The 141,325-nt window shown below is 45.6% G+C and overlaps 6 protein-coding genes and 1 pseudogene across 14 annotated transcripts; 5 read left to right on the top strand and 2 right to left on the bottom strand.

Annotated features, from left to right (window-relative positions):
* Positions 1-8,948: 8,948 nt before the first annotated feature.
* On the top strand, positions 8,949-11,033 carry LOC101008711 (olfactory receptor 4D1). The gene has a single exon (XM_003912802.5). The coding sequence runs from the start codon at positions 9,854-9,856 to the stop codon at positions 10,784-10,786; it is 933 nt and encodes a 310-aa protein (XP_003912851.1). The 5' UTR covers positions 8,949-9,853; the 3' UTR covers positions 10,787-11,033.
* Positions 11,034-11,540: 507 nt separating this feature from the next.
* Positions 11,541-13,140, top strand: LOC101014498 (annotated as a pseudogene).
* Positions 13,141-22,870: 9,730 nt separating this feature from the next.
* LOC101009049 (olfactory receptor 4D2) lies at positions 22,871-25,468 on the top strand. The gene has a single exon (XM_021928484.2). It carries the CDS (start codon positions 24,099-24,101, stop codon positions 25,020-25,022), a length of 924 nt encoding a protein of 307 aa, XP_021784176.2. The 5' UTR covers positions 22,871-24,098; the 3' UTR covers positions 25,023-25,468.
* A 24,526-nt stretch (positions 25,469-49,994) lies between these two features.
* Positions 49,995-61,460, top strand: EPX (eosinophil peroxidase). The gene is made up of 13 exons (XM_021929087.2): positions 49,995-50,186; positions 50,301-50,394; positions 50,634-50,809; positions 50,977-51,094; positions 51,215-51,344; positions 52,214-52,420; positions 54,070-54,388; positions 56,176-56,336; positions 56,674-56,929; positions 57,346-57,516; positions 59,687-59,924; positions 60,501-60,713; positions 61,022-61,460. Exons 1-12 carry the CDS (start codon positions 50,111-50,113, stop codon positions 60,700-60,702), a joined length of 2,148 nt encoding a protein of 715 aa, XP_021784779.2. The 5' UTR covers positions 49,995-50,110; the 3' UTR covers positions 60,703-60,713; positions 61,022-61,460.
* Positions 61,461-61,734: 274 nt separating this feature from the next.
* MKS1 (MKS transition zone complex subunit 1) lies at positions 61,735-106,291 on the bottom strand. 6 transcript variants are annotated; one of them, XM_021929090.2, is made up of 25 exons: positions 105,863-106,290; positions 105,495-105,559; positions 105,358-105,415; positions 101,704-101,824; positions 93,561-93,650; positions 78,325-78,386; positions 76,163-76,216; positions 75,769-75,958; positions 74,928-75,037; positions 72,638-72,708; positions 72,063-72,218; positions 70,712-70,809; positions 69,919-70,047; positions 69,427-69,531; positions 68,644-68,752; positions 68,036-68,092; positions 66,636-66,678; positions 66,317-66,382; positions 64,793-64,863; positions 64,386-64,455; positions 64,176-64,283; positions 63,367-63,500; positions 62,742-62,824; positions 62,559-62,656; positions 61,735-62,476 (listed from the first exon to the last, which is right to left on the bottom strand). In XM_021929090.2, the coding sequence occupies exons 8-25, from the start codon at positions 75,816-75,818 to the stop codon at positions 62,385-62,387; spliced, it is 1,650 nt and encodes a 549-aa protein (XP_021784782.1). In that variant the 5' UTR covers positions 75,819-75,958; positions 76,163-76,216; positions 78,325-78,386; positions 93,561-93,650; positions 101,704-101,824; positions 105,358-105,415; positions 105,495-105,559; positions 105,863-106,290; the 3' UTR covers positions 61,735-62,384. The 6 variants fall into 6 exon arrangements, with proteins under 6 accessions (XP_021784782.1, XP_021784780.2, XP_003912854.2 ...); XM_021929088.2 differs by having other exon boundaries at positions 75,458-75,958; positions 105,863-106,288; XM_003912805.5 differs by having other exon boundaries at positions 75,458-75,938; positions 105,863-106,288.
* On the top strand, positions 99,202-125,266 carry LPO (lactoperoxidase). Its single transcript, XM_017950647.3, has 12 exons — positions 99,202-99,334; positions 100,265-100,352; positions 104,016-104,176; positions 105,609-105,726; positions 106,117-106,246; positions 106,955-107,161; positions 108,716-109,040; positions 111,326-111,486; positions 121,528-121,780; positions 122,966-123,139; positions 124,179-124,416; positions 124,616-125,266. The coding sequence occupies exons 1-12, from the start codon at positions 99,259-99,261 to the stop codon at positions 124,821-124,823; spliced, it is 2,139 nt and encodes a 712-aa protein (XP_017806136.1). The 5' UTR covers positions 99,202-99,258; the 3' UTR covers positions 124,824-125,266.
* MPO (myeloperoxidase) lies at positions 120,539-137,850 on the bottom strand. 4 transcript variants are annotated; one of them, XR_639128.4, is made up of 14 exons: positions 137,419-137,746; positions 137,180-137,273; positions 136,655-136,830; positions 136,339-136,462; positions 136,105-136,234; positions 135,816-136,022; positions 134,633-134,951; positions 132,336-132,496; positions 130,233-130,488; positions 129,566-129,736; positions 128,475-128,712; positions 127,470-127,684; positions 122,802-122,859; positions 120,539-121,692 (listed from the first exon to the last, which is right to left on the bottom strand). XR_639128.4 is itself a non-coding variant. In XM_009190338.4 (13 exons), the coding sequence occupies exons 1-12, from the start codon at positions 137,570-137,572 to the stop codon at positions 127,477-127,479; spliced, it is 2,238 nt and encodes a 745-aa protein (XP_009188602.1). In that variant the 5' UTR covers positions 137,573-137,746; the 3' UTR covers positions 122,630-122,859; positions 127,470-127,476. The 4 variants fall into 4 exon arrangements, 3 of the variants coding, with proteins under 3 accessions (XP_009188602.1, XP_031513381.1, XP_003912859.1); XM_009190338.4 differs by lacking the exon at positions 120,539-121,692 and having other exon boundaries at positions 122,630-122,859; XM_031657521.1 differs by lacking the exons at positions 120,539-121,692; positions 122,802-122,859 and having other exon boundaries at positions 126,676-127,684; positions 137,419-137,543; positions 137,738-137,850.
* Between the last annotated feature and the right edge of the window lie 3,475 nt (positions 137,851-141,325).

Here is a 141,325-nt window from a genome sequence, read left to right as displayed (position 1 = left end):
TCAAAAGAAATAGAAAGTCTCAACAGACCTATAACAAGTAAATATTGAATCAGCATTTAAAAAACCTCCCAACCAAGAAAAGTCCAGTACCAGATGGCTTTTGTGGTAAATTCTGCCAAACATTTAAAGGAGTATTAACAGCAATACTATGCAAGCTCTTATAAAAAAAATAAAAATAGAAGCAAAGGGAACACTTTCTAACACATTCTATGAGGCCAGCATTATCCTGATACCAAAGCCAGACAAAGATACAAGAAAAGAACTACAGACCATATTCTTTATAAATATAAATGCGAAAATTCTCAACAAAATACTAGCAATCCAAATCTAACAGCACATTAAAAGGATTATACACCATTACCACCTGGGATTTATCTCAGAAATGCTAGGGTGGTTTGACATAAGAAAATCAATCAATCAATCTAATACTCCATATTAATAAAACAAATGAAAAAGTCACATAATCATCTCAATAGAAGCAGAAGAAGCATTTGAAAAAAAAATTAACACTCTTTTATGATAAAAACACTCCGCACATTAGGAATCAAAAGGAGGCTTTGTGAAAAACCCACAGCTCATAGTGAAAGACTCTATAGTGAAAGACTGAAAGCTTTTCTCTATTCCCTTAAGATCAGAAACAAGACAAGAATGCCCCTTTAACCACTGCCATTCAACAACTGTACTGGAACCAGAGCAATTAAGCAAGAAAAAAAGACATCCCCATTATAAAGGAAAAGGTAAAACTATCTCTATTTGCAGATGACATGATTCTATATATGGAAATTCCATAGAATTCACAAAAATTTTTAGAGCTAATAAATTTAGCAAAGTTGCAGGGTCTATGATCAACACACAAAATCAGTTATGTTTCTACATACTGGTAAAAACAATCAGAGAAGGAAGGTAAATAATCAATTTCATTTACAGTAACATTGAAAAGAATAAAATATCTAGGAAAAAATTTTACCAAGGGGTGAAAGACTTGTACATTCAAAACTACAAAACACTAATGAAAGAAAGTAATGAATGAAGACCTGAATAAATGAAAAGACACCCCACATTCATGGATCGAAAAGCTTGATATTGTTAAGATGGAAATATTTCCCAAAGTAATCTACAGTCAATGGAATTTTTATCAAAATTCCATTTTTTTTCAGACATTAGTAAGCCAATTCTCAAATTTATATGCAATTGCAAGGAGCCCCAACTAGCCAAACCAACACTGACAAAGAAAAACGAAGTAGGAAGACTTGTACTTCCCAATTTCAAAATTTACTGCAAAGCTATAATAATCAAAACAATGTGGTACTAGCATAAGAATAAATATAGAGGCCAATGGAATATAATTCAGTGTCTCGAAATGAACCAAAACATATCTGGCCAATTGATTTTTCACAATGGTGCTAAGGCCATTTAATGAATAAATAATAGTTTCTTCAACAAATGGCGAGGAAATAATTGGATAATCACATGCAAACAAACAACAAAAAAACGAAGTTGGACTTCTACCTCACTTCATATACAAAAATTAACTCAAAATGAGTCAATGACTTAAATATAAGAGCTAAAACCATAAAACTCTTAGAAAAGAAATTCTTCATCAATTCATATTTGGCAATGGATTCTTAAATTTGACACCAAAAGCCTGAGCAACAACAACAAAATAAATATATTGGACCTCATAAAAATTAAATTCTTCCATACATCAAAGCAAATTATTAATAATATCAAAAGATAATCTACAGAATTGAAGAAAATATTTGTAAATCATACACCTTATAAGAGTGTAATATCCAAAATATAGAAAGAACGGTGGCAACTCAACCAAAAAAACCAAACAACTCAATTAAAATATAGACAAAAGATTTGAATAGACATTTCTCCAAAGAAGATATACAAATGGCCAATAAGCACATGAAAAGATGTTCAGCATCATTGATCATTAAGGAAATGCAAGTTACAATCATGAGATGCTACTTCACTCTCACTATTCTAAGTAAGATGGTTATTCCTCAAAAGATTAGGCACAGTTGCTATAAAATCCAGCAATTCCACATCTAGCTATATACCAAAGAGAAATGAAAGAATACACCCACACACACAAAATCCTATACATGAATATTCCTAGCAGCTTTATTCATAATAGTTAAAAAGTGGAAAGAACTCAAATGTCCAAGAGCTGATTGATTTACAAAAGTTGTATATCCATACAGTGTCATATTATCCAGTCATAAAAAGGAATGACTTGTATATGACTAGTACTGGTACATGCTATAATACAGATGAAACTTAAAAACATAAGTGAAAGAAGCAGGACACAAAAGCCATATATCATCATACATGTGTTATATGATTCAATTTTTAGGAAATGTCCAGAACAGGCAAATCCAGAGACAAAAAGTAGATTAGTGGTTTCCAGAGACTGAGGAGAGAACAGAACGGGTAGTGACTGCTAAAGGATATGAAATTTCTTTTCAGAATAAAGAAAATGTTCTGGAATTAGATAGTGGTGATGGTTACACAAACTTGCAAATATACTAAAAACCACTGAATGGTTAAAATCACTTAATAATTGTGAAGCGTATGATATTTGAATTATATCTTGAGGATGAACTTAGCCAGTTTACATTGAGAAGTTCACTTTGGTTGAGAGAAGAGCAGATCAGAGATTGGGATGAGAGATGGTACCTTAATGACTGTACATATGAAAAAGGCTTTGGTGTTTATAGAGGAGGTGACCTGAACTGCGTCCTAGGACATAACTCACTTTTCCAACTACAGTGATGATAGGAGAGGGTGGAGGCCTTGCACTGCCCATGGTGCTGACCTCGAGGGATTTGGTTCTTGTAAACCTTCCTGGGAATTCATTTCTCTTTAGGGTTCTTATCCTTCTTTCTCTTGGTCCTGTGATCAGTACCTCTGAAATGTTGGCCCCAAGACAGTCTCCTAATAATTATGTGTATCTGATGCAACATCTCACAAACTTTTTAATAACTCCCATTGCTCATTTGCCCTCAGCAGCCTGAGCCAGGCTTCATCTTATGAATTAAGCCTAAGTTTTACTCCCCAAGGAATTTCCCTTTCCTTAAGGCCAATCCTATACGTGTTCCTGGTCTGAGAGAGGCCAGGAGAAGAATGGAGCTACAGGAGAAGAGTGATCTGGGAGATGGGGGGCTCTAAGTCCTCTTGGCCACTGTGGGCTGGAGGAAGGTGATGACCCCAGTGTCCTTCCCATGGACAAGTCAGCACTGAGGAGGCTCCCGACAAAGCCTATCGTGAGATAAGCACGGAGTGGAGGGAAGGCATGGGGGAAGTCATTGGGCATTAATGCAAGGGGAATAGGATTTGGGAAACATTGATTTTATCTAGCTTTAAGACTCTTGTCTGTATTGGCTTATGTGCTGGGTGGAATTTAGAACACAGGGTGGGAGGGAGAGCGGAATATAGACATACACTGTTCTCTCCCCCACCTCCCACATACATACCACAGCTTCTTCCCACACCTAGGAGAAAACACAAACAGGTCTTGCTCTCACACTTTCCACCCTCTACCGTTCCTTTTTAAGTCTCATCTTCCTCCATCTTCCCCCTTCTCCTGTCTGCTGCTCTCTCACTCTGGATTTTCATCCCTTCTCTATTGCTCTCCCTCCATCTTATCCTCTCTTTTCTTAAACCTTGTGTTTAATAACACCTGTTAATGCTCCCTGGATGACCACAGACTAGATTCTCCCCCAATTTGGGAACCCACTTATTCCTTCTCCCCTCGTCTCTCCTAGTCCTGTGTGGGCTGATTTTCTAAGAGCAAAGACAGATGGGAGAGAAGATTGAGTAACAACAGAAGAGGTCTAGAATCCTCCCCTTTCCCCATACAGATCCATGTCCCTCCCTATGTCTATTTTCTTTCTTATCTAGAATCCCTCTAAATCTATTTTCTATGCATGTAGAGGGAGGAAGCATTTGCAAAGATTCTGATGGGTTTGTGGAAAGAATTGGGCCATGCTAAGATGATGCTTCTAGGATTGTAAATCTGATGATGCTGGGAATTAGGATTCTTGGATTCTCTCTGAGGTCCTTTAAACTGCATTGTATCCAGTGGCTACTCTCTCTTTCTTCCCAGCTCTCACAGCGGTCTGGCCCATCCCAGCACCCTGTCCACTATTAAGCAATCACACATTCTTTTGGGAACCAACTATGAGAAAGGGTCTGTGTATACCACGTACTGTATAATACTTAACTTATTGGATTTGCACTGAAATTACAACACATGTGAGGAGACAGTCATCCTCATGAAAAAATACCAAGGCATAGCAACATTATGGAAGAGCTAATTAGTCTTAAATCTTGAAGGAAGGGTAGAATTCAGACAGGTGAACAGGACAGAAAAGCAATTCAGGTGTGGCACTGACTGGATGAAGGCACTGAGACCTGAGGGACCAAGGAAGGGACAAGTTTGGTCGAAGCTGAATCTTCTTAGGGCGGAGCAGGTAAAAGGAGAATAGTGGTTAGGAGTGCAAATTCTGGGTCCATCAGACCTGGCTCAGAATCCCAGCTCTGCTTCTTATTCTCCATGTGATCTGGGACAAATTATTTAACCTATTTAAGCCACAGTTTACTTATCTGTAACATGCAGATAATTTATATTACTTACTATATTTACAAACATGGGAATAATATATGAGAATTAAAAAGGATAATGCCAGCAAAATATTTAGTATAGTGTCTATCACATACTAAGCACTCAAAGAATGTTTACTACGATGACAATTACTTCTATTACAACAATAAATGCTTACTACCACAGTTATTACTATTACTGTAATTACAATAAATGCTTACTACTACTACTATTAAGGGGCAGATGGACCTGGAAAGAAAGGTAGGAGCCTGTTTCTGTGGAAACCCCTGAAGCCCTAACCAAATGCAAATTCCTTCCTGTAGACAATAAAGAGCCATGGAAAAATTTTGAAAACCTCTTGAAATAGAGGGGGAAGATGTTGTTGAGGAAGTTTATGTATGTACTATGTTGCACCGTGTGGATTAAAATGGAGCAAAACCTGGAGGCAAGAACCCACTTGGAGGCCCACAGCAATAAGCCAGATAGGAAAAATAATTGGCCAGTAATTTCGAAGGAAGAACGCATATGCCTTGGTGACAATACATGTGGAATGCAAGGGAGAAGTCTAGCTGGGTGAGGGGATAACAGACAGAAATAGGAGAGCCAGAGAGGTATTTGGGTTTGGAGTAAACAAGTAGCAAGAATGATTTCATAATAATGACAGGCAGCTCACAGTGCCAGATGGAGCTGAAAGAACCCACGGTCACTGACTGGATTTAGCCATTACAGTGACACTCGAACTGTGAAGGAGAACTGGTTATGATGAGGGGAGGGATCGGATGGTTCTGCAGCAGTCCTGGGAATCACAGTCTCCTTCTCTCCTCTCTTTTACAGGAGAGCATTCCCTTTTCCCACACTGCATCTCCTCCTCTTTTTCTCTCTCCCTTTTCCTCAGTGTTCTGAGGTTTCTCCTTCCCCAAACTCTTCCCCTTGCACACCTGGGGTCGTCTTTTGCCCCTACAGTGCTCATGCTAAGAAGTTTTTCAGCTCTTACCTTTTCTCTTTCTTGGTCTCACTACAATACTTCTTTTACTTTTATTTTTTTGATTAAAATTTTATGGCAATTTATAAATTACAAGAAATAAACAAAATTTGTAAAGAAGAAAAAATATATGTTCCATCAATCCCATCAACCAGAGATAATCACTATGCACACCTGGTAACATCTTGATTTTTCATGTCCATTTTATCAAAATATTTTGTAATTCTCTCTTTAAAACAACAATACTTTGAGTCTTAAAACCCCTCATGGATAATTTTGGAGATAATCCTGTTTATATTTGTCTGTAGAGGTTGACGGAGATGTTTTTTTTTCTTCAACTTTTATTTTAAGTTCAGGGGTACACGTGTAGGATGTGCAGGTTTGTTACATAGGTAAACGTGTGCCATGGTGGTTTGCTGCACAGATCAACCCATCGCCTAAGTATTAAGTACAGCATCCATTAGCTGTTCTTCCTGATGCTCTCCCTCCCCTCGCCACCCCCCTGAAAGGCCCCACTGTGTTGTTTCCCCTCTTGTGTCCATGTGTTCTCATCGTTCAGCTCCCATTTATAAGTGAGAACACGTTGTGTTTGGTTTTCTGTTCCTGCGTTAGTTTGCTGAGGATAATGACTTCCAGCTCCATCCATGTCCCGGCAAAGGACATGATCAATACAGCTATCTTTTCACATGTATCCATTCAAATCCCTTATAAGAGCATCAGTGCACTCACTGCTGCCCCTCCCATATGTCATGGTAAAATAAAATCCCATATAGTTAAACATCCTTTTAGGATATATGTTTATTCTTAACTAGTATTTCATCATATGGAGGAGTCATATTTTATTTAACCAATGTCTCATAGTCATGCATTTAAGTTGTTTCTAGTTAATCAATATTATAATAATGTGATGAATATCCTTAAACATACATTTTTAAAAATTAGTTTTCATTGTTTCTTTAAAACAAATCCCTAAGACAGAAATTACTGAGTCAGGGAGTATAAATAACGTATGGATTTGGCACATATTTTCAAATTGTCTTCTAGAAAGATTGTACCCCCAGTTATTTATCTATTGCCCTAAATTCTCAATAATGCTGAGTCTTACAAGTTTTTAAAAGATCATTGTTAATATAATTTTAAAAATTATTCCTTACTATATTATATCTTTAACTTTTTGGATAATTAGTGAATTCTAGATAAGTTTGAATTATTGTTATATTATTACAGGTGCTCGCCACCACGCCTAGCTAATTTTTGTATTTTTAGTAGAGATGGGGTTTCACCATGTTGGCTAGGCTGTTCTCGAACTCCTGACCTCAGGTGATCTGGCCGCCTCAGCCTCTCAAAGTGCTGAGATTAAGGCATGAGTCACTGCACATAGCCATGTTATTTTATTTTAAAATTCCTTCCTTCCATCATGATTTATACATAGTTCATTCAAAGTAAAAATATCCAAATAACACAAAGACATCAGGATCAAAACTAGAGTATCTCTGAGGCTTTTCATCGTATGTGTTATCATGGAAATTTGTATATATTTACAAAGTAGAGAGAATCACCATTTTCAGAACTACCACTATTACCAACAGTTTGGTATTCACATACTTACTTCACATACTCCTCTTCCCTTTAATAAAGTATTATAAGGCAAGACCAAGACATCTTTTCTTTACATCCATAAAAACTTCAGTGTTCATCTCTGACTGATAAAAGCATATAAAAATGTATGGGGGTGGTAAGCTGGGTGCAGTGACTCCCACCTGTAATCCTAGCACTTTGGGAGGTAGAGGCAGGTGGGTTGCTTGAGCTCAGGAGTTTGAGACCAGCCTGGGCAACATGACAGACCCTGTCGCTACTAAAAATACAAAAAAATAGCCAGGCATGGTGATGTGTGCTTGTGATCCCAGCTACTTGGGGGGCTGAGGTGGGCGCATCGCTTGAGCCTGGCTGCTGGAGGTTGTAGTGAGCTGAGATCGTACCACTGCACGCCAGCCTTGGGGACAGAGCGAGACCCTGTCTGAAAAAAAGAAAAAGTATGGTGGGTGTAATCTTAGTAGGGATAAAGATCTTAAGATAAAATAATGAAGTATGCTGTTAACATTTCAGGAATCAGTAATCAGGTGTGAGAGTTGGAGCTGGGGATGAAGGATTAGGGGTCAGGGGCTTTCCCAGAGAGGCCAAACCATGCCATTTAAATGGCTGCCCATGCAGTCTAACCTCGACACCACGTGGTAGAGAAAGGACACAAAGTCAGAGACCAAAATGTGTTACCCTCTGTTGTGGTTGCTGCAACAATGCTCCAGGAAAGGTGTGTACTACCCTTGCCTGTCTCAGAGCCTCCTGCCCTGGTGCACTGAGATAAGCCCATTCTAACCCTGTTTTATCACATCATTTCCTGCTGAAGAGCTTGCCAGGGTTCTCAGTTGCCCATGGGGACATTTTTCAAACAGTCCTAGGCTGGGAGTTGGTGAAGCCACAGAACAAACATAGCAGATCTTCCTGGAGTATCATTTTTGTACAAATATCTGAGGATAAATGTGAATTTTATGTGAAGACAAATATGGTGATATTTTGAGTATTGAAATCCCTCATAGATAATTTTTGAGATAATCCTGTTACATTTGTCCATAGAGGTTTATCGAGATCTTTCCAAATATGTTCGTTCAATTCCTGTGTAAGAGCATCAGTGTAATTGCTGCTACCCTGCCCATGTGCCAGATGGGAATCAGGGAAAAGAGACCTTTTTATATTCTATTGTCTTTACAGGATGGGGCCTTGGGACAAATTTTTCTGAACAATTAGAGAAAATACTTGTGGAAAGATATAACCCAAAAGAATGGGTTTTAACACCAAGAACTCAGTTTGTTTTTCAAGCTAATGTCTTCTAGAACTTTCACTTACTAAAGAATCATGTCTCCCTCCATGCTCTAATTTTTTTTTTTTTCTTTTTAGAGATAAGATCAGCTGAAGTGCAATGGCCATAACAGCTCACTGCAGCCTTGATTTCCTGGGCTCAAGCAATCCTTCCACCTCAGGCTCCTGAATAGCTGAGACTACAGGTATGCACTACCATGCCCAGGTAATTTTTAAAATTGTTTTAGAGATGGGGTCTCACTATGTTGCCCAGGCTTGTCTCAAACTTCTGGCCTCAAACTATCCTCCCACCTCAGCCTCCCGAATAGCTGGGGATTACAGCTGCATGCCATCACACCTGGGTAATTTTTAAATTTTTTATAGAGATGGGAGTCTAGCTATGTTGCCCAGGCTGGTCTCAAACTCCTGGCCTCAAGTGATCCTCCTGCCTTGGCTACCCAAAGCAGTGGCATTACAGGCATGAGCCACTGCATCCAGCCAATACTCTTTTTTTTTTTTTTTTTAAATAACACTTTGGTCTCGTCAAAGTTTTATGAACCATAATAGTTACATTTTAAAAGCTCTGCCAAAGATTGTCTAGGGATACGTGTATAATAGAAAATTCACATAAATTTTAAAAGTTAAAACATGAGAGTTCAAGGAGATAGTGCATTTGTCCTGGGCTGCTTTGAATTGCCCCCAGAGATGGCCCATGGCAATAAATGCTACTAGAGAAGTACCTTCCAGGGAAACGTTTGAGAAACACTAATCATCCCAGCTTCACTACAACCAAGATTATCTGCTTGTTTTTCTTCACATTTACCTCTGATTTTGTACATAACAATTTTCTTCTAATGTAACCTCTCTTTCTCCAGCAATTAACAGCCTCTCAAATTCCCACCATAAAGAAGCATCTATTTGTTTATCTAAAATCATTATTCTCAACTGTATATCCTATCAAGATTTATGCACATAGGTTGATGGTGTTTGTGGTCACAGGTACTTGCTGACATGTTTATTTATTCACTGATTGATTCAACTAGCTTTATGGAACCTATGGTTCACAAGACACTATGTTGGGCATAGCAGGTATGAAAAAGAACCAGACATGAAACCTGTGGATGAGGACAGTATGGCCAACGGGAAAAAAGACCCAGTATGGCCAATGGGAAAAAAGATCCTTCAATATACTGTAGGGCATGGTCAGGGAAATAAGTCTGTGGAACCATTGAAAACATATGGAACATCCTCCCTATGGAGGGCTTTCCTAAGCTACATCTTGGGTTGGCACTCAACAATGACTTTAATCAACTCAGTCCTGACTGTCCAAGGAAAATGACTGAATTTTCTTTTTTGTTTGTTTGTTTCAATGGTTTCTCTGTAGGCATGTGGGGGAAGATCCTATGGAACCACAGAACACCACACAGGTATCAATATTTGTCCTCTTAGGGTTTTCACAGACCCAGGAGCTCCAGAAATTCCTGTTCCTTCTGTTCCTATTTGTCTATGTCACCACCATTGTGGGAAACCTCCTTATCATGGTCACAGTGACTTTTGACTGCCAGCTCCACACACCCATGTATTTTCTGCTCCGAAATCTAGCTCTCATAGACCTCTGCTATTCCACAGTCACCTCTCCAAAGATGCTGGTGGACTTCCTCCATGAGACCAAGACAATCTCCTACCAGGGCTGCATGGCCCAGATCTTCTTCTTCCACCTTTTGGGAGGTGGGACTGTCTTTTTTCTCTCAGTCATGGCCTATGACCGCTACATAGCCATCTCCCAGCCCCTCCACTATGTCACCATCATGAACACTCAACTGTGCGTGGGGCTGGTGGTAGCCACCTGGGTGGGGGGCTTTGTCCACTCCATTGTCCAACTGGCTCTGATACTTCCACTGCCCTTCTGTGGCCCCAACATCCTAGATAACTTCTACTGTGATGTTCCCCAAATACTGAGACTTGCCTGCACTGATACCTCCCTCCTAGAGTTCCTCATGATCTCCAACAGTGGGCTGCTAGTTATCATCTGGTTCCTCCTCCTTCTGATCTCTTATACTGTCATCCTGGTGATGCTGAGGTCCCACTCAGGAAAGGCAAAGAGGAAGGCAGCTTCCACCTGCACCACCCACATCATCGTAGTGTCCATGATCTTCATTCCCTGTATCTATATCTATGCCCGGCCCTTCACCCCATTCCCCATGGACAAGGCTGTGTCCATCAGCTACACGGTCATGACCCCCATGTTCAATCCCGTGATCTACACTCTGAGAAACCAGGACATGAAAGCAGCCATGAGGAGATTAGGAAAGTGCCTAGTGATTTGCAGGGAGTAAACTTTAAGTAAGTTGACTTCAAATGACAAATTTCTCTGGATTTTTGTTTTCCCACGTGAAAAATGGAGGAAAGTCTTTATAAAGCATAACAAATCAGATTACACTTACATTTCTTGAGGACCTACTGCTGTGTCAACTACTGTGTTAAGCACTTCCACGCTTTTTGTTTGTTTGTTTGTTGTTTTTTTTTTTGATGGAGTCTTGCTCTGTCACCCAGACTGGAGTGCAGTGGTGCAATCTCGGCTCAGTGCAACCTCCACCTCCCGGGTTCAAGTGATTCTCCTGCCTCAGCCTTCCAAGCAGCTGGGATTACAGGCACCCACCACCATGCCCGGCTAATTTTTGTATTTTTAATAGAGACGGTGTTTCACCACATTGACCAGACTGGTCTCGAACTCCTGACTTCAGGTGATTCACCCGCGTTGGCCTCCCAAAGTGCCGGAATTACAGGCGTGAGCCACAGTGCCCGGCCTAACACTTCTACACTTTTATCTCATTCTTTTAATGAAATCGACAGTGGATATATTATTATTGTTGTTAAATTAAACAGTTTTTACAAATGAGAAAACTCAGAGAGAAGTGACTTGCTCAAAGGTGAACAGTAAGTGAGTGGCAGAGTTTGCTCTGAAACCTGGTGCTTCTGACTCCAAGTTCAGAGGCAAGAAATAGGAATGGGATTTGAAACTCAGAGTTCCCTGCAACCACAAGAGAAAACCTAGAGAGGTCTTCATCTATAGAGAAGTATCTGTGATGAATGGTCAACTGCTTCATCGTAACTCTGGAACAGTTACATTCTTTTCTACTCCCCACCTCCCTGCCTCATTCCCCACTGTGGAATTTAGAAAGTTATCTCGCCCTCCCGTCTCCCTCGCAAAAAAGTTTGAGTCGCCGCTCCCGGGTTGCCCGCGGAGTCGCGCGTCGGGAGATACGTAGCGCAGAGAAGGCATAGCTTCTGTTTTCGTCGGATGAAGAGGGCCCAGCGGTGGGGGTCGGGCCGGGTCGGGCCTGGGGATGCCCAGGCGGCCGCGGAGGAGCGCCGCGTCAAGGTCTCCAGCCTGCCCTACAGCGTGGACCCGCTGGTGTCCGACAAGAAGCCGCCCAAGGAGGCATCCCCAATGCCGGCCGAAAGCGCCTGGGCCGGGGCCACCCTGCGGCCACTGCTGCTGCTGGGGCTTCGCGCTGGGGAAGCGCACAGCCCGGGGCAGCCGATGAAGCCCTTGGAGACCGCCTGGGTCAAGTCGGAAAACTCCCTAAGACCGAGCGGCGTGGATGCAGGAACCCGGTCGATATTCGCCCCGCCAAGACATATGAGCCCTACCACCTGCACGCTGAGAAAACTCAAGACCAATTCGAAGCCGCGCACAGCTTTACCAAGTCTCAGCTCCTCGCTCTGGAGCGCAAGTTCCGCCAGAAACAGTACCTCTCCATTGCAGAGGGTGCGGAGTTCTCCAGCTCTCCGAACCTCACAGAGACTCAAGTCAAAATCTGGTTTCAGAACCGAAAACTGCCGGAGTCAGAATTGGAAAAGCTGAAAATGACTGCAAAACCCATGCTATCCTCCAGCTTCAGTCTCCCTTTCCCCATCAGCTCGCCCCGGCAGGCAGCGTCCATATACGGGGCATCCCACCCGTTCCATAGACCTCTGCTTCCCATCCCGCCCGTGGGACTCTATGCCACGCCAGTGTGATATGTCATGTACCACCTGTCCTAAGGAAGACCAGATCAATAGACTCCATGATGGATGTTTGTTTCAAAGGGTTTCCTCTCCCTCTCCAAGAAGGCAGGACCAGCCAATACTCCTGCTCTGCACACCCTGTGTGAAACACCCTAAGCGGCTAGGCCGACAGGGCCACACGACATAGTTGAAATTTGTTCTTTAGGCGGAGGCACCAAGCCTTGTTTTCTTGGTGTAATCTTCCAGATGCCCCCTTCTCCTTTCGCAAAGAAAGGCTCTGATGGTTTTTAATGTATAAATATATATAATAAAACATAATACATTTTTATACGGTAGATGTAAAAATTCAAATTATTTTAAAAGGCAACATTTATATACATATGTGCTTTTTTTTCTATATATCACCTTCTTAAAGAGACTGTGTAGGTCCATTTGTTGTATTTTCTTAAAGAGGGAGACAAATTATTTGCAAAATTTGATAAAGTCAATGATTTCGATGGGATTATTGACTTCTGTTTATGGAAAACAAATATTAGAATTGGACACAATGCACATAGAAAGTATTAGATATGGAGAGATTATTCAAAGTGAAGGTGACACATCACATTTCTGCATTTTGCTTGCATTAAAAGAAACCTTTTTATATACTATCGTATTTGTTCCTATCTCTTCCCACCCTCACCCCACCACACACACATTTTCACAGTTTTACCTTTTTAAAGAATTTTTTTGTAAGACCAATAACTGGGATGAGAAGAATCCTGAGAATGCCTAGAGGTGACATAGAAAATTAGAAATATTTCCTAATTCTTCTCAAGGCTGTTGCTTTACTTCATTTCAGATAATTGGAGAGTAAAAAGTTAAAGCCTGCTGGGAGGAATTGATGGTTTCTGAGAAACACTAGGTACACTCATCCTCACAGATTGCAAAGGTGATTTGGGTGGGAGGGTATAGTAATTTTCTGCTTAAAAAATGAGTACCTTGTAATTATTACCTATGTGCTAAATATTCTTGAACAATTAGTAGATCCAGGAAGGAAAAAAAATGCTTTCTCTGTGTGTGTACCTGTTGTATGTGCTAAACTTATTAGAAACTTTTAGATAATTTTTAACATGTTGGGGGCAGAAAATAAAGCCATGTTTTGACTTGGTGAAAATGGAGTTGCCAAACAGCCCATTAAGCTCCCTGATATTTCACCTTCCTCTCCATCTCTCCCTTCCCTCCAGTATGCCTTTACCCCTTTGAAAGGATGCCTTGTACAATTTTATATATTTTATTGAAGAATTATTATCTCTTATTCTGAATTAAATTAAACATTTGTTTTATTGCAAAAAGAAAAGAAAGTTATCTCACTTTTAGCATTGTCTAAATAGTTCCCCAGAAGGCATTTGCCCTTTGTTTTTGTTCCTTCTTTACTAAATACTCCTTGGATAATCTTCACACTGTGCTACTTAGCTGAAATGGCTTAAATATGTCCCCTTCAGAATTTAGGTATTGAAATTTAATGGTCAATGTGATGGTGTTAAGAGGCGAAGCCTTTAAGAGATGATTAAGCCATGAGGCTTCCTCCCTTATTAATGGGATTAAGGCCTTTATAAAAGAGATTTCATGCAACATTAGGCTCGCTAGCCCTTTGGTCTTCTGCCATATGAGGACACAGCATTCCTCCCCTCTGGAGGATGCAGCAACAAGCTGTCATCTTGGAAGCAGAGAACAGGCCTCACCAGACAACCGACCTGTTGGCACCTTAATCTTGGACTGTCCAGCCTCCAGAACTGCAAAAGAATAAATTTCTGTTCTTTACAAATCATGCAGTCTGTGGTATTTCATTATAACCACACAAACAGATTAAGACATTACTCAACACAATCTTTCCATCATTTGTATAGTATGGCTGAGAGGAGGATGGCATAGTATAATTGAGTGACCAAGGCCAGAGAGGGCAGGGCCATGCCTACTAGTGTTCCAAATCTGGGGTAGTGAATTCAGTTCCAAGGCTACTACTTCATGTGTTTCTGCTTTTCTCTTTAAGTGGAATGAGAGCTTCTTGAGGGCAGGTGCTATGCATTATTCATCTTTAAATCCTCCCAGCACCTGAAGGATACCTGACAGAGAGAGGAAGTATTTTTACTTTTTTCTTTTTTTAACATTTTTCCAGCTTCCTATACTTTCCCTCTGTCAATTTCTGTATATTTATTTCTTCCACCTTCCTTGGGGTGTGCATCATTTTGTAAAAGTCTCAGGCAATGTGTAATACGGACCCAAAGTTAAGAAGATAATGCAGAAGCTTTTTGTTCCCCCTTCTCTCCCAACAACCATCCTATCCAAGAAATGAAAGTCAGAGACCAGGTGCGGTGACTCACGCCTGTAATCCCAGCACTTTGGGAGGCCGAGGCGGGTGGATCATTTGAAGTCAAGAGTTTGAGACCAGACTGACCAACATGGTGAAACCCATCTCTACTAAAAATACAAAACATTAGCCAGGCATGGTGGTGGATGCCTGTAATCCCAGCTACCCAGGAGGCTGAGGCTGGAGAATCGCTTGAACCCAGGAAGTGGAGGTTTCAGCCAAGATCATGCCACTGCACTTCAGCCTGGGCAACAAGAGCGAAATCCTGCCTCAAAAAAAAAAAAAAGAAAAAAAAAAAGAAAGAAAGAAAGAAAAGAAAGTCAGAGGCTCTTCCTGGTTTCTCTTGAAGCCATCATGGCAGCTCTGAGTCTATCCTTTCACTTCTTCCTCCTTGTTTCCATTTTACACATTTCTCCATATTCACACTCAACCTTTGGAAATGAGAGGAGGGTAAAATGGACTCTGTCTTATTTGATCTCTGTGGCCCCTTAGAATGGCATTTTCCTCTTTCACGTTAAGATCCTTTAAATATCAAATGATACTTTTCACATCCTCCAATTTGTCTCTTCTCCACGTGCAACGTCTGCCTTCCTATAGTTGTTCCTCTTGTGACAGGTTTGCTGATTCCACCACCCCGGGCATCTCTTCTGTGTTTACTCTTATATGACAACATCCCTCTTAAGGTGTGATGCTCACCATATGACACTGCTGCACTGGGCTGTAATTTCTCTGGGAAAAAATTATTTTCTCCTCTGAAACATACATCCATAACAATGCTTTTAGCTGCAAGTAGCATAATAACCAAGTGACAGTGGCTTAAATAGAGAGGAAATTATCTCATTTAAATAGAAGACTAAAGGATAAACAATTCCAGAGTTGGTTAATTCAGTAACTTAAATATTTTAGGGCTCTGGGTTGGCTGCTCTTCAATTCCTTGCCTTTTCTCTCATGGTAGCCATATGGCTGTCAAAGCTTCAGGCATCATACCTTTATTTCAAATAATTCAGCAAGAAGGATAACAAAAGGCATCCATGTGCTGTTTTTTCTTCTTACCAGGGGTGAAAAGAACCACACCAGCAGAATTATCATATGACCCAGTTGACCAGAACTGCATCATATTGTCACCCCAATCTGCAAAAAGGAATGGGAAGGTGAATGTCTGTTTTCTTCAGCCAGGAAAAAGGGATTGGGAATGGCAATCAACAGTGTCTGCCATGTAGGTGTAAGCCCCTGGCAGCATGAAGACACACAATTGGCTTGAGTGAAAAATCTTGTTGATAAGAAAACTCTGTCATGGGCAGTGAGCATAAAATCAAATGACTAGAGAAGGTGACAAGTAACATGAATAAGTTAAGTGGGCCCAGTGCAAACTAACGGGTACTGGAGGTCCTCATCCAGATAAAAGAGGAAATCCTACTTCAAGTCTTCTCTCCAACCCTAATGCAGAATTCCAATACTTAAGTCCTTACAGAAAAATTGGAAGGATTTTACTTGGAGATACTAAACAGCCCCAAATAAATAGTCCCAGGCTATTTTCTCCAATTGACAAAACAGCTGACATGATAATCCTAGGAGAGGCCTTCGAGTTCTCAAGCCCTACTCAGGTACATAGTGCTTGCAATCAGCATTTTAGTGGTTTGATTTTAAATACCAATGTTTAGCTGGAGACCACTAGGCAGATGAAGAAAATTTCCAATATAAAAGGCAGACACAAAAACAAAACAAAACTGAAAAAAAGAGAAGTCCAAGTAAACAGAAGAAATTCAAATAATAGAAGAAAACTTTCTAAGTTTTTACAAATTTAACTTTATATTTTGAGGTAACTGTAGATTTACTTGAAGCTGTAAGAAATAATAGAGATCTCCTGTACTCTTTACCCAGGTTCTTTTTATTTTTTTTTTTTTGTGTTTCGAGACGGGGTCTCCCTTTGCCGCCCAGGCTGGGGTGCAGTGGCCGTACCCAGGTTCTTTCAATGGTAACTGCCATGTGCTAAATGTTTATGTCTCCCCAAAATTCCTGTGTTGAAACCTAATCTCCAGTGGAATGGTATTTGGAGGTGGGGCCTTTGGTAGACGATTAGGTCATGAGGGCAGGGGCCTTATGAATGGGATTAGTGCCCTTATAAAAGAGTCCCTGGAGAGCTCCCTTGCTCCTTTGCCATGTGAAGACAGTGAGAAGACAGCTGTCCATAAACTAGAAAGTGGACTTTGATGAGGCGCCAAATCAGCCAGCATCTTGTCTTGGACTTCCAAGCCTTCAAAACTGTGAGAAATAAATTTCTGTTGTGTATAAGACACCCAGTCTATGGTGGGCTGTTATAGCAGTGCAAACACGTTAAGGCAGAAATAGCTTACAAAACTATAGTATGATATCACAAGGATATTAACATTGATACAGTCAAGACACAGAACAGGAAACGTTTTAAAATCCTATCATTAATATCCAGAAAAGATAAGTCATTGTATTTGCAAAACAAGATTAGGATGCTATTTTAGAAAGGTACAATAAGAGGATGAGAAAAAAATTCTCGGAAATTAAAGATATGTTTGTGGTATATTGTATTTTTCTAAGATGACCACATCAATATCTTCCATTTCACATGCTCTTCGTTACAATATGAATTTCACATTTTTTAAATTGAGAAGTGGGATCTTTGTTTCCTACCCTTGAATCTGGAAGGGCTTGTGATCTTGGTGAAAGTGTCACCATGTAATCTCTGAGGACAGGTCGTAGAAGGCAATACAGACTCCAGTTAGTTCTCTTTGGAATGCCCACTCTTGGGAGCAAGCTACTCTGCTAGGAAAAAACCCAAGTAGCCACATGGAGAGGCCATTCGCATTTCTATTAATATCTTGATGGACCGGCATTTGTCCCCAGGTAGGTTTTTCAAGAAAGATTTATGAGAACTATATTTTCTGAATTAAATGAAACTATTTATCTGTTGTCTTTATATATAAAGGACAATTTCACTGAATAAGCATCTTTGGATAATACTTTTTATTTTTCTCAGGTCCTTGTAGATGTTGTTCTGTTTTCTAGGGCTATTGAGAAGTTGAAGCCAGCCTTCTTCTTATAGATGGGTTCATCTTTTACCATGGCAGCTTTTAGGATTCTTTCTTTATCTTTGGAGTTCTGTAACTTTATTCAGTTCTGTTGTAGCATGGTTGACTTTATCACATTTCCTGGCACAGAGTCTGCCTTTTCAATCTATTGATTCCATTTATTTCATTTTCAGGAATATTTTCTTGAATTAACGTCTTTGGATATTTTTTGCTCTAATTATTTATATGTCTTCTTCAAGGACATCCAAGTATTAATTAAACTGATATTCTTTGTCTATATTTCATGTACAAACATATATATACACACTTCTTACTGATCCTTTTAAACGTGTACCCTTTTCCATTCGTTTAGTTCTCTTAAACCTGTCTTTCAGATATCTTACTGTATTTTAAGCAGTGACTATTCTCATTTTTACTGTTTCCATTTTTTTGTGATGATTTTATTTTCTTCCTATTCTTTTTTTCCTAATCTCTGCCAGTTAAATTTTCCATTTCTGTTTTCATACTGTCATTTATTTCTTAAGATTTAATTATTCTGCTCTGAGCTCTTAATAGATAGAAGTTTGACTCATTCTTTTCTGAGTTATCTACATTCTTGAAAAACTCGTCAATAAAAATTTTCTTCTCTATTCTGTTCTGTGCTCTTCACCTGCCTGCTTTCCTCCTTTTTGACTTATTTTTTATAGACTCTGCAAGTTGCTTTTTAATTGTTACACGTTCTTAAAGAAGCAATTTGTTTAACTTGTTATGTGTTAAAATAAAAAGTCGTGGTGATGGTAGTGAAGACAGGCCAGGGAGTGCTCTGGTTAATTGTCCTGGGCTCACAGCGCAGCGCTAAACACTGAATGATAGAGGCGTGTGTGTGTGTGTGTGTGTGTGTGTGTGTGCGAATTTAGCCTATCTCTTCAGCTGGTAAAGATCAGCAGCTGCAGGGGTGCCCATAGCCCACAGTTTCTCTATCTTAGTGGATAGTGCAGTTATAAATGTGGCATAAGCCCAGCCTCTCAATCCCTTTTTGCTGTTACATATCACTTAAGGAAGCTCTTGCAGCCAGCCTGTGTGCCCGGATCTGGTCCATCCACACAAAGGTGGTTGCTTTATCTTTCATCGTATACCACCTACTTAGGAGCCAACTCTGCCAGCATTGTCCAGGAGTTGTCATGGGCAGAAGCCTCTCTCTCTTCACAGTACTTGATAGTCCTTCACGGTCCATTTTGGGTTTTGTTGTCATCTGAGTTGTAAACATGTCTTAATTTTATTGCAGGTGGGATTTCTGTTTCCAGTGAGGAAGAGAAAAAGAAAAACCTTTGTTTTCTTATAACCGGAAGTCATTTATTCATTTAATTTTTTTAAAGTTGTCTTGGGCCACTTTTTAGTTTATAAAAATCTTACTTTTATATGATTCAGAATATCAATTCTAAAGGTAATAAGCAGCACAGAAAAGCTGCTTATAATCTACAACCCTGACACAAAGGGAAGGAATATAAGTAAAATTTCTTCCAGATTTATCTTACACATGGTTATTCCACAACACCAGGTGCTTAATTGAATTTGTTGAATATGCACCCATTAAAATGAATGTGGCTATATTTATGAGAATTTATGCCTTTAAGGCATCTCTTGCTGAGGCTATGTTCTCTGGGGGAGGGGGGGAGAGAGAGAGAGAGAGAGGCATTTATTGCAAGGACTTGGCTTACATGACATGAAACTGGCTAGGCAAGTATGTAATCTGCAGGGCAGGCCATCAGCTGAAGTTGCTGACTACATGCAGAATTTTCCTCCTTCAAGGAAACCTCAGTTCTTCTCTTTAGTTCTTTCAACTGATTGAATCAAGCATACCCAGATTATCTGGGATAACCTCCTTTACTTAAAGTCAACTGATTACAGACATCAATTATATCTACAAAATACCTTCACAGCAACACCTAGATGAGAGTTTGATTGAATAACTGGGAACTATCGCCTAATCAAGTTGACACATAACACTGACCATCACAAAGGGAGAATGATTAATTATCAATGATGCTGGGCTTCCTGCATGAGAATTTACATGATGTTTCTTCTACATGTGTCCTGTATCCATTTAATGGCTTGACATTATAATAGTAGCTAAGTCTGACAAACATTTATTTTCTTAAGAATGTGATACATATGGAAATAATTTTCTTAGCTCAATTTTCCATGACTGAGTCTTTAGCATAATTACTCCATCCAGGCCATTCATACACTGGCAACTATTATATTGGCTAGTGGTTACAGTAAAAATGAGCTTTGATGGACCTTTTACACACCTACGTGTACCTTGACTGGGGAAATACATAAACTGGTATCTACCAAGTCTCTATTACTGAAAGCTAAATCGGAATCATAAAGAATTAATCCAGGTAATTCAGAATCACCCATCTGAGAGTCAATAACATTAACAAGGCCTGACCATTCCCACCATCAATCTAGACTACTTTTCTGAGTAGCTCAATTTTAAAGTGGACTAAAGCTCCAAATAATGGGAAGAATTTGGGTTTTTAAAAAATTGACGTCTCTTGCATGTATAAGAACTTCACATCGTGCTCTTATCCCCAGAGGCAGATTCTTTATTTTGCCAAGTATAAACATTTGCAATGAAAGAATTCAGATCAACCTGAGAACCTCATGTGGATCAGAGAGCTGTAAGAAATCACACAGATTTTATAGCACATCAAGGTTACAATGTTGGTTAATTCCAATTTTTAATCAATTTCTTATAATTAGAAAATATATGGGTTTCTTGTGCCAATCCTTGTATTAAAGGGAGTAATAATTGACATGTGAAGAATGCAAGCACTTTGTAGATGGTGTGAGTATGATTGATATGGGTAGTGAATCAACTCTGAGGGCATGGTTGACAAGATGAAGAACAAGATTTATGGGGTAATTAAGTTTTCATTTTAGTATACAAACATTTTCCCATCCATGACATTGCCTATGTAAACATCAACTCAGTTTAAAAGGAGAAGAAATCAAACCAGTTACCTTAATGACACCACGAAAGAGAACTGTCCATTGTGCTGATGAGCAAGTCATTGGTTCTCAATGTCTGGTCCCTGGAACAGATGCATCAGCATTATTCGAGAACTTGTTACAAATGCAGATTCTTGATCTTACCATTGATGTACTGAATGAGAAATTCTGGGCTGGGAACACAAGTCTGCCTTTTAACAAGGCCTTCAGGTAATTCTCTCAAGGGTAAGAGTCACTGGTCTAAGAAATAGGTTCTTCTAAAACTTTCAGAGTCTCCCTTTTTTTGAAGACCCTCTTGTCCTTTTGGATCTTGGCCTGAATATTATCCATTCCTCAAATCTCTAAAATTTTCAATGTGCTTGGTACTTTGGGCCCCCCAAGGAAGACCTCTCAAAGAGTGTGTGCTTTTGAGACATTTAGAAACTTTTTAACAACTCCCATTGCTCCCTTGGCCCCAGTGATAATCAGCACAGCTCAGCTTCCTGAGCCCTGCCCAATAGTTTCTCCCCAAGGATATTCCCCCTTCCCCTGGGGTCTCACTCATGGTATTATACATGAAGTAAAGGCAGGGGCTAGGAAACTGTGAGGCTGAAGCAAAGGATCTCCAAGAAGATATAGGCTGAAGCGCCATTCTGGGCTAAAGGGAGGTGAGAGACCAGTGTTTCCTCAGCTGCACATGGATCAGCTGTAAGAAAGATCTTGCAACACCTGCTAGAGGGTGGGAGTAATAAACAAGTGACATAGACCTGATGGTAGTAAGTCTAAAGGATCAGCAGAGACTCAAGAAAAACTGCAGGGGGAATGTGATGTTGAAAACAGATGCCTCTGGTTACATATGAAAACAACAAAGCACAGAATTTTCCCTATGAGACTTAGAGGGAGGATGCTCACAGCAAAGGATATCAAGGATGAGGAAAATCACAAGATTCTCAACATCGTCATATAAAACAAAGTCACATTTACCTGCTAATATATTAAGTTGGTGAACATTTCTGAGCAAGTGCTAAATCAGAGATGCTGTCATAGACTCTGGGCTTACTAAGTTATTTAATTTGCAATCTAGTTAAATGGAGCAATAGAAAAAATGATAAATGCTATAATGGAGGTATTTATCAAATGCTATTGGAACACAGAGAAATGAGGAATTAATTCTGCATGAGAGAAATGGGGGGAGGAGTCAAAGGGAAAGTGATATTTCTCTTACTGCCTCTAGGTTGAGAAGGTAGCAAAAGGCATTTCAGGAAACAGGATTTATTACCAAAGATATGAAAATAATGAAATATACTGCCTACACAGAAGCTATGAATTCTTTGAACAGCAGTCGATTCCTAGGTTACAGTGATACTGATTAGAAAGGTATAGGGAGGCTATATTTTACAGTCTTGTATGAAATGCTGAGAGAGAGTTGCATGCACATATGTAGGTATGTTCTTCCACCCTGAGTTTGTCCACAAAGCAATTTAGGTGGCTTCTGAGAGTTTGAGTTTTAAGCTGTGAGCCAATCAAATATTATAACTAGGAGGACTATGACCACGTTTGAGTCAGAGAGGTCTCATGGACAGCTGTGTAGAAGGTGTCCTGGAGTGGAAGTAAACTGAAGGAGCAGAATAAGATTAGAACAACCTCTAACACTGTGGATAATAGATTGCAATAGGCCAGGTAAGAGAGGGTAGGAGAGATTGAGACAGGGCAGGGGGAGGGAGGAGACCACTGACCCCCTACCCTGTCACCCTCCATCTTCTTCTTTTCTTTCCTTTTTTTTTTTTTTGTTTGTTTGTTTGTTTTTGTTTGTTTGTTTGTTTGAGACAGAGTCTCACCCTGTCGCCCAGGCTGGATTGCAGTGGCATGATCTCTACTCACAGCAATCTCCAACTCCCAGCTTCAAGCGATTCGCCTCAGCCTCCCAAGTAGCCGAGATTACAGGTGTGTGCCGCCATGCCCAGCTAATTTTTTTTTGTATTTTTAGTAGAGACAGAGTTTCACCATGTTGACCAGGCTGGTCTCAAACTTCTAACTTCAAGTGATCCCCCCGCCTCAGCCTCCCAAAGTTCTGGGACTACAGGCATGAGCCACCTCGCCCAGCTCCTCCATCTTCTTCTGTCCCTTTAGTCCCATTTTCTCCATCTCCCCAGCACTTTTCCACTTCCCCTACCTTCACTTGCTCTATTTCTTCATCTCCCTTTATTCCTTTGTCTATTTCTATTTGTTTTCTTTCAACAACTTCCTTTGTCTCCCACCCTTATATTCAGTAACATCTTGTAAAATTCCTGTTTCATTCAGAAGCTGAGTCCCCTTAATACAATATTCATCATCTGTTTCTCAATCCAATGACTCTCCCTCCCTTTTCTCCCTCTTGTCTCAGCATACACACCACATATGCCTCACTCATAAGGGGCTGCCCACTGTGATGGGCAGGAGAACTACTGGATGTCTCAGGCATCCAGCTGCATCCAGTGTCTTCCTTGTGCTGAATTTGTACACCCGATAGCTATTCACCCACCCAGCAGTCAACACCACGTGCTTTTTAAGGTTGACTATCATTAAGAATGGGTACTGCAGGGTGCAAATAAATTGTGAGATCCAGATATAGCCTCTGGACTTAATAGTTGAATTGTGGAGGGAAAAAATAGACACAGGAAAATCCATTAACATGATGATGTGTTAAATGTCATGTGAAAAACAATTGGCAAAGAATCTTAGTGGAGACTGGAAGAGAGGGTATCTTTAGATTAAGAGAATTCACAGAGGTGAGTAATTGCCATTGATTATTCCATGCACCGTTTTAGGAACTTTTTATCTATCGTTCTACTTAAGCCCTCAGAAAATTCTATAAAGCAGGTATTTTTATTTCTACCTTACAAATGTGAAAACTGAGGCCCAGAAAGATTAAGTAAGTTACTCATGGTCAAATCACAATGAAACAAAAGACCTAAAATTTGACTTCAGATGTATCTGACTCCAAGTGTCTTCCCACCACTATATGAATCTTTGAAAGGCAGGTTGCATATATTTCTGGATGACGTTAAGACTTCAGGAATGTGTATCCCAGCACCCACCTGTAAACTCCCCAGAGACAGGACGGCACCTAGTATCATAGTCTACACATAGGATGCTCATCATATGGGCCCAAAAGCTTGGTTCTGAGCCCCTGAACCCTGAAAGGGAAAGTAGTGACTTCATGGATCTGTGTCTGTGGTTCATTTTCTTTAGGAGAATGGAGAAAACACCATGGAACAAGGGAACCTCACATGGGCATCAGATTTTGTCTTCCTGGGGCTCTCGCAGACTCGGGAGGTCCAGCGTTTCCTGTTTTTAATGTTCCTGTTTGTCTACATCACCACTGTTATGGGAAACATCCTTATCATCATCACAGTGACCTCTGATTCCCAGCTCCACACACCCATGTACTTTCTGCTCCGAAACCTGGCTGTGCTAGACCTCTGTTTCTCTTCAGTCACTGCACCCAAAATGCTAGTGGACCTCCTCTCTGAGAAGAAAACCATCTCCTACCAGGGCTGCATGGGCCAGATCTTCTTCTTCCACTTTTTGGGAGGTGCCATGGTCTTCTTCCTCTCAGTGCTGGCCTTTGACCGCCTCATTGCCATCTCCCGGCCCCTCCACTATGTCACCATCATGAACAGTCAGCTCTGTGTGGGGCTGGTGGTGGCCGCCTGGGTGGGAGGCTTTGTCCACTCCATTGTCCAGCTGGCTCTGATGCTCCCACTGCCCTTCTGTGGCCCCAACACTTTGGATAACTTCTACTGTGATGTTCCCCAAGTACTGAGACTTGCCTGCACTGACACCTCCCTCCTGGAGTTCCTCATGATCTCCAACAGTGGGCTGCTGGATGTCATCTTGTTCTTCCTCCTCCTGATCTCCTACTTGTTCATCCTGGTGATGCTGAGGTCACATCCAGGGGAGGCAAGAAGGAAGGCAGCTTCCACCTGCACCACCCACATCATTGTGGTGTCCATGATCTTTGTTCCAAGCATTTACCTCTACGCCCGGCCCTTCACCCCATTCCCTATGGACAAAGTTGTGTCCATCGGCCACACAGTCATGACCCCCATGCTCAATCCCATGATCTATACCCTGAGGAACCAGGACATGCAGGCAGCAGTGAGAAGATTAGGGAGACACTGGCTGGTTTGACAGTGACAAAGGTAGGTTGCTTCTCTTTGGCTTTGTCTTCCCTTTGTGAAGTGGAGAGGGAGCTACTACATCTGCTGTCTTCATAGTGTGTTGAGAGTCATCGTAGCAGGGAATGAATTTTGAAACTAAGCAACTTCGTGTTTTAGGAAAAAAGAAAGGATCCTCTCTGGTGGTTAAGGTTTGTGATAAAGAGTTTTAACACACGTGCAACAATGAAAATTATTCACACAGCCCCTGAAAACCACGCCCTCCTTTTCCCCTTCTTGGTAGACAGTTTCCTGTTGACAGCATTTCCCCTGTGAGAACATTTCTATTTTCAGTATTTTGAGCCCTCTTCCCAATACTCCCTTTTGGTGTGAGTCTGGGTTGTTGGGAACAGCACAGAATTTGGAAGCTTAAGCTCTAAATTAGAGGCCCTGACCCATCATTAACCAAACTGATGACTTTGAATAAGCCGCCCAGCTTCTCTTGGCCTCCCTCACGAAACTTTCTTAAATTAGTATCTGTCCCTAAAATATTCTAGGTTTGTTATGAGATTCAAAACAAAAAATTTTATGATAAAACAACGAATAAATCATATAACTATATGTTATCTTCCAAGCTTTTAAAAATGACTGTATTTTATTTTTAAATATGAAATTATTGAGTATTCAAGCTTTATGTCTCTATATTTACATTTTAATGTAATATACTAATTGTAAATAAAAGATCATGGGGAATGCATGCACATTATGAAACATTATGTCATTATGTATGAATGCTCATGTATACACTACACAACTCAAGAACCAGTAGTTACCAATAACTTGCATTCACCTGTATTGTCCTCTCTATTACGTTCACCTGGATTCCTATCAGAGGAAATCACTCTGTTGAATTTCATGTTTATCATTTCATTGCTTGTATAAAATAGTTTTATCACATTTTTTATAAAAACAGTATATTGTTTTGCTACTTTGGAGTTTTATAAAAATTTCATACTGTACATAATATCCTGGGATTTGCTTTTTTCACTCCACATTTTGTTTCTAAGCTCCACATGTTCATGTTTGGCTGTAATTCATTCATTTGCTCTGCTGTAGAATATTTCACCGTCAGAATAAACTTATTTGGGTTGTTTCCAGGTTTTGGCTACTGGAGAGTGCTTTTTTTGTTGTTGTTGTTTCCTTTGAGATGAAGTTTCACTCTGCTGCCCAGGCTGGAGTGCAGTGGTGCGATCTCAGCTCACTGCAGCCTCTGCCTCCCAGGTTCAAGTGATTCTCCTGCCTCAGCCTCCCTAGTAGCTGGGATTACAGGCGCTCATCACCACACCCAGCTAATTTTTGCATTTTTAGTAGAGACAGGGTTTCTCCATGTTGACCAGGCTAGTCTCAAACATCTGACCTCAAGCCATCCGCCCACTTCAGCCTCCCAAAGTGCTGGGATTACAGGTGTGAGTCACCGCACCCGGCCCAAAGAGTGCTTTTCAAAAACTTCCTCTAGTTGTTTCTAGTTGCTATGTTGAAGTGTTCTGGTTCGTATACTTGAAAGAGGAATTGTTAAGGCATGAGGTCTTCAAAGATTTAATTTTACAAAATAGTGCCAAATAGTTTTCCAAAGTTGTAGTACCAAATTACAAGTTCATCAGCAGTTTACGTGTTCTCATTGATTGACACCCTTCTAACAATTGATATTGTGAGACCTCATAATTTCTGCCAATTCAGTGAGTAAAAAATGATATTTCATTGTAGTTTTAATTTGCCTTTCTCTATTCTCTAATATTTCTTTCCATGTTTTTATTGTATTCTGGTTTCTCATGAATGTCATTTGTTCATTTTTCTATTGGCTTTTTCTAATTGATGGGGGAGTTCTTATATAATTTAGTGACTAATCTACTGTCAGTTATATTTATTACAATACCTTTTCCCAGTTTGTGGTTTGTCTTCTCTATTTGTGGCATTAATTTTAATGTAATCAGACATATCAATATTTTATTTTAGTATAAAATATTATTGGGATCTAATTTTAAGAAGTTGTTTCTTACCCAGAGGGCATAAAGATATTCTTCTACATAATTCTTTTATTTTAACTTAAAAAATCTCAAATTTACAAAAAAAATTGCAAATATAGTATAAAGTACATTTTTTTCCCTGAAGGTATGAGGGTAAGTCAACAGTCTGACACCCACCACTCAATACTTTAATGTATATTTTCTAAAAAGACATTTTCCCTACAATACTGCCATGTAGTCATCAAAATTGTTACAGTGTCAATACATTACTAGTATCCAGTCTTCAGATCCTATTCTAGTTTGGTCAAATGTCCCAGTAAAGTCTTTTACAGAGAGAGAATTTAGTTCAAAATCATTTGTCGCATTTAGTAGTCATAACTCTTTAGACTCATTTAGCCTTGAAAGGGTTTCTTTTGAAATTTGATAACCTTGGCACTTTCAAAGATTACAGATAAGTTATTTAGTAAAATGTTCTTCAGTTTAGGTTTGTCTTATGTTTTACGGTGATTGGATTTTGCTGATGCATCTTTGTCAGGGATATCACAGAAATTATGCAGTGTTTTTCTCATTGCATCCTATGAAGTATGTGATTTTGCTTTGTGCCATGACTGATGTTTCATCCCTTTGGTTACTAGACTAAGGAAATGTTAGGCTTCTTACCTGTTAGGTGACTCATTTTCCCTTGGATATTAGTAAACGTTTTGTGGGTAAGTACTTGGAGACTATCTGGTTTCTTATCAGTTTCCATTTATTTATTTATTTATTTATTTATTTATTTATTTACCTATATCTGTACAAACTCATGTGCTCCTCTTTTAGTCATTGAGTTATAATCCATTATTATTATTAATTTTGTTGCACAATATGTCCTAGGTTTTGCCAGTAGGAGTCTCTTCAAGTTGGCTTCTGTGTTCTTTTTACTCTTTTAACACTTCCTTAGTTTGTGACACAATGAAATGTCCCATGCTTACTTTCTGTGCTCCTGGTTGGAATGAATGATTTCTCTAAACAGTCCTGGTTCCTTTTAGTGGAGAATGATATTTAGAAGTCAATATCTAGGTGCCGAATGTGCTCATTGCTATGTATCTATCCACACATGTGTGTACATGAACATACATTAACACGATCAATCTATATTTATTTTCTCTAGCTATGTAATTTTTTTTTTTTTTTTTGAGATGGAGTTTTGCTTTTGTCACCCAGGCTGCAGTGCAATGGTGTGATCTTGGCTCACTGCAACCTCTGCCTCCTGGGTTCAAGCGATTCTCCTGCCTCAGCCTCCCAAGTAGTTAGGATGACAGGTGTGCACCACCACGCCCAGCTAATTTTTGTGTTTTTAATAGAGACAGGGTTTCACCATGTTGGCCAGGCTGGTCTCGAGCTCCTGACCTCAGGTGATCTGCCCACCTTGGCCTCCCAAAGTGCTCGGATTACAGGTGTGACCCACTGCACCCGACCCTCTCTATGTAGTGTTAACCATATGTTCACAGAGATACTTCCAATTCCAGTCCAACACCACAGAATTCATTCTGCTTTCCACTTTCTACACGTAACTCCTTTCTCTGGTGGTGAGCAAGCTGACTCCCATAATTCTTAATATCTTTATTTTTTGGATGAAATTCACACAAAAATAACCACTTTCAAGTGTATAATTCAGTGGCCTTTAGTATTTTCACAATGTTGTACAGCCATCACCCCTATCTAGTTCCAAAACATTTTTGCCACTTCTAAAGAAAACCCCATACTCCTTAAGCAGTCCCCCACCTCCACTTCTTGGGTCCTGGAAGCCACTAATCTGCTTGCTTTCGATTTTTATGGATTTATCTGTTCTGGACATTTCATGTAAATGGAATCATACAATATGTGACATTTTGTGCCTGGCTTTTTTTTTTTTTTTACTCTGCATAGTGTTTAATAAGGTTAATCTACATTGTAGCATGTATCAATACTCCATTCCTTTTCATAGCTGAATAATATTCTACTATATGAATGTATCACATTTGGTTTATCCATTCATCTGTTGAATGACATTTGGGTTGTTTTTATCTTTAACCTGGTGTGAACAGTGCTGCTACTAACAATTGTGTACAACTGTTTGAGTGCCTGTCTTCAAATCTTTTAGGCATAGATCTAGTACTGAAACTGCTGAGTCATATGGTAATTCTGCAGTTAACTTGTTGAGGAACTGCCAAACTTTTTCCCTCATGAGCTGCACCATGTTTCATTACCACCAGTAATGCATTAAGGTTCCAATTTCTTCACATCCTTGCTAACACTTGTTATTTTTCATTATTATTATGATTATTACAGGTTGAACATCCCTAATCCAAAAATCTAAAATCCAAAATGCCCCAGAATTTGAATTTTTTTGAGTACCAACATGACACCCCAAGTGGAAAATTCCACTGGCCTCATGTGATGGGTCACAGTCAAAACTTCATTTCATGCACAAAATTATTAAAAATCCTTTGTAAAATTACCTTCAGGCTATTTGTATAAGGTGTATGTGAAAAATACATTTTGTATTTAGACTTGAATCCTATTCCCAAGATATCTCATTATGTATGTGCAAATATTCAAAAATCCAGAAAAACTTTAAATCCAAAACACTTTTCATGGTTGGGATCTTCTGATAAGGGATACTCAACCTATATTATCATTATCATTATTATTACCACCCTATTGGGTGTGAAGTGGTTCGTATCTCATTATGGTTTTTATTTCCATTTTGCTAACTACTAATGATGTTGAGCATCTTTTCATGTGTTTGTTGGCATTTGTCTACTTTCTTTAGAGAAATGTCTGTTCTAGTCCTTTGCCCATTTAAAAAAAATTGGGTTGTTTGTCTTTTAGTTGTTGATTTGAAGTGTTAATTATGTATTCGGAATATTTAACCCTTATTGGATATTGATTTGCAAATATTTTCTCCCATTCTTTATGTTGTCTTTTTACTTTCTTGATAATGTTCTTTGATAAACAAAAGTTTAAATTTTGATGAAGTCCAATTTATCTATTATCAATTTTGTTGCCCATGCTTTTTACATCATATCTAAGAATTCATTGTGAAATCCATGTTCACGAAGATGTACCCTTATGCTTTCTTCTAAGAGTTTTATAGTTTTAGTTCTCATATTTAGGCCTTTGAATCATTTTAAGTTAATTTTCGTATGTGGTGTGAGGTAATGGCTCAAATTTATTGTTTTGCATGTGGATGTCCAGTTGTTCCAGCACCATTTGTTGAAGAGACCATTTTTCTCCCATTGAATGATTTTGTCACTCTTGTCAAATATCAATTAACCATAGACTTGTGAGTTTATTTTTGGACTGTCAATTGTATTTTAATAGTCTACATACCTATCCTTGTGCTAGTACCTCACTGCCTTTATTACTGTAGCATTATAGTACACCTTGAAATAGGGAAGTGTGAGCCCTCCAACTTTGTGGTTCTTCTTAAGATTAGTTTGTCTGTTCTGAATTCCTTACAATTCCATATGAAAGTTAGGATCATGTTTCCAATTTCTGCAACAAAACAAAACAAAAAAATGCTGTTGGGAATTGATAGTGATTGCACTGAATCTGTAGGTTGCTTTAGGGAGTCCTGCCATCTTAACAATATTAAGTGTTCCAATCAATGAACATGGGATGTCTTTCCATTTGTTTAGGTCTTTAATTTCTTTCAGCACTGTTTTGTAGTTTTCAGTGTACAAGTCTTACTCCTCCTTGGTTAAATTTATTGTGTTTTATTATTTTTTTATGCTACTGTAAATTGAATCACTTTTTAAATTTCCCTTTTTGGATTATTCATGGCTAGTGTATAGAAACATAACTGATTTTAGCATGTTGATCTTATATGCTAAATATTTGCAGAATGTTTTTATTAGCTTTTTGTTTTCTTGTGGATTCTTTGGGATTTTCTACATGTAAAATTATGTCATCAGCAAATAGATAAAGTTTTACTTCTTCCTTTCTAATGTGGATGCCTTTGATATTTTTTTCTTGCTTAATTGCTCTGACTAGAACTTTGAGTATAATGGAATAAGAACTGAATAGAACTTGAATACAACTGGCTAAAGTGGGCATCCTTGTCTTTTTCTTGATCTTAAGGGGAAATCTTTCAATCTCTTTCTTTTTTGTGTGTGGAATTTCTTTTTCCACTATCCACATTCAACCCATTTGTGTCTTTGGATCTAGTGACTCCCTTATAGACAGCACATAGTTGTACCATGTTTTTTTTTCCAATCTGTTCTCTATCTTTTAACATTGAGGATTTAATTTATCTATATGTAAAATAATTACTGATAAGGAAGAACTTCTTCCTGCCATTTTGCTGTTTATTTTCTGTATGTTTTATCTCTTTTCTGTTTCTCAATTCTTCCATTAATGATTTCTTTCTGTTTAATTGCTTTTGTAGTATATCATTTTTATTCCCTTTTCAGTAGATTTAAAAATCTCTTAATAATTTCCTTGTGGATTCCAATTAACATCTTATACTCATATCAATCTAGTTCGAATGAATAGCAACTCAGTTTCAGTAATATTTTTAAAAACCCTGCTCCTATGCAGTTCTAACCCCTTCCATTTATGTTGTTATTATCACAAATTACTTCTTTATGTGTTGTGTGCCCATTAACATAGATTATCATTATTGCTTTATGCATTGTCCTTTAAGTCATAGAGGGAAAGAGGAGTTACAAACTAAAATATAATTATACTGGATTTTCTATTAACCTATATAATCTTTACCAGTGTTCTTCATTTCTTCGTATGGTTTTGACTTACTATTTAGTAGTCTTTTATTATAGCAGAAGGATTCCCTCTACCATTTTTTTACAGAGTTGGTTCACTAATATTGAGTTTCCTCAGCATTCATTTATCTGGGAATATCTTAATTTACTCTTCAATTTTGGATGACATTTTTGCCAGATATTGAATTTATATGGATAATTTTTTTTCCTCTAGAACTTTCAATGTATCATCTTATGAATCTGATCTCTGTGATGAGAAATCAGCTGTTAATCTTAGTGAGGATCTCTTGCATATGATGAGTCACTTTTCTATTGCTGCTTTCAAGATTCTTTCTGTGTTTTGTTTCCAGCACATTGTATATTATAATGTATCTTAGTGTGGATCTCTTTGAGTTATTCTAACTAGAGTTCCTTGAGCTTGTTGGATGTGTAGATTCATGTATTTTATCACATTTGGGGAGTTGTGACCATTATTGCCTAAACTATTTTTACTGACCCTTTCCTCTTCTTCCAGGATTCTCATTATGTGTGTGTCTTGGTATCCTTGATGGTGTCTCACAGGCTTCTTAGCCTATGTTCATTTTCCTTTATTCTTCTTTTTGCTCCTTAGACTGGATGATTTCAATTGACCTATAATATGTCTAGACTTCTGATTCCGAAATGCCAGCATAGAGCAAATTGGATTCACTCCCGCATTTCCACAGAGCCAAAAACAAATATATAGCACTGAGATCTACACTAGAAACAACCCAGAGCTCAAGTAAAAGAGTGAGACAGTTCCTGGGGCCACAGAGAGATGAAAAAACTCCAAGCAGCTAATAGGAGAATCAGACTTCCACATCTGGGACATCCCTCCTCCCCATTCTGTCCAGCACCAAGTGCCAAAAAATCTCCTCCCAACTACAGTTTCTACACTGGAAAAACTGAAATTGAGGCCGCCCACCACCTTCCTTACCTCCTTGGGTTCCCTGGCAAGAGACCTGTTCTTGCCTTAATCCACAGATAGCATCATGACTGCCTGAAAGAAGAAATGTCCCTGAAGAAAGGCAGAGAAATTCTGCTCTGTAACTCAGTCAAAGGAGACACCAACTCAGAGTTGCTGTCCAGCAGCACCATGCTGTAGGAGGCATGTTCCCCAAGTTCCCTGGGCACAAACCCCTAGCCAGCCTTCCCACACTGCCAGAATAATCTCTTTGAGATCTCCTTGATTTGAGACAGGAAGTGCTTCAACCATTTACTAGTCCTGAGGTGAACCTGGGCTTAAGGCACCACCTAGTGCCAAATAGGAGGCAGTGACCTAGTAGTGAAGATTCAATAAACAAATGTATTCAATAAAAAACAAAACAAGCTGTACAGAGAAAACTGGAATAAATAATCCTTCAGTGCAAAGATGGATACATACCCACAAGAAACAACAGCAAACAGGAAATCATGACTTCCTCAAAAGGAAAAAGCAAAAATCCAATCACTGATCCTAACAAAATGGTGATTTGTGAGCTCTCTGACCAAGAATTCAAAATAGCAGTTTCGAAGAAACTCACTAATCTCCAAGAAAACACAGAAAAGCAATTTAGAAATTTAACAAAGAGATCGAAATGATTCCAAAATGTCAAACAGAAATCTTGGAACTCAATTAACCTAACTTCAGGTTCATTGATTTTATTTTTATTTTTATTTTTTAAGACAGAGTCTCACTCTGTTGCCCAGACTGGAGTACAATGGTGTGGTCTTGGCTCACTGCAACCGCGGTTCAAGCAATTCTCCTGCCTCAGCCTCCTGAGTAGCTGGGGCTACAGGCACGTACCACCACACCAAGCTAATTTTTGTATATTTAGTAGAGATGGGCTTTCACCATGTTGGCCAGGCTGGTCTTGAACTGCTGACCTCGTGATCAACCTGCCTTGGCCTCCCAAAGTGCTCGGATTACAGGCGTGCTGGGATTACAGCTAGACCAGGTCTAGCTGATTCTTTCTTCTACCTACTCAAAACCTGCTATTGAAACTGTCTTGTGAACTTTTCATTTCAGTTACTTTAACTGTACTTTTCAGCTCCAGACTATTTCTTATTTTAAAACAATTTCTCTCTTTTTTTTAATATTCTCTATGTAAAACATTCTTCTTCTTCCCTTTAATTCTTTATCCATAGTTCACTCTAGTTCTTTGAGAATGTTCAAGGAAGTTGCTGTAAAGTCTTTGTCTAGTTAAGTCAAATGTCTGTTTTTTCTCAGGAAATTTCTGCTAATTTCTTTTCTTCCCTTGAAAGAGCCATACTCGCTTGTTCGTTTGCATGTCTCATAATATTTTGTTGAAAACTGCACATTTTAAATATTATAATGTGGTAGGAGTGGAAATAGTTTTCTTCCCCCTCCCTAATATTTGTTGTTTTTCCTTGCTGTGAGTTGCAGTTGTTTGTTTAGTGACTTATAAAACTTTTTTTGTCAAATATGACCTCTGAAATCTCTGTTTCCTTAGTTCATAGTCAGCTAATGGTTTTACAGTAACTTTGTTAAGTGCCTGGATACAAATGATATGGTTTGGATCTGTGTCCCATGAAATCTCATGTCGAATTGTAATACCCAGTGCCGGAGGTGATGCCTGGTGGGAGGTGATTAGATCATGGGGATGAATTTCTTATGAATGGTTTAGCACCATCCCTCCCTTCGTACTGTCCTTACAATAGTGTGTGAGTTCTCATGAGATCTGGTCATTTAAAAGTGTGTGGTACCTCCCTCTCACTCTCTCTTCCTCCTGCTCCAGCCATGTGAAGTGCCTGCTCCCACTTCATCTCCCACCATTATTGTAAGTTTCCTGAGGCCTCCCCAGAAGTCAAACAGATGCCAGCATCATGCTTCTTGTACAGCCTGCACAATCATGAGCCAATTAAACCTCTTTTCTTTATAAATTACCCAGTCTAAGTCTCAGGTATTTCTTTACAGCAATGTGTGAATGAACTAATACAACAAAGAAAAGAAAAAGAAAGAGAATATATTCTCCCAGTTTATCCAGATTGGCTCTGTGTTTGGATATTCTCTCAACACTTAACAAGGATGTTTACAGCTCTGCCTTAGCCTTCACTTTCTGCTTGCATTGAGCCTAAAGATTAGCTAGAACTTATATCAAAGGACTGTCTCAAGTCTGTGCTTTCATCCTGCCCTTATATGCAGAATGTGGCACTCTAGATTTCATAGTGTATACAGGAACTTTCCAAAGTTCTTATTCACCAAAGTATCTCTGTTCCTAACTTTTCCTCCCAAGCTTTTGGTGTGTGTTTGATTGCCCCAGCTGTAATTTTTTGCCCAGGTGGCAGAGGCTTGTTCATTTGATTTTCAGTATTTTTGAGGAATACTTTTTATGTAGCCCCTTTTCTGGCCAGAGTGAATTCTGAGTTAGGTAAAACAAAGGCAAACTTCTCACATCAGTCCTTCAGGGAACCCCCAAACATTTCAAAACAGACAATACAATCCTAGGGAACAAGCTTCATTCTGCTCCTTCTGGAACCAGGGACTCACACCAGGAACATACATTGCCATCTTCAAGACCACCAAGCTGGGAGGAGTGTGAAACAACTACAAGTTCGAAGTTTTCCTATTGTGTTTCAGTCATCTTTTGAAACAAAGTTCATTTAGTTGCTATTTGACTATTTTATTTGACAATTTTCCAGAATTCCAACAAGGTTGATTCTGATCACTTCTGCTTATTTTTTTCTTTTTTTTTTTTTTCTTTTTGCATTTCTATGGAGAGATGAGCCCTTGGATTCCCAGACTGCTATTTTTATGACATCATATTTAACATATTAATTTACTTAATTCACTTCTCTCTATGCAACCAGTCTTTCCTAGTAGCTCCATATCTGTTTCCATTCCTTCACCAGATACTTTCTTCACTCCACTTGGGCTCTGATATCCTGCTTCAGGCCAGCACCCTTTCCAGCCACTTTTCTTACCCCACACATGCTCCAGCATCCCACATTAGGACACTTTCCATGCTCCTCCTTATTTTGCTTGAGCTCCAACACCTGATGCTCAACTGTACCTCTGTGTGGATGCATTTCTTAGCCCTCCCATGCTCTGACTCCCCTTAGGGAGTCAGCCCTTTCTGGGATACCCTCTTCACCTTGCTTTAACACCCACAATGGGCAGCTCACGGGAGTGGACACCCAGGCTCTGGCAACCCATGCTGGGCCACATCTCATGGACACCTTATTCACACTGTGTTTTTGTTCTACATTAAGAGGAGATTTCTTCAACTCTAATTTCCAATATTTTTTATTAAAGTTTGTATTTTTAAAATCAAATTTTAGTTTTCAAGAACTCTTGCATGTTCTCGTTTTTATGCCATTCTATTCTTATTTTGTGGATATTATATTTTCTTGCTTCTCTCAAATGATACTAATTACATAAGCTGAAGGTTTTTCTCAAGTTTTCTTTTGCTTTCTATGTCACTTCTGTTTTCTTCTTATTTATTCTTTTGTGTTGGAGACCTTTCTTAAACTCCCAGTGATCTTTGGTTAGCTACATTTAAGAGTGAGGCAATAAAATGCTGATTTGAACCTCTACGTATGGAAAAAAATTTCAAACTTCACGGTTTTTTGTGGGGTTTTTTGTTTTTTTGTTTTTTTTTAAACAGGATCTTACTCTGTCACTCAGGCTGCAGTACAGTGGTGCAGTCATGGCTTACTGCAGCCTTGACCTCCTGGACTCAAGTAATCCTCTCACCTTAGCCTCTGAAATAGCTGGGACTACAGGTGCACACCACCATGCCCAGCTAATTATTTTAACTTTGTTAAGAAGTTTCTAAGACTCTCAAAACACTTACCATTAGAGAGGTCTGCCAAGGACATTGAAAATCACAGAGATTTATGAAATGTAGGATTAGCAGGTCAAGATCAGAAAGGACAAAATTATCCTCACAAGAAACAAATTTTGGAAGGACCTATAGAAAATGAACACTGGTCCACATGTGTGAGCATGCATCAGAATCAACCCAGAGGGCTTGCTAAAACTTGGAAACCCAATGCAGAGTTTCAGATTTAGTAGGTCTTGGGTAGAGCCCGAGAATATGCATTTCCAGCAAGTTGTTGGGTTATGCTCATATTGTTATCTGGGGGCCAAAATTTGAGACTGCTGACTTCAAGTTTCATTGTGCAGTGTTCTTCAGCACAACGGACAGCTCTCTCACACAGCACCAGAGACAACTTGTTTGATTTCTTCTAAAAAAAAATTTTCAACTTGGGCAATGTAATAGGTGGGAAAATGTTTGTATATTATATTAGAGACTTAAATCCTCTTTTTTTTTTAAATTTTACCAACCAGACCCCAAGGGCAATTTCTAATCCATACCCATTTTTATAGCACCATCTGTAAAATTCTGTGCAGCCCATGGGGGGTTCTTTTTCCGTGAATGTAAAAACAACCATTATTTAGAATGGATTTTTATGATCACCATGCCCGGGCAATGTTAGAGATAAAATACTCCTCCCTGCCTTGTGGATTTGCTCCCACTGCCCTGCCGTTCATGAGCTGTGTGTGTGTGTGATTCAGAGGGGATCTGAGAAAGCAAGGAAAGAATCAGAATTGGAGGGGTGAAGCCCGGGGCCTGCCAATAGAGGGGAGCAGGAGCAATGGGGAGAGGGGCTGTGTGCCCTCTCACTGAACAGGTGTCAATCGAGCAGCGAGACTGCGAGTGACCACTGAGATTAAGGTTGAGGGGGAGGAGGTTGAGCTGGAGCCCAGCCTCTGAAGACAGGGAGTATATAGGGGGAGTCCCTGGACAGCCCTCCAGAAACTCGGAAATGGGGCCCACGGGCCCTTAGGCCTTACCCCACAACTGACAGAAAAGCCGTGAAGACCTGGAGGCTGGCTGCTTTGCAGTGAGAGCTCAGAGGGAAGGAGACATCGCTTTCTCTGTTCCTCCTCCCCACACAGACACCAGGCATGAGGTGCTGGAAAGAAGGAGGAAGTGTCAGAGAACAGAGTCCTGCACCACCAACCACGTTCCACCCTCGGAGGCCTCCCAAGCTGAGGGACAAGGAGGACTTGGAGTCAAATGTGAGAAGGGCATTTTCACTAAATAGGACAGTCTTAAAAACTGGAATGAAACTGGTGACTGTTGAAATAAACAAAAGTGACGAAAAGTGTATAGGACTGGACTGAGCTGTTGTGAAGGGAGAGAGTCACCTAGCAGGAAAGAGGGGTGACAAGGCACCACTGGGAGCAGTCTTGAGAAAACAAGAATTTTTTCTTGTTTGTTCCTCAGTGAGTAGCAACACCTTGTTAAACGGATTATATCGTGTTTCTTAAACCTGAGTAATATGGGGAAAGACAAATTTAAAATGTATTGTGGATTTCTACTGCTGACTTAAAATCTTTTTGTGATGGTAAGTATGTTCAAACACAAAGTTATGTACACGTTTCTCATTCTTCTCTCTTCTGGGACCACAAAAGCAAATAAATGTACACAAAAACACAATTCAGGCCAGGCGCGGTGGCTCACGCCTGTAATCCCAGCAAGTTGGGAGGCTGAGGCGGGTGCATCGCCTAAGGTTGGGAATTCGAGATCAGCCTGACTAATATGAAGAAACCCCACCTCTACTAAAAATGCAAAAATTAGCCAGACGTGGTGGCACACGCCTGTAATCCCAGCTACTCAGGAGGCTGAGGCAGGAGAATCGCTTGAACCCAGGAGGTGGAGGTTACAGTGAGCCAAGATCACACCACTGCACTCCAGCCTGGACAACAAGAGCAAAACTCATCTCAAACAAACAAACAAACAAAAACCCAATTCACTAACAACAGATTTATACTACTGATCTGGGAATGTTTTTGAATGTGGCATTTTCATTCTGCCACGTGTCTTGTGTTTGCACTCAGTTTTCCCACCACCTCGTTTTGCATCTGATCCTTCATTCAAACAGTGCTGAAGGCAGCAAAGCATTATTATGTGTAGCATTTTTTAAAGAGGCAAGACTAGGCTGGGCGCAATGGCTGACGCCTGTAATCCCAGCACTTTGGGAGGCCAAGGTGGGTGGATCACTTGAGGCCAGGAGTTCAAGACCACCCTGGGCAACATGGTGAAATCCCGTCTCTACTACAAATACAAAAATTAGCCAGACATGGTGGCAGGTGCCTGTAATCCCAGCTACTCGGGAGGCCGAGGCTGGAGAATCACTTGAACCCAGGGGCGGAGGCTGCAGTGAGCCGAGATCGTGCCATCGCACTCCAGCCTGGGTGACAGAGCAAGACTCTATCTCAAAATAAATAAATAGGTAGGATTACTTGAGGCCAGCTGTATTGTAAACCCAACTACAAACCTGGACACTGAAATTGTGTGACTGTACTTGTTTAAAACACACACACACACACACACACACACACAATTGTTTATTTGGATTTTTCTATGCTTAGTTGAACACATTAAAGGGACTGCGAGATCAAGTACTGTGTACAGGCCAATGTTATTCTTATTAAGGAATAAGGGTCTTTCTTTCTAGATCATAGTCCTTCATTCTAGGCTCCTCTGAAGTGGTATGATTGTATAGTTCTGTAAATGGTACTTTGGCCTCCAGCTTGTCTCTGAAAGGGTGTGGATGATTTTATGCAACAAGTTGAACACTGTTTCACAGCTCCCAGCATTCTTTTATCCCATCCTCAGTCCCAAGATCTGAATTTATTCCAATATTACCCCCACCCCCCCAGGATATTTTTTCCCTTCTCAAGGCCAACCCTATGTGACTTCAGCTGGAGAAGAACTAGAGAGCTCTGAGGCTGCAGGAGGGATGGATCATCCTGGAAGGTGGCCACCGAAATTCCCTCTCCCATTCTGAATGCAGGCTTCAGGATGCCCACCTCAGGGACAGTCTGTCCCGCTGAGGCCCTGCCAACACCCAGCCAGGTTGTCCTCACCTGCTCTCCCAGAGTGATGGTTAATACTGAGTGTCAACTTGATTGGATCGAAGGATGCAAAGTATTGTTCCTGGGGGTGTCTGTTAGGATGTTGCCAAAGGAGATTAACATTTGAGTCAGTGGATGGGGAGACACAGACCCACCCTTAATCTGAGTGGGCACCATCTAATGAGCTGCCAGCACCACAAGGATAAAAGCAGGTGGAAGAATGTGGAAGGACTAGACTGGCTGAGTCTTCCAGCAGTCATCTTTCTCCTGTGCTGGATGTTTCCTGCCCTCGAACATTGGACTCCAAGTTCTTCAGCTTTTGGACTCTTGGGCCTACACCATTGGTTTGCCAGGGGCTCTTGGGCCTTCAGCCACAGACTGAAGGCTGCACTGGTGGCTTCCCTACTTTTGAGATTTTGGAACTCAGACTGGCTTCCTTGCTCCTCAGCTTGCAGATGGCCTATTGGGGGATTTCACCTTGTGATCGTGTGAGACAATATTCCTTAATAAACTCCCCTTCATATATACATCTATTCTATTAGTCCTGTCTCTCTAGAGCACCCTGACTAATACACAGAGTGAAGCAGTTCGTGTATCTTGTTTCTCTTAAAGGGGCTGGTGACCCTTTAGAATTCAGCTCATTTGGCTGCCTTGTGACCTCATCTCTCCAATAGGCTTGTAAAATGTTTGTTGTGTAGATTACCCTGCATTTTCTTACTCTTCTGTTAGGAGCTGTGCATGTCCTTGTGACTTTCTTCCTCCGAAGCAGAAGCAGAATTCTTTTCTTGAGTTTGATTCTGTCACCCAACATGGTGGCAGGGCTATGGATGGCACACTCAGTGCCTTTATAGGAACTAGAAAAAGGTAGCCCTTTCACCAGGCTGATTTAACCCAACACCTGGACACAGCGTAGGGAGTATAGGGTAGGCTGGCTTTCAGCCCCCACACCTGCTCTCAGTCAGGTTCATTGGGGCAGTGCTTAATTTGCAGAAACAATATGTTCAAACCAGCACAGAAAAAGATCAACATGGCTGGAATGTAGAAAGGTAGTTTTTTATTTCATACCTTTGAGACATCTGTAAGCTTGACAAACGTTCCCCTGCCTTCTTTCTCTGCCTTCGTGTAAGCTTAGTCCAAAGTCCTGGTTTCCCCTGAAGGAAAAGATGTTTCATTCATTCATTCATTCATTCATTCATTCATCCTTTCATTCAACAAAGCTTATGGAGGTCCTACTTTTTGCAAATCCCTTCACTGTGTCCCCGTGGGAAAGAAGCAGGCATAGTAGAAACAACACAAGGCTCTAGAACAAGGCAGCCAAGGTTGAAACTCCAGTTCTGCTTCTTACTAGCCCTTGGTTAGTTAAATCTTTCCTTAAGTCTCATTTGTGAAATAAGAATGATGACCCCTTTGTCATGGAGTCTTAATGAGGCCAATGGGGCTGATGTAAATAACATGTTTTATACAGTTAATGGCATACAGCAGTGGCCTAATACGTGTAGCTGTACCTGTGTACATACAAGTACTTGCAGGCCCAGGGTGCTACAGAGAAGTGCCCTCCTGGTTTGGATTGGCAAGTCACCAGCCAGAGAAGGGATAGCCTGCTTCCCTCCCTGTACCCTTGTGGCAGGCATGGAGGGGTGCCACTCCGATGTCCCCACAAGGAAGGCAGTTAGCTGACAGGATCAGCTGACAGGGTGACATCAGGGGCTGCCCCAGCTTTGGAGCTAAGGCCACACACTTCCCAGGCAGCCCCAGTTGATGACTGAGCATGGCAGTGGGTGAAGGGCCCCCCATTTCTGGCTGTCTTTGTGCCAGGGCTCCTCACTAGTCTGGCTGGAGCTTTCTCAGAGCCCCACCATGGTCTGTGAATCTTCCTGCCCACTCCTCACTCCTTTTCCCTCCTGTTCACCAGCGCTAGGCTTGTGCTGCAGTCTGAAGGCATCCCCTGCCTATGCCTGCCCTCTCTGCTCTTTCTCTCATGGACATTACCCTCTTCTAACTCTGTCTTGGCGTCTAGATGGACACAACTCTGCTTTCTCCCATACCCACATTTCCTACATCAGGATCTTTCTTCCCATTCGTAAGTGAGCTCCATGGCCAGCCTCTCTGGGGATGGCCTCAGTTGTAACAGCTCCTGCTGCCTTGAGGACACACACCACCATGTTAGTTCTACCCACAATGTTTGCACGATTTCTAGGTGCCAAGCACAGCTCTAAATACCAAGGATACAGCATTGAACTGAGCAGACAAGGGCTCAGCCTTCATAAAGTATATGGTCTATGGGGGAGACTGACAAGTAACAAATGGAAAAATAATTTCTTCTAACAAGAACTGTGGAGCAGATGCATGGAGTCATGTGACTGGTAGGGTGGGCAGCATCATGAAAGGTGGTCAGGGAAGCAATCTCTGAGGAGGAGGTGTTTAAGCAAAGACCTGGGCAATGAGAAGAAGCCTGTCAGGCAAAGATCTGAAAGAAGGGCAAGCATTCCAGACAGAAGAAACACCAAGTACAGTGGTCCTGAGGTGAGAATCAGCTTGGTGTTAAAGGAAAAAGAAAAGAGGCTGTTGTAACGGGTGTGTAATGAGCAAAGAGGATCTTGGGAGGAGGTGAAGTCTAATATTGCATTATTTATCTGCCACTGCAGAAAAAAATCAATCCAAAACCTAGAAGCTTAAAAGAAAGTAATCATTTACCATGGTTCATGGATGCCATGGACCAGTAACTCCAATGGCACAGCAGACAGCTTATTTCTGGTTCATGATGTCTTTCCTGGGCCCCAGCCAGAAGATTCAAAGGCCAGGGATAAAATCATTTGCAGTTTCATGTGGTCATTCAATCTGACTGTTGATGTTGATGTCGGCTGGGTGCTAGATGGGACTGTTAACTGATCTCTCCATGTGGCTTGGGATTCCACACTGCATGGTAGCCACATTCCAAGCACAAGTATCCTGAGATAGGAGCCAGGTGGCAACAGTATCCTTTCCACCACTCAACCACAGAAGTTACATAGCCTCACTTCTACTACATTCTGTTAGAAAGAAGTGTGTTATCAACTCCAGCCCACATTCAAGAAAGAGGAGTCAGACCTCACACTTTAAGTGAGGCATGTCAAAGAATTTGTGGACATATTTTTTAAATTACCACAAATGAAGACAGGAGCCAGGTCATTTTTTAAAACTTGAATTTTGTTCTATGTGCGATGGAAAGTCATTGAAGGGTTTGGGGTGGTGAGTGGTGGCATAATCTAATTTAGGCTTTACAAAGGTCATGTTGGCTGCTAGGCAGAGAATGGGTTATAGAGGTCAAGCCTAATGAAGCAGGGTAAGAATCTGACTTGGAGAAGGAGACCTGATTCAAGTACAAGTTTCTGCACTAGCTGGCTATGTTACCCTGGGAAAGTCTCCTAACACGGGAGGGTGTAGGGATACTCTCTTGCATTTATATGAGGGTTTACCTAAGACCTGCAGGAAAGTGTTTGTTTCATGTCCTTCTCCATCAGGTGCCTGTCGTTGCTCACCACCATGTACCTAGTACCCAGCATGGGCTGTGGCATATGGAGGCTTTCCATAAATATCTGTTGAAAGAGTAAACAAACATATAATATTGTGAACCCTGCGTTAGTCTTTGAGGTCAAACTTCTCTGATCTTGCAGATCTGGAGTGTACCCACCAACCCAATAAGCTTTGAGGAACTGGGTAGCATCAGGGAGGAACATTGGGGAAGCTCTGGGCTCCATCTCTTCTGAAATAATTCCATGCCCCATCTTAAATTCAAGTCCATGAGGTCTGATTTCATTCAGAACCATCACCACTGCTCAGAGAGACACAAAGAAAAGTAAGGCCAGCTCTTGCCCAGAGCCCAGCATGGGTGGCAGACCCAGGAGAGCCTGCTCTGCGGACTACAGGCAGCACCAAGTGGCACATTCATGGCTGACTGACGCACTCTCCAGGGACAGTGAGGAGGGGCGAGAGGAGCCTCTCCCTTTCCCATGACACCTACCAGAAGATGACACCATAGGGGACAGAACAGGAGGAGTGGAGAGAGAGAGCAGCCCTCCCTAGCACAAAGAGCCCCCAGCTAGTGGGATTCCTGCCCTTGACATTGGGCACTGGCTGCAACCATCTCCAGAGCTGCCGAGGGGTTGGGACTGCCAAGATCACTGCCCCCATCTCACCACCACCGTCAGAGAGACACTGAGGAAGCTGTGGCTGGGGACTTGGGGGTAGGCACTGCATACTTTTTTAAATTGCTGTTTTGCATTTTTGAGCCTTCTGAGTGCCCAGGCAAGAGACTATTTCATTCAACAGGGTGTCTAGATCCCTATAACCTTCAGGCCTTCATTCTTTCTAGGTGTATTGAGATGCTAAGAGGCAAAAATGCAGCAGCATGGGCCTGTTCTCGTGGACAGACTGTGTTGGGTTTGTATTTAAAGTGTGTCAGGCCAGGCCCTGTGGCTCATGCCTACAATCCCAGCACTTTGGGAGGCTGAGGAGGGCAGATCACTTGAGGCCAGAGTTTGAGACCAGCCTGGCCAACATGGTGAAACCCTATCTCTACTAAAAATATACAAATTAGCCAGGCGTGGTGGTGCACGCCTGTAATCCCAGCTACTTGGGAGGCTGAGGCAGGAGAATGGCTTGAACCTGGGAGGCAGAGGTTGCAGTGAGCTGAGATCTTGCCACTGCATTCCAGCCTGGGTGACAGAATGAGACTCCTTCTCCAAAAAAAAAAAATAAATAAAATAAAAAAAGTGTGCCAGTCAAGGGAGGTTGGGGTGGGAGTACAGCCTTCCCTCCCAGGCATCTGCCAGCCCCTGCGTTTTTTGTGTTCCTTCCCCTTCCCTGCTTCCCCCGCTCCTGAGTAGCTTCTATCCTCCTCAGGATAGGAGCAACCAGCCCTGCCTCACCCAGGAGGGGGTCCCAGGAAGCCCCTCTTGGCTAGCTGCAGAGTCAGTACAATTGGTGCAGCCAACACCACCTGTAAGACTCCACTCAAGAACAGTATCCACGCAGGGGACACCAGGCCTGCCTTGGCCTGCTCAGGCCTGAGGCATCCTCCCAACCTCTGGGAGGTGGCTTCCCTCCATTGGATCGCATCTGGGAGCTTGGTTTAGAATTAGTCCCAGGTTGCGATCCACTTCCTGGCTCCAAGATCATGGCACATTCTTTTCTCTCTGCCTCAATCATCCAACAAGTCCCAGTCAGCAGCTCCCGCCTCAGAGGGTTGTTACAAGGACTTAGGTAACAGCAGTAAAGCACAGGGCACCAGGCTGGAATACGGCAAGGGGCAAGGGGCAAGGAATCACCCCGGTCAGCCGTGCCCCCTCCTGCTAGAGTCCAGCACTACCAGGGCTCCAGTCACACTGGCAGTGCCCCATGGGTCACATGCCCCACTGAGCCTTCCCACTCATTACTTCATTGATCTAAAGCAAGGTCTGTCTCTTCTGCAAGCCCACAAACTCTCTTCCATGCCCCAGGCCCTGCCCTTGGGAGCTCCTAGTCTGATGGAGGAGGTGAGGTACAAACTCTCACATCAGGCCAAGGCAGGAGGGAGGAGAGAGGGGACAGGCGCTTGCCCTCCGCTGGCCCTCTAGCGTGGACCTGTGCACCTCCTAAGTGCTCACCAGAGAGCCCTCCTGCCCCTGCAATCTTCTTCTTGGCTTTTGGTTACTTTACTAGATCAGAGAGGCCAAACCCTTGTTCAATGTCACACAGTCAGAAGTGGTGCCAAACTCCCAGGCCAGTTCTCCAAGTCCCCCAACTGAGTTTTCTTCAGCCTTGCTAAAGGCAGAGGACTGAGAGCTTCCTTGGTCAGGAGAGTCCCCAGCTCTGGACCACACATGTACACATGTGTACACATACACATGCACACATGTGCACGAACTCCTGGCCTGCCTCTGCCTCTGGTATAGTGTGGGGCCACCGCAGTTTGATCCAGAACCCTTCTCCCTGCACACCCTCAATGTTCTCATGAAAATAGGGCCAAGGACCTCATTCTCAGAAAGCTCTGGGAGCAGAGCAGGCCCCTCAGGCCCTGCACTCTGGCCAGTCCCTGCTGTCTCCGTGGGGGCCGTTGGAGCTGAGCAGATAAAGAGATCTAATCAGGCCTGTGGCCAGCAGCTCCACCATGGACGGTTCCTGTGAAAGCAGAAGCTTGAGGTTTTGAGCTGGCCAGTGGAGGGTAGGCAGGTGTGGAGGATCTTGGGTATTGCAGCTGAAAGATGCCCAGGAAGGAAAGCTCCCTCATGGTCTGGGGTGTGGATACCGACCAGGCAGGGCCAGGCCTGCCACAGCATCCACTGACCCAGGGCTGGCCTGGCCCCGGAAGAAGAATGCCCCTGAAAAAAGGCACTGGATCCTGATGGATGTACAGGTACAATCTATTCCCTGATTCAAGAGCCATGACAGGCAAGGTGACAGCAAATGTATTCATTCCACAAATACATATTCAGCCTCTGTCAGGCATTGTGTTAGGTAATGAGGTTACAGTGAGCATCAGAACAGGCACACACCTTTTTTCTGTGACACTCACAGACCTGCAGGGACTGGAGCTCAGTCGAATCCAACCCTAGAGATAAGTGTTTAAGGATGTTACTCTCTAGGAAAGGAGCTACAAAAGTAAGGAATGGGAAGGACCAGACTATGGAGGTGGGACAGAAAAGCTCCCTGTTGATGAGACCCAGAGGATGAATGGGAGTTGTTCAGGCAAACAGACGGAGGAGGCTTCATGGTTATGACCCAAAGCAGAAAGGAAATAAGCCTATTTTGGGGACCAAAAGCCAGTGGGTTCAGAGGGCAGAGGAATAGAGGGTGAGGGGATGGGACACTGGAGAGGAAAGTGGCAGGTGCCAGACTGTGCGAATCCCTGCGAGTTCCCTTTCCTTCGGAGCAACGGCAGCAGAGCAGACTGGATGTTTACGGGGCCAGTGGTGCCAAATCTCCCAAGGTCTCATACTCCCACAGCCACCAGGGAGGGAAGGACAGCAGCAACCAGATGGCTGGCTGATCAGGGCCTTGTTGCCAAAAACACCTCTACTTTCTCTGTCCTCTTCATTCCCAGTCTCCAAGCAGCCTTGTCTTCTCCTGTCACCTCAAGAGCGGTCTTTCTGATGGGTCTCATTAGAAACCTTTCCTCCTGCATGGCTCGGTCTTGGACGTTTCTTTTGCCCATTTCCCTCTCTGGGGAAGAGCTCTCCCACACAACTCCCCAGCCTCTGAGGTCCAACCAGGTCCCAGGCATGTAGGGAGCCTGGCCCAGGCCCAGCAGCGGGTTCTGGACTCCACTTATTGAGGGAAGAGCTCCCATAGACCTTGAAGGGAGCCAGGCTTCCCACACGCCCAGCTCTGAGAGGTGTCCCAAGTGATGTCTCCAGCAGGTGGCCTCCATGTTCAGTGGGTTGTCCATCCTCACCTCCCTTGGACAGCACCCGCTCTAAACAACCACCTGGCCAGCCTTGCACTGGAGATGGCCTCAGGACCCACCTGGTGCCCACCCTAAGGCTCTTCGTTCTCTACATCACCTCAAACTGTAGCAGGCTACAAACTGACCTGGGTCCCCATTCCAGCACCGTCATCCACTTGGGCAGGCTCCTCAACCTCTGAGCCCACCTCCTCACAGTCAAATGGAGGTTTTCCTAGTCTACCTCGGAGGTACCATGCCTGACACATAGCAGGCGCTCAAAAGTGTTGTTGAACATACCTTGTTTTTCTGCCCTATTGTTGCTTCCTTTATTGAGGTCCCTTGAGGCTGTCTGTCAAGGGCAGTGATTGCCATTGGCTTGAAGGGTGGAGGCAGTGGGTGCAATGGATTTGACTATGAGGAGGTGGGCTCAGAGGTTGAGGAGTCTGCCCAAGTGGATGATGGTGCTGGAATGGGGACCCAGGTCAGTTTGTAGCCACCTCCCTGTACTGCTCTCAAGGAGCTCCTGCCTGCTAAGTACTGTGGCTTAGGCACCTAGCCCAGCTTGTGAGGTGATTCAGAAATGGCTTCCCAGAGGGACCTACGAGGAAGGGGAAGCTTCCAGCAGAATTAGGAGCTGCTTGGAAGGAGAGAAAAGGTGGGGGTTGTATGTGGAAGGTTAGGATGACTGGAGCCTAGGGGCAGGGTCCTGTGGGGGAAACGTGGCAGAAAGTAGACTAAGGGGACATCCAGAGTCAGAGTCCAGGACAGCCAGGCAGCAGCCTCTCATCACCACCCTGAGCAATCAATAGGCCCAAATTATAAAGAGCTCAGCCAGCATGGCAGGGCTGGGCTTAGAGCCCAGGGTTCTGTCTCAGGCTTGTTCCAATAACCCACAGCAGCCCATGGCCGTGGAGAAACCTTTGCACTGCTCACTATTGCTGAAGAACCTCTGCAGGGAGAGCAGAGCTCACTCTGAGTGCTGGGGACCCTGGAAGTACAGCAACCAGGATACATGCACCCCACCCTGGCTCCAACCTGGGTTACATACACCCCACCCCAACTCCAACCTGGGGTACATGCACCCTACCCTGGCTCCAAGCTGTGGTACATACAACCCATCCAGCTCCAACCTGGGTTACATACACCCTACCCTGGCTCCAACCTAGGGTACATACACCCCACCCCAACTCCAACCTGGGTTACATACACCCTACCCTGGCTCCAAGCTGTGGTACATATACCCCATCCAGCTCCAACCTGGGGTACATGCATTCCACCTGGCTCCACCCGGGGAGCACCTGGCTCCCTGAGGCCCGGGAGGTGACACACAGCTGAGGAGCGCTCTGTGATTTATACAATCTCTCTCCTCCATGAGGTTCCCTGTCCCCATCACACAGGTTTGGAAACAGGCCCATGGAGGTGTGTGATTTACCCAGTCACGCAGTGGGTCGGCATCAAGGAACCCAGTGTGTGCTTTCAGCTACTACACAGTGACTTCTACCAGGCCCCCTGTCACAGGAGAGGGGCCTCTGCTAAAGATAAGGAGATAAGATTAGGAGGGCTCAGGCCATCAACTGGAGCTTGTGAAAGGGGTTGCCAAAGCGAAGTGGTTGTTTCAAGAGCAACTGTTGGGCTGGTAGCGTTGCTGTGGGAGGAGGAGGCTGTGGAGTGCACTGGGCAGGGTTTCAGTAGGGTGTGGGGGTCGGGGAGGAGAAAGGACACTTGGAACAGCCTCCCTGGGAGTCTGGAGCAGGCATGGGGTCCACATTGAGGAAGGAATGGACGTGTCTTCCTGAAGAAGGGGCGAGGACACGCAGGCTGCTGGCCACATTGGTGGTGACTCTGGAACTGTCTCAGGGATGAGCACGCGCTCTCCAGGCAGCCGGGATGAGGTCAGAGGCAAAGGATGAACTTGGCTCATCCAGGGCAGGGAACTGCAGGAGGAAGGCTTAGGTGCAGAGAGGATGGGCCCTGTCAGAAGGCCGACAGGGATGCATTCTGCACTTAAGGTGCAAATGGAGGCTCACCCAAGGTCATGAAGCTAGTGACAGGGCTGGATTCAACCCAGGCCAATCAGACCCTGGTGCAGCACATTGCCTCTAAAGAAGCTACTTCTCACCAAGCCCAATAGGAACTCAGAATTGAAACCTACTTCTCAGAGTAAACCTACTAGTGATTGGCACTGAAGAAACGCCAAGAGAATAAAGCCCACGGTGGGTGCTTACTTTTAGGCTCCACAGCAGCTCATTCGACTGGGTGTTTCACCTGTGACATCTCACTGTGTCCCCAAAATGGCCCATGAGGGATTTCACTGCCAGGCCCTGCCTCGGCCACAGCCTCACACTTTCCCTGGCACCTTGGAGGGAGTGAGTAGGGCTAGGGGATAAGGAGAGGAGCCAAATCATTCATCACAGATCATTTATTCACTCAACAAACACCTGCTAAGCACCTACTAAATGCTGGGCTTTGAGCTGGGTCTGGGGGTGTGTATAACAGTAAGGCAGATTCAGTTTCTGCCCTGTTGTGGGAGGAGAGGCACCTTGCCAATGATCTGGCCCAGCTCTTATTCTAGGGATGTGAAAACTGAGGCCTGGAGAGGGAAAGTGGCTTGCCCAAGGCCACGCAGCCAGGTGGTGGTGACTGAGGTGCACCGCTCCTGTCAGCCAACAAATATCCATTGAGCAACACCTGTGTCCCAGGCGCTGCTCTGGGCCCTGGGAGAAGTGCATCAGTGGGCTTGGTAGTAGAGGGTAGGGACGGAGTGAAGGGTAGGCAAGAAGAATGTCCCTAGGCTGGCAGGGGGTGGGGTGGGAGGTTTCAGTCTCAAAACTCCCCTGAAAACCAGAGGGAAGTTCCAGAACTCCACCCAAGAGGCTAGGTTTCTGGGGCCCAGAGCTGCCCTCCCCCACCCTAGAATGGGCTATAAAAGTCCCTTCCAAGCTACGTCCAGAGAAGAGCAGGAGGAGGTGAGAGGCCAGCTGGGGGTCCTCACAGTAAGAGGGGTGCAGAGGACCCTCCCTCGCAGGTTGTGAATGTCACTCACATCGAAGCCTCACTGCAGACATGCATCTGCTTCCAGCCTTGGCAGGGGTCCTGGCCACACTCATCCTCGCACAGCCCTGTGAGGGCACTGACACAGGTGATAGCCCCTAGACAGCCAAGGAGGAGGGAAGGGAAATGGAAGGGGAAGCACTTGGGATTTGATGGAGGTCTTGTGGCTCGCTGAACCCTGAGTCCCCATCTCTTTGAACAGACTCTCTTGGGGCAGTGGAGACCTCGGTCCTGCGGGACTGCATAGCAGAGGCCAAGCTGCGGGTGGATGCTGCCTACAATTGGACCCAGAAGAGGTGGACTTGGGTCTGGGGGCCGCATGGGCCTGGGAGGATCAGTGAGGGGCATGGGCGCCAGCCAAGGTCCTCTCACCCATCACCCACCTCTGGACCCTATGAACCTCTCCTGTTGGTAGAGCCTCCCTTCCATCCATCCTTCTGTCCGCTTGCCCTGTCCTGACTGTCCCCCAGGACTGGGCCTCTGCTGGGTGGGTCTGCACCCTCTCTCCAGCCCTCACTTCTCCTCTCCTGGGCAGCATCAAGCAGCGGCTTCGCAGCGGCTCAGCCAGCCCCATGGACCTCCTGTCCTACTTCAAGCAACCGGTAGCAGCCACCAGGACAGTTGTTCAGGCCGCAGATTATATGCATGTGGCCTTGGGGCTGCTTGAAGAGAAGTTACAACCCCAGCGGTCCGGACCCTTCAATGTCACTGGTACTCTGATCCCCACTGAGCCCCCTGGGCCTGACCTGGCCTGGAGTAGAAGGAAGCCAGGAGAGGGAGGCAGGGTGCACAGGCTTGGGGTGCAGGGAGGACAGAGGGTAAAGGGATGGGAGGTACAGAGCAGGCCAACTCAGGCCTGCCCACCTGCCTTCCCACAGATGTGCTAACAGAACCACAGCTGCAGCTGCTGTCCCAAGCCAGTGGCTGTGCTCTCCAGGACCAGGCCGAGCGCTGCAGCAACAAGTACCGCACCATCACTGGACGATGCAACAACAAGTATGTGCGGGGGGCTGCCCCTGCTTGGGGACCCCTCCCTTCCTGCACCCACCCTCTCCCTCCATGCTGAGCCATCTCCAGGCTCTGCCCACTGCTGACCTACCCCACCCACGGCTGCAGGAGGAGACCCTGGCTAGGGGCCTCCAACCAGGCTCTGGCTCGCTGGCTGCCCGCCGAGTATGAGGATGGGCTGTCGCTGCCCTTTGGCTGGACCCCCGGCAGGAGGCGCAATGGCTTCCTTCTCCCTCTTGTGAGTTGGGGCTGAGGGCGTGGGAGGTTGCTTGATCTCTTAAATGTGGGGAGTAAAACACAGCCCAGAGTCAGCCAGGCAGGGCTTGAACTCAGGCCCTTCCACTGACCAGCACAGTGACTTGTGGCAAATAATACAGCTTTCTGAGGCTTAGTTTCCTCATCTGTAAAATGGCCCTAAAACCTACCTCGTAGAATATTGTGTGAATATGGAAGTCCTCGGTATCAATAGCTATATAGGACGTGCTCTATTCATGCTAACCATTATGGTGTTGTAGAGTTTTTTCTGAGAAAATCGGTGTCAAGTCTTGCTAAATGTAAATGGCTCTATACCTTAATCTGACTTTATCTATTGATCTGTTTCACATTTATCAAGTCATCAGTTTTTATTGATATATCAATATAGCGGTCTATCATCTACCCATCTATCAACATCTATTAATTAATTTTCTTCTATCCATCCTTCCATCCACTGACTCAGTACTCCCTACATGCATTATCCATCACCTGGCAACCAGCCGGTGCACCTGTGAATCAGTGCTATCGTCTGGGTAGCTATCAGTCTATAAATTGATCTATCTATTTGATCTGCCTTCCCCTCTGGAAGAGCTGGTGAGGTCTGAGCCAGTCAACCTGGCCCCTCTCCTTCTCTTTACCACCAGAATCCTCAGGAGCCCAGCCAGAAACCATCCTTCTAGGAATCAGAGCAGGAGGTGGCTACATCTCCAGGGACAAAGGGGGCATGGAGGGCAGAGAGGGGAGGCTGTCAGTTCCAGCAGGGCAGCTGCTGCTCCCTGAGTCCTGGGTTGGCTCTAATACCTTGTGGGGTCAGGGAGCCCATGCCCTGTGCTGACATTATTTCCCCCCCAGGTCCGGGCTGTCTCCAACCAGATTGTGCGCTTCCCCAGCGAGAGACTGACCTCCGATCGTGGCCGGGCCCTCATGTTCATGCAGTGGGGCCAGTTCATTGACCATGACCTGGACTTCTCCCCGGAGTCCCCGGCCAGAGTGGCCTTCACTGAGGGCGTCGACTGTGAGAAGACCTGTGCCCAGCTGCCCCCCTGCTTTCCCATCAAGGTACCCTCAGCCAATCCCCCACGCCCCTGTGTGGCCTCCCCCAAAGGCAAGGTGCTGGGGGTGGGGATCTGGAAGACTGGAGCACCATCCTTAAGCAGCTGCCTGTGGAGCTGGGGTATGAGACAGAGACACAAGAAACAGCTGAGCAGAGAGCCCGCACCGTGTGTGTTTGAGAGGTGAGGGTAGGGCAATCTGCCAGGAGGCTCAGGTCAGGCTTCATGGGGTGGGAAGCCCTCGAGACAGGTCTTGACCCATGGGTCTGAATCCAACAGGGGAAGCCTCTGGGCCCCTGCTTTTGGCAACCTAAGGGCCTCTTAGCTCTTGCCCTTCTCTCCTTCCCAGAGTGGTCTAAGGGCCCTGCAGCTCTTGCCAACTTCTTGGGCTTGGGCTGTGAGTAGGGTCCTAACCTTCAGGCTAGAAGGCAAGGACAGCGTGGGGTGCTAGGGAAGAAAAGATAGAATCCAAGGAGCAGAGTCTCTGCTAGGGACATAGGGTTGACACACATGCACACACACTCTCACATACACACACGTACACACACAGTCACCCTTAATAGGTGGGGCCACATTCATGAGGGATGACATGTGAGGGCCTCTGGATGGCCTCTCCCTGTAGCAATCTTATCTATTCCTCAATCCCTGGCTTAGGGGCACCTCCTCGGGGGAGCCTTCTCAGATCTTCCTTTTATACTTTTAACACATGGCCTCCCCTCCTCTCTCCTCTTTCTCTTCTTTCTCTTCTTTCTTGCTTTCTTCCTTTCCTTCCTTCCTTCCTTGCTTTCTTGCTTTCTTTCTTTTTCTTTTCTTCTTTCTCTTTCTTCTTTCTATTACTATTATTCTGAGACAGAGTCTCGCTCTGTTGTCCAGACTGGAGTTCAGAGGTGCAATCTCAGCTCACTGAAACCTCTGCCTCCTGGGTTCAAGCAATTCTCATGCCTCAGCCTACTGAGTAGCTGGGATTACAGGCACGCGCCACCATATCTGGTTAATTTTTGTATTTTTAGTAGAGATGGGGTTTCACACGTTGACAAGGCTGATCTCAAACTTCTGGCCTCATGTAATCCACCTGCCTCGGCCTCCCAAAGTGCTAGGATTTCAGGCGTGAGCCACCACGCCCGGCCCACATATGGCTTTTCTATCAAGCACAGCAGATGCCACTTCAACCTAGTTTCTTAACTCCATGTGTGTGTCTTTTTCCACTGAACTGCCAGCTTCCTGCAACCTTTCCTGTGTTTTTTGACCTTCATAGTCTCCAAAGCACCAAGCAAGAAAGGGGCTTAGAAAAGGTCTGTCGAACTGAACAGAATTAAAGAAGCTCAAGCCTGAGAGTCAAGAGAACTAAGTTCTAATCCCACCTTTCCTGCTAACTAGTTGTCACTTCCCTTCTCTGAGGCTGTTTTCCTTGCTATAAAATGAGGATCGAGATTGTTTCCAAAGCCTCATTCATTCCTAACCTTTTGAGACTCTATGAAACAAAATGCTAAGGACACTCAGACTGAAGGGATGAGCAACATGAGCCTGGGTGAGTCAAGGAGGGCTTCCTGGAGGAAGGGAGTTTTAAGCAAGGTTTTGAGAGAGGTGGGACATGAGGGAGAGAAGTGAGTCTACTATTGAAGGTGCCCCATGTCACTGGCTCCTCTTCCATCTCAGATACCACCCAATGACCCCCGCATCAAGAACCAGCGTGACTGCATCCCCTTCTTCCGCTCGGCACCCTCATGCCCCCAAAACAAAAACAGAGTCCGCAACCAGATCAACGCGCTCACCTCCTTCGTGGATGCCAGCATGGTGTATGGCAGTGAGGTCTCCCTCTCGCTGCGGCTCCGCAACCGGACCAACTATCTGGGGCTACTGGCCGTCAACCAGCGCTTCCAAGACAACGGCCGGGCCCTGCTGCCCTTCGACAACCTGCGTGACGACCCCTGTCTCCTCACCAACCGCTCGGCGCGCATCCCCTGCTTCCTGGCAGGTCAGACTGGGAGGAAGGTGGTGTCTTCCCAGGAAACAGCCATCCCTGGGGTCCCGATTGGGAAGTCATGGTGGGATGTGGTGAAGGTACATGGTTTGGGACCTCAGTATTAGGCACACAATAGGCATAGATCTGTGCACAGTCATCACAGAATCAGAACGCTGGAGTCCCTTTCCAAGCTCCCTGCGTGTGCCCAGAGATAACTGCTTAACCATCTCTGGTGAGAAGGCTCTCGCCACCTGTATGGTGCCCCAGCTCAGCCACAGGCAGCTCCGACTGTTAGAAAGGTCTCCTTATTTTGATCAAATATTCACCTATTCCCCTTAATCATGCTTCTGGAACCTCAGAAAAGACCCTGTCTCTCTTTCACACAGGAATACCTCAAAGTAGCTGTTACTTCCATCTCCACGTTTTTCCTCTTCTCTGGGATAAATTTCCTTAGTTCCTCCCTGTTCCCACCTGTTGCTAGACAGTTAATACCTTCTTCTAGAAACTTAATTTGAACTCTCCTCAGGGTCTTTTGCCCCGTGTACATGGTTACAAAAATAATGGTAGTCATTTCTCATTGAGATATTTATTTATTTTATTATTATTTTTTAAGACTGGGTCTCACTCTGTCGCCCAGGCTGGAGTGCAGTGGTGCGACCTCAGCTCACTGCAACCTCCACCTCCTGGGTTCAAGTGATTCCCCTGCCTCAGCCTCCCGAGTAGCTGGGATTACAGGCGCCTGCCACCACATCTGGCTAATTTTTGTGTTTTTAGTAGAGATAGGGTTTCACCATGTTGGCCAGGCTGGTCTCGAACTCCTGACCTCAGGTGACTGACCTGCTTTGGCCTCCCAAAGTGTTGGGATTACAGGCGTGAGCCACCGCACCCAACCTTATTAAGATATTTAAACATGCCATCTCTAAACCTTGCAACAGCCCTGAAAGGAGGGAAATATTATTGGTCTTATTTTACGATAAGAAACTGAGACTCAGGGAAGGTGAATCATGTGCCCAAGAGCACACAGTTAGTTTCAAATGGCAGAGTCCACTTGAGAACACAGTCGGTATTGTTTCCAGGTCTCTGCCCAGTCCACTCTATTCCACTGTTTTCCTCACAGGGAGTCGGCCCCAGCCCCTCTTTTGAAGGATTGTATATTTGTGTGTCCTGGGAAGAACAGCGTGTGCCTTCAGGAGAGGTCTACTGAACTAAGACCTTGTGCAAAAGAGTTTAGTTAAAAGCAAGCAAATGATGGAATTAACTTTCCTTCCCTGCCTGGAGTAGAAAGTCTGTTCCTAAGAACAGTCTCTGCCCAACCCTCCCTCTCTTCCTCTTTCCTTCCGGCTCACGGGGAAGAGCAGTATTATACGAAGCCCAAAGATGGAAAAAGGTACACCAGCCCTTGGCAGAGAACATGTAGGCAGAGGCGGCTCATGGACAGGTGGGCTCGCAGTCCCAAAGTCAAGGTGCCCTTGCCCATAGCTGGTCCGGGCTATGGATCTGGTTGTCTTATAGAGTAGAATCCTTAGGCAAAGAAGCCCTTGCCTGAGACCAGCAGCTGCCCTGTGCTTTCCCACCTAACCCAAGCCTCCTAGGAACCCCTGGTCCTTCTGCTCCTGACCTGTTGTGTTAGGGAGCAGAGTGGCGATGAGGAGCCTCAGCACAGCTGAAGAGATGGAGGTCCAGTGAGGGCCAGGAGTGTGGCCCACCCCGTCTCTCCAGTCCCCAGCCCTGGGTCTGCCCTAGTAGAAAGACATTGCTCTGGGAAAGGCTGCAGTAAATCTGAGCTTGGGGTTTTCAAGGTGACACCCGATCAACGGAAACCCCCAAGCTGGCAGCCATGCACACTCTCTTTATGCGAGAGCACAACCGGCTGGCCACCGAGCTGAGACGCCTGAATCCCCGGTGGACTGGAGACAAGCTGTACAATGAGGCTCGGAAGATCATGGGGGCCATGGTCCAGGTAAGGAGCTCTACATCCCAGCATCCCCCAGATGACAAGCTTGGCATGAGAAGCAGTCCTTAACACATCCTTGGGGATGTGCCTAAAACCAGCTGGGTCTGGGTGACTGGCGGTGCGCCTGGATCTGTCCTCTTCCCCCGATTCTGCCTCTAACTCTGTGTGACCCTGTCTGTGTCACTCACCCTCTCTGGGCTTTGTATCTCCATCCACTAATAGGAAATTAATATTGTCACATTTGACATGATGACAATAAAGAATATGTCTGAGCCACCCTTTGAAAAGGCAAGGGTGTGGGTGAGTGGCCTCTAGGGAATGTTCCTCCTGTCTTCTCTTCCAGATCATCACCTACCGAGACTTTCTGCCCCTGGTTCTGGGCAAGGCCCGGGCCAGGAGAACCCTGGGACCCTACAGGGGGTACTGCTCCAATGTGGACCCACGAGTGGCCAATGTCTTCACCCTGGCCTTCCGCTTTGGCCACACCATGCTCCAGCCCTTCATGTTCCGCTTGGACAGACAGTACCGGGCCTCTGCACCCAACTCGCACGTCCCACTTAGCTCTGCCTTCTTTGCCGGCTGGCGGATCGTGTATGAAGGTGACCAGGTTTTCCAGGGGAAGGGTGGGGAGCATGCCCTCCCCTAGGTGGGACAAGCTTACTGCCAGGAAGCCAGACTGCTGCAGAGGCCACTGCTAAAATCTCCCCAGGACAGTGGAAACAAGGCAGGTGCCAGCAAGACCCTCAGTCACAGGCCTCCCATCCTCTGTGGAATGAGAGGATTTTTTAAAGGGGTGGAGGCTAATGTCAGATTGATGGGGAGCTCACCTTCCACTCAAGAAGTGTCTCCCAGCTCCAGCTGCTTCCTGCCTCTCCAGAGCTCTGTTTCCTGACAAACATTACTGAACATACCCAGCTGGCTTGTCCAGCTCCGGGCTAGTTTGGCATCATGTGATAACCCAAGTAGCTTCCCAGAGGCTGGTCCAATCTGTGCTGTTCACATTCCCTGCCACCAGGTGGCATCGACCCCATCCTCCGGGGACTCATGGCCACCCCTGCCAAGCTGAACCGTCAGGATGCCATGTTAGTGGATGAACTCCGGGACCGGCTGTTTCGGCAAGTGAGGAGGATCGGGCTGGACCTGGCAGCTCTCAACATGCAACGAAGCCGGGACCATGGCCTTCCAGGTGAGGGCGCTGTCCGCCTCTTCTCCCAGCTTTGCTCAGGCCAGGCTGCTCAAGGGGTCTGGGAAGACCCTAGTACCTCCCTTCTGACTGGGACTATCTACAGGATGTACAGGGGTGCAAAGCCATGCAAGGCCAAGGTTGATTTCCCAAAGCACCCCTGGAACACCGCTTGTTGTCCTGCCATGGTTCCCCATCTACTGTAGGGGCTCCAGCTTTAGGTCCACCACAGGACCAGGACTTAGGCCCAGGAGCTGAGAAAGGGAGGCTTGAACTTTCCAAGTAGAAAAAAACGCAATAGGCTTCAAAGGCAGGGAAGAACTGCTCCATTCCCAACACTCTGGCAAGTTCCAAGGAGGAAGGCTAAAATTTCGGAGCTACAGAAACGTTCCTTGCTCTAAGTGGAGAAAGGCAAAGAGTCTTAGAGGCAGGGAATAGGTGGAATAAAACTAAGTCTGCAGTGACTGTTTGGTGAGGGCACAAATGACTTTATCCCAGGAAAGAAGAAAATGTAGGCACTTTGTTAGTCACTTTCATGTACATTAATTTGTTTTCCCAATCACCTTGAGAAGCAATGATTACAGTCATTTTATAGATGAGGAACTATGTTCAGAGACAGCTAGTAACTTGCCCAAGGTCACATAAATAAGAAGTAGTAAAATCTGAATTTAAATTTACAATTTCTCCTTTCTTCCCCCTGTTCAACCCCAGTAGGGGAAGGCTTTGGCCACTGCCTTGCTCCTCTCTCCTTCCCACCTCCTACCTCCCTGTCTAGAAAGAACCTGAAGGCCCATGTGCCCATGTGTGAAGCAGTGGTGGCACCTCCTACTGCCCACCCCACTTCACACGGCGCCTGGTAGAGCACAGCAGGCACTCGAGAAACCTGAGCTTCTTTCCTTCCTTAAACTTGGGTGCTCTTGGCAGCTAAGGAGCTGTGGGCGCTCCCTGCTGGAGAGCTGAGATCGCTAGCCACCCAAGTTTCCACACTGCGAGTTTCTGCTCCCCGCAATAGCTGTGCCCTCCAGAAATATTATCCTGACACTAGCTCTTACAATCTCCTCTAATCCCTTCCCAAGTCCAACATCAAACTGGGAACTGGACAACCTGGTTTGAGCTCCACTGAACAGTAAAGTGACCCTGAAGTCCATGGTTGCTCAACTTTAGTAAACATAGTAGATATAGTTAGCATGCCATAAAAGTACCTCACAAAGGTGCTGTGAGGGTCCTGAGATATTCACCCAACAGTGCTCAGTATGGTAAAACCCTGTGTGGTTTTCATGTGTTCCACTGGGGGATGGTGTGTGTGAGTTGTGGTTCAATGGATGATGTTGGGCTGGTGTCCCTTTGGGACGTGGCCAAGCTATCTCCTACCTTGATTGTCACATCTTATGATGTGGCTTGGTCCTGTGTGGGATCCTGATGGCTGACAAATTGGTACGGCTGGTCTTTGGAAGTTTCTGAAAACTTTTTAAAAACTGCTTTATTGAGATACACCATAAAATTCACCCATATGAAATGGACAATTCAATGATTTTAGTGTATTTAGAGTTATGCAGCCATCACCATGATCTAATATCACATCATTTCCACCACTCCCCAAAGAAACCTTGTAAGAACAGTCAATCCCCATCCCGACCCCAGCCCCTATCACCTCTTAATTTACTTTGTGTCTCTATATTGGCCTATGCAGGACCTCTCATATCAAAGGAATCATAGTGTGCCGTCCTTTTCTGAGTAGATGAATTTTATCCACGCTTTCCATTTGTTGGTTTGTTCATTCATTTATTCACTCATTCATTCATTCTACAAACCTGATGGAGAGTCTTTTATGTTCTGGGTACCGTCTTACTTGTGTCTAATGAATGCACTCGAGCCCAGTAATAATATCATTAAGTGTTGGATTTGTGGTTATGTGTTTTGGGTTAAAACAGCTTTTTAGGTTAGGACACACGCCTTAGTCTGATGCACACTGAGCACGGTTGTCCACTCACATTTTCAATCAGAGGACAGAAACCTGGTCTTTGGAAGGTTTAGGGCCTCTTCTGCCAGCAGGATCTTCTGGGTCTGCACAATATTGACTGGCCACAGCTTCCTCCCAGAGGACTGGTGGAGAGAAGCAGAAGCTAATAGGAGGTCAGCAAGACTGAAGCTGCTTCTCCCCGTTCCGCTGCAGGGTACAATGCTTGGAGGCGCTTCTGTGGGCTCTCCCAGCCCCGGAATTTGGCACAGCTTAGCCGGGTGCTGAAAAACCAGGACTTGGCAAGGAAGTTCCTGAATCTGTATGGAACACCTGACAACATTGACATCTGGATTGGGGCCATCGCTGAGCCTCTTTTGCCGGGGGCTCGAGTGGGGCCTCTTCTGGCTTGTCTGTTCGAGAACCAGTTCAGAAGAGCCCGAGATGGAGACAGGTAAGTGACCCTATCATAAAAGACATTAGCACCAGAGGCAGAGCGGAAAAACACTAGCATTTCAAGACTAAACATTGAAGATCACTGCTCTTTTTAATATCATTTCTTCCAAGTTCACAGGATCTGAAATCAGGAGGCTCTTCTCTGGAAAGCTGGGTTAAAGGAAGAGAGACACTGACCCAGGCAAGGCCCACATTGCCTGAGCCGGAGTCATCTTAAACCCAGGAGGTAGCCTGGCAGCCTCGCTGTTCTGGGTTGGTAGATCCCAGAAAACATGAGCAGAAAGGGCGAAATCTGGTTTCCCTCCAATAAGTTTGTGATTTAAGACCTGACTCCTTATTTGGAGTTGGTATTGCCTGAGTTCAAATCCAGCCCTGGCCACTTAAATTACTGTGCACTGAATACTGGGCAATTTATTTGGCCACTGAATTTGTTTCATTTCTAAGATTCCAATCTTGCAGGAATTTTGTGAGAACTGAATGGAATAATATATGTAAAGTGCCTGGCACACAACAGGTGCTCATGACAAGGTAATTCCTCCCCAACCTTCACCCACATCTCTTGACTGCCTGGTAGGTTCTGGTGGCAGAAACGAGGGGTTTTCACCAAAAGACAGCGCAAGGCCCTGAGCAGAATTTCCTTGTCTCGAATTATATGTGACAATACCGGTATCACCATGGTTTCAAGGGACATCTTCAGAGCCAACATCTATCCCCGGGGCTTTGTGAGCTGCAGCCGTATCCCCAGGTTGAACCTGTCAGCCTGGCGGGGGAAATGAGGCTTCTGCAGGTAAGGGGAGGCCACCTCCAGCACCCTGGGCTGGGTTAGGCCCTCATATCCTTCCCTGGATGGATGGCTGAGTCCTCTTAGGTCTCTAAGCAGAGAAAACAGAACTTGTCACGAGGGATACCGTACTCTTTCCAAGTGGCTTCCCAATGTACTAGTTTCTGGGCTGACAGTCAATCCCAGGCCCTAGGACTTTGGCGAGGAAATTAGGAGCATCCAACTATCCTCAGTTTGGTCACTAATACCCGAAAACAGCTCCATTTCTAAATGTCCAGTAAATTCCTCACTTATCCGTTCTGTTACTTCCACAGGAGTCTATCCCAAGCCTCCAACTTTTGGAGACAAGGAGAAGGAGAGGACCATAAAGCTGCCTTGTCCCCCTGGAGCAACTGCCGCCTGCTGACGCTTCTGCTGGCTACAGCTCAGAGCTGGGTTCCCCAACCGGGAGTGAGAGCTGGGGGCTCCTAGCAGCAATGGACCTTCCCGCCGTGGGAGTCTCTTAGGTATTAGGTTATGAATCAGTGCCACGTGCAAAGGCTTGGGAGCCAAGCTATGTGGTCTTGCACCCCAGGCAAGAAAAGTCAGCTGGAGGGTTTACAGCACTTTCTACTGTTTCCCAGCCCTCCCTCCCCTCCCTCACCGTGACTGAGAGACCACTCAGTCCTAGCCTGCAGAGACCCCACAGTCCTCCTCTGAGCCTGAGGCTGGGCAGCATGCTCTGCTTCTACCAATAAAGCACTGCTAAGGGCAGGGGCTGCTGTTTCTGTGTGGGGCTAGGGAGGACGTGGCCTCAGTTCCATGCTTTGCTCCAGGTGTTGAAGAGAAGTGCTGCTAACACGCACGCTGGCACAACCATCTAAGCCTCTCCTGGGGGCTGAATTAGGAGAGCCCAAAGAAACACTGTGGAGCAGGGAAAGGCAGAAAAGGGGAAGGGCAGACATGGTAGGGCCCTGACATTAAGAAGAACACCCCAGCCATACCAAGCCATACCAGCAATCTGAGCAGACAAACAGCCAATGGAACATCAGTCAAAATAAAAGGGGTTTATGGATTTAAAAAACCCAAAAAACAAAAAGAACACAGTAAAAGATACCAACCAGCTAGCAGAAAGGACTCAGCACTGCCTTCAACCTTCACCTACTCAGAAATAACTCATATCTCAACCTCAGCAAGCCCCAAGCAGTAGAATGAGGCTGCCCTGGAAAGAGGAGGCTGAGACTCACAGGCTGGGGATTTAAGACCCCTCTCACCGTCCACCTTCCTTCCTTCTTTGGTCTTGCAAGAAGGAAGGCTCCATTTTTAAAGGCTGGAGAACAGCAGATCCCTGCATCCCCCTGCTACTGTGAGACAAGCCAGAAAAGTGAGTCAAGGCCACACTCACTATGGGGTCACCCCAAACAGCTTCAGACCAAAAAGCCTGCCTTGCTGTGATGCCCATTTACAGTGACTGCAAACATGAAGGGGGGGCCACAGGGTCTCTGGCTTTATTTCCCCAGGGTAGGGAGAAGACCCTGCAGAAGGCTAGGCAGAGGGGCCAGCTGGGAATTTCCCAGCTCTTCAGGTTCCCAGCAGACCAGCGTGGTCTCTAATCAGACAGACGAAGAGGCAGGAGAGCACTGGCCTCAAACATCCCCCATCTTGTCCTCTTGCACTGTGGCCCAGGGCTGCTGTGAGCTAGGAGACCAGGGTTCCAGAGGGGCTCACTAGGTCCTGCGGGAGGCTTTCCCGGGCCTCCTGCATGCGGCGCCGGGCTCGACGGAAGGCCTCTGTAAGGAAAGGAGATATGGTATTTGGCTGCCAAACAGGCCCATGCTGACCCGGGGTGGCCAGCTTGGGGAGGGGACATACCCAGCACATTGTGAATGGAACTCTGCTGGCTGAACCCTTCTAGACGGTCCAACACACTCCGCATCCTTTTCCGAAGGGAGCTCGATTCCATGAAGGCCCTGCAGGGAGGCCAGCCACATGGTTACGGCTGTTCTCCACCCCTCAGGGATAAGGTGCCCCAAGGCAGAGGGCCAGGTCCCTCACCTGGACTGCTGCAGACAGTGTAAGCGGAAGGTGACGGTGCCTGTGGTCTCTGTGCGGAGTCCAAAGCGGCTCAGGCGCTCCCCCTGCAGCATGCCATTGGGAGAGCATCAGGTTTCTGCCGTCTCTAGACACCCCCGCAGTATGCTGGCCTCGCCTCTGTTCTTATTCCCATTCTTAGGAAGCGCAGTTCTGTTGGGGAAACCTTATTCCATCACGCAGACTCTATTACCTCAAGGCTAATACTGGGCTACTGGGCTCCCCCAACTACACCAGGGAACATTCCAACCTCATCTGAGAGGCAGCGGTCTTACACGCTGTGAATCCTTCCCACATCTGATTACTGAGGCCTTCAGTGACGGGGGAAAGAAAGAGCCCGTTATTCTGATGGGGACCAAGGGAAATCTCTAACTATACTGTTTTCCAGAGACCTCCTATGATAGCAGTGTAGATATTGGAACCTGGTTCAAAATGTGGTCCTGACTTCCAGCTTAAGCCATAGGAAGGAAGCGGCTAATATTGAAGCAATGCACAACTAAGGGGTCTTGACCCAGATCCCACCTCCTACAGAACAGAAGGACAGGACCATCAGTTCCCAGCATGAAGTCGCTCCAAAGACAAAAGTCACCTTGAAGGATCCTGGTATCCGCACATAGGAGAGGTCCTCCAGTTCCAGAGAACCGCCAATGAAAAACCTCCTGAGCTCAGCCACCATGCCAAGCTCCACAGGTCTCCACGTGGAGACTGTCAGGGTGTGTGAGCCTGCGCAAGGGAAGAGGAGACTGGGGCCGGGTCCAGAAAGGGCATGTGGCCCCTCACTGACTCCTCAGCAATGACACAGGCCTAGACTTCGCTAAAACACCTGGTCTGGTGATGACCTGGCCTCTGGTGAAGGTTATCATGGTTACCCATAGCACCTGTTTGGAAGTCAATCAGGGAGAAATTCAAATTTCTGCTCTGCCAGTTATTCCCTGCATCCCCAGGACAGGTTTCTTAACCTCTCTGAAGTTCATTCTCCTCATCTAGTAAAATGGAAATAATACCACCTGCACCTCACAGAGTGGCTGGGAGAATTAAGTGAGAAGTATGGCACAATGCCTGGCACACAGTAGAAGACAGATGCTTTTATTCCAAACTGAATGCTGCTTCATTCAATACACACATGCTATGAGCCGATTTTGCCATACAGCTTCTCACCCTGAGTCCAATCAAAGGAGCACGAAGCACATGGCAAGACTGCCAGGAAGTCAGCGCCAAGGCCACGCTATTGTCTCTAGTGGAGTGGGGCAGACAGTCCTCAGAGGAACAGGAACTCTTTCAAGCCAAATGCTTCTAATTCCCAGCTATCCCCACCCCTCACCAGAAGCATTCGAGTGTTAGTCTTCCTCGTAGGGCCTAGGGCATGTGAGCCACAGAAGGGCGGGGACAAGCAGTTACCTGGAGTGGCAGGCAGCACCACAGCCCCATAGCCTTCCACACGGTACCTCTGCCAGAAGTCCAGCGAGAGGACCTCACAGTAGAGCACAGGCCACTCCGGGAGTGCATCTGGGAGAAACGAGAGAAGCGGCCAGGTCACAGGCGGGCCTTCACCAAGACAGCACTGCTTGAGGGGAACCAAGGCCCAGGATCAACTGCTGAGCTACTCACCAGAAGATTCATCCTCATGGAGGAAGAAGGCTTCAAACGTGAATGGGTAGGAGAAGTGAGCCACCTTGTCCTATAAAAAGGAGTGTCATAGGGTGGGCAAGCCCTCCCTTGGAATTTGTTCTCCTTGTGGCCAATGACAAGGTTATCTTCACAAGGGAAAAAGAACAATTATCACCCAGGTGGGAAATAGGAGTCTGAGATGCAAAGGGACACCCAAAGACAAGCTGCTGCCATGCTCAAAAAGGCAGAGAGGACCTCCGGGCCAGGTAGCCCTGCAGAACCCACATACAAGTCACCCAACTCAGAATCCTCCCCAGGGTGCACAGCACTTGGCCTGACAAAACCTCAAATGCCATCCCAGGAGCAGATCTCATTCCCTTCCAGATACCCGCTCTCATTCTCCATACCACTCCCAGGGACTTGGTGGTGCATGTCTGTGTTACTCCTGAGAGCTGCTGGAATGCTGGGCTTGACCAGTCTGAAAGCCAAAGAACAAATATAGTAAGCTCACCTGGGAGGAAAGCAAGTCGTTCAGAAAAAGACAAAGTTTCTTTATTCATTTATTCACACAATCTATCATTCATTTATCATTTACTGAGTGCCTGCTATGTGCTAGTATATCTTAGGGGTATCTTGGTAACTAGATACAAAAGATCCTCATCTCTCATGGAGCTGACATTCTGGGGGAAGCAGGGAGACAAAAAACAAACCAACAAGAGACTATTGGGTAGTGATGAGTGCTCTATTCAAACAAAACGGGAAGGGACTGAGTGACTGGGAGGCTCATTTAGACCGGGTGGTAAGAGAAGGCCTTTCAGAAGCGACACAGGCTGAGACCTAAACTCAGAAAGAACCAGCCATGCTAAGATATGGCAGAAAGGGTTTCAGACAAAGGAAATGGCCCTTAAAAGGTTCTAAGGGGGGAATGAACCTGGCTGGGAAGAATGACTGAAATGTTGTACGGAAGAGATAGGCAGAGGCTCATTCAGGGTATTGAGTTTACATTTTATTCTAAGTGGAAGGGGAAGCTCTTGGGGGTTTTCAGCTGAAAAGGGACATAATTTGTTTACATTTTTTAAAACTCAACTTGGCTTTGGTGTCTGTGGCAAATGAACTGCAAATGGGAGCAAGGCAGGAAGCAGGGGGATAAGTCAGAAGTTGAATGCATTGGCCTAGACAAGAGACGGTGGTGGCTTGGTGTAGGGTGCTGGAGAGAACAGACAGGTTCACAACAGCTTTCGAAGACAGAACGCACAGGAACTGTTGACAGATTGGCTGGCTATAGGGAGCTAGGGAAAGTGAGGGATCAAGGATGTCCCCTAGGTTTTTGGCATCAGCAACTCAGATACTGCCATTCTGTTAGGATGGGGAATACCAGGGAGGAGAGGTTTGAGGGAAGAGGAGGAATCCAGAGTTCTCTTTGATCATGTTAGACAGAAATGACAAACAGGTAACTGGATACGAGTCTGGCGTCCAGGGGAAAGGTTAAGGCTGGAGGCAGAAACCTGGGAGTCTGAGACACATCGACGGTATTTAAGCCATGGGATGGATGAGGTCACCCGGGAAGACTGCAGACAGAGAGTAACAGAAGGCCTTGGCTTAGCCATGGGTACCCTCACGGTGTAAGATCAGCAGAAGAGAAGGCATTACCCAAGGAAGGTGAGGGGCCACCAGTGAGATAGGAGAGAGAATGTGGAGCCAGAAGCCAGAGAAGTGTGTCATGCAGCACAGTGGGCTCTGGCAAATGCTTCAGGAAGGTCAAGCGAGGTGAAAGCAGGAAAGTTCCCACTGGGTTTGGCAAAGTGGATGTGATCTACAACCTTGAAAAGAACAGTAACAGTTTCAGCAGAGGAGTGGGAAAGGAAGCCTGACCAAATGCCTCTACATCTGTCTGAATGGGTATAAAAGAGAGACTTAAGAATATTACTTACGAGTAGTTGGCAATTCCACAAAGAAGTGGACGTAGAGATTGTCATACTCATAGCCTTGGGCTGAAACTAAGAAAAAACAGGAAGCTATTTTAGCTTTTTATCCTACCACCCTTAGCACCCAACCCAGTCCTGAGGGTCCAACACACCCTGAGAGCAAGTCTTTTGAGGGCCAGGAACCCTCTGCATTTCCAGGAAAGACTCACCACTGAGTTTCCCAAGTACAGCAGACAAGGCCTCTACCAGGGTGGAGGAGACTATTCACAGCTACATCCAGGCACGTGCCTTAGCATTAAGAGATCTATGCTAGCAAGACACTTACCTACCTCTCCATTTACAAAGAGCCGGAGGGCACCTGGGACAGTCTAAGGTGAAGAGAAGTGGGAAAGGATCAGCAGGCCTGAAGGGAATTGGCACTTCTCCTCCAGCCCCATCTACAAATCTGCAGACAACCTGACACTGGGGCTCAGACCCTGGGTGTCGCTACTGCACTTTCTCCCCACCCTGACACTTCTCCACAGATCTGTTTCCTTCATTCCTAAGATACATAATGTAAGGGGAAAGTACATAATTTAAATGGCAGTAAGGACAATGCACTATGGGAAATTAGCCAAGCAACAGCAACTGCCCTGTGGTGTGCAATAGGAAGCCAGAATGCCCGGTTCCCTTTACACAGCTGAGGTCAAGAAACCAGGGAGTTTCCTTTTTTAATTATTTGTGCATCTGTCTTATCTAACTTTTAAATACTGCATATCTGTTGCTTATGCAATATGGAAACAGTGAAGGTTAATTTTTCAGAGAAAGAGAGGGAGACCAGTAATTCTATCCTTGTTTCCAGGTCTAGCGATGGAACACTTAGAACGAGAAAAGACAAAGAACAGCACGACAGAATAGCTGAACTAAACCACTTTCTTTTTTTTTTCAGACAGGGTCTTGATCTGTTGTCCAGGCTGGAATGCAGTGGTGTGATCATAGCTCAGTGCAAACTCAAACTTCTGGGCTCAAGCAATCCTGCTGCCTCAGCATCATGCATAGCTGGGACTACAGGCATGTATCACCACGCCTTGCTAATTTTTTTTTTTTTTTTAATATTTGTAGGGATGTGGTCTCACTATGTTGCCCAGGCTGGTCTCAAACTCCTGGCAAGTGATCCTCCCACTTTGGTCTCACAAAGTGCTGGGATTATAGTCATGAGCCACCACGTTGGGCCTATATTTTTTAAGAGCCAAAATATGTGACAAACAGAAATGGCACCCCTGCCTCTCTATGAGGTATTTTGAAAAAATATCCACATGAAAGGTGAAGAAGACATTTTTCATCCTTATATTTATTTTCTAAATTAATTATAAAGTAATACATAAATACATTACCACTGATAAAAATTCAAAACTACCTGAGTTTAGGGAATAAAAAGCAAAAATCCCTGATATATCCCTCTCACTACCCACTACCCATCTACCACATCTAATCCCACCCTCCCCAAAAAAGCCACCCACAGCATATGCGTAGCCTTTCAGGCCTTTTTCTCGGCATTAACAGTTCTCTATCAACATGCAATGTTGCAAAACACATAACAAGGACTATATGTGCTATTCTTTGACTTCCTTTTCACACCGTAGAGTATACCTTGGAGGCCTTTAAGAGAAGTGCTGTAACTCATCCACAGTCAGAATGCTCCGGCTAAACACAGCTCACAGTGCTGCAGGAAGCCAAGCTACTCACCATCTCAAAGTCAGTGCCTACGAGGCTGCTGAGATACTCCTTGTGCCGGCCATAAAGCTGAGGAAACAAACCAAACCAAAACTCAAGATGCAACCCAAGCTAGACCAAAGTTCAGTTCTGAACGGGAAGAAGAAGAAAAGCAATAGTGGGAAGGATCATCAAGAGCTGGAGGCACAAGCACCTGACCCACCGCCATTTTACTGTGAAGCAGAGGCCCTGGAGTCAGCTGGTCTGGGGCAGAATCCTGACTCTCGCGCTTACAAGCTATGTAACCTTGGGCAGACTACTTAGCTCCTCAATCTCGGTTTCCCCACTTATAAGGTAGTAATAAGAAAAGTGTTCACCTCAAAGGGTTGTTGTAAGGACTAAAGGAAATAAGGTATGCAAAGTACCTAGCACAGAACATGGTAAATGCTCAAATAAATGGTTATTGTTATTATTATAATATGATCAAAAACTTCTGATATGTCAGCAATGCTGCCTAAGTCAGAAGGCGCTATGAAGGGCAAGGCTTTTCCCAAGCAACTGCTGACATCAAGTCCAGAAACGGTCGCAGCTCCAGGCACTGAGGCTCATCCCTTCCATACTTGGAATGAACTCGCACTCACATCCTTGAACACACGCCGTTCCCGCTCCTCCTCCTCTGGCTGTGCGAGTGGGGAAACATTGTCGATCGTATATTTCCACAGCTCCTGCTTCTCTCCCTCCATCTCGATCCTGTAAGGTCAAAGCCACAGAAAGGAGCGACTCTAATAATGAGAGATGGGCCTGGGGATAGCTCCCAGCCCAGGGAAAAGCGATCAGGGGCCATACACCTCACTTGAAGTATATGATGATAAAAATGGCTGTATTGATGACCAGGAAAGAGAAACAAAAGGATAAAGCAGTGAGGGCACCAGACTAGACTCAGACAGTATAGGTTCTGGGCCCATTTCTGGCCTGAAGTTATAGTCAAACCGTAAGGCACAACATTCCTGCCACCCAGTTCTTTCACCTGAAAAATGGACAGGTTGGTCCAGATCATTTCTAATTTATACTTCTGTCATTTTCAAGATACAGAGATGAGGAACAGTGAGCCCACAGGAAAAGCCTGGCTGAGTTCACCCCACTCGGTTCTGGTCAGGTCCTACATTCAGCAGCACGGAGAATCACTGTCACTTAAATGTATCACTGAAGTGATACCTTTCAAATTGGTGCAGTTGCACATTTTCTGAGAAAGGAGTTCCCGGTTTCCTAAGGCCAATGACTTGGAACAGAATACGAACTATTGCCTGGGAATGTAAAAGTTAGAACGGATGAAGGACTTTCTGACAGTCTAGTTGACTAGGGACAAGAAGTGCAATCGAGGGAAGGAATGTCAGTCTCCACTACCACTTTCTTCCTCTCCTTACCTGTAGGGTCCTTTGAGGCCCGTGAAGTCAGGCTTTACTGTGATCACACCATTGCTATCCACCTTCAGAGTACACAGGACGTGTTCATACTTCTTATAGCCAAGCCTAGAAATCAGGAAAACACCAAGGTTGAGGTCAATGGTCCTCCAGGGAAAGAGGAAGAGACACTGAGCCCACTTCAGGGGAGAGAACAGAGGCTATAGGGAGAGCTGTCATGGTAAAACTTTCTTCCACGTACAACTAAGAAAAAAAGGAAGAAAAAGTCCTCCCTCTTCTTTAATGCAGGATGATAAGAGGAAGGGGATAGCTGGTGAGAGGAGAAGAGGATGAGGATCTGAGGTGGCAGCGAGAAGTTTCACTCGCAACTAAGAACAAAACGAAGAAAAAGTCCCTCCCTCCCCTATAACCCAGGATGATAATAACAGGAAGGGGAGAGCTGGTGAGAGGAGAAAAGAATGAGGCTCTAAGCTGGCAGTGAGAAGCGCCACTCACTTTTTATAGGGCCCCAGATCTGCCATGATGTGCATTGTCTGAAGAGGGGTGTTAATGACGTGGTTGTTCCTGACGAACTCTTCTGAGGGCTCCCAGGTGACAAGGCGTGACTTGAGGATGCCGCCCTCCCTGGGAGACACCACAAAAAAGTCACTTCCTTGGCACACCCCAATGGAGCACACCCCAGTGGAGAGCCATGGCAGAATGGGAAGTTTGAGCTGGTGGACAAACTGCTTTGTTTTGTTTTTTAAGAGTCAAAATATTTGACAAACAGAAATGACATCCCTTCCCTCTCTCTGAGGCACTTTGGAAAAATGTCCACATGAAGAGTGAGGAAGACATTTTATATTTTCATTTATTTTTATTTATTTATTTTTTTTGAGATGGAGTTTTGCTCTTTTTGCCCAGCCTGGAGTGCAGTGACGCGATCTCGGCTCACCACAACCTCCGCCTCCTGGGTTCAAGTGATTCTCCTGCCTCAGCCTCCCGAGTAGCTGGGATTACAGGCACGCGCCACCACGCCTGGCTAATTTTGTATTTTTAGTAGAGATGGGGTTTCTCCATGTTGGTCAGGCTGGTCTTGAAATCCCGACCTCAGGTGATCCACCCGCCTCGGCCTCCCAAAGTGCTGGGATTACAGGTGTGAGCCATTGCACCCGAGCATATTTATTTTTTAAATTAATCATAAAGTAATACTTGAATACTATATATAACCACTGATAAAAATGCAAAACTACGCAACTTTAGGAAATAAAAAATAAAAGCTTGCCCCCCATCCCATGCCCACACTCACATCCCTCGTCTGTCCTGCCGGCGCCGCCTGACGTTTGCCATTCGCTCAACCAAGAATGAAGGCACCTCGCTGGCTGCAGTGGTCATTCTCTGACAGTGCTGGGAAAAGCAAGTAGCCCTGCGTAAGCCATCTGGTCAGGGCCACATGGGGCCAAGTACCTGAAGGGAAGTCTTCCTTCTGAAACCTCATCCAGGACCTCAACCCTGCAGGTTCCGCCACCTCACAATTATACATGCTAACGGAGGAAGCAGTGGCCAAACAACCCAAAGAAGATTTCTACCACATCGTGGTGTGCCTTTGGATTTTAAAAATGAGTTATTTATGTTAATATTAAAATCAGTCTGCATTCTCTGAGCACAAACCAACAAAACGTTGGGTTAGTTTGCTTGGTAGATGTTGAAGTTAAACAAGGTGGTTAGAAAATGCCAAATGGGATACAAGTATTTTGTGGGAAATCCTCACATGGTAACTGAGCACCAACTGCATTTTCATCTGCTTTTCCAAAACAGACAACCCAAAGTTAATTTAATTGATATTATTTTTTAAAGAGACAGTGTCTCACCCAGGCTGCAGTGTGCAGTGCTGCTATCATAGCTCACTGCAACCTTCAACTCCTGGGCTCAAGTGATCCTCCCACCTCAGCTTCCCAAGGAGCCAGGACTACAGGTACATGCCACCATGACCAGCTAATGTTATCAATCCACAGCTCTGCTAATGAAAGCATGTCAATCTTTCAAAAACATTTATTGAATACCTGTTCCTTGCAGAGCCCTACAGAGTCATAGACAAAAATAAAAAAATATAGGCTGTACCCTCAAGGAGTTTAAAATCTTACTGAGAAGACAGAAGCAACTGAAATGCAGTGATTGAAGAAAATGCAAAACAAGGTCACAAGGGTATTTTTGTCATTGGCAAATTGAGGACATAAGTCATTTTCCACAGCTATACTGAACTCTTCTTCAAACCCATATACTCAGAGTTTGGGCCAAATCCCCTGATGAATTTTATCTAGATTGTTCCAGACTCCACCACCTGTCTTTTTTCATGATGCATGGAGGAAGTCAAGCCCAATGGTTACTTCTCCCAGTATGCACTCTGCAAGTGTATAATCAGAGAACTGGCAGCTCCTCCAGGCCCTCCAGCAGGCAGAGAAGGGAGCAGCAGCCTCACCACCTGTAGACTGTGCCCATTCTATTGCAGGCTGGCTGCCAGCAGCAGCAGCTCACAGCGGTTCCTAGACAGGCTACCTGTCTCCCCTTACTAGGCTTCTGACATAACACAAGAATCCAGTGAGGCAAAAAAGCTAGAGGAAGAAAAGAGGGAAGCTATGAGACCCTGGAAAGAACAATACCTCCTCCAAATTGGTGTATCTATCAGAGTCAGTGTAGGTAAAGATTCGTCGGTTCTTCTTGCCACCTGAATTCTCCAGCTTCAGGATCTCCTGACGGTACTGATAATCCAAAGGACTCTGACAGGCTGCTTCATTTTGGTACAGATCTACTTCAAACTGAGGTTACCATAAGGAAACAGAGATGTGTACATCATTATAATACAGCAAACTTTTGCTTCTGTAACATTTAATCAAATCAGTTCTACAGAGCTGATGCTATCTGACACGTTTTCATAACCAACACTAAATTAATGGATGGTAGGGGAACCAAGAACATTAGCCCTAAAAGGAACCAGACTGATAGTCTAATCCAAATCTGTGATTACAGATGGCATATAGCCCAGAGATGAAAAGTGCCTCACCCAGAATCATAAAACTGAGTAGTGGCAATCCCTGTTACACTGCCCTTTAAACACAACAGGGCGAAGTATAAACCGTTACAACCTGTCTGGAAATCACTTTGGCAATATGTATCACCAGTCATGTGGAGGCAGACCTGGTGGAACAGATAGAGCAGACAAAAGACACTGGCTCACCTGGCTAAAGAGCTTCTCCTGCCACCCAATCACAATCTCCTCCTCTTCGTCTTCCTCTGGGCGGTGTCCACCTCCAAAGACAACAGAGTGAGTCAAATGCTTGAGCTGAACCAGCACCACTTCTTGCTCTGTGGTTGATTATAACCAGAGTTCCTATTCTTATATTTGCCACAAAAACCAGCTGGAATTCAGCAATTTATTAAGCACTCAACCTAGAGAAATGCTAGAGAGGCTGTATATAAGAGTTAGTATGGGCCGGGCGCGGTGGCTCAAGCCTGTAATCCCAGCACTTTGGGAGGCCGAGATGGGCGGATCACGAGGTCAGGAGATCGAGACCATCCTGGCGAACACAGTGAAACCCCGTCTCTACTAAGAAATACAAAAAATAGCCGGGCGAGATGGCGGGCGCCTGTAGTCCCAGCTACTCGGGAGGCTGAGGCCGGAGAATGGCGTGAACCCGGGAGGCGGAGCTTGCAGTGAGCTGAGATCCGGCCACTGCACTCCAGCCTGGGCTACAGAGTGAGACTCCGTCTAAAAAAAAAAAAAAAAAAAAAAAAGAGTTAGTATGAGTAGAAGCCAAGATTAGAACCCAAGAAGTCTTAATCACTACTCTAATTTGAGTAAAAGAAAATACCCTCCAGGAATTTTTTTGGGGGTGGGGTGGATGGAGTCTCACTCTGTCACCCAGGCTGGAGTGCAGTGGCACTGTTTCAGCTCACTGCAACCTCCGTCTCCTGGGTTTAACGATTCTCCTGCCTCAGCTTCCCAAGTAGCTGGGATTACAGGCACACGCCACCAACCTGGCAAATTTTTGTATTTTCAGTAGAGATGGGGTTTTGCCATGTTAGCCAGGCTGATCTTGAACTCCTGACTTCAGGTGATCCACCTGCCCTGGCCGCCCAGAGTGCTGGGATTACAGGTGTGGGCCACCGCGCCCAGCCTCCTCCAGGAAATATCTAATCTAACTGGATATAAGAAACTGAAATTTAGGGGCCGGGCGCGGTGGCTCAAGCCTGTAATCTCAGCACTTTGGGAGGCCGAGACGGGCAGATCACGAGGTCAGGAGATCGAGACCAGCCTGGCTAACATGGTGAAACCCCGTCTCTACTAAAAAATACAAAAAACTAGCCAGGCGAGGTGGCGGGCGCCTGTAGTCCCAGCTACTCGGGAGGCTGAGGCAGGAGAATGGCGTAGACCCAGGAGGCGGAGCTTGCAGTGAGCTGAGATCCGGCCACTGCACTCCAGCCTGGGCGACAGAGCGAGACTCCGTCTCAAAAAAAAAAAAGAAACTGAAATTTAGATATAAGCTGAATAGCCAGCCCTTCCGCAGTCCAAACTGTCTGCGTTTGCTAGAAAATAACCCTGGCATTTTTATCTTTACTATTTCTAAAGCCATATATGTAGTATCACAAACACTGAAATTTAGGAGGCCAAGTGTCAGGAGAGGACAGTGAAGGCAAATAAATGATTTTTTAACAGAAACAACTCTGGCTGGACGCAGTGACTCGCGCCTGTAATCTCAACATTTTGGGAGGCTAAGGTGGAAGGATCACTTGGGCCCACGAGTTTGAGACCAGCCTGGACAACATAGCAAGACCTTTTCTCTACTAAAACTTTTAAAAAATCAGCCGAGTGTAATGGTGTGAGCCTGTAGTCCCAGCTACTTGGGAGGCTGAGGCAGGAGGATGGCTTGAGCCTGGGAGACCAAGGTTTACAGTGAGCTATGATCATACCACTGCACTCCAGCCTGAGTAACAGAATGAGATTCTGTCTCAAAACAAAACACAAACAAAAACAAAGAAAACAAATCTAATCTAATACACTCTTGGCTGGCGGAGTATGCCTTTTTCAGAGACACATGTTTCACAACCCGCAAGCCCACACCCTTGCCCAGGAACAGCTCTGAACAGAAAGAGAAACAATAAAGGCAGACAGACTAGTGACCTGACACAACCACTCTGTCCTCTCCTCCTCATTCTTTCGGTTTCCTAGATAAGGAAAACCCCCAGATAAGGAAAACCACAAGAATATAGTTGATCTTCATATGCACATTACATGTATATTTTTCAAGCAGTCCCCAGTTTAAAAATTGTTTTTTAAAGTGTTTATATGTGTATTTAGAGTTTGGGACACGTTTTCTCTTTTAAAAATGCCACAAATAGAATGTAGATTGCCAGGCAAATCTATAACGTATCAGAAGTATAGTACTTGTTATCTCACTACATTTGGCCACAATTCTGATTAGTATCAGAATTAGTAGTAGATGGCACATCATCACCGTAACACCCACTGGCAGTTGGCTGAGGCCTAAAAGTGGCCAAGTCTATGAGGTCCTTCCAGAGCTCGGCAGCAGGCTGATAATGAAGAAAGTTGCTTGATGTGATTCTTTGCAGGTGAACCCTGTCAAGAAAAGCCCAAAATATTTGTTACCAGACACGCAACCAGGAGATGAACACAAAGCAAGGATTGGGGAAACAAAACGGAGGAGGTGGGGTTGCCAAGGTGTGCTGGGTGCAGACAACGGAGAGGAGGTGGGTGGGTGCGCGGTCCTATGGGGAAGAGTGAGGGTGAGAGGGTGTACTAGGGACACAGGGCTCTGAGACACTGGGAGCAACAAGGACGTGAATGGACTTGGGTGGGTCTGTAAGGGGTTCTTGGAGGCTGTGAGTGGATGGGGGTACGGATAGTGAAAGTGGGGAGCCCGGAGAAGAAGTGGTCGGGATTGTAAGCAGAAGTGGGGGCCTCGGAACACCGAGTTCAGGTTGGAATGATCTAAGGACATAAAACCATGGGGCCTCGGGGCTGGGGCGGTGTGACTACCGGAGGCGCAAGTTGCGCACGGGGTCCCGGGAGCGATACACTGCCTCCCCGGTGTCAGTGCTCCAGACGGTCTCCGCCATGACAGCTGCGACGCGCCGCGACTACGCCGGAAAGCGCGCCGCTCTGTTTTCCTGGCAACAGAGACTCTGGATCGGGAGGCGACGGAGGTGCTGCGCGCGCAACCCGCCGTTCCCGTCACGGCGCCACAGTCGCAGTAGGCCACCCAGTGCAAGTGCAGCCCAAGCCTAACGCCCAAGAGGGCTCCGGGGTCCTACCAATCACCGCTTACCATGTATGCGAGAAAAGCTCACCCAAAGCGGGACCTCGTGCGCGGTGCAAATGAGGAAACTGGCACAGCCATCAGCCCACCTCATATAGCCAGATGCAGAAATGATGATGGAGACCAGGTGATCTGAGTCTTCGCCCTCTACCTTTTCCACCATGCCACAGTGCCTTCCACTGAACGCATGAAAACTTTGGCCTGAAAATCGGTGGATGTAACTGTAAGAAATGCACCCATTATTCCCAAAGGAGTCAGGGAAGGTGATGGCCCTTAGCCAAACAAGAAAATACATTCTTGGAGGACAAAAAAGTGTGTCAGAAGATTTATTAGTCTTTGTGTTGATATTCACTGAACAAAGAAAGAAAAAACAAGGAAGTCAACAGTAAGGAAGGAAAAGATGTTATTATTGAACTAGTTCTTACCTTGTGTGTGTTAGTTTTGGATCATTAAACCACTTTAGATACTGCACGGGCTTCCTGAAAAGCCAAAAATGTGACATTAAGAAGTCATGCTTCGTTGGACTAGCAAAGGAAGGACATGCTGTAACCTCACGTCTGGCGCCCTGGCGCCTTGGGAATGTCAACATTTATCAGGCTTTTTCACATCTGGTCCTCCTCCAACAAAGTAAGCAATTGTCCCCTGAACTCAGGAATCTCATGCCAGTTTGATGATTTGGCATTGGAAGCTCTGGGTGCCATAGCCACTAGTTGTGTAACACCAACTCACCATAAATAGCACCATTTATTTAGGATCTAGTACAGCTTCAGCACTTTGTTTTCATTGTCCCAAATCCTTGTAGAAGCCTCTCAAGAAGGTATTTTTGTTCACTTTAAGAGTGAAGTTCGTGAAGGCCAGGGTTTAAAGGACTTGCTAAACTTGGAAGTGGTGAAAGTACTAGGATTCCAGCCCAAGTTCTTCTGTCTTTTGAAGCCTAACCACCTTCCACTTTGCCTCATGGCTTCTCACCTACTAATTTATTCTATAAATGCACACATTTCTAACCTGGAAAATAATAATTTTAACAGATTTTTAAAAAGGCATCTTTCTAGCTCCTAAGAAATGGTCTCTCTAATGTTTCCTTTTGTGAGTAGGCAATCTGTGCCACATGCACAACAGCTGATAAAGTGGAGCTTGATTCTAGTTTAATTTTATAACCAAATCCAATGTACAACAAAGCTAATCTGACATAATTATATGCAAAATAGTTTCTATATCACATGGTATGGAGATATAAGCTATTTGTCAAGTAAGCAACCATAATTAGTATTATTTTTATATAGGTAAACTAAGTTTTCATATTTTGTTTACTGATTTCTATGAATCAGGATCCTTTTATGTTTAAATATTCAGTTTATTGGTCTTAAGTACATTGTTTTGCAACCATCATCACCATCCATTACCACTACTTTCTTATTTTTGAAAATTGAAACTCTGTTCCCGTTAAACAGTAACTCCTGATCCCCCTCTTCCAGCCCCTGGCAACTACCATTCTACATTTTCTCTCTATGAAATTTGACTACTTTAGATACCTAATCCATATTGTAGCATGTGTCAGGATGGTTTTTTTTTTTTTTTTTTTTTTTTACTTTTAAGTTCCAGAATACATCTACAGAAAGTGCAGGTTTGTTACATAGGTATACATGTGCCATGGTGGTTTGCTGCACCTATCAACCCATCACCTAGGTTTTAAGCCCCGAATGCATTAGTTATTTGTCCTAATGCTCTCCCTCCCCTTGCCCCCCACTCTGTGACAGGCCCCAGTGTGTGTTGTTCCCCTCCCTGTGTCCATGTGTTCTCATTGTTCAACTCCCACTTATGAATGAAAACATGCAGTGTTTGATTTTCTGTTCCTGTGTTTGTTTGCTGAGGATGATGGCTTCCAGTTTCATCCAAGTCCCTGAAAAGGACATGATCTCATTCCTTTTCATGGCTGCATAGTATTCCATGGTATATATGTACCACATTTTCTTTATCTAGTCTATTACTGATGGGCATTTGGGCTGGTTCCATGTATTTAATATTGTAATTAGTGCTCCAATAAACATACATGTGCATGTGTCTTTATAGTAGAATGACTTGTATTTCTTTGGGTATATACCCAGTAATAGGATTGCTGGGTCAAATGGTATTTCTGGTTCTAGATCCTTGAGGAATACCCACTCTGTCTTCCACAATGGTTGAACTAATTTATATTCCCACCAACAGTGTAAAAGTGTTCCTATTTCTCCACAGCCTCACCACAATCTTCCTGACTTTTTAGTGATTGCCATTCTGACTGGTGTGAGATGGTATCACACTGTGGTCTTGATTTGCATGAACCAGGATTCTTAAAACTGAGGTCCATGAGTGGGATTCAAGAAGTCTATGAATCCTTACCCTAGAATTCTGAATGGGGGATTTTTCTAGAAAGAGTTCATAGCTTTTATCAGATTCTCAAAGGAGTTTGTACCCTGATACCAAGAATGGCTTGGGCCAGGCACAGTGGAGTTTAGACCCAAGAGTTTAGACCCACCGGGGCAACACAGGGAGACCCTGTCTCTAAAAATAAAAAATAAAAAAATTCGCCGGGTTTGGTGGTGCATACCTGTGGTGCCAGCTACTTGGGAGGCTGAGGTGGGAGGATCACGTGGGCCGAGGAGGTTGAAGCTGCAGTGAACATAATTTAAAAGGAAGAAGTAAAATTTTGTTTATCTACATACAATATGAACCTAAACAATCCTAAAGAATCTACAAAAATGCCAGCAGAACTAATAGGGTTACAGAATACAAGGTCAATATACAAAAACCAATGGTATTTCTATATGCTAGAAACAAACCATTTGTACTTGAATTTTAAAAATCACAACCACTTACAGTAACATCAAAAAGAACAAAACAGAAAATTAACAAAACATGTGCAAGCCTTGTACACTTAAAATGTCAAAACATTGGTAAGATGAAGACCTGGATAAAGTAGAGTACTATAACATGTCCATGGATTGGAAGAATCTATATCATTAAAATAATTATCCTCAAGGTGATCTAAATCTCAGTAAAAATCCCACCAGGTTTCTTTGTAGAATTGACAGGCTGACTCAACATCTACATGGAAATCCAAAGGAGTTACATGGTTAAAAGAATTTTGAAAAAGAAAAAAGAACTTATATGACCTGATTTCTAGACAATATAAAAGTACAGTAACCACTACAATGTGGTATTGTCATAAACACAGACATATAGATTGGTGGAACAGTGTAACGAGTCCAAAATAGGCTGAGCGATGTGGCTCACGCCTGTAATCCCAGCACTTTGGGAGGCTGAGGTGGAAAGATCAAGAGATTAGAAGATCGAGGCCATTCTTGCCAACATGGTGAAACCCTGTCTCTACTAAAAATACAAATATTAGCTGGGCGTGGCAGCATGCACCTGTAATCCCATCTACTCCGGAGGCTGAGGCAGGAGACTTGCTTGAACCCGGCAGGCTGCAGTGAGCCGAGATCACACCACTGCACACCAGCCTGGTGACAGAGCAAGACTGTCTCAAAGAAAAAAACAAAAGAGTCCAAAATAGATCTGTACATAGATAGCCTATCAATTTTTGGCAAAGGTCCCAAGGTAATTCAATGGAGAAAGGACAGCATTTTCTACAAATAATGCTGGAATAATAAATCCATAAGCAAAACAAATACAAAGATCAACAAAATTCAACTCCTTACCCTACACAATTTAATTAATTGAAGCAAAATGGATCATAGACCTAAAAAGTAATAGTTACAACAATAAAACTTCTAGACAGAAACATAGGGACAGATCGTTGAGATCCTGAGTTCGGTGAATATTTTCTTAGGACTCAAAATGTACAAACTATAGAAGAAAAAATCAATTGTCATCAAAATGCAAAACTTCTTTTCTTCGAATGACACTGTCAAGAAAATAAAAAGACAAGACACACTGTAAAATATTTGCAAAACACCTATCTGATAAAGGACTTATATCTGGAATATATAGTCTTACACCTCAGTAATAATAATACAAACAATCTTATTTTTTAAATGGTCAAAAGATTTGAACAATTTACCGGAGAATATATATGAATGACATTAACGCAGGAAAAGATACTTGATATCATTAATCATCAGAACATTACATATTAAAAACACAATAAGATACCACAGCACACCTATTACAATGGCTAAAATTTAAAAGTTAGACCATACTAAATGCTGGTGAGGATGTGGAGCAACTGAAACTCTCATAATTACTTATCAGAATGCAAAATAGTACAGCCACTTTGGGAAACTGGAAATTTCTTATAAAGTGAAACATTTACATACCATATAATCCAACAATCTCACTCCTAAGTATTTACTCAAGAAAAATGACAATATGTGTCCACAAAAAGGCCCATATGTAAATGTGCATAACAACTTATAATAGTAAAAATGGGAAACAGTCCAAATGTCCATCAATGTGTAAATGTTTAAATAAATTGTATACTTTGCATAATATTTATACAATGAAATACTACTCCATAATAAAAACAAAGTAACTACTGCTACATAAAACCACATGGATGAATCTCAAAATCATTATGCTCAGTGAAAGAAACCAGACATAAAAGACTATATACTATACAATATATTCGATACGGCATTCTTTAAAAAGGAAAAATTATAGAGATGGAAAATAGATCAGTGGTTGCCAAGGATTGGGTGTGGGGATAGGGATTGAGTATAAAGGGCAGTGTAAGGGAATTTTAGGGATGATGAGACTGTTCTATATCTGTGGTGATGCTAAACAACTTGTTGCATTTGTTAAAAACCTACAGAAGTACGTATCAGTGAGCGAATTTTACTGTATGTAAATTTTAAGCTATTTACCAGTTGTGAGGGGTACTTAAAATGGAATGCAGACTATGACAAATGACTCTGTTATAGATGACTCACCTAACCATGCTGAAGGGAGTGAGGAAGCAAAAAGCCAACCTAAGTAACTCTGGAAAACTATTTTGGCTGAAAGTTGAAGGATGAAGACAGAAAGGTACAGTCCACAAACACTGTACTCTAGTGGGTAAATTTGTTCCTTGGAGGAGTTGAGTGAGCAATTCTAAAGCTACCTTATGTACGTACTAGCACTAAACAAATAAGCAAATATGTGGTAGATAATGAGTACCATTTCTGTGTCTGAGAAGGAAGTTATAAATAAGGAAAGAGGTGAAGGCAAGAATGGACCCTGCGATGCTGGATCAGAGTTGGAGGTAGCGTAAAAATTCATGGATATTTTAAAATATATGTATAAATACCACTTGGTTGAGTTTTTTTTTTTAAGAAATAAAAATAATAATAATAAATAGGCCAGGCATGGTGGCTCATGCCTGTAATCCCACCACTTTGGGAGGCTGAGGCAGGTGGATCACCTGAGGTCAGGAGTTCAAGACCAGCCTGGCCAACATCGTGAAACCTCATCTCTACTAAAAATACAAAAATTAGCCAGGTTTGGGGTACATGCCTGTAATCCCAGCTACTCGGGAGGCTAAGGCACAGGAATCACTTGAACTCAGGAGGTGGAGGTTACAGTGAGCCGAGATCGTGCCACTGCACTCCAGCTTGGGCAACAGAGCAAGACTCCATCACAAAAAAAAAAAAAAAAAGAAAAAGAAATTTTAAAAATATATGTAAAAGACAGAGTCAGAAACGTGTGTGTGTGTGTGTATGCATGAGTTAGTATCCACACATGGAACTTCTAGCTCTGTCTACTAAGAGAGCCCAGAAGCAGTCACTCCTCAATAGAAATGAGCGTACCTAGTACCCAGACCTTGGTTTCTAAAGACCATTCTCCACTACAAAGGAATCAGGGCTCCTTGGAGAATTGATTGATTCCCAGAGAAGCAGCAAAATGAAACCTCTTAGACACTTCTTGGCTAGGTAACTCCCATCAGCCAAGAACAATCCTGATATGGGTATGCGTATGTGCTGTTAACAGTCAACATACTTAGCAGCTGGTAAAGATCTTGACAGGACACCAACAGCATCTGCTACAAGTACATTTTGGGGAGGTGACCCCAGGGAGCATTGGATGGGAGTGGGGCTAAACTTAGGCCAACTTAGGGCACTAAAATCATGAGTATCCCTGCTTATTCCCAGGCCCCTTCCAGGCAGTGTGTCAACAGGTAGAACAAGTGAGACTACCATGTTGACATTACCAGAATCAGTAGGAGAATAAAACAGTTCAGCATTACCCAGGAACTGAGCCTCTGAAGCAGGTCACTTGTATATCCTAGCCAGATCTCAAATGTCTTTTCCAAAGAAACATACTAAGCTTCTGATAACTAATTGCTTTATCTTGGGCATCCCTGTTTTCCCTACAGTGTCCAATAGGTTAGCTCAGGTCTCCAGTGACGTGTCAAGACTTGGGGCAATAGCAGTGTTCTAAATAGTAGGACACTGATAATATTGGCTCCTATGGCTCCTCCCCCTCCAAGAAGAGGATTCAATTTTTTAGAAATGCAGGGATTTTACAATTCACCTTCCATGGTCCTCCCATTATTGGGTATTCTCCTGGAAATCACAAAGAAATTAATCTCTTCAGCAAATTCTAATAAGCCAGTCTTCTCCTTTTCTTTTTCCAGAACTTTCCACCAACTATAAGATTCTTTCAAGTTTGATCTCGTTATAGCCCACTGACTTTTTCTAAATCATCAGTGAGATTTTGAAAGTATACATTCATATTTACCTAATAATATTAAGTCAAGATTTTGGCTTTTGTCTCAAAAGAATCATTTGGCTCCAGCTATTAGAACTGAAATTAGGTGGTTCATTGAAATTGCTTTGAGTAAGAATTCTCAGCAATCCTGTCAGAGATTACATGATGTGGTAGTTAAGAGGTAGTGCCATAATTCATTAGTTAATTCACTTAATTTATTAAAAAAATTGTTTTTTGATGGTCTTGGAATATGTAGTATACTAAACAGTCTCTGACCTCATGAAATTTACATTATGGTTGGGGTAGGTAGACAGTAAACAAACAAAAAAGTAAAACACAGTACAATATATGGCAGTCAATTCCATGAAGAAAAATAAAGTAAGGAAGAATAATGCTATGGTTTGAATGTGTCTTCCAAAACTCATGTTGAAACTTAATCCCCAATGTGGATTAATGAATTAATGAACTGATGGATTAATGGGTTATCATGGGAGGGGAACCAGGAGAGACCTAAGCTGGCACATGCACGCTCAGCCCCTCGCCATGTGATACCCTGCACCACTCTAAGGAGAGTCCCCTCCAGGAAGAAGGCCCTCACCAGAGTGGCCCCTCAACCTTAGACTTCTCAGCCTCTAGAACTATGAGAAAGAAACTCTTTTTCTTTATAAGGATACCCAGTTTCATGCATTCTGTTATAAGCAACAGAAAACAAAGATAATAAGAATTACGGGAGGAAGGCCAGACACAGTAGCTCATGCCTGTAATCCCAGCACTTTGGGAGGCCCAGGCAAGAGGATTGCTTGAGGCCAAGACCAGCTTAGGCAACATGGCAAGACCTTGTCTCTACACAAATTAAAAAAAAAAAAAAATTAGCCAGGCATGATGGTGCATGCCTATAGTTGTAGCTACTCAGGAGGCTGAGGTGGGAGGATTGCTTAAGTGCAGGAGTTTAAGGCTGCAGTGAGCCATGGTCATGCCACTGCACTCCAGCATGTGCAACAGAGCGAGACCATGTCTCAAAAAAGCAAAAAAAAGTATTGTAGAAAAAGAAGAGTTTGACATTTTTTAAAAGGGAAATCTGGAAACACTAACTAAGACTGTGATATTTAAGCAAGTACTCAAAGATGGTGAGGAAATGAGCCATGTGGATATCTGGAGAATGAGCATTCCAGGCAGATGAAACAGGAAATGCAAAGCTGCGTGCTGGGGCATGGGTGTATTTTGTCTCAACTGTATTAAAACTGACGCAGGATTTTTCTCAGCCCCTTCACTGGACTCACGGCAGGGGTACCCCCTCTACTCAGCCCACCATGCTCAACCTTTTGCAGGAGGGAGCACATGAGTGAGTGAGTGTGGGGTCCAATCAGCCACTCCAAGTGACAACACAGGAGCAACCTCCATGCAGGGCCTACAGAGGCACCCAACTAAGGATGCCCAAAATCCCAAAGGCCCAGAGGGTTGTTACAGTGCTCCTTTAGTCCCACCGTCCACGGACAGTGATGTGTTAACAGTTCAGTTGGCCCCTTGCCTCATCACGTGGGGCAGCTGCCCTCCACCAGTGAGGGCAAAGGGCCAGTGTGACAACCTTTCTGGGTACCCGCACTTGGTGGGCCCCAAGCTGTTGTCTCCACCTCCAGGACCACCAGGACTACCTGGTTCCAGGATACCATTAGTTCCTACCTTCATCATTGCAACAGGGTGCCTCCTGACCTTCCTCTCTCCAGTCCTACCCTCCAACTCTTCTCCACCCTAAAGCCAAGTGATCTATCTACAGCAATAATCTGATGACCCATAAAATCTCTTTGCCAATTAAGGAACAGGCACATGTTCCAATTCAGACCAGTGAGATGTAAGAAAAGGCTTGCCAAGATTTCTGGGAAAGCTATTCTTTCTCTTCTGTGAGATTCTCTGCCTTCCCCTGCAGAGGGTTGTGTGCCCTTTTGCTTGCAAGGGAAGGACGGAGTTGAAGCTGAGAGGAGGCAAAGCCAGGAGAACTGTAGGGTGAAGGAAGCCAGGCCCATTGAAGTAAGTCAACCCTGAAGTCCATCCTATCCCTGGATTCTTGTTAGAGGTGTTTTTTGTTTGTTTGTTTGTTTGTTTGTTTCAAATGATCAAAAAATATGGAACAATTATTGGTTGCATAGCAATGTGATACTTGGCAAAAGTGAACAGTACACTTAAACATGGTTAAGATGGTAATTTTTATATTATATGTATTTTACCACGACTAAAAAAAATTACACCAACAACAGCAACACAAATATGGAACAAATCGTATAATCACCATCCATGTGGCCAGCATTCAATTTGAAATTTGCCTTGTTAGTTAAGCCAATTTGAGCTAGTTTGTTGGTGACCTGGACGCAGCAAACACATGCTAAGTAATACAGAATGTGTGCCTGGAAGTAGGCATCCTGCAATTAACAGGCTTATACTTGATGGAATTGGCTGAAGAGATAGGGCTTGATCCTGAGCTAGAAAGTTAGCCATCCTGTTTAAGGATTGTGAAATAGAACCGGTTTCTCTGCCTGTTGAAATTTAATGTGCAAAAAAATCACCTGGGGATCTTGTTCAAATGAAGATCCTGATTTGGTGGGAGCTGAGAGTCTGCATTCCTAACGGTCTGCATTCCTGAGAGAATGCAGGCTTGTTAGGATGCCAGGTGATGCCACTGCTGCTGAGCCATGGACCACACTTCGGATAGCAAGGAGTTACGCTGATGTACCTGGGAATGGGGACCATATACTATGCAGGCTGTTGCATTAGGAGGATGGTGGGGAAAATTCAGGATGTTGGATTGTGTTACCAACTTCTTACAGCCCTCAGTAAGGTTCTACAAGAGACAGGCCCTTAGTTTCACACTGGCCTATGTGAAAACAAAGAAGAAAATACATCTCTGTTAAGAGAGGTTCTCTCTTGGCCAGGCACGGTGGTTCACATCTGTAATGCCAGCACTTTGGGAGGCCCAGGCAGGTGGATCACGAGGTCAGGAGTACAAGACCAACCTAGCTAAGACCACCAAGATGGTGAAACCCCGTCTCTACTAAAAATACAAATATTAGCTGGACGTGGTGGAAGGTGCCTGTAATCCCAGCTACTCGGGAGGCTGAGGCAGGGGAATTGCTTGAACCAAGGGGCGGAGGTTACAGTGAGCCGAGGTCACGCCACTGCACTCTAGCCTGGGTGACAGAGTAAGACTCCATCTGAAAAAGAAAAAAAAGGGTTCTCTCTGCCTATGAACTGCAATTTAAAAATGGCTGAAATATGATCATGTGACTATGTCATCTTGGTCAACTTTTTAGAGTCTGCCCATATTTGCAAAATGAATGCATGAATGAGTGAGTGAACTTAATATAAGAAAGAGCTGGATAATTAGAGCCTCCCAGCAGTGAAGCAGGTTGCCATGTAAATACTAAGCTCCCCAACCCCGGAAGTGTTCAAGCAGTGACTTGATGACCATCTGTCAGCTTTAATGTAAATAAATATGACCTGGGGATTTTGTGAAAATGCAGATTCTGATTTGGTACATCTGGGTGGGGCCTGAGATTCTGTATTTCTGAGTACCTCCCAGAATATTCCAATGCTGTAAGACTTTGGACCATACCTCGAGGAACAAAGATGTTGTAGTGGGGAATCCTACAGAGGGTAGAAAGTTCAGCTAGATTAGTAGTTTCCAAATCTGCCTGTATGTCAGACTCACCCAGGAGATTTATTAGAAATAAAGATTCTCCAACTCCAATGCCAGAGCTAGAATTCTGTAGACCAGGAGCAGAGTCTGGATGCCTGTATTTTTCCCAAGCTTTCCACTGATTCAGATTAGCCTTTGGGAATCACTGAACCAGAGGCTTCTTAAATGTTGTTCAAACTCTAAGCTTACTTTTTAAAAGAATCAGACAAATATAAATCAGGATGAGGCAAAGCCAGGCTGACTAAAATCCCCTTGCTATATTTACTTGGCAAATATCACCAGGGTCAAAACACTGCCCTGTTATTTATGAGTCCCAGATCTATGCTTAACTCCATTTCTAGAGAATTAACATTTCCTGTATTTTAGCAGATTGGAATTACATTGCCCTCTTACAGTAGCCTAATTAATGATTTCTAGAACTCCATCAACTTGAAGTGAAACAACATAATTATGTTAAAAAAAAGGAATTTCCATATTAGATTTCTTGGAGAATGTTTCAAAAGATAAAAATAGCAAGGAAATCTAGGATTGTGTGACACATCGAAAACATCCCACAAACGGGAATCGTCCCAGTTGAGTCTGTTAGGTCATGGTCTCTTGCTGTCATTGCAGCTGTGAGCAGGGAATTGCAGATCCCTAATCTGAGGCTGTAAAGTTTTATTGCTACAGATTTTATAAGTTCTAGGAGGTCATAATCTCAGGCAGATTTGATCAGTTTCTGTTTTTCTTGCCCATTCATCATTTTCTCTTTTGACATAGCCACAAATGGGAGGGTTCATGAAGGTGGGCCGGGGCCAGGTTTTAGAACTTGGGGCTGGAGGGAGAGGCTGGACTTTTACCCCACTGCAGGGGTTACAAGGGCCAGTTGAATTTGTAGGATGTGAAATCCAGTAAGGACCATGATTAAACTGCCAGGAGTGGCAGTGCCTCAGGCACTGGATCCAAATTCAGGGCAAATTTTCAGAGTTTAGACATGGAAAGCTAACAGTGGGGCCGTCACCTCATGTGGGGCCAGGTACTGAGGTCAAAAGGGGCCTCCTAAAATCTGTAGCAAGAAGGGAAAAGAGAAAACATGAGTTACTATAAGCAATGCAGGCTGGTTTACAGCTGTCAGGCTAGAAAATTCTGCTAGGCTTTATTTCAACAGACAGATATCATCAGCTATGCAGTAGCCGGGTCCACAGGGACTTCAGAGAGGTGAGAGCAACTAGCCTAGGTTGCCGAGTTCAAGAGCAGAAACCCTGCCTGGGCCAGCTGCTGTCCTCAGGCTGAAGATGGACTATTTCAAATCCATGTGACCAAAAGAGGGCAAAACTAGAGCTGGCTCCTTGGGGGACAGGGTGGTGCCATGGCCCACATCACCTCCTTCTTTCTTCCCATTAGATAGCAAGCAGATCATTGGCGAGCCACACAGTCACCAGGAGAGAGAGAATGTCCAGCAGCAGAAGCCAAAAAAAGAAACTTTCCCTTTCAGTCTCCCCTGTCTGTGGCATGCAACCCAGCCATGAGGACGTGGGGTTGAAGCCATTTCCTTTTTCAGTTTCAGCTTCTGACCCTCCTCAGGATTGGAAGTGGAGATTCAGAGGAGGCTGGCAGGGTGAAAGCATGACGTCTCAAGAACCAGCTCGTGCTGAAGTCACTGCTCACCTTCCTGTCTCAGGGATGCTCCTGATGCTAATCACTTTGTGGGAATCATGCTCTACGTGTCTGCACGCCTGAGCCCAGCTTATCCTCGTGGCACCCTGTGAGGCGGGCTGCTGCTCCTACTCCCACTTGCCAGAAGAGGAAGCCGAGGCTCAGAGACTGAGTGACCCTTGGGGTTACAGCCACCGAGCAGGCCATCAGAGCCCTATGAGATTTCCTTCCGACTCCGCTCTGAACTCACTCTTGGTGGCCCAAGCTGGACATCTCCCCCAGGGAACACCGTAGTGGCCCAGAAAACACAGAGCACAGGTTACATTTGGCTCACGTTCCTGGAGTGTCCATTGTAGGTTGCTGTGAAGTAAATTTTAAATTTTTATATAAAAGCAAACAGATAAGTTATTGAGTGGGACATAAAAGCATGAATTTGAAAGTTAAAATGTAAGATATTGACCTTTTACTTAATAATAATGTAACAATATTGCTTTATTAATTGTGACAAACGTACCATTGTAAAATAAGATAATCATGATGGAAACTGGGTGTGGAGTGTACAGAAACTCTGTATTATCTTTGTAATAATATGATAAATCCAAAATTGTTCCAAAATAAAAATTTTTCTCTTAAGTAAGATATCAAAGAAATTTTAGAATCTCAGTTTCCTTCAGGGGTACCTGGTCACCATTATCTTTTGTTAGAGGCATATCAGAGGCCGTGTTGCTCACTGAGTAGAAGCACATTCTACGGTGCACTCTTTCGGCCTCTTGGAAAGTCTGTATTCATTTAAAGAGAGTAGGACGGTGAAGATTCTTTCACTTCCTCTCCCCGGCCTCTGTCCCCTTCTTAGCATTGTGAGAAGAGTGAGAGGCAATAACCACTTCACCCTCCCCAGGTTCCCACCAGAGTGGAAGGAATTCCATCACAGACAGAGACTGTTGGAGCGTTTCACCCCATTCCAGCCTCCACCACAATCTTCCAGAGCATCTATTATCCTCATGTACCCCAAAATCATCAGGGCGGAGCCCCAGGAGGGAAGTAGTGAGAATTCAGCCATTTACAGTAAGTCCTAGGGAGCACACACCCTGCACTCTGCCCCCCAACCTGTGGGTTAGTCAGCAAGCAGGGCAGGACGCCTTCTCGGGGCACCTACTCAGGACCCCAGCCTTCCTCCAGCATAGACACCTAAGAAGGCAGCTTCGCAAGCCTGGGCGCGAAGCAAGCATGAGTTCTGTTGCTTCTGAAAGATTCTTTCAGCATCTGGGAAATAGGCATTGAAGTTCCATCTTAGGTTTGGAAAAGGGGGCTTGAACTGCTATTTTCTCCCAACTGTAAATGAGACAAGATTCAGTCGTTCATTATAATCTCTTGGCTCTCTCTGTTCCTTTCCAGCTTGTGATGGGCAGTGGGGGCTCTAAATCAAGGAAAATAGAAGAGAAAAGAGAAAAATTCAGAAATTATTCCTTCTAGCTACATTTTTTAAAATTTTATTTTTAAGGTTTTTTAAGAGACAGGGTATTGCTCTGTCACCCAGGCTGGAGTACAGTGGCACTATCATGGCCCACTGTAACCTTGAACTCCTGGCCTCAGGGGATCCTCCTGCTTCAGTCTCTGAAAATACTGGGATTATAGGTGTGAGCCACCACACCCAGCCCTAGCTACACTTTAGTGCAGTGTTTCATTCAGGCTAGAAAACGGTCTTCAGAGACAGCTTTAGAACTGACAGTCAAGAACTTGGACTTGAATGACTGAATTAAGCCAAGGTAATTTTTACACCAGTGTCATCATCTTTATCATCAAAGCAAATCTTATTGATTGCACAATGTAATTTACAGCTCTTGAAAAGTTTCTGATTTAATTTGGGCAAGAGGAAAGATGCATAGAGACAATAAATAGGAAAAGCAAAGGGGAGAAAAAGAATTAGTGTGCAGTGCTTTCTGGAGCTTGGCAGACAATGATAGCCTCATGGAGAAGAGAAGGCTTGAGCTAGATATTGGACTTGGACAAGAAGGGAGCAAACGAGTCAGGTATGGAGAATGGCAGACGAACAGACAGAGGGTCAGGAATGTGCATGGCATGTCAGGGAATGAATAGTTTACTTGGCTGCAACAAAAAGCTTGGGTAAAGGCGCAATATGTGATAGGCTGGGATAGATACAGGCTTAGGCAGTATAGGGCCTTGGCTAATACCTAAGACCTTGTCCTATGTATAGTGGGGTACTGTGTACAGAAAACTACCGTAAAGGGACATGCGGTTTTGGGGCAGACTCAGGAAGACCAGTGAGAAGGCTATGACATTGGAGCAAAATAATTGTAATTTTTTTGCAATTACAGAAATTGGGGCCGGGCGCAATGGCTCACACCTATAATCCCAGCACTTCGGGAGGCCAAGGTGGGTGGGTCAGTTGAGGTCAGGAATTCAAGACCAGTCTGGCCAACACGGTAAAATGCTGTTTCTACTAAAAATAGAAAAAATTAGCCAGGCATGGTGGCGCAAGTCTGTAGTCTCAGCTACTTGGGAGGCTGAGGCAGAAGAATCACTTGAACTCAGGAGGCAGAGGCTGCAGTGAGCCAAGATATTTCCACTGCACTCCAGCCTGGGCAATAGAGTGACACTCTGTCTCAAAAAAAAATGGGGGTAATTCAGGGCAGGGCAGAACCAGAATGTGGGGAAGTCAAGGAAGCCACAGTTGCAAGAGATTTATGAAGGAAAAATGGACAGGATTCGGTGAACAAGAAGATGGGAGGAAGGAAGAGAAAAGAAGGAAAGAAAAAAGAAAAGTACCCAGGGTGTCTCCCTGGTTTCCAACTTGAGTGACTGAGAGAATGATCACATTCCCAGCAGAATTTTTCTTCTTTCTCAGCAAGATTTTTCCTGTTCTTTTGTTTCTGGTTGTCCCTCAGAACTAAGGAGAAACAGCCTTTGGGATAGTTGTCCTCCTACCCCATCCCAGCTGGTCCTAAGAGTGAGAACATAGGATTCTCATCCCCCTTTTATATAAACAGAACCTGAGGGTGTGTAATGTGTACAAGACTGTACAATGAGGCAGAAGCTGACCGGCACTGGGACCTACAAGATCTACTGATTCACAATTGAATTCTAAACATCACAGCCCAAGGAAACCAACACAATTACTTAGTGGACCCATTTCTCTTTCCAGAGAAGGAAACTGAGGCCTCTGAATAAAGAGTAATTTCCCCAATGTCACACGCTGCTGACTAGCAAGCTAGGACTAGAGCCAGGCTTGCTGAGTTTTAATAATCCAGTGCTCCTTGCATTTTCACTAGTCGCTTTGTCACATCTGTATTCACGTGCATGTGCAAACACATACACACACACATATACATGCTTGCTTGCTTGAGAAACAGGGCATTTATTGGCATGATATTTTCTTTATGGACTTATCACAAAGCATATCATCAGACCACTCACAGAATAACAATAGCAACCAAGATTGTTTTTTGTTTAAAATACTGTGTTTCTTTATTTGTGGCTTAAGTGGGTGTTGGTTTATTGCCCCATCTCTACTCTGAGCAACTCAGGATTTATTCAGGGTCAGATTGTCTTGCTCCATTGAGGGCTGTCCCCTTTCCCAGCCCTATGCCTACATTACCCTGCCAAGGCAGGGAACAGATCTGACAGCTTTTTTGCTTAAGCAAACTTATTAAAATTCATAATTTATCAACTAATTAGGAAGAGAGAGGATTAGGAGTAAGAAAAAAATCAGAAGCACATACTATTAGGTGCTCAGTGAATATTTAAGAGGAACAGGGAAAGAGGGAATACTGAGGGGAAATGGGTGAATGGCGTTAACTGAAAAAAAAAAAGATTTTCCATTAATGAAGAGAAGGAAGAGACAGCATTCTGCCCACCCACCAGGCTGGTTCCCAGGGAAGCCCTTCAGTCCCAGCATGCTGTGGCTAATTGGAAAAATTCATTGATCATAGGTTTGCCAGTTGGAACCCTTATGTTATGCCAATCTCAGAAGCCACCAAGCATCAGATCAATTCTCCCACTAAAAAATACCAGGAGGCCGGGCTCGGTGGCTCATGCCTGTAATCCTAGCACTTTGGGAGGCCCAGGCAGGAGGATCACTTGAGCTCAGGAGTTCTAGACTAGTCTGGGCAACATAGGGACTAGTAGAGAACATCTGTCTCTACAAAAAATTAAAAACTAGTAGGGAATGGTGGCACATACCTATAGTCCCAGCTACTTGGGAGGCTGAGGTGGGAGGATGGCTTGAGCCCTTGCACTGATTGGTGATCACGCTACTGCACTCCAGCCTGGGTGACAGAGTAAGACCTTGTCTCAAAAAAAAAAGAAAGAAAGAAAGAAAAAACTGCTAGGAGAAGGTAACAGAGCCTCTTCCTGTCTGCTAGGGAGACATACAACCCATCCCAAATATTTCTTTTTCTCATCTACAAATCCCTCCTTTCTCCAACGGGGGCTGCCTGGCAATGTCCCCATCCCTTCCAACAGCTCATGCTGCCCCAGGACACCATTCAGAGAAGCTCTGCCATCTGTACACCCCTCCAGAGGCCAGGGACAGCTTAAGCCAGAGTGCCTGGGTTCCTCCCTTCTCTGGGGTAGAACTAGTGGATGAATCCCAACAAGGATAAACATGGGCATATAAAGCCACCCTTGGGACATGAGGTCTGTTTGGTGTTCTAGGAAACCAACAAAAGGAAATGCATTTGAGTCAGGAAAGAAAAAAAAAAAAAAAAAAAAACCCTGCCCAGCTATGAATGACAGCCAAGACAGCAGACAAGGGTGAAAACAGACAGCTAAGGAAGGGACTAGCTGCGTGCCCATGGGAGACGGCACCTGACATGGACCCAGTGTGAGAGCTACAATCACCTTACACAAACAGATTGGTCACTGTGTTACTGACCATGAGTATCCTTTGAATCAACCAAAGGTTGTGTATGCAGCATGCAGCATTCTAATTCTAGAAGGCAACAGAGGTGAGCCAGCTATGTCCAAAATCAGTCTCATTTATAAACTGTGTGTTTCTGGGAAGTGTGCATGCATGTTTGTGTATGTGTGTGGGTGTGTGTACTGCCATGTGCCAGCAATAGACCTTATCTTCATTGGGTACTCCCTGCTGCTGCTGCTATTGCTAAAATATCTTGGACTCTGCACTGACATATGAGAAGCTATTGGCCTTTTTAGCTTTCTCCTGGACTTTCTGCCTTCCGTTCTCCATTTCTCAGGCCAATTTGCCATTCCCACATGGGAAGACATCTACCTGTGCTACAGATTTGACTAGACTGAGATAAACCCATGACAACATGTCATCACATGTCAGCAAAGCTCTAAAATAAAAATTAGCTATAGGAGAATAGGCATGTCACTGTCAGATTGACTGCCTCCAGGTGTGCTTCACATCAATATCAAGGAAGGATCTTACTGGGCTGGAGTTGACACTGCCCCATCCTATTTGACCCATTACAGAAAGACCAAATCTAGGACATATCATATCATGTCATAACATGATAAAACCCAGGAATGATCAGACCTGTATTTTGCTGTTACCCTGACTCCATAACTCACTGTATTTTGTACATAGGAAGCAATGTTATCCCATAGGGTCTTCTAAAAGGAAGTTCCATCTTCAAATTATTCAGAACCAACTAGGTCAAGATCTGCCTAATGACACAACTTCCTGAACATATTAAGCATAAAATTCAGAGGCAAGAACCTTGAGAAGCATGTGCCAAAGTTCAGGGAATGGTCAGACAAAGAAACAATGCTTGGCTAAGGAGATGAAGTGTGTTTCAAAGAAAACAAGAAGAACCTGATGTCCCACTCACCTCTCCTGGACACCTGCCTTCTTCTGAGATGCCCAGCTCCTTTGCCTGGATTCATCACAAGAGAAGCAGTTTTTAGATATATTCCATCATCTAGAGAAAGGAAATATCACTTTTTTGAAGGTGAACCAAGAAGTCTGGTTTGGGGTTGACACATTTTTGACAGTTGCTCCCAGAGTATTTTCAACTCAGAGTATGATTTCATAAAGAGGCTTATCATGTTTTAAATTGTCTGTCTGTAAAATACACTCTCATGAAATTTTGTTTTCTCAGAATCTTCCTATTTCCTTCTTGTATGAATCTAATGAGGTTGAATTTCCGAAGTCATTGAGGTAGGAAAGGTATGTAGCATTATACTTGAGCTTTAGGTCAATAATTTATAGGAGAGTGGTGGTTTTGTTTTGTTTTGTTTTGTTTTGTTATGTTTTGTTGAGACAGAGTCTCGTCCTGTCACCCAGGCTGGAGTGCAATGGCATGATCTTGGCTCACTGCAACCCCTGCCTCCCAGGTTCAAGTGATTCTCCCACCTCAGCCTCCCAGGTAGCTATTGCTAAAATATTACAGGCATGCACCACCATGCCTAGCTAATTTTTGTGTTTTTAATAGAGACGGGGTTTCACCATGTTGACCAGGCTGGTCTTGAACTCAAGTGATCCACCCACCTCAGCCTCCCAGATACTGGAGTTTTTTAATGGGCCACCCTATAGAAGGCATGAAGTCATAGAATCATAATAATCACCAAAACCAACCATTGATTTCACTACTAGAAAATTTGAGACACCAGAAGGTGAAGTGACTTGCCTAGAGCCATACAATGGCAGAGGCGGGGACTGCAACCCACTATCCTAATGACAAGCTTAGGGCTCTTCTCATCTTTTGGTGGCCAAAGTATTTTGAAATTTTGACCAAAAAAAATTAATGTTTATTAATCATTTTAAATCCAAAAGATTAATCCATTGGATTCCACAGTAAACGGGGTGGAAAGTAAGGGAGGGATCAAAGGGCAGCGAATATATGAATGGGGAGGAGAACCATTTAGGTTGATGCAAAAGTAATTGCAAAAACTGCAATTACTTTTGCATCTACCTAATAATTGTTCATAATTCTAAGAGCTGTTCGGATCCCATTAGGAGTTTAAGAGGGACAAATGTGCTCAGGGCATGCAGCTTTGCCTTCCAGGACTAGATCACGATCATGCACTTAAGTTGAAAGATGGAAAGAGGAGTTGCTTCACCCACAGTCAGTGGTATTGCATCAACCAATCCCTGCCATTCTGCAGTTTCCTGGTGCATGTGCCCAGAGTCACATGGTGTTTCCTGCTAAGCCTCAGCATCTCCTCCAAGCCACACTAAAATCTTTCCTTCTGGGCCTTTCCCAGAAATACATTCTTGCTGGAAGGTATAAAAGACCAGCTCCTCCAAGCAGAGCAACTCCCTGGCTGCTGCAAAAAGACAAGGCACTGGGCAGGTAAGACTCTTCAACTTTCATCTTTCCTGGTTTCTGCAAAGTTGGTGATGAAATTTCCTAATGTCTTCTCAGAAAGCTTAGCACTGGATTTGGACTTGTCTCTATCAGGCATTTTCTGGTGCCAGCTTTAGCCACCCCATGGCACACTTCCCTTGTTTGGTATATGAGAGAATGTAATTAAGCCTCCCCCAACCACTGTGGGGGAAAAAGGCTTTTCTGTGTCTGAAAACTATGTCACAGAATCATAGACTCTTAGGGCTGGAAGGTACCATAGACCTCTCTTATCCACCCTGCTTAGGAACTGAGATCTAAGCAATTTAATGTGTCCAGAATCATATCGGAATTTGGGGAAAAACATTGACACAATGGTGCTCCCTGTGCTATTCTTGAGACAGTGTGATGAAATCTGGCCTCTCCACTATAGTGGAAATTTTGCAGTGTTTTAAGGCATTCCCTAAGCCGGAGCTGTCAGGTCTTCATCTCATTTCCAGCATCTCATGCCTGCCATCTGCAGCAGATCCGACCATCTAGTTTGCCCGGTCCTAGCTGTCTGAAGTGCCCTGTGGACACCTGGCTCTCAAGCAGGTGTGTGACCTGTTTGCAGCAGTGCTAGGCAGGCTTCATTTTGGGAGAATGGGATGGTTAAATCATATTTGTTTTTGATGCAATTGTGTGCCTCAAATCTTTTGGTTGAAGTAGATTATTTCTGCTCTAGAGGGCTTGATAAGAGCTATCTCTTCATTCTCATCCTGATCTTGGAGTCACTCAAAAGATCAAGACAGTGTTCCTGTGGGTGATGGGGCAAGAATTATGGCTTTCCTGTTGGCTCACTCCACCACCCTCCACAGGGCTCTTTCCAGTCATGGAAGAGAATCTCACTGACTTCATCCCTTCTCGGGCCTTCCCCCATCTCTTTGGTGACTGCTCAGCAACGTTGAGAACCAAAGTCTGGAAGGCCTTGGTACTCAGAGTGTGGTCTGCAGACCAGCAACATCATCATCACCTGGAGCTTACGGGAAGTGCAGATTTTCAGGCCCCTTCTATGACTTTCTGAGTCAGAATCTGCATTTACCCCAATCTCTAGGTGATTAGTAGGCACATTACAGTGTGAGAGGCTTGCTGAGAGACCATCTCTGCCCTCTCCCTCTGCAACCTCCAGATGCCGAACTTCTCTGCTCTAGGAGTTTCATTCATTCAGCATGCACCCAACACCTATTATATATTGACATACTTAGGTCCTGGAAAACAAATACATAAGATGGAGCCCTTCAGGAGTTCATGGTCTGATAGGGGAAACAGATGTGAAGACAGTAATATGAGATATGGATGAAATACTGTGGGAGGACAGAAAAAAGAACAATCTAACTTTTCCTGGAGAAAACTGGTACACTTCACAGAGAAGGTGGCATTTGGTCTGGGTTTTGAAGGATGAATAGGAGTTTATTAGGCAGAGAGGGTATTGTATAGGGAAGAGCATGAGCGGAGGCATGGGATTGTGGACCAGCCTGGCATTTGAGGGGCAAAGGCTGTGGCTCTGTCTCCAGATAGTGCTTCATGTCCCAGGGAAGGCTCCAGGCTTTGCTGCAAACCAAAGGGCTAGGGAAATGGTTTCTGCACTCACCATGTTGATAAGAATGCAGATAAATATCCACACATCACAGAAGTCTCTTGTTGGCCGTTTACACTCTAAAGCCCCATGCCCTCTTGCCCTGCGTGGTTCTGGCTGCAGACAGTGTCCCTCTAGAATCTTTTTGCACACCCCCTTTTCAGTGACATGACCTTGTATTTAGCTGGCTCTGATTTTTATTCACACCCTTCCTTCACACCCACCAAGAACATTGCCAAAGACATGGGAAAATAATTTATCTGTGGCCTTGAAGTCCCCACTCCTCCACTTTCCAGTGAGGAGAGCATGAAGGGGGTCCCAAAGAAGAGGAGAGGAGAAATGAGTACTTAAGTATTATTTCCTGTTTAATTTTCTCAACTTTCATGTCTTCTTCTATGATCTTGTCTTCCTCAGGCTGTCTCAGATGATGCCTCTTTAAAAAATGGACTAATCTTTTACCTTGTGTTTGTCATTTATTATGAAATGCATTAGTCATTCAAAGAACAACATAATGAATGCTTGTGCTCACAGCCCTCTTAAAAAAATCAATGATGTGGTGGTTACCAGGAGCTGGGGGGAAGGGGAAATAGGGAGTTGGTGTTCAATGGGTATAGGGTTTCAGTTTTTACAGGATGAAAATGTTCTAGAGATCCATTGTACAACATGTGAATATACCTGACATTATAATACTACATAGTTTAAGTGACTAGGATGCTAAATTTTATGCTGTGTAGTTTTTTTGGGTTTTGGTTTTTTCTTTTCTTTTCTTTTCTTTTTTTTTTTTTTTTTTTTGGAGACGGAGTCTCACTCTGTCACCCAGGCTGGGGTGCAGTGGTGCAATCTTGGCTCACTGCAACCTCCACCTCCAAGGTTCAAGCAATTCTCCTGCCTCTGTCTCCCCAGTAGCTGGAATTGCCAGTGTATGCCACCATGCCTGGCTAATTTTTGTATTTTTAGTAGAGACAGGGTTTTACCATGTTGGCCAGGCTGGTCTCCAACCCCGACCTCAAGTGATCTGCTACCTTGGCCTCCCAAAGTGCTGGGATTACAGGCATGAACCACCACACTTGACCATGGTTTTTTTTTTTTTACCACAATTGTTTTTTAAAGTCAATGATACCTTTTCCTCCAAAACCATCATCTCTGTTTGTCTGAAGGGCAGATTTCTGCTAACTCAATGAACCCTGCAATGGGTCCCCTGAAGTTGCAAAATATGGTGACAGAGGGATAGGAGGTCACAGACTCTCTTCCTCCTTGGGGCCATGCGACTCTAAGGACAAGAGCCCACTGAGAGGTCAAGCTGTTTGAGAACTCATCTTGGGGAAGGGGGAAGTAACAGAGAGAATCTTGGCCCGAGAGGTATTTATTCATGCCCTGCCTTTTCTCTAGAGTTAGCTTACAAAAAGTACATCCAACAAGATACAAATTATTAGAGGGAAAAAATTGGAGGTTGACAGGGGTGAAAGAGGCTGAAATGACCTGATCCAGATACAGAGTTCTCCTGGTCCGGCCTATTCCAAGGGGAGATGATTTGGAGAGGGTCTGCAAGACAGGTGAGGAAATCTGTCAGGCAGAGCTCCAGAATTTCTCTCTGGGAGCTGAGCCTCGGGGAGACGTGGCTGGGGGGCAACCTGAGGCAGCTCTCCCTAGTGTGCTTCTGGATTCCACCAGTGAATGCCGTGCTGCAGGGACAGCCCGTGCGCTCTTGTGAAAACTGAGGAGCCTCTCAGGACCATGCTCTAAACACACAATCATTCCATCTGCACGCTGTGGCTGCCTCCCCGGGCTGGAGCCAGAATCTCCTCAGAAGACATATGGGGTCTGCTTCACTAAGCCCAATGAAGACCCTCATCAGAAAACAAAGCCGCACAAAATTTAGTCTAAAGACTTTCATTCAGAGTTAAAGCTCATGGCGAAGGGGTTAATCCATGAGCTGGAATCTTCCCAGGCAGGCTGGGGCACAGCTGTGGGCTCAGGGGAGCTCTGAGCTTTGTCATAACTTTCTTTCAGTATTGCCATCAAGTTGGCACTTTGAGGGATGGGGAAGCCCCTGCCAGGTTTCCGAAGGGAGGTGCTGAGTGTCTACCTCTCAGGCACTCTCCCCTGGGGCTGGGCCAGAGGAAACTGGCTTGCAGGGAGCCATTTCCTGGAGGGAAGGAGGGAGGAGAACTCAAAGGCAGGCTCCAGGCTTGGTAACAGCATTTCTCACACCTGTGACAAGACAGGCACAGCGTCTCAGGACCACAGGCTGTCAGGACAGAATTGGACATTCTGGATCACTTGGTCTCACCTCCTCCCTTAGCAAGCCAGGACCCCAGAGATGTTAAGTAACCTGCCTAAGGTCACAGAGCTATTTGGAACAAATGCAGAATGATAAATCAGGGCCTTCGATCCTGAAGCCTGAGTTCTTTCCCTTCTACCACGGCTTCTCCTCTTTCCATCACTCCCAGCACCTAGTACAGGCCTGTGCATAAAGTAGATGTTTCATTCGTTAATGTGGCTTCTCCTTCTCTGTTCCAGTGTTAGGGTGTCTGGCGTTCCTTGGGCTTTCTCTGCTTTCTGTGATTCAAACCCTCCCACTTGGGCTCTAGAGAGGCTTACAGAGTGATCCTGCATCTCCTTTCAGCGATGAGGATCCTTCTCCATCTCCCAGCCCTCCTGGCTTCTTTCATCTTGCTTCAGGCTGCAGCATCTGCCACAAGAGGTGAGTGTCTCCCTTTATGGGTTTTCTGGGGCTACTGTCACAAAGCACACCAACTGGGTGGCCTAAAACAACGGAAATGTATTCTTTCACAGTCCAGGAGATAGAAGTCCAAAATCAAGGTCTTGGCAGGCCTGTGCTCCCTCTGAAAACTCTAGGGAAGAATGCTTCCTTTCTTCTTCTAGTTTCTGGTGGTCCTGGTATCCTTGGTGTTCCCTGGCTTGTAGCTGCAACACTCCAATCTCCACCTCAGTCTTTGCATGGCCTTTTTCTTTGTGTGTCCTCTCCTCTTCTCAAAAAACCATCATTCATTGGATTTAGGGCCCATGCTAAGGCAGTATGACCTCATTTTAATTCATAACATCTACAAAGACCCTACTTCCAAATAAGGTCACATTCTGAAGTTCCATTCATATGTGAATTTTGGGAGGGCCATTATTTAACCCACTATGCTCTCCTTGTTGAGAAAACAGATCCTGTCCTCCATGCTCCAGACACCAATACAAGAGCGAACAGGGAATCCCATTGCTATCATGCCATCCCCTTCTCTACGTCAGGGTCCTGGTGATCAGTGGGTCCTCCTTAATGAACTTGTGATAGTCCACGAGACCATCTCACCAGGAACCAGAAAAATCCCTACAGCCCAGTAACCCAAGCCACCCTGAGTGGCCACACTCCCTCTTCATCCCATCTCTGGGCATTCTAGTGAGATCCCGAAGAGCAATTTTGACATCTTATTGAAGATCCAAGAGTATTCTTCCCATTCTGTGCTTTTTCCCCTTAAGGACTCTTATGAAACTTTCCTAATCTTGATCTCCTGCCTGCCCAGATTTGCGGGGTGGGGGTGATGGCTAAGAGGGAGACAAAAGTAGAAGACATTGCAAAGGAGTGGTGTCTGACAACCTACTTCCTGCTCCCCACTCCAACCCCAAGCACAGACCACCAGAACCTCTGCCATCTCTGATGCTGTGAGTCAGGCCAAGGTCCAAGTCAACAAGGCCTTTCTGGACTCCCGAACCAGGTACGTGAGACACACACACACACACACACACACACACACACACACACACACTTCCCTTCACAGGCTTCCTGTTCATGACAAGCACATCTAGGCCAGCCCCGATGAGCCAGTGAGGCGAACAATGATAAAACTTGCCTTTCCATCCTCCCAGCCTTCCAAGTACATGACAAGTAGGAGCAATAGCCCACATTCCTAAAGTCCCCAGCCTGTGCATCACCTGGAAGAGGACATCTAATCTAACCCTAGAAGGACCTTTTTTTTTTTTTTGAGACAGAGTCTTGCTCTGTCGCCCAGGCTGGAGTGCAGTGGTGAGATCTCGGCTCACTACAAGCTCCACCGAGTAGCTGGGACTACAGGTGCCCGCCACCTCGCCCGGCTAATTTTTTTGTATTTTTAGTAGAGATGGGGTTTCACTGTGTTAGCCAGGATGGTCTCGATCTCCTGACCTCATGATCTGCCCGCCTCGACTTCCCAAAGTGCTGGCATTACAGGTGTGAACCACCGCACCTGGCCTAGAAGGACTTTCTTCCACGTGGCCCAATGTTTCCTTGGGTCATGCATTCCAGAGTCCCAGAAAGCCTCTCAGTAAAAGTTCTTCATTGATCCAACTGATATTGACTAATTGAAGCCAGGTCCACCAGAAGCCAAATCCGAGCCCTGCATTCAGATGCAGGTGACATATTACACAAGTGCTCACAGGGAAGCTGTGACGGGGTGAAGAAGCAGGAGAAGCAAAGGGGGAGGTTGGACAAATAAAGTGACTTCAGGTCTAGCCTCATCCTGACCCTACAGGGAAACCTGGAGCAGAAGTTGCTCCTCAGAGCCTGTCCCATCTTGGAGCAAGGGAGCAGAGCCCTCATCTGCCCACGTCAGTCAGACATGGCTGCAGGCTTGCAGGTGGCTGAGAGGTGTTGCGGCACACCTGTGGAATTCCCTGGCACCCCCAACCAGGCCACTCCAGTGGCTCAGAAGCAGGCGCCCAACAAGGTTACTGGAGTGAGCTTGCAGCAGATGCACCCGTGGCAGCAAGGGGAAGAGCCCAGGGCCCACAGAGCACCCATAGAGTCAACCACCCTCCAATCCTGTGCAGGGGCAACGTGGGCGCCTTCCCTCAGGAAACGCACACTCCAGGGAAAAGGCAGACATTGAGAAAAAAAAAGTAACCTTATTATTTCCTCTCGCTGTCCCTTTGCACTGGACCTGGGCCACCACTCACTCCTCCTTGGCCCTTGAATGAACTCTCAAGCCTTCAGATAACTTTTTTGGTGACTTAGATGATAAAGGCTTCTAGTCCCCAGACCAGGATTATCTCAGGAATTAAAATGTCAGCATAAGAAGATAAAGCCCAGACCTGTTCTCTTCCTTCAGCTCAGAACTGCTTGAGGCCTCTGGCGGGAGAAAAGAGTGCAGTCTCCTTCTCCCTCTTTCTGGGGTTCCTCCTTCCCAGCCTGGGTTTCTGCTCCTTGGTTAAGCTGAGGGAGGGAGGAAAAAGGGGTGGTGAGTCTACATCCCCTGAACAGCTCAGTCCTCAAGGGGCTGGAAGCTCTCTCTCTGTCTCCCCTTGGGTACTTTCCTGGTTTCAGAGAGAGATTCTGCTGCCAACTCTGTGATCTGGAAAATTCTCTGGCCAGTGACTCCCAGCTCTAACCCTCTCTGCCTGGGAGAACTGGGCCCACTCCTTTACCCCTCCCCACCCTGTCTTGGGGCAGGTCCCTTTTAAGCAGCCTCCAGAATACTAGCAGCTTCGCCCTGCTGTTGGGGCCATGCAGATTCCGGATTCTGCATGGGGCTGCCCTGCCCCTCTCTCTGTGCTGTCAGGACACTGCTCTTCAGGCAGGTGTCAAACCCCAGCCAGTACTCCAGGACACACAGTCAAGCCCTCCTCCTAAGACCTTTCTCTCTAGAATTAAACTGGCAAAGGAGGAGCCTCATGGTGGTGGGAGGGAAGTGACCAGTATTTCTGCAAATGTCTCCAAAGGAAAATTCTCTCTCCCTCCTCAAATTCATTCCCTTTATAGCCGCATGATGGGGGACAGCATAAAAGCCACAAAACCGGAGTTCATACACCTCCTTTGCAAGTCCTGCACAGGCAAACCAGTGCTCTGCTTTGAAATGTGGAGGAGCCCTTCCCCGCTTGTTAGTCCTTGGACTCAGGGGCCTCACAGAGACAGAACGAGTCACATTTAAACATTCTGTTACCCAAGTACACACACAGTGCAGTGACTTACAATTTATAAGGAAAATGAAGGAAATAAACAGGGCAAGGGATGCCACTCTAGGCACAGGGATCAGGGAAGCCTGTTGGAGAATGGTAAGGAGCCACCCAGGCAGAGGGCATGGGGGTGGCATTCCAGGCACTGCAACAGCATAGGGTCTGAGGCAGGAAAGCCCGTGGGGTGCTCAGGAAAAGGAAGGCCAGTGCAAGCAGGAGGCAAGGAAGATCACGCATAAGGTGAGAGCAGATGTGTGTTGTCCCAGGGTAAGCCATTAGAACACTTGAATCAGCAGTGACACAGTCTGATTTTTATGCTAAAAACATCACTCCAGCAGCCCTGTGGAGAACGAATGGGAAGAGGACAAGAGTGGAAGTAAGAGCTGTCTAGATAGGAGAGGATGACGGCTAGGACCAGGGTAGAGACTGTGGAGATGGCAAAGAGGTCCTTCCAAGACCTGCCTGCCCCCAACAGAGCCCAACCCCAGGGCAGAGCAGGAGGTGAGTCCCTGGTGAATCTGTGTCCAGGCAGGGGAAGCATGCAGAGCCCGGGGCGGGGCGGGAAAGGAAGGAACATCTGGAACCTTGGATGGGATCTTACAGGCTAAGCCCACGGGGACCCAGCGGCCTGCCTGCCTTTGTTCATGGTGTGAGGCAGGGACTCTAATACCTTGCAGGAGCCCCTGTGGGACCCGGCTGATGGTAACAGTGATGCTCGCACATGCGAGTGTGTGCTCTGTGCAGATACAGCTCTGGGGGCTCTACATTCATTCCTCCCCAAAATCCTAGGAAGTACTGAATCGAACTGTAGAAAACAGCTATTTTCAAGGTCAAAAATGATGAAACAGCATGGTTCAACCTAAGGTTACTATCATTATTTTCATTATACCAATAAGGAAACTGAGTACAAAGAGCATAAGTAATTTGCCTCAAAGGCACACAACTGGAAAGTGGCAGTCAGGAGCCAATCCCAGTCAGTCTATCCCAAAGTCCATACATAAGTCTCTGATGGGAGAAAACTGTGATTCCCAGTTCATAAATGAGGGGAAGTCACTCAGAGGTCATATAATTAAACCAATCCTGGTGGAACCCAGATCCACCCCTGTGTCCGTCCAGCTCTAAGCCCACTTTAGGCTAGCAGGGTCCAAGATAACTTTCTAAGATGATGAAATGTCCTCTATCTGCACTGTCCAACAGAGTCATCACTAACCACACCTGGCTATTGAGCACTTGAGGTGTGTCTAGTGCTGCTGAGGAACTGAATTTTTAATTTTCATTTTAATAAGTTTCAATTTAAATAGCCACATGTGGTTAGTGGCTACTGTATTGGACAGTGCAGCAGCCTGGGTTATGAGGCCATGTTGTACACACATCCCCTCCCACCCCTCCAGCGGCCCCCAGCCCCCTTCCTACAGGGTCCAGGCCATGATCCCCATTTCCCTCTACTGTAGGCTGAAGACCGCCATGAGCTCTGAGACTCCCACCAGCCGACAGCTCTCAGAATACCTCAAGCATGCCAAAGGCCGGACGCGTACAGCCATCCGCAACGGACAGGTGTGGGAGGAGTCTTTAAAGAGACTGGGGCAGAAGGCGTCCTTGACCAATGTCACAGGTACAGAAAACTCACCAGCCCTCTGTGGCAGGAAGGCGTCATCTCCCCACAGGAGAGAGCAGAGGCCACCCAAAGCTGCACTTCCTGTTGAGAACTATCTACTCAGAGAAACACTCCCGTCTCTACCTTCTTAGACCAGTAGACGAGACTGGCAGAGCAAGGAGGGGCTTAGAGGACAGCCAGGGCAATGCCCTTTTTGCAGAGGAAGGAACTGAGACCTAGCAAGCTCACATTGCCAACTCCAAGTGAGGGGACATTGGTGCTCTTTGTATAACACTATCTGTAAGGCCTCTGCCCAAAGGAAGTGCTAAAGTCAATAAACATGGGTTCCTTGTCCTAAACCACAGTGTCACCACTTCCTCTAGTAGAAAGGATATTTAAGCCACTTGTGTCAGGGGAATTTACTGGGATAATGTCACAGGAGCTAAGATTTCCATCTTGTTCTGGGTAAGATGGAGCTATCAGTAAATGAACTTAACTGATGGCTTGGTCATGGCCTCCTCCATCCCCTCCATTCTCACCCCCAACCAAATGCCACAGCCCACAGAGGGTCATGAGGAAGGGGTTTGGTCCTGACATGAGGAAGAGGCTGCAGGTTCTCCCTGGGAAAACATCAAGTGAGGGGGGAAAGCTAGCCTAGGAGTTGGGCAAATTCCAAAGCTCCAAAAAAAGGAAACTGGGACAGGGTAAGAAGTAGGAAGCACTTTGACCTCTGAAATCCAAAAGGTTCTGAGAGTTGAAATCCTGCCACCTTTCAGAGATGGCCCCCAAAGAAGCCCCCATGAGCCAGATTCCCTCACCTCCCTGTTCTTGCAGACGCCAGGGTGGATGAGGTATGCACATGAGGGTATGTGTTCAGAAGTGGGCATCTCTCTCCACTCTGTGCCCCCACTGAACCCTCTGATGCCTAAAGCCCCTCTACTCTGTCACTCCTCCCACAACCCCTGCCCCTCACTGAAAAATTACCTATCCCTTCCCAACATCTGTCCTCGCTATGTCCCTGCTTGCTTGGTACTCTAGATGTAAATGAAGCTTTAGAAGAAAGTGGTCTTATCACACTAACTCATGCTAACATATGCTTAACCTCCCAGGGGTATTTCCATTCTAAAAGAAAGATCTGTCAATTCAAATGAATCTGGACCTGGTATATCAGGAATTACTAGCAATTCTGGGAACATTACCAGTTACTCTGTGTGGCCTTGGGCAAGTCTCTTGAACACTGTAGTCTCATTTTCTTCCCTGTAAAATGGGAATAAAATTTATTACCTTAATGTGCTGTCAGATTAATTGAGAAACCACTTGAGAAACGCTTACTTACAATGGAATGCATTCCAAAACATGCAGGTTCACCTCTGGTCTCCATTTTCTGCCTCCCACGGGTGCCTGTGAATGGAAAAAGAACTCAGTCCCTTTGGAGTCCCTTCTGTTTCAGACCCCAGCCTGGACTTGACTTCGCTGTCTCTGGAGGTGGGCTGTGGTGCTCCTGCTCCCGTGGTGAGATGCGACCCGTGCAGCCCTTACCGCACCATTACCGGAGACTGCAACAACAGGTGGCAGGGCTTGGGGTGTGGGGACCGACCGTTCCAGCCACCCCGCCCCGCCCCTCCAAGACTTTTGCTCCTTGGGCACTCCAGGCAGATCTACCACTGCCTTGCCCACCTCGGCTGGCGTTCCCACCTTCCCCACCTTCTCAAGATCGCGCCATCTCCAGCCTTCTCTCGCTAGCCCACTGTGTGTCTCTGGAAGCGGCACCTTTCCCGGGGGCGGGGGGAGCCCCGCGCCTTCAGGGGGTGGGCGCAGTTCAGAGACCGCACGTTTGAGAGGCTCCCTTCTCTGCGTCCCCTCCGCCTCGAGCAGAGGCTCCTTCCCCCATGAAGTCCTGGGCTTTGAAGCCCCGGAGCCGGCCTGCAGAAGCTCAGCGAGGATTGTGCTGGTTTCAGGAGGAAGCCTGCGCTGGGCGCCGCCAACAGGGCTCTGGCGCGCTGGCTGCCCGCGGAGTACGAGGACGGGCTCTCCCTGCCCTTCGGCTGGACGCCGGGGAAGACGCGCAACGGCTTCCCTCTCCCGCTGGTGAGGGCAGGCCGGGCGGGGGTGAAGGATGGGAGTCAGAGGGAACGGGATGCTCGCAGGGAAAGGAGGAGGAGAAATCGGTGCGGGCAGCAGGGGTGCGCGACGGAGATCTGCACAGACCCCCATCTGCCGCTAGAGGGCAGCAGAGCTCGGAGCCCGGAGCTCAGCCACGTGGTGATCACGTCCCGGTCGCCGCAGGCCAGATACCCTGGAGTCTCCCGGGCAGATGGCCTCCCTGCCCCATCCCGCTCGCGCTTACCCCAACCCTCGCTCCTGGAGTGCATCAGCTGTTGTTTGCCTGGAGGTCCTATTTGTTGGCCTTATGGGAGCTGGCAGCCCCTACCCAGAGCCCCTCTCTATTCCCGGACACCCGGCACCTCCATAGCTCGTATTTCAGAGGCAGCCTGTCTTTGTTTTCCCTCTCTTAGTGGAAAGGGCACTGGCCTGGCAAGTCATCAAGTCATACGGATCTGGGTTCAATCCCATCCCTGTCCGTTTGTAGCAGCAGGACCTTGGAGAACTGACTTTACCTGTCCAGGATTCAATCTCCCCCTCTACAGAAGAGGCTAATGCTACTCACCTCACAAACTCCTTGTAGGGATTAAGTGTACTTGTAACATGGTAGGTAGTTAATGAGGTGTAGTTGCATCTGAATCCTCAAAGCACTTTTTCCTCTAATCTGCCCTCCCCTTCTGTCTCCATCTGTAGGCCCGGGAGGTATCTAACAAGATTGTTGGCTATCTGAATGAGGAGGGTGTTCTGGACCAAAACAGGTCCCTGTTCTTCATGCAGTGGGGTCAGATTGTAGATCACGACCTGGATTTTGCCCCTGACACCGAGCTGGGGAGTAGTGAGTACTCCAAAGCCCAGTGTGATGAGTACTGTATCCAGGGAGACAACTGCTTCCCCATCATGGTAAGGCCCTGCAGCTGGGCATCTCTGACTAGCTAGCCCCTTGCCCACCCTGATGTAGCAGACATTCCCAGCTCATCAGCTAGGATCTCTGGATAGATCATGGATACTGATTTGGTAGTTTTCCATGCCTCACTCATTCATTTATTCAGTAAACAGACATTGACCACCCCATACCAGGCAATGCACTGAATGCTGAGGATTCCAAAGGGAACAGGACACTGCTCCGGCTCTCAAGAACAAAGGGCCAGCGTGGGAATTGGACAAGTAAACTACTGATAGCAGAATGGGAACACTGGCGAAGGTTGTTTACATCCCCGACCTAGCAGCATTGGTAACACCTGGGAGCTTATCAGAAATGTAAAATCTCAGTTGGGAGAGGTGGCCCACGCCTGTAATCCCAGCACTTTGGGAGGCTGAGGTGGACAGATCACCTGAGGTCAAGAGTTTGAGACCAGCCTGGCCAACATGGTGAAACCCCGTCTCTACTAAAAATACAAAAATTAGCCTGGCGTGGTGGTACATGCCTGTAATCCCAGCTACTCATGAGGTTGAGGCAGGAGAACTGCTTGAAACTGGGAGGCAGAGGTTGCAGTGAGCTGAGATCCCGCCACTGCACTCCAGCCTGCATGACAGAGACTCCATATCAAAAAATAAAAAAGAAAAAGAAAAAAAAAAAAGAGATGCAAAATCTCAAGTCTCACCCAAGATGTTAGGAAATAGATTCTACATTTTTACCAAGATCCCCAGAGATTCATTTTATGCATGTTAAAGTTTATGCTGCCGTACATCATTGTAGAGGATGACTTCAACTCCACTCAGAAGGACCTGAAACCTGGATGAATCCGAGTGAGCAGCAGGGATTTGTAGGAATTTCCATCTGGAAGGGAGAGGAGCTTGCAGCAATGCATCTTTTCCTATTATTCGTGGGTGTTACAGTTGGAGAGTCATTTATTCACTCACAGAATAAATCGAGGCTATGTGCTGTGGTATAAAGAGCATAAACTGTGGAATGAAGCCAATGATCTGAATCCTACATCTTTCCCTTCCAGTGTGTAAGTTCTTAGGTAACTTACTTAACTTTTCTGAGCCCCAGTTTTCTCATCTATAAAATGGAACTGAATTGTCCACCTTACAGGGTTTTTTCGAGGACTGAGGTGAGTTAAAGTATGCATAATTTCTGGCACACAGTAAGCCCAAAATAAATACATGGCAGCTGTTGTTAGTAGTAATTATTAACAAATCTGTTCCCACCTCATGTCCTGCTTTCCTGTCCAGGTAGCTCAGGACTCCCTCCCCACCAAAAATTTGGAGTCCTCACTGTGAGGACTGAATGATTACCCTCAGCTCTTTCACACAACAGGATGTAATGAACTTCAGGATATTATGAGCCCAGGGTGTGTAATGTCAGCAAGAAGTGTCTGGGGTCAGTGTCCGGTACCAGGGTCCCAGGAAGGCACCATCAGCATCTTTGCATCCAGACTTGCCCTGGGGAGAGGTTGCCAGGGCCCAGCTGTTCCACCCCTGCCCAGTCACTTCTGCCCAATCTCTCTGCAGTTCCCACCCAATGACCCCAAGGCGAGGACTCAAGGGAAATGCATGCCTTTCTTCCGAGCTGGATTTGTCTGCCCCACTCCACCCTACAAGTCCCTGGCCCGAGAGCAGATCAATGCTCTGACTTCCTTCCTGGATGCCAGCTTTGTGTACAGCTCCGAGCCAAGCCTGGCCAGCCGCCTCCGCAACCTCAGCAGCCCCCTGGGCCTCATGGCTGTCAACCAGGAGGTCTCAGACCATGGGCTACCCTACCTGCCCTATGACAGCAAGAAGCCAAGCCCCTGTGAGTTCATCAACACCACAGCCCGTGTGCCCTGCTTCCTGGCAGGTGAGTCTCTAGCCTGGGAACAGAAGGGCCCAAGGACAAGGGGATTATCCAGGGAAGCTTTACCACTGCCCCCTTCTTGTCATCTTTCTGGAAAAATGCACACTGAGTCATCGCTGTCCCTAGCCAGGTCCTGGTCCAGGACTAGCAGAAAGGCCCAGATGAATAAAGAATTCAAGAACATGTATTCACTGTAAAACAACATCAGGAAGTCCAGAAAAGTAACAAAGAAAATAAATAGAAAGTACCAGGCCTGGTGGCTCACGCCTGTAATTCCAGCACTTTGGGAGGCCGAGGTGGGCAGATCATGAGGTCAGGAGATCGAGACCATGCTGGTTAACATGGTGAAACCCCGTCTCTTCTAAAAATACAAAAAATTAGCCGAGCGTGGTGGCGGGCGCCTGTAGTCCCAGCTACTTGGAAGGCTGAGGTAGAAGAATCACTTGAGCCCAGGAGGCGGAGCTTGCAGTGAACCGAGATCGCTCCACTGCACTCCAGCCTGGGCGACAGAGCGAGACTCCGTCTCAAAAAAAAAAAAAAAAAAAAGAAAACAAAAAAATTTACACAATCCCACTACCCACCAATAATCATCATTAACATTTTAATGCTTATTTTCCAGTGTTTTTCCTATCACAGATACAGTTCTACGTTGTTTTACATAATCGGGTCCTACTATAAATAATGCTCCAAAACCTGACATCTTCACTTAATCTACTTCATGCCATTAACTGTTCTTCTATGACATGATTTTTAATGGCTGCCTAGCATTGCATGACACATATTACCATCATTCATTTTCTCAACCCTACTGGGGGGTTATTTCCAGTTTTTCTGTGTTTTGTTGCTGTTGTTTAGGTAAGGAATATCTTCACTGATAAATCTTTGTTCTCATTTTTGATACATTTATTAAGATAATTTCCCAGAAGAGGAAGTTCTAGATGAAGAGGAATGTATATTTTTAAAGCTTTTTATAACCTGGGCACAAAACCCCCACTCATACAGCCTGTGCACGACCAAAGCCCTGCCAATTCTGTTCATTCCAGGTGCCCTCCTGGTCCTCTCTGTTTCCGGCTTCTAGGGGCCATCTCACCCTCAAACATCCTCTCTCTTAGGACAAACCCCCTGGCCACCCTGACATTGCAGAAGGCCAGCTCATAGGCCAAGATACCTTTATAGATGTTTTGGATTTTGCGTTCACATATACCCCACATCAATCCAGACACAAAACTGAGTTCTTTTTTGTTCTTCATAAAAATATGCACTCACACCAAGAATTTGTAATTTTAAATAGACTTTCCTGGCCTGGTGCAGTGGCTCACGCCTGTAATCCCAACACTTTGGGAGGCTTAGGTGGGAGGATTCCTTGAGACTGTAAGTTCAAGACCAGCCTGGGCAATATGGCAAGACCCCTGTCTCTACAATAAATTTAAAAACTAGCAACACATCGTGGCACATGCCTGTAGTCCCAGCTATTCTGGAGGCTGAAGCAGGAGGATCACTTGAGCCCAGGAGGTTGAGGCTGCAGTTAGCCAAGATGATGCCATTGCACTCCAGCCTGGACAACAGAGCAAGACTGTCCAGATAGATAGATAGATAGATAGATAGATAGATAGATAGATAGATAATGATAGATAGATAGATAGATAGATAGATAGATAGATAGATAGATAGATAGATAATAGATAGACTCCCCTAAAGATTAGAGGGCACAGGGAGAAGCTCCTTATTCCCTTATGAGACACCTGGTCTTTGGCCATTTAACTGCTTCTCCATCCTTACTCCTCTCTCCCTCCCACTATAGACCCCCATCTCCAGATTATTCTCCCTTTATTACCCAGAGGAACTCAGCCCTACCCACGCTCCTCACCTCAAACCTGCATTCCTAAAACCTTCAAAGTTGCTCTGTGAAGTAAAAAGCTCCTCATTCATTCGAAGCCCCCCTTCCTAGAAGGCGATTGGGTTATAATTAGCAAAATGTTACTGTGTAGTGTGTCACCACTAGCCTTTGTCACAGTCCTGTGATAGGCTTTATTCTCATGTTCATAGGTAAGAAGACTGAGGCTCAGAAGTGTTAAGTAACTTGTCCAAGGTCACACAGCTAAAAAGTGTGTATATAGAACTGAGAGTCAAACCTATGATTCAGCACCCCCTCCCCATGCCCCTCCACCTGACAGGAAGGAGAGCTTGTTGATGGGGGGCTCCTGTGGGGCACCATCATTTCTTTGTGCAGGTTACTGGGTCCTGGGGCTGTTAGGGAGAATCTACCTTCCTGTCTTCTGGGCTTTCAGGAGATTCTCGAGCTTCAGAGCATATTCTGCTGGCCACGTCCCACACCCTCTTTCTCCGCGAGCATAACCGGCTGGCCAGAGAACTAAAGAGACTCAACCCTCAGTGGGATGGAGAGAAGCTCTACCAGGAAGCCCGGAAAATCCTGGGAGCCTTCGTGCAGGTAGGGAGGCCCAGGAGCACTGTCATCCGGACCCACCTGGCTCCCACTCCTGACTCTGCCCTCTGCTCACTGCTGCGCCTCCGGCTCCCTCTTCTGTTCCCACACCGTTTCCCCGGCCTCTCTGCTGTTTCTCTCCTGTTGTCTCGTTCTTTGAAATCCCCCTCCTTTCATTTCTTCAGCTTCTCTGTCTCAAAATGAATCTCTGGATTGGGAGTGTTGGAAAGTCACTTGTGCGTTGGTCCCTTCAGTGTGCCTGCCCGGTGCCATCACTGGACTATAGGCGCCTTCACTCCCGGGACTGCTACACCGCAGTGATATGGGTTATTTTGATTTGATTGTCTTCCTTTTTTTTTTTTTTGAGACGGAGTCTTGCTCTGTCACCCAGGCTGGAGTGCAGTGGCCGGATCTCAGCTCACTGCAAGCTCCGCCTCCCGGGTTCACGCCATTCTCCTGCCTCAGCCTCCCTAGTAGCTGGGACTACAGGCGCCTGCCACCTCGCCCGGTTAGGTTTTTGTATTTTTAGTAGAGACGGGGTTTCACTGTGTTAGCCAGGATGGTCTTGATCTCCTGACCTCGTGATCCGCCCGTCTCGGCCTCCCAAAGTGCTGGGATTACAGGCTTGAGCCACCGCGCCCGGCCTGTCTTCCTTTTTAATTGTCTACATCTAAGCCCGTCTCATGGGCATACTCAACAGATATTGTTGATTGGCTGATCAACTAACTAGAAGAGACAAAGTTGATGTGTTGATATTAACCATGCATATATTTTTTGAACATTTTATTTTGAAATAATTATAGATTCTAATATATTGCAATAGGAGGGGGGTTTCAAAGGATGAGACAATAGGAGAGAAGCAGCAGAGAGGCCGGGGGAAACAGAGGTTTGGGAAGAGAAAAGGTAGCTGGAGGCGCAGCAGCGAGCAGAGGGCAGAGCCAGGAGTGGGAGCCAGGTGGGTCCCGGTGGCAGGGCTTTTGGGCCTCCCTCCCTGCAGATTATTAGATTCTAAGAGTTATACAGGAATCTTAAAAAAATGTACAAGGAGGTCCCATGCACCCCTCACCCGGTCTCCTCCAGTGCTAATGTCTTACATAACCAAGATACAGTGGCAAAACCAGGAAGTTAACATTCATATAAACCATAGAGCTTACTCAGATCTCACCAGTTATAAATGTAATCATCTCTGTGTGTGTGTGTCTGCATAGCTCTATGCAGTTTTATCACATATGTAGCTTCAAGTAACCACCACAATAAAGACTCTTAACTGTACTGTCCCCCCAAAACTCCCTCATGCTATCTCTTCATAGCCACCTCCACCCTCACCCCTATATCCGTAACCCCTGGCAACCACTGATCTGTTCTTCATCTCTATAATTATGTTATTTCACAGATGTTGTATATATGGAATTATGTGACATGTGTCCATCTGAGATGGGCTTTTTTCATTAAGCATAGTATCTTTGAGGTTCATCCATGCTGTTGTGTATATCAGTAGTTCATTCCTTTTTGTTGCTGAGTAGTATTCCATGGTATGAATGAACTACAGTTTGTTTAACCGTTCAACTTTTGAAGGGCATTTGGATAGTTTCCAGTTTGAGATTGTTATGAATAAAGCTACTATAAACATTCAAACATAAGTTTCTACATGAAAATAAATGTTTATTTCTTTGAAATACATGCCTAAGAGTGCAATTGTTAGGTCACATGCTAAGTCCATTTTTAGGGTTTTTAAAAAATTTTTTAATGTTTTTAATTTTGTGGGTACATAGTAAGCGTCTATATGGATGGGGTACATTGGATGGTTTGATAAGGGCATACAATGTGAAATAAGCACTTCATGAAGAATGGGGTATCCCGCCGGGTGCGGTGGCTCATGCCTGTAATCCCAGCACTTTGGGAGGCCGAGGTGGGCAGATCATGAGGTCAAGAGATCGAGACCATCCTGGCCAACATGGTGAACCCTCATCTCTACTAAAATACAAAAATTAGCTGGGCGTGGTGGCACGTGCCTATAGTCCCAGCTACTCAGGAAGCTGAGGCAGAAGAATCGCTTGAACCCAGGAGGTGGAGGTTGCAGTGAGCCAGGATCGCACCACTGCACTCCAGCCTGGGCAACAGAGTGAGACTCCATTTCCAAAAAAAAAAAAAGAGTTATCCATCCTTCCAGGCATTTATACATTGAGTTGCAAACAATCCAGTTACACTCTTATTTTAAAAGGTACAATTAAGTTATTCTTAACTATAGTCACACTGTTGTGCTATCAACTAGTAGGTCTTACTCTTTTATTTGTTTATTTATTTATTTTTAATTTTTTTTTTTTTTTGAGACAGTCTTGCTCTGTCGCCCAGGCTTCCTTAGCCTCCTGAGTAGCTGGGGTTACAGGCGATTGCCACAAAGTCCTGCTGATTTTTGTATTTTTAGTAGAGATGGGGTTTCTCCATGTTGGCCAGGCTGGTCTCGAACTCCTGACCTCAAGTGATCCACGCACCTCGGCCTCCCAAAGTGCTGGGATTACAGGCATGAGCCACAGCGCCCAGCCATCATTCTATTTTTTAGTACCCACTAATCATCTCCACCTCCGCCCCCCACAGCCCCCCACTACCCTTGCCGGCCTCTGGTAACCATCTTTCTACTTTCTATGTCCATGAGTTTAATTGTTTTGATATTTAAATCCCACAAATAAGTGAGAACATGCCATATTTGTCTTTCTGTGCCTGGCATATTTCACGTAACATAATGATTTCCACTTCCATCCATGTTGTTGCAATTGACTAGATGTCATTCTTTTTTATGGCTGAATAGTACACTATTGTGTATATGTATCATATTTTCTTTATCCATTCATCTGTTGATGGACACGAGTTGCTTTCAAATCTTAGCTATTGTAAATAGTGCTGTAACAAACATAAGAGTGCGGATATCGCTTTGATATGCTGATTTTATTTCTTTTGGGTATACACCCAGTAGTGAGATTGCTGGATCATATGGCAGCTCAATTTTTAGTTTTCTGAGGAATCTCCAAACTGTTCTCCATAGTGGTTGTACTAATTTACATTCCTGCCAACAGTGTACAAGGATTCCCTGTTCTCCACATTCTTGCCAGCATTTGTTATTGCCTGTCTTCTTTATATAAGTTATTTTAACTGGGGTGACATAATATCTCATTGTAGTTTTGATTTGCATTTCTCTGATGATCAGTGATGTTGAGCACCTTTTCATATGCCTGTTTGCCATTTGTATGTCTTCTTTTGAGAAATGTCTATTCAAATCTTTTGCCTATCTTTTGATTGGATTATTAGATTTTTTTTCCTATAGAGTTGTTTGAGCTTCTTACATATTCTGGTTATTAATCCCTTGTCAGAAGGGTAGTTTGCAAATATCAGTATTTTCTCCCATTCCGTCGGTTGTCTCTTCACTTTGTTGATTGTATCCTTTGTTGTGCAGCAGCTTTTTAACTTGGTGTGATCCCATTTGTCCATTTTTGCTTTGGTGGCCTATGCTTGTGGAATAGTGCTCAAGAAATTTTTGCCTAGACCAATGTCCTAGAGACTTTCCCCAATGTTTTCTTGTAGTAGTTTCACAGTTTGAGGTCTTAGATTTGTCTTTAATCCATTTTTATTTGATTTTTATATATGGGTAAAAGATAGGGATCTAGTTTTATTCTCCCACATGTGAATATCCAGTTTTCCCAGGACCATTTATTGAAAAGGCTGTCTTTTCCCCAGTATATGTTCTTGGCATCTTTGTTGAAAGTGAGTTCACCATAGGTGTGTGGATTTGTTTCTGGGTTCTCTATTCTGTTACATTGGTCTCTGTGTCTGTTTCTATGCCAGTACCATGCTGTTTTGGTTACTATAGCTCTGTAGTATAACTTGAAGTCAGGTAATGTGATTCCTCCAGTTTTGTTCTTTTTGCTTAGCATAGCTTTGGCTACTCTGAGTCTTCTACTTTTAATTTTAAAAGGAACTGCCAAACCATTTTTTAGAGTGGCTGTACCATTTTACATTCCTATCAGCAATGTATGCATGATCCAATTTCTTAGCATCCTGGTGGTGTCATCACCATTTTTTGTTTTATCCTTTCTGATAGGTGTGTAGTAATAGCTCATTGTTTTAATTCGCATTTCTCTAATGGCTAGTAATGTTGAACATCTTTTCCTGTGCTCATTTGCCACTTCTGTATCCTCTTCAATAAAATGCTTGTTCATATATTTTGGCTATTTTCAAATTGGACTATTTGAATTGTAATGTTGAGTTTTGAGAGTTCTTTATGTATTCTAGACACAAGTCCTTTGTCAGATATGTGATTTGCAGAGATTTTCTCCCAGTCTATAATTTGGTGGGCTTTTTGTTTCATCCTCTTAAGAAGGTCTTTTGTAGAGCAAAACCTTTTAATTTTAATGAAGTCCTTTTAACCAAATTTTCCTTTCCTGGATTGTGCATGTGGTGTCAAGTCTCAGGACTTTTCTCCTAGTCCTAGGTCCCAAAGACTTTCTCCTGCTTTTTCCTTCTAGAAGTTTTATAGTTTTATGTTTTACATTTAAGTCTATGATCCATTTTGGGTAAATTTTTTGCATAAAGTGTGAGGTTTAGGTCAAGATGCTTTTTTTATTTTTTCTGGCCTATGGATGTCAGATTGCTCCAGCACCACTTATTGAAAGGCTATTGTTTCTCCATTGAATTGCTTTTGTTTCTTTGGCAAAAATTACTTGGGCATATTTACATGGATCTATTTCTGGGTTGTCTATTCTCTTCCACTGGTTTGCACGTATGTCTGTTCCTCTTCCAATACCACAGTGCTCAATTACTGTAGCTATACAGTAAGCCTTAAAACACTTTATTCTTCTTTTTCAAAATTGTTTTGGATATTCTAGGATCTTTCCCTTTCCATACATATTATTAAGTAAGTTTGTGTATGCCTACCAAAAAACCTTACTGAAATTTTGATAGGAATTGCATTAAAACTATATATAAATTTAGGGAGAGTTGACATCTTTACAATGTTGAGTTTTCCAATCCATAAACTCAGTATGTCTCCCCAATCTTTAGATTTTTTTATTTCTTTAATCAATATTTTGTAGTTTTATCACACAGATTCTGTACATGTTTTGTTAGATTTATACCTCAGCATTTCATTTTCGTTTTGTTTTGTTTTGAGACGGAATCTCGCTCTGTCACCAGGCTGGAGTGCAGTGACACGATCTCGGCTCACTGCAACCTCCCAGGATCAAGTGATTCTCCTGCTTCAGTCTCCTGAGTAGCTGGGATTACAGGCGCCTGTCACCAAGCCCAGCTAATTTCTGTATTTTTAGTAGAGATGGGGTTTCACCATCTCTGAGGCCAGGATGGTCTCAATCTCGACCTCATGATCCGCCCACCTCAGCCTCCCCAAGTGCTGGGATTACAGGCGTGAGCCACCGCACCCGGTCCAGTATTTCATTTTCTTTGGAGGAATTATAAATGGTATTACAGCTTTATTGCAGTTTCTACTTATTTTATCAGCGTATGAAAATATAATTTTTTTTATGTGTTGATTTTGTATCCTGTGACCTTGCTAAACTCAATTAGTTCTAGGCATTCTGCTAGAGATTGCTTGCATTTTCTACACAGGTAATCATGTAATATGCCAATGAAGACAGTTGTATTTCTTATTTTCTAATCTATATGATTTTTCTTCCTTTTTCTTGCCTTATTATGTGTCAATTCCTAGAACTTCCTAGTGGCTCAAACTTCCAATAATATATTAAATGCACATAGTAAGAAAGCAGGCATCCTTGTCTTCCCAATCGAGAAAGTATTCAATCTTTCACCATTAAGTATAATATTAGTTATAAATGTTTTGTAGTTGCCCTTTATGAGATTGAGGAAGTTCTGCTCCATTCCTAGTGTACTGAGAGTTTTTATCATGAATAGATGTTGAACTTTATCAAATGGTTTTTCTGCATCAATTGATAGGATTGTATGATTTTTATCCTTTAGACTATTCTGCTTGCTTTGGATTTATTTTGCTCTTCTTTTTTGAGTTTCTTGAAGTAAAAGTTTAGATGACTGATTTGCAATCTTTTCTATTTTCTAATGTATTTAGTGCTATAACGTTCCCTCTTAGCACTGAATTGACTGCCTCCCACAAATTTTGATATATTGTGTTTTCATTTTCATTCGTATGTATTTTTTAAATTTCCTTTCAGACTTCATCTTTAACCTATGTATAATTTAGAAGTGTGTTATTTAATTTCCAAGTGTTTGTAGATTTTCCTGTTGCCTTCCTGTTATTGATTTCTAGTTTGATTCCATCATGATCAGAAACTATACTCTGTATGATTTCAATTATTTTAAATTTGTTAAGATTTATTTTATAAGACCCTGCTGTGGACTATCTTGTTCACTATTCTATGAGTTCTTAAAAATAATGTGTATCTTGCTGTTGTTGAATGCAATGTTCTGTAAATGTCAATTGGATCTGTTGGTTGATGGTGCTATTCAGTTCTGTACTCCAGCTAATTTTCTGTCTAGTAATTCTCCCATTTACTAAGAGTCAGGTGTTGAAATTCCTCGCTATAAATGAGAATTTGCCTAGTTCTTCTTCCAGTCCTGTCAGGTTTTGCTTCATGTATTTTAAAGCTTTAAAGCTCTGTTGTTTGATCCGTATCATTTAGGATTGCTTCATCTTCTTGATGGATAGATCCTTTTCTCATTATGTAATTTCCACTTTTGTCCTCTGAAGTCAATTTTATCTGATATTAATATAGTCACCCCTGCTTTTAAAAATTGATGTCTCCATGATCTTTCTTATTCCGTCAATTTCAACCTACCTATGTCATTATGTTTGAAGTGAGTTTCTTTTAGACAGCATATGGTTGGATCACTTAAAATAAAGGAAAAGAAATATACTCTGCCAATCTCTGACCTTTAGTAATCATTACTTTTAAATTATCTTTAAAGTAATTATTAACATGTTAGGTATTAAATTTCCCATATCTCTCATTTTGTTATTTGTTTTCTGTTTGTTCCTTCTGTTTCTTGTTCCTCTAATATTGCTTTTCTTGCCTTCCTGTGGGTTATTTGAACATTTTTTAAAGGTCCAGTTGATCACATATTGCTTTGTATAATTTTCTTAGTGGTTGTTCGCAGGATAGATACGTAGACAGATATAGAAATAAAGATAGAGATAGAGATAGAGATATGGATTTACGACGTATCAACCTATTGGTGTCAGTGCCTTATCATTTCAAGTGACATGTAGAAAACTTACTTCCATTTGGTCCCTTCACCTTCCCCACTTTTGAAATATAATTGTCTGAAGCATTTCTTCTACGTACATTTTATACCACATCAGATGGTGCGTCAACCATAAAATATAATGAAAAAAAATCATGAGGTGGAAAAGAATTTATGTTTACTTCTATTTTTACCCATTACGTTGTTCTTCTTTCCTTTCTGAGGGTCCTGTCCTTCTTCTGTTACCATTCTTTGTGTTTAGAGAGTTTTCTTTAGCCATTGTTTAAGGATAGGTCTGTGTGCAGCAAATTCTCTGAGTCTTCCTTTGTGTGAGAACGTCTTTATTTCCTCTTTATTCCTGAAGAATCATTTCACCAGCTATTGGATCCAGGGTTGACAGTTTTTGTCTTTCAGCACATGAAAAATGTGGCACCACTTCCTCTGGCTTCCATGGTTTCAGATGAGAGCTTCACAAAATTTGTTTTGTTTTGTTTTGTTTTTGTTTCTTTGTCTGTCACCCAGGCTGGAGTGCAGTGGTGACATCTCAGCTCACTGCAACCTCCGCCTCCTGGGCTCAAGCGATTCTCTTGCCTCAGCCTCCCGCGTAGCTGGGATTACAGATGCGCACCACCACACCTGGATAATTCTTTTTGTATTTTTAGTAGAGACAGGATTTTGCCATGTTGGCAAGGCTGGTCTCAAACTCCTGACCTCAGGTGATCCACCCAACTCAGCCTTCCAAAGTGCTGGGATTGCAGGTGTAAGCCACTGTGCCCAGCCGTTTACCATTATTTGAATTGGTGTTTCTTTATAGGTACTGTGTCATTTCTCTTTGACTATTCTAATACTTTATGTTTAGTTTTCAGAAATTTAATTATATGCCTTGGAGTGAATTTCACTATGTTTATCCTGTTTGGGATTCATTCATCTTCTTGAATCTGTAAATGTGTGCCTCTCACCAATTTTGAGAAATTTTCAGGCATTATTTATTCAAATGCTTTTTCAGTTTCACCCCCTTTCTCCTCTATTTCTGAGACTCCATTGACTCCATTGCCAGATCTTTTGTTACAGTCTCACAGAACCCGGAGGCTCTGGTTTGTTTGAGCAATTTTTAAAGTCTATTTTCTTTCTGTTGTTCAGATTGAGTAAATTCTGTTGATCTGTCTCCAATTCTATCCTCTGTCATTCCCACTCTGTTACTGAGTCTATTCAAGCTTTTTAAAAATTTCAGTTAGTGTATTTTCAGTTCTGTAATTTTGATTTGTTTCTTTTTTATAATTTCTATTTCTTTGCTGTGATATTGTATTTGTTTCAGGAGAATCTGTAATTGATTATTGAAGCATTTTTATAATGGCTGCCTTTAAATTTTTTATTAGATAATTATAGCATGTGATTCATGTCAGCCTTGGCATCAGTTGATTGTCCTTTTTACTCAAAACCTGGCATTTCTGGTTCTTGGTATTATGGGTGATTTTCATTTGTATCTTAGATATTTTGGTTACTATATTAGGAGACCCTTGATCCTATTTAAATTTTCTATTTTAGGCCAGGCACAGTGGCTCACACCTGTCATTCCAGCACTTTGGGAGGCCCAGGCGGGTGGATCACCTGAGGTCGGGAGTTCAAGACCAGCTTGGCTAACATGGTGAAATCCCATCTCTACTAAAAATACAAAAATTAGCAGGGCTTGGTGGCATGCAGCTGTGGTCTCAGCTAGTTGGGGGTGCTGAGGCAAGATCACTTAAACCTGGGAGGTCAAGGCTACAGTAAGCCGAGATGGCACCACTGCATTCCAGCCTGGGTGACAAAGTGAGACCCTGTCAAAAAAAAAAAAAAAAAAAGAAAAGAAAAAAGCACTTCTATTTTAGCACATAGTTACCCTGTTTAGATTTAGCATGTAGGTTCTGGACTGCTTTTGCGGGCTTTAGGTCCACCAAACCTTAGTTTCCTGAGCCTTGCAATGCTATTCTGGTCTACTTCACTCTTTTGGTGTTTGGGGGCTTCCCACTCAATCCCTGCTGGTGCTGTCTGCAAGGCAGGAAAGTACTTCCCTGACTGTCTGCTGTTGCTGAGCAACCTTCTAGGGGAACAGGAACCACTGCACCTGAGCTCCTTATGGCACTGGGTTAAGAGCAAAGAGACACAGGGCTTCACTGTGAAAGCTAGACAGAAATGTGGAAAACGTGAAGTGAAAAAGCAGAAGGCACAGGTATGCATTCTGTAGGATTGTAACTATGTAAAAGTGAGTAACATATAGGCAAAGACTACAAGAATAAAAATTAATATAATTATTAGGTTATGTGGAGGCATTTTTCTTTTCTGAAGATTTTTTGTTTGTGTTAGTTCATTGTGTTTTTATGTAAAAGAAAACCAGAAACCAGTCTTTCCATTCTGCTGTATTTCTTTCAGAATTGGAGACTGGATGAACTTTCCTCAGTTGCCCCTGAATCATTCCTGTGGTTTATCATTCCTTTTGCCCTGACATTGTTACATTAAAGTGACACACAAAGACTGTCACTTTAGCATCAAGGTCATAAACTTAGCGCAAAGATGACAAAGAGAGTACGTTTCATATGCCAAATTTGAATGACTGATTAGTAGAGCCTATGTTGAGACAAATCGTAAGAGATCAACAGAAAAAATGTCATGATTGATTAGCAATGTCTACTATGGTCATAAGAATGGGAACTGGGCACATATGCTATCCATTTGCCATCCTTGATTTTCAACAGCTCATCACTCTTGGCTGCAGCTCTTTCACAGCCTCCTTCTGCAGAGGTTTCAGCCTTCTTACACCCTTTCCTCTTGATTTTATTCTCCCTCCAGATTATCACCTTTAGGGACTACCTACCCATTTTGCTAGGTGACCACATGCAGAAGTGGATAGCCCCATATCAAGGCTACAATGAATCTGTGGATCCCAGAATTTCCAATGTCTTCACCTTCGCCTTCCGCTTTGGCCACTTGGAGGTCCCCTCTTCTGTGTTCCGCCTGGATGAGAATTATCAGCCATGGGGGCCAGAACCAGAACTCCCCCTCCACACCCTCTTCTTCAACACTTGGAGGATGGTCAAAGATGGTATGCCCTTTCAGGGAAGCACTGTCACTTTTGTCTCCCACTATGCAGTTTATTGTAGGGAAACTTCTCTTGGAAGTCAGATTCCAAGCACTTTTACATGACCTTGGGCGAGTGAATTCACCTCACTGAGCCTCAGTTTCCTCATTTATAAAATGGGGACAATAATAGCACCCATCTCACGAGGCTATCCAAAACATTAAATGAGATATACATGTGGAGCACCCTACAATGGTTCCTGACACACAGGAGGTGATCAATAAGTATTAGTTATTCTTTCTTTCCTCTTGGCTTCCAAGGTGACTGGGATTTCCCTACTTCCTTCCCCTGCCGTAGGCTTCTCTGACTCCTACAGAAAGAGTTCATGGATTTGGTAAATACATTGCTCTTTTATCTCCTCTACAGTTTTTTACTTCATTAAGGTGCCAGAGGTTGGACCCAACTTTCCTTTATCCCTAGGCTATGTTGTGTTGAAATTAACTTTACTTAAAGCCTAACAAGTCAAGGCCATTTCCTGGAGATTTATGCAGCCTTTTCCCATTATGCAATGTTCCTCAGCAGAACATATGGAAGAAAAAGCTGACTCCATGAACTAGAGCTTTAAAAATATCTTTTTTTTTTTTTTTTTTTTTTTTGAGACAGGGTCTCATTCTGTCATCCAGGCTGGAGTGCAATGGCACAATCTCGGTTCACTGCAGCCTTGAACTCCTGGGCTCACGTGATCCTCCTCCCTCAGCCTCCCTTGTAGCTGGGACTACAAGTCACACACCCTCATACCCGGCCAATTTTTTTGCCTTCTTTTTAGAGACAGGGTTTTGCCATGTTGTCCAGGCTGATCCCAAACTCCTGGGCTCAAGCAATCTTCCCACCTTGGCCTCCCAAAGTGTTGGGATTGCAGGCATGAGCCACCATGCATGGCCAAAAAATATCTCAATGTTTATAGTCATGCCATCATCCCATGAATGCCCCTTTCTGCCCACCCCCAGAGTAGAAAATCTGGATGCCCCTGTCTCCCTGAGCATACCCTTCAGGCTGCACTGTGCTCTTCTCTCCCTCCTTCCAGCCTGGGATGTCCAGCTGACCTGCATTCAACCAAGAGAAAATGTCTGGTGGAGGCACAGGCAAGCCATGGATGATGTTCCCACCCTACCCCCATCCTAAGCATGGCTTCTGGGTCTCCCTTGACAGGTGGAATTGATCCTCTGGTGCGGGGCCTGCTGGCCAAGAAATCCAAGCTGATGAAACAGAATAAAATGATGACTGGAGAGCTGCGCAACAAGCTTTTCCAGCCAACTCACAGGATCCATGGCTTTGACCTGGCTGCCATCAACACACAGCGTTGCCGGGACCATGGGCAACCTGGTGAGTGGGTCTGAAGTCTGGCCTGCGCCGGGGAAATTTTAGCTAACTTCCTAGGGCTCCTGGAGACTCTCTTCTATAACCCTGAGGATCTGATCATCAGATCAATTCTGAAACAAAAGTCAGACCAGTTTTTTTGTTTGGTTTTTTTTTGTTGTTTTTTTTTTTTTAGACAGGGTCTTGCTCTGTTGCCCAGGCTAGAGTACAGTGGTGCAATCATAGCTCACAGTAGCCTCAAACTCCTAGCTTCAAGTAATCCCCCTGCTTAAGACTACCAAGTAGGTGGGACTACAGGTGTGCCACATGCCCAGCTTTTTTTTTTTTTTTTTAAATATAGACATAGTCTTGCTATTTTGCCCAGGCTGGTCTCGAACTCCTGGCCTCAAACAATCTCCCACCTTGGACTCCCAAAGCACTGAAATTACAGGTGCAAGCCACCATGTCCAGCCCCAGGCCATTTCTAAAACCCACTTTGTTTCTCTATGAAGCAGAATCTTCCATTTCCCCTAATGCAGAGAAAAGAGGATATATCTGGTACTATCTTGGCATTCCTTAAATGAAAAAGAGATCACCAACTAACTTTAAAAACAGTTTAAAAGCCCTGAAAACATTAAGAAAACAGTAGAGAGAAACCAGTGACTATTGGACCTTTCTTTTGTCCCCATGAAAGGCAATTTAATTAAGAACCAGACTGCCTGAGTTCAAATCCCACCTATGTCATTTACTAGTTACAGGACTTTGGGCAAATTAGTTAACATTTCTGTTCTTCAGTTACATATTTGCACAGTGCTTAGAATGGTGCCTGGACTCATAGTAAGTACCACATAGGTTTCACGATTACTTAGTGGTTACATAGGACTTAACCAACTAGCCCCTTCAAGATTGAAGTGCAAATAAAAAACAATGGATTGCCTCCTTCCCCATCCCAAAGGCTATAAGACCAGACTTTCCAGGGCTGATAGAGCTGGAGTGGACATGGCTCCAAAGGGGGCTGTGAACAGGAAGTCCCTGGGATGAGACAGCCTCAGCCTCTCCAACCTAGGGTACAATTCCTGGAGAGCCTTCTGCGACCTCTCACAGCCGCAGACATTAGAGGAGTTGAACACAGTGCTGAAGAACAAGATGCTGGCCAAGAAGTTACTGGGTCTCTACGGGACCCCTGACAACATCGACATCTGGATAGGGGCCATTGCTGAGCCGCTGATGGAAAGGGGTCGGGTGGGGCCTCTCCTGGCCTGCCTCTTGGGCAAGCAGTTCCAGCAGATCCGCGATGGAGACAGGCAAGTGCGTCCTCAGCCAGGGAGGGAAGGGCAGGCCCTTCTCCAAGAGGGTTGTCCCAACGTTCTGCATGAGCACTGATTCCAGATCTCAGCGTGAGTAGGGCTTTTCATGGTTCCTGTGACCCTTTCCTTCCCCTGTGACAGGGCGGGGAGGGGCCAGCGGCCAGACTGTGGAGTGACTCTACTTCTATCTCTGCAGGTTCTGGTGGGAAAACCCTGGGGTCTTCACAAAGGAGCAGAAGGACTCTTTACGGAAAATGTCCTTCTCACGCCTTGTCTGTGACAACACCCGCATCACCAAGGTCCCACGGGACCCATTCCGGGCCAACAGCTACCCCTATGACTTCGTGGATTGCTCAGCCATCGACAAGCTGGACCTGTCACCCTGGGCCTCAGTGAAGAATTAGGGGCCTGGGCTCCAATACCGCCTGCGCTGCACAGGAAAGTTTCCTGTGGTCCACACGGCCATTTCAAGCAAGTTCAATGACCTGGTCCCTTAGAGCTCCACACCCAAGTCCCAGCCCTTCTTTGCAGCTGGGCTTCTCTACACCCCCGGGTGAACAGCTTGCTCAGACCCCAGGGTGGCTGCCTCAGCCCTCCCAGCTCTTACACTCGGTTCCTGTGGCTTCTCCTTTCTGTCAAGACTTAGCCCCTCTGAGGTGCGCTTCTGCTCCAGCTTGCTGGATGTTACCTGTCCTCTTCCCTCCACAAGTCTTGGCCCTTGACCTTTATCTTTCCTCCTGTCCTCTCACCTAGATTGTAAGCTCCCTAGTCCAGGACGTCAGCCTGCCTCCGAGGGTTCCCCGTGGCACCTAGCACGGTGCACAGCACATTAGAAGTGCTCAAAAACATCTGATGACTGACTAAAGATGCAAAGTGGACTTTGGAATCACTGCCAAATAAGTAACTAGATGTTTATAGGCCATACACGTCTTACCACTGAGATGGTGCGTGCATGGGTCTTGGGGTGAGAGGGGATGGTTTGGTGGGATTTCTAAGAGCTCTCAAAGAAAGGGGAGGGGCAGGGGGCTCCTGGGGAAAAGAAGCACTGGCTGTGGAGTAGCAAGAGAGAGGGCGTGGGGGGAATGGTAGGTGGCGGTGCCAAGGGATAAAACAGGAAGGAAAACCAAGCCTGGGTCCCCCACAGCTAAAGCTAATATCACTTCCAGTGGCCCTTCTGAGAAATACTCTCTTCTAGAGTGGTCCTTGGATCCTGTGATGTCTCTGAAGGAGCACTTCCAGAACATTCCTTGAGCTTCTGCCCAATACATATTCATATGTTCTTCTTTTAAAATGACCCCCTGGGAAAGATTAGCCCAACCAGGGCCTCCAGATCCCCTGACTGGTGGGGTGGGAGTGGGAGACACCCAGTCATCCTGTGGGAAGAGCCCAGGAGCCAGATGACCTCGACTGCAGCCTGGCACTGCCCCCCACTTCTTCAAGGCCTCAGACGAGTTGCTTCACCCCTCTGAGCAGCCCTCTCCTCATCGTGGAAATGAGGACAAGCAGTATTTATGCTGCTGCTTACCATGGTGAGGTCCTAACGTTACCAAGGGCCCCATGAGTACATTAGACTCCACCATCCTACACCACTTCTGGCCCCTCCCCACACTTGAGAAGGAAGGGGAGAGGGAGGGAGTCCTCCAGTCAGATGCAGGGTTCAAGCTCCAGGCAAGACTACTAGGGAAATACACTCCTTCCCCTCCCTCAGTGCTGGCCCTATTCTCTGGGCCCAGCCATCTGCTCTCACTGCTCCAGGGGCCATGTGCACCATGAGTGAGAAGGAGTCCACTGTCTTGAGGGCCTCTGAACCCCTGTGCCAGGCTGCCAGGATGCAGGATGCAGAGGCCCCTCTCGTCGGGAAAGGGCCTGCCTCCTCACCAGGTGCCTGCACTTTCTCTCCTACCACACAGCATTTTGTCCCCTCCACTTCCTAGCCCCTGGCACGGGCCTGACACAGAGTGAACACATAGCAAACGTTTGCTAGAGCAATTAACAAACATAAGAGCTTGGTGACCACAGTTCCCTGCAGGGTGGCAGGGGTGGAGGTGAGGGAGGAGGGTCTGCACCGCATGCCCTGCCCTCCATGTTTCCAAGAGATGACTGCCCTCCACGTACAGATCTCAAAGGAAAACTCCCCGACACCCTCACCCTCAGTTCAGAAACACAGGGCCCTGAGCACAGACCACACTGGTTCAAGTTCAGAGCCCAGAGTAAGTCTCTGCAAAAGCGCCAGTTCCTCCTCAGACATGGACAGAGTGGAGGTCCCCATCAGTGGTGCCTTTATTACTATAAATGTTGGGAGCAAATAAATGGTACAGAAAGTACAACAGGCCCAGTTCCTCTTCAGGAGGACTCCAGTGAATAAGCAAGAAATCAGGGTGAGGAAGAAAAAGGGGAGCCATGGCCTGAGCCTGGCTGGCTGGGCCCATAAGTCAACCACAGAGCCCAGCTGCAGCTGGCTCATCCCTCCAGGGCACCACTGGTCCAGCTCTGCTAACCGAGACACAGATGGCATCTTGGTATCTCTTTCTTGCCTCTATATGTTTCTCATGCCCAGTACAGTGCCTTGCATGTAGTAGGTGCTCAATAAATGAAGAACAAGAGGATACAAGTGGGCCCTCCAAGAAACCATGACAGATGTAATTTACAAGGAAGAAAACTCTTGTTTAATGAAGGTAATTTGCTCAAGTTCACACAGCTAGCAAGCCACAGAGCCAGGATTGGAACGCAGGCAGTCTAATTCCTGAGCTGTGTGCCTCACCAGTCCGTTCTGCTGCCTTCCACATACTCAGTATTCTCATCGGCACAAACACACACTCACATAAATGGCACATACACATAACCCATCAAACACTCCCCATGTTCAGACAACACACACACATGAAATGCCAATTTATATACTTTGCAGATACATGAGCATACAAATGAATGTCTAGTCATTCATTTTCTCAGCTGCACCCAGAACAGGGCTGGGCTCACCTAGGGCAAGGAGATCTCCGTGGTTCCAATCGGCCAGCCCAGATATACCCCTCACTGCTGCACCCCCTTACCTAGCCTCTAGGAGGCTTCCCTCCAGGAAGCCAGGTTCAATGCAGGAAGTGTACTGCAGTTGACAAAGTCCCGGGGATACGAGTTGGACATGAAGATGTTGTTCTTAGACACGGTGGTGATGCCCGTGTTGTCGCAGATGATCCGGGGCAAGGAGATCTGGGCCAGGGCCTGTCGCTGCTGCATGCTGAACACACCCTCGTTCTCCCACCAAAACCTGCATGGGAAACACCCATGGACACTGTGCCTGAGGATATTCTGGGCTGGCAGGGCATCGGTGGGCTTGTGCTGCTCCCTGGATATAACAAGGTCACACCAAATGCCACTTGGCAGCACAGGAGGGCCCCAGGCCCTTGGGCAGTCCAGGGGCTTTCACACAAGTGATGTTCCACTCATTGTGCAGAGTAAAGCACAGCTGCCCAGTGGCCTGTCCCTTATCCCTAGCCCGGCGGCCTCCAGGGCACCACGCTGGAGGGGGACCAGGGCCCACACACACTCCTGAAGCCCTGTGCCCTGGCCAGGAGTTGCATCCATAGGAGTGAGAGAGAATCTTGGGGGTGGTTTATAATTCATCCACCCAGAGAGGGGCACCTTTTTCTAATTTTCCCAAAAGTGCAATACAGGCTAAGCAAGAACTAGACATGAAGATGTCAGGACCACGACGAAATGACACTAAGGGGAGCTGTGGGAAAGCTGGGAGGGGACTGCCCACTGGTGGCTGACACGCCCGTGGTTGCACAGTGAAACCCACGGGAATAAGTAGCTAAGGGTGGCATTTTTCTATCTTCCTCCCTTTACAACCAGGGGTCCAGGTCTCTCCTTGCTGCACCCCCAACAGGTTCAGGGCACATTAGAGGCACTCCAGGGCATCTGGAGGATTCCTGGAACACACTGGAAAATCACTGACTCCTCCAGTCCTTCACCTGACGGGAGGAAATTTGGGCTCCGAGAGAGTCAGGGATAGGCCCACAGCCACCCAGCGGCCCATACCGCCTGCCCCTCCTCACCGATCACCATCCCGGAGCTTCCTGAACTGGATGCCGATGATGCAGGCGAGGAGTGGGCCCACGCGGCCATTGCGCTCCAGGGGCTCAGACACGCCGCCCATCCAGATGTCGATGTTGTTGGGCGTGCCATACTGCTCCATCAGCTTCCTCGCCAATTCCAGGTTCCTCAGCACCGTGCCCAGCTCGCCCACCGTGTTGGGCTCCGGGAGCCCACAGAAGCGCCTCCAGGCATTGTACCCTGCATAGGGGAGGGGACAGGTGGCTGTGGGCAGGTCCCTCTGCCTCAAGGTGGGGAGGTCGTTGGAGACAGCCGGGAAGATTCACATATCTGCCAGCAGCCCAGAAAACCCACCTTCCCAACACAACCAAGGTCATAGAGGGAGGGAAGGACCTCACATCAGGGAACCCTGAACCTTTGGCTCAGACCAAGGAGCACAACTGGGCCTCTCTGGGACCATCTCTGTCTTTCTCTTGCCCGCCTACCATAAGGCAAACCCTAAATTGCCACAGTTCCTGCTGGTCCAAGAATAGGGACATCTCCTTGTCCCCCTCCAGAGCAGCACAACGTGTCTATCTCTGACCCATGAGAGGTGAAGTGTGTCTAGGAGCCTCAGCCACATGGGCTACCCCATAACATAGGCACAGGCTTTGGGGTTAGGCTAATCTGGCTTCAAATGTCAGCTTTGCCACTGACTTGACTAAAGAAGCTGTCCAGCTTCTGAATCTCATCAAGCCTCAGTTGCCTCATCAGTAAAATGAAGGCAACAATAATCTCTTCCCCCAGAGTTAACATACAATGAAGCAAAATGAAATGATGACAGAGACAGATTTTCAGACTGTGGGTTATCATTGATGATGATGCCCCTCAGATGAGAATTACAGCATGCAAAGGAGGCTGAGAGGAGCTGCAAATTGATCAGATGGGTCCAGGGAAAGGCAGGGGCCGAGTCTCAGACTACTTCCTGAGAGCAAAGTGCCTCTAATATGCTCTGGAGAGGGCAGGGGCCCTAGAGTGGGAAGAGGAGTGATGGGCTACCTAGGAGGCAGCTCAGGGGAGGAGAGCGTCAGGGGAGACTCTTGCAGCCCCTCACCTGGGAGGCCGTGGTCCCTGCTGCGCTGCATGTTCAAAGCAGGCAGGTCCAGCCCAATCCTCATGACCTGTTCAAACAATCGCTCCCGGATCTCATCCACTACAATTTGGTTCTGACGATTCAGCTTGGCAGGGGTGGCCATGAGGCCCCGGAGGATGGGGTCAATGCCACCTGGGGACCAGAGGAGCCAGCTCAGGGGAAGGAAGTATCTGGATCAGTATCAGAGCTCAGATTGGAGTGAGGGACAAGTCCAGGTAAGGTCAGGAGTATTCGAGAAGACGGCTGGGCACATGCAGTGCCTGGTACCAAGGTGGCTCCAGTGAGCAGGTCCTCACTGGTCACTACATGATCCAGGGGCATATAGATCTCAGGAGATTATGCCATTCAGACTTGCAAGATTGCGATGCTCCCAGGCCCTGGCATCCTGGCTCACAGCAAGCCACAACACATAGGAAGTAGCCAGTTACCTCTGAGAGCCATCCCCACCCCCACTCTTTATTATCAGATATGGAAGCAGAGTCAGGGGAACTGAGGCTGGAGAGTCAGACCAGATCTCCAAGATGGGAGGAAACCAGATTGCTCCCCACCCTAGCTCCCTAGAGCCAAGGTGACCTCCACCCCACCTTTAGCTGCCAGCCCACTCGCTCCTGGCCTAGGTCCCACTTACCTTCCAGCACTACTCTCCAGGAGGCAAAAAAGACTCTGCTGAGGGGGACACGGGAGTTGGGTTCCATGGGCTGGTACCGATTGTCCAGGCGGAACATGAAGGGTTGGATGAGAGTGTGGCCGTAGCGGAAGGCATTGGTGAAGACGTTGGCAATGCGTGGGTCCACTGAGTCATTGTAGGAACGGTACCTGGGCAGGTACTTCCTCATGGCCGCTGGCCCCAACACCAGGGGTAGGTAGTCCCGGTAAGTGATGATCTAAAGACAAGTCATTTGGAATGGCCTCTCTACCCACTTCTCCACTGCAAATGCCACCTGGCAGCACAGGAGGGCCAGAGTCTCTGCCTGCTCTTGGCTTGGGGAATCCCTCCCATCCCTCTACGGTCAGGGAATAACCTCCCACAATACTGGAACTGGGCCTAACAGAGTGGCACTGAGAGGCATAAATAGAGTTCTACTGCTTGCTAGCTGGGTGACCTTGGACCAGTCATTAACCTCTCTTGAGTCTGAGTTCCTCAAATGTACATTAAGGATAATTATATTGCCCTCTGCCTTAGAGGACTAAATAGCAAATCACTTTTTTTGTCATTGTGATAACTTCCTTGTCTGCACATTATTAATCTGTCATTTCTGCAACTATCTTATAAAGTCCTTGAGAGCAAGGGAAATTGAAGTTGTTGAAATTCTTCACAGTGCCCACCAAGTGCCTGCCCACAGTAAGGCTCAGTTTAGGTTTGTGGAAAGCAGGGAGGCAGGAAGGAATGAAGGACCATCTGGCATGATTTTCCCCGTGAAAAGTGAAGACATGGAACAGTCTCACTCTACATTCTAGCTTCTAGAAGTTCTTTTGGAGTGTAAATGAATTTCACTTGAGTTCTTAGTGCAAATCAAAAACTCACCCTTAGCACCGGAAACTCTCTCCTCCAGAATCTAGGAGTGTGTGTGTGTGTGTGTGTGTGTGTGTGTGTCTGCATCTGCCTCTGAGGGAGAGGGTGGGGGCAATGAAGCACCAGATGTTGAGAGACAGAACCGGGAACATTGTCCCAGGAGTAAATGAGGCTAAGGACGTTGGGTGGATTATGACAGAGCCAAAAAGAAGAGGTGAGTGGGCTGGACACAGTGACTCATGCCTGTAATCCCAGCACTTTGGGAGGTCGAAGAGGGCGGATCAGTTGAGCCTAGGAGTTTGAGACCACCCTGGGTAACATGTCGAAATCCCGTCTCTACAAAAAATACAAAAATTAGCCGGGCATGGTGGCGCGTGCCTGAAATCCCAGCTACTCAGGAAGCTGAGATGGGAGAATGGCTTGAGCCTGACAGGTGGAGATTACAGTGAGCCAAGATCACACCACTGCACTCCAACCTGGGCAACAGGGTAAGACCCTGTATCAAAAAATAAAAATAAAATAATAATAATAATTTTTAAATTTTATTTATTTATTTATTTTTTTGAGACAGAGTTTCTCTCTGTTGCCCAGGCTGGAGTGCAGTGGCACCATCTCAGCTCACTGCAAGCTCTGCCTCCTGGGTTCATGCCATTCTCCTGCCTCAGCCTCCCAAGTAGCTGGAACTACAAGCACCCACCACCACGCCCGGCTAATTTTTTGTATTTTTAGTAGAGACCAGGTTTCACCGTGTTAGCCAGGATGGTCTCGATCTCTTGACCTCGTGATCCACCTGCCTTGGCCCCCCAAAGTGCTGGGATTGCAGGCATGAGCCACCGCGCCTGGCCCTATAATTTTTTTAATTTTAGAAAGATGTGAGTGGGTAAAGGAGCTAAGAGCAACAGTGAGATAGAAGGAAGAAGAATTTACTGAACAGCTACTCAGGCACTAAGTCAAACATTCAACCCTCCCAACACCAACAACAGACCCACAGGAAAGAAGACTGCAGGGAGCAAACCTGCGAAGGAGAGGAAAGGGAAGAAGCCTTTGTCAAGCACTTACTATCTGAAAGGTGTTTTCACATATGTATTATAATCCTTATAGCCTCATGGATGAAGAAGGCAAGGCTCAGGAGGGTTAGGAACTTGCCCAAGGTCACACGGCTAGGATGTTGCAGGGGCACATCTGGATCCCGTGTGCCCGGTGCTCAAGACAGCCTACCTGGACCATGGCCCCCACAATCTTCCGGGCCTCCTGGTAGAGCCTCTCCCCATCCCACCTAGGGTTCAGGCGCTTGAGTTCTGTGGCCAGCCGGTTGTGCTCCCGAAGTAAGAGGGTGTGCATGGAGGTGAGCTCAGGCATCTCACTGGAACGGGTGTCCCCTTAGGGAGGCAAAAGCCACTGTCATTCCTAAGTCCTCCATCCCAGAAAAGATTTGCTCCACTGAAACCCCCTCCCCAGCCAAGGCCTGAAATGCCTCCTACTCAACCCTCCTCCCCATCCATCTTTTCACACCATCCCCAATTTACACTCCTCTAGGAGGCCTGCCCTGATGCCCCAGTCCACAATAATAGCTTCTGCCTCAGCTCAGGGGCACTGCTGGTTGGGGATGTTCATTCAATAGGCATCACTTCCAACACACGATGTGCCACTTTCCTGTACCTGAGACAGGGAGCTCCTTGAGCACAGGACTAAGGCTTGTGCCTTTTTCTATTTTACCCTCCCTCCTAGCACACATATGGATACATGGGACTTAACACAGTGCCTGGTACAAAGTATGAGACTTATGAACACTGCTTGGTTCATTGATTCTCTTGATTCCAAGGAGTGTCTGGGAAGAAGCATGCCTTTCAGCACAGCCTACGTCCACGCCCATGTCTGATGCAGCTAATGACCACAGCACTCTTTCCTGCTAACATTGGATGCCACCTCAGAATCCTTCTCAACACAGGACTCCAGAAAGCCACTACCATTTCAACAGAGTTGTCAGCCCTGCCCTTTCCTACATGCCAATGGTGCAGCCTGCTCCAGGGGAGGGCGCTAGGACATGAGATGTGTGGCGTCCACACCTGAGACTGTTCAAGAAAACTAAGCAGATCCCCCTTGGTTCCCCTAGTCTTCCCACAACTCTTCTCTGCAGGGCCCAGAGGGCTAGGGTCAGGACACTAGCGTCAGTCCTTGTCAACTCTAGAAGCTGGTGGAAAGGAAATTCTCTGAGAGCAGCATCTCCATCCATGGGCAGCTAGAGGTCAAAATGACCCAGGCTTGGGACATGAGGCTCATCAAAGCCAGGCTGGGGGCAGCTGAGTCTGGTTAAGGAGGGCTGCCCTTGCCTAACTAGCCCAGAAGAGGTCGGCCTCTCTTGTAGAAAGTCCGACCTGGATCCTCCTCCCAGGGTCCCAGCCAGGGAGAGACCAGCAGGAACCATTAGGAGGAGGCATAGGGAGGCCAGAGGAAAGGGCCTGAGGTCCACTATTGGGCTTTCATTTAAAAATGCTGGAAAATGGCCAGGCGCAATGGCTCCCCCCTGTAATCCCAGCACTTTGGGAGGCCAAGGCGGGTGGATCGCAAGGTCAGGAGTTTGAGACCAGCCTGGCTAACATGGTAAAACCCCTGTCTCTACTAAAAATACAAAAAATTAGCCAAGCATGGTGGCAGGCGCCTGTAGTCTCAGCTACTTAGGAGGCTGAGGCAGAAGAATCGCTTGAACCCAGGAGGCAGAGGTTGCAGTGAGCCAAGATTGTGCCACCGTACTCCAGCCTGGGTGACAGAGTGAGACTCCGTCTTAGGGGAAAAAGAAAAAAAAAAAACAACGCTGGAAAATGTCTGGTCATGGCTGCCATCACTGCCCCAATCATGTCTCCAAAACTGCCAATTGTTTACATTTAAAATCCCATCATCTCTTATTATGGGCAATTAAGATGCGCAGGAGGGGATATTTTGGAGCAATGTGGTCCAACTCAACCTTCTGAGATGATGAAAATATTTTACATCTGTGCCACCCATTAGGGGGAGCCACTAGACTGTAAGGCAACTGAGCATTTGAAATGTGGCTAGCACCACTGAGAAACGGGGTTTATTTAACTTAAAATAGCTAAAATTAAAATAGCCACAGGCAGCTAGTGGCTACCACATTGGATAGTGTCGCTCTAGAGGGCAAGGGCACCACAGCCCTCTCTGTCCTTTAGTTCCCCGCTCCTGAGGGACTCAACTTTCCTCTCTTCCAGAGTCCAGAAGGGTAAAGAGGGACAGAGAAAGCAACGGACTGATGGACAGAGGCTCCTTGTCCATCCCTGGGTCTCCATCTTAGGGTTGGAGAGGTTGTTTGCTTTTCTGCTTTTCTGGCTCCATCTGACTTGTTACCAAGGCAACTGAATTAATATCACGAAGTTGATAGTAATGGCCGGTGAGGACAGTCTCTCTAAGAACAAACCCACTAGCTGCTCACAAACAGACTCACTGTGGCTCCAACAGGGAACACCTCCTATGCCACCCCTGGTCCCCACCCCAATGCTGACCTGCCAGGAAGCAGGGGATGCCCGCTGAGCGGTTGGTAAGGAGACAGGGGTCATCGTGCAGCTTGTCAAAGGGCAGCAGGGCCCGGCCGTTGTCTTGGAAGCGCTGGTTGACGGCCAGCAGCCCCAGCTGGTTGGACGTGTTGCGCAGGTTCCTGGCCAGGGGCTCCTCGCTGCCGTACACCATGCTGGCGTCCACAAAGGAGGTGAGCGCGTTGATCTGGTTGCGGATGGTAATGTTGCTGTTGGGGCAGGCCGGGCAGGAGCGGAAGAATGGGATGCAGTCGGCTTGGTTCTTGATGCGGGGGTCGTTGGGCGGGATCTGAGGCACAGAGAGAGGCTAGACTGGCTCACCGAGGGCAGGGAAGGTGCCCAGGCAGAAGTGGCTCTTCCCCTGCCCTCAGGACTTCTGGTACCCTCAAGCTGCAGAGGCCTCTGGAGGCCCGAACGGGATCGCTGCCTAGGGCACCACCAGCAGCAGCCTCTGAGCTGCAGGGTTAATGAGCAGAACACTGAACTGGGAACCTGGGCAGCCCCTGGGTCTGGGCACCGCCAGGCCTCCGACCCTTCCTCACTAAAGCTTCGCCTCTCTCTCTCCCCTTCTCTCTGCTGTGCCTGCTCTCCCTCTGGCCCTGACATTCTCCTGTCCGTCTCTCTCCCTCTCTCAGGCGCTCTCTCCTTTCTCTCCTCCTCCTTCCGTACTCAGCAGTGCCTCGACTACCTTGCCCACTCCCAGCCCTATCCCACGGCACCCACCAGACCCCCAGACTCTCTCCTTCTTTGTGATGGGGGTTGGGGCTGCCCCCTCAGTGGGGAGGAAACACGACTGAGCATGGAGGCTTGGGGGGCACTGGGAAGGTCCTCCTCCCAGAACCCTCTCCCAACCTAACAAAAAGCCAGTGATTCCACCAACAGGACTCCTGTTAGCCAGGGAGGAACAACCGTCTCTCCCCTGGCCTGGGAGAGGCAGTGAGCAAATGGACGGCCCCGGCTGCCAGTAGGCTGAGCCCAGGCACAGGAAGGAGACAGGTCACAGCTGAGCAGCCAGTGCTTCTGGACACAGGGAAGGCAGGGCCAGCCTTCCTCAGCGGCTGGGAAAGGAAACCTGGGCACAGAAAGGAGATGGCCCCTTCCAGAAACAATCTCCCCTCTCCCCACCCAGGCAGTGGGCGGGAAGCAGGGCCACCTTGAGTGGGAAGCAGGGCGGCTGCTGCACGCAGCTGGTCTCGCAGTTGACGCCAGTGAGGAAGGAGGCCCGGGCGGCCGGCTCAGGGGTGAAGTCGAGGTCGTGGTCCAACAGCTGGCCCCATTGCATGAACATGAGTGAGCGCTCCTGGTCCGGGGTCAGCTGATCCGTGGGGAAGCGCACGATCGCGTTGGAGACAGCGCGAGCCTACCGGACACGGAGTCAGCTGGCGCCTGGGTCCGCGCACTGCGTGGCTGGGCCTCGCCCCCTCTGCCCCCCCGGCGCTCACCAGAGCCACCGGGAAGCCGTTGCGCTTGACCCCAGGCGTCCAGCCGTAGGGAAGCGAGACGCCGTCCTCATACTCCGCCGGCAGCCAGCGCACAAACTCACGGTTGGAGGCCCCCAGCGTGGGGCTGCGTCTGCAAGGGGATGACAGGGCGCTGACACCTGACACCGGGAGGCCTGAGGCATCCAGGACGCCTCTCTGAGCCCTGGTCCTGCAGCCACCCCCTGCCAGCCGCACCTGTTGTTGCACATCCCGGTGATGGTGCGGTATTTGTCCTGCTCCGGGCAAGTCACCCCCACGTTCTGGTAGGCACAGCCGCTTGACTTGGACAACAAATTCAGCTGGGCCGGCGTCAGCACATCTGCCGAGGGAAAGAGCAGTGGGGAAGCTGAGCCGCCTCACTTCCTATCCCAGGCAACCTGAGGCTGAGGAGCCCTGGAGACCCCTGAGACTCCCTGGAGGAAGAAGTTGAGGGGATCACTGGGAGACGGCTGTGGTCCCTAGGAGGAGTCACTAGTGGAGCAGGGGCCTGGGGTGGGATGGGCAACAGTACCAGTGACGTTGAATGACCTTCGCCACAGGGACCTCAGTTTCCTCTCCAGCAGGTCTAGAGCCACGTGCAGGTAGTCAGCAGCCCTCACCGCCGTCCTGGTGGCTGCCACGGGCTGCTTGAAGTAGGATAGGAGTTCCATGGGGCTGGCTGAGCCACTGCGAAGCCGCTGCTTGATGCTGCTTAGAGAAAGGAGGAGTGAGGGCCAGAGAAGGGGTGCAGACCCACCCAGCAGAGCCCCAGCCCAGGGGCAGACATGCAGGACCATGCAGACGGGCCCACGGGTGGGAGGAAGGCTTCCTTTTATAAAAAGGATATGGACCTGGGTGTCCAGACAGGCAAGGCTTTGGGAAGGATGGCGTTTAAGCTTTTCTCCCATCCAGAGACACAGGGACAGACATACAGAAAGGGAGTCCACATGGGTCCCCGTAATCTCCCTCTCCCACCATCAAGTTCCCTGCTGCCTGCTCCTTCTCTGCAAGGCCTGGGACAGCCTTGTCCAGAGCTGGGCAGTGCCTCGTGCCCCACCTTTCCCGCCGCTCCTTGTAGGCCTTGTCCACCAGCTGCTTGGCCTCCTCCATACAGCTCAGCACCAACGAGGTATCCACCTCCCCCAGGACAGCTGCCCAGAGCAGGGATCACAAAGTCAGGAATGGGCCCCAACCCCCTATCAGGCCCCAGAGCTAAGAAGGCCTGCTCTGAGAAAAGGGGTTTCTGGAACACAACCACCCCAACACACCATCTTCTCCCACCTTGGGAACTATTACCTGGAGAAGCACTTTCAGAGGGTTGGGGCATGGCCAGAATGGCCAGGAGCCCTGCTAAGGCCAGAAGCAGCTTCATCTCTGCAGTGATACCCCCAGCCCAGCAAGGTCCTGAGTCCACTGTGCATCTGAGAGAAGGGAAGAAGGGAACCCCCATCTCTCTTCTCCTGGGCTGCTCAATCCCCCTTTGTACCTCAGCCCCACCTCAGAGGGCCCTGTCTCTGGATAAAGCCAGACCTCCTTGAGGGAGGGGCTCACTGCACCCTTATCCCCTTCCAGCTGCTGTCATCCAGTCTCCAAGGACCCCACCTCCACAGCTCACCTGATATTGGCAGCTCCTCTTAGCTCAATCTGCGCTTTTATGTCCTGTAAGCTGGGGGCGGGGTGAGGGAGAGGAAGGTCTGATCCTGGAGACTGAACTGTCTCTCGTACCCCACTGGGGTTGGAAGGTACACACAGAGGGGCCCCTGAAATGGGGGGAAGGGGCAGGAAAGGAGGGACCGGCATTGTCCCGTCTTTTTTTTTTTTTTTTTTTTTTTTTTTTGAGACGTTATCTTGATCTGTTGCCCAGGCTGGTGTGCAATCGTTCAAGCGATTCTCCTGCCTCAGCCTCCCAAGTAGCTGGGATTACAGGTGCCCACTACCATGCCCAGCTAATTTTTGTATTTTTAGTAGATACAGGGTTTCACCATGTTGACCAGGCTGATCTTGAACTCCTGACCTCAAGCAATCCACCCGCCTCAGCCTCCCAAAGTGCTGGGATTACAGGTGTGAGCCACTGTGCTCAGCCAGTCCCCAGCCTTTGAATTTAGCACTTCCAACCCAAGTTTATCAGCTCACCATTGTGTGCCTATACCAGTGCTGTCCCCAGGGGATACACACAACTAACCCCTCTGAAATTCTGGTTACATTGGTTATCCAGGGTTCCTTTGAAAGGAACAAAAGTCAGGAACTGGTAGCCCAGGAACTGCGGGGAATAGAGTGCCCCCAGGGAAGACAGGAGGATGAAAGGGAGACCTGGAGTAAAAATGACCCAATGGGCCTCAGTTGGCCATCCCCCACTCCAACAGTAACCTGCATTCTACAGCCAACCCCGGTGGGCAGCCTCTGGTTCTTGGTGGGGCTAAGGGAACAGGAAATCTGGCTGGAGACCGTTGGACTTCACAGGAAAGAGGACCCTGGGGGCTGTGGGTGCTGGACCAAGATAACTTCCTCTATTCCTCCTCACTCCCCTTTTTTCTTGGCTTCTGGTAGAGGGTTGTCTCCAAACTCCTCCTCCCCACCACCATCTGCTCCTGGATTTCAGGAACCAGGAGAGAGCAGAGCTGGTTGTGGTTAGTGATCAGTTGGGTAATGCAGCCCAGGGCCTCTCTGGGACAAGATCAGTGCAGTTGGGAGGACTTGGGTTAATGATTCAGAATCATTCTGAAATAGAAGAGGATATTTCTTGCTTGAGAAAGCCCAGCAAAAGGGCCACCAATCTCAGGCAGGAAAAGTATTATGACTTTCGACCAAATCAATGTACCTCTCTGAGTCCTGGTCAGGCTGAGCTCGTGCCAACCATGCCTCCCACGTCCCATTTAGGTTCCCCCTCCTACCTTCAGCCACCTTCCTGCCACTGTCGGGGAAAACCCCATCCCTGATATTTATCATGAGTTCTTTTCTATTTCCTAAGTGTCTCAGCTTGTTTGAGAAATAAAGGGAAAGAGTATAAGAGAGAGAAATTTAAAGCTGGGTGTCCGGAGGAGATATCACTTGTCAGCAGGTTCCGTGATGCTCCCCAAGCTGTAAAACCAGTAAGTTTTTATTAGCGATTTTCAAAAGGGGAGGGAGTGCACGAATAGGGTGTGGGTCACAGAAATCACATACTTCACAAGGTAAAAATATCACCAAGCAAGTGGAGGCAGGGAGACATCACAAAACCACAGGATGGGGTGAAATTAAAATTGCTAATGAAGTTTTGGGCATGCATTGTCATTGATAACATCTTATCAGGAGACAGGGTTTGAGAGCAGACAACCTGTCTGACCAAAATTTATTATGCGGGAATTTCCCCGTCCTAATAAGCCTGGGAGCGCTACAGGAGACCAGGGCTCCTTTCATCCCTTCAGCTTCGACCTTAAAAGGTGGTCACCTTAAGGGGCTGTCTATAGACCTACCCTCAGGGTGCATTCTCTTTCTCAGGGATGTTCCTTGCTGAGAAAAAGAATTCAGAGATAGTTCTCCTATTTGCTTTTGAAAGAAGAGAAATATGGCTCTGTTCCACCTGGCTCACCGGCAGTCAGGCTCCAAGTCTTATCTCCCTTGTTCCCTGAAGATTGCTGTTATCCTGTTCTTTTTTCAAGATGCCCAGATTTCATATTGTTCAAACACACATGCCCTATAAACAATTTGTGCAGTTAACACAATCATCACAGAGTCCTGAGGCAACATATATCCTCCTCAGCTTACAAAGAAGATGACAGGATTAAGAGATTAAAGTAAAAACAGGCATAGGAAATTACAAGGGTATTGATTGGGGAAGTGATAAGTGTCCATGAAATCTTCACAATTTATGTTCACAGATTGCAGTAAAGATAGGAGTAAGAAATTATAAAAGTATTAATTTGGGTGACTAATAAATGTCCATGAAATCTTCACAATTTATGTTCTTCTGCCATGGCTTCATCTGGTCCCTCTGTTTGGGGTCCCTGGCTTCCTGCAACATGCCACCCACTCTTTTTTTTTTTTTTTTGAGACAGAGTCTTGTACTGTCAGCTGAGCTGGAGTACAGTGGTGCGATCTCGGCTCACTGCCACCTCTGCCTCCCGGGTTCAAGCAATTCTCCTGTCTCAGCCTCCCAAGTAGCTGGGATTACAGGTGCCTGCCACCACGCCCAGCTAATATTTTGTGTTTTTAGTAGAGATGGGGCTTCACCACGTTGGCCAGGCTGGTCTCAAACTCCTGACCTTGTGATCTGCCCACCTCGGCCTCCCAAAGTGCTGGGATTACAGGCATGAGCCACCGCAACCAGCCCACTCTTGTCTTCTATGCCCAGACCACCTCTTGGCCAAGGGACAAGAGACAGCAACACCCAGAACATCTTCCCAGTGTGTCCAGGGATTCTGTCCCCTGCTAGGAAGGGGAACCCAGTTTTTGCCCTGCCAGTGACTTTCTGTGTGTGCAGTTGGTCAAGTGGCTCTTTGTGAATCAGGCTCTAGAATTTTATAGGCTTTTGGAAATGATTTTTCAATCCTTTAAGTAATATAATTTTCATTGATGAAAAGTTTGAGAATATGAGTATGCAAAAATAAAAATAAATCAAAATTACTTAACATCAAGTGAGATTGCGGGTACTCTTTTTTCTTTCAAGGTTTATCATTGTCTTCACATAAATAAACAGTAGGACGGAAAATAATTGCCCATAATCTCACCACTCACCAATACCTCTTTTAAGATTTTGATATCCTATATGTAGACATATATTTTTAAATATTGATAAGAAGAACTTTAAATATTGTTTTACCATCTTCTTTTGGTACTTAACAATTTTAGTCTGGGCATCTCCCTGTGTCAATAAACATAGGTTTGCTTCATTTTTATATCTGTATAATATTTCATATAACTATTTTATATGATTTATTCACTAATTCTATCTCGTTAGATTCTTAGGGTTCTGATTTTCATTATTATAAGTAGTACTAGGATAAGTATCCATGGAGTTAAATCTCTAACCACATCTTCAATTATTTCCTTAGGCAAGAAGTAAAATTCCTGCATATTTGGGTATGCGTGTTTTAGGGCTTTTTAATATTGATAGTCAAATGGCCTGCTGAAGATTATACCTCATCCTCCCATCAGCCATGCATGAGAGTGCCTGTTCCCTGTCACCCTTGTCAACCTTGAGTGTCCTTGAGTGTCCTTTTCCTCT

This window comes from Papio anubis, chromosome 17, assembly GCF_008728515.1.
Source record: "Papio anubis isolate 15944 chromosome 17, Panubis1.0, whole genome shotgun sequence".
In the NCBI taxonomy this organism is placed as follows: Eukaryota; Metazoa; Chordata; class Mammalia; order Primates; family Cercopithecidae; genus Papio; species Papio anubis.
This window is presented reverse-complemented; position numbering and strand designations above follow the sequence as displayed.

Excerpts from the sequence above, each read along its gene's own strand:
- LOC101009049 (XM_021928484.2), top strand. The coding sequence starts at position 24,099 with ATGGAACAAGGGAACCTCACATGGGCATCAGATTTTGTCTTCCTGGGG.
- MKS1 (XM_021929088.2), bottom strand. The coding sequence starts at position 75,537 with ATGGCGGAGACCGTCTGGAGCACTGACACCGGGGAGGCAGTGTATCGC. Across the intron at positions 69,532-69,918 it reads GATCTGGGGCCCTATAAAAA|GCTTGGCTATAAGAAGTATG; the intron begins GTGAGTGGCGCT and ends CCTGATTTCTAG. Across the intron at positions 62,477-62,558 it reads TTCCATTCACAATGTGCTGG|AGGCCTTCCGTCGAGCCCGG; the intron begins GTATGTCCCCTC and ends CTTTCCTTACAG.
- EPX (XM_021929087.2), top strand. The coding sequence starts at position 50,111 with ATGCATCTGCTTCCAGCCTTGGCAGGGGTCCTGGCCACACTCATCCTC. Across the intron at positions 52,421-54,069 it reads CCCCCTGCTTTCCCATCAAG|ATACCACCCAATGACCCCCG; the intron begins GTACCCTCAGCC and ends CTTCCATCTCAG. Across the intron at positions 56,930-57,345 it reads CTGGCGGATCGTGTATGAAG|GTGGCATCGACCCCATCCTC; the intron begins GTGACCAGGTTT and ends CCCTGCCACCAG.
- MPO (XM_009190338.4), bottom strand. The coding sequence starts at position 137,572 with ATGGGGGTTCCCTTCTTCCCTTCTCTCAGATGCACAGTGGACTCAGGA. Across the intron at positions 136,235-136,338 it reads ACCGGGATGTGCAACAACAG|ACGCAGCCCCACGCTGGGGG; the intron begins GTGCGGCTGGCA and ends ATCCCCTTGCAG. Across the intron at positions 128,713-129,565 it reads CAGGGACCACGGCCTCCCAG|GGTACAATGCCTGGAGGCGC; the intron begins GTGAGGGGCTGC and ends TCCCCTATGCAG.
- LPO (XM_017950647.3), top strand. The coding sequence starts at position 99,259 with ATGAGGATCCTTCTCCATCTCCCAGCCCTCCTGGCTTCTTTCATCTTG. Across the intron at positions 107,162-108,715 it reads ACAACTGCTTCCCCATCATG|TTCCCACCCAATGACCCCAA; the intron begins GTAAGGCCCTGC and ends ATCTCTCTGCAG. Across the intron at positions 121,781-122,965 it reads TTGGAGGATGGTCAAAGATG|GTGGAATTGATCCTCTGGTG; the intron begins GTATGCCCTTTC and ends CTCCCTTGACAG.
- LOC101008711 (XM_003912802.5), top strand. The coding sequence starts at position 9,854 with ATGGAACCACAGAACACCACACAGGTATCAATATTTGTCCTCTTAGGG.